This window comes from Podarcis vaucheri (assembly GCF_965113315.1).
Source record: "Podarcis vaucheri genome assembly, chromosome: 7".
NCBI classification, from domain to species: Eukaryota; Metazoa; Chordata; class Lepidosauria; order Squamata; family Lacertidae; genus Podarcis; species Podarcis vaucheri.
In genome coordinates this window covers 69,313,726-69,435,621 of record NC_138765.1, presented here as the reverse complement: position 1 = coordinate 69,435,621, position 121,896 = coordinate 69,313,726, and the positions used below count along the sequence as shown (strand labels likewise).

The following is a 121,896-nucleotide window of genomic DNA, read 5'->3' as shown; positions in this document are numbered from 1 at the left end:
GTCATTACCTTATTTCATCGGCCTCCTCGCACCTCCCTTTTTTGTATTCTAGTTATTGATTGTCACAGCAAATCCTTTCCATTTTTCATAATATTCTGTCATTAAATTACCTTAATCTATTTTAACCTTATCTTACCATATAAAACCCTAAAACTTAAAACTTAAATCTTATTTATACCAATTTCTCATAACCATAGCATATTCTTACATAATTCTTTTTAACATTTCTGCTAAAGCCAAATAATTTCGTTCCAACATTTTTCTAATACTCATTAATTTTAGAAAACATTCCTAAATAGAATTTTTTAAAACTTTCTTCCAATCTTCATCCAATGTCTCTTCCTCCTGGTCTCGGGTTTTGTCAGTCCTTTCTATCCCATCCATCTAGTTCATTAACCTGGTAACCTTATGTCCGAGGCCCTTAAGTCTCTTCCATGTCCCTTCCGCAGATCTTCTTCATATTTATACCTGTACTTTACTTTGTCTTCTACTCCTTTCACTCGTGGACACTCCAGCTTGACAATATTTATGTCCCTTCTCGACAGATCAGCCCCTTTTCCATAGTCCACACTGAACTCCATGTGGTATTTAAAAGCATGTTTCAAGGTCCCTCCAAAGTTGAGGACCCCCACAACTCCAAACTCCTCCCGGCCCAACGCCAGACTTGAAAAGTCAAAACATTCCTGCATAGCCCCCCATCTCCAAGCCAAACAAGACTCTATCTCTCCAAATCTGGCTTTTTCCAGGTTCATTCATCAGATCCAACAACTCATGTTCCTGCTGGGCCACAGTTCCCTCCATCTCTGCTTCCCGGGGTCCAGCCACAGCCTCCTCCCTCATCTGATCTGTCAGAGCACACTCCTGAATTGATTCCTGAGTGGGTTCTATATAGATACCCACTACCTGTCCAAAATTTCTGATCGCAACAGTCATTAAATCCGTCTTCTCATGTAACTGTTCCAATAAAGCACTTGTCTTGCAGAAAGCACGCACCAGAGCCTCCGAGTACATTGTTGTGCAAGGTCAAAGTCTGATCCCACTATCTTAATCTATTTGCAGCTGCAAAGCTCCCCAGTTCAGATTTAATAACAGTTCCACAAGCTCCCTCTAGGGGAAGAACTTCTATTTGTATCCATCTCTCTTTGTTTTTTTTAAATCAGATCTAACAACAAAGTTTCCTTTTTCAGATATTTTGTCAATATTTTATTCCTTTTAACTGCGAAGGAGAACAATGGAATCACTATGTTTCTCTTCTTTTAACTGTCTATCAAAAACGTTTATCTATAGTCAATGAACTCCGAAAACGTCTGTCCTGACACCCCGCTCCCAGGTTCAAGACGGTGGAAAATTGCTTTTCTTTACACACACTTCTGCAGGTTTAAACAGTCCAGGGGAAAAAAAACCCTCTTCTCCTGCTTCCAAAGGGGGTTCAGTAATTTTAGATGATGAAAGTTGATCCTTTACAAACAATTTACTAAACTCTAGCTTGCCATGTCTTTGCTTTAATATTCTACAAAAAGCGGAAGGCTGACTTCCTGTTTAGACCTTCCCGCTTCAGTGCCAAATTAAAGAAATTTCTTAGTCCAATTTTCCGTTCTACTCACGGGTCGTTGTTTAGAGTCCAATTGTCCAAATTTAACCTACTCACGGGTAGTTGTTTTTGTAGCCAGATTGTCACAGAAAAAAGGTAGTGCTGTCCGGTAACGGCTGTGCAGCTTCGCTCCACGGAAGAAGGAGTTGACTCTCAGCACCACGACACTTGCCCCGCTTCCTGTCCAACGTCCTGTGCCCATTTAATCATAACAGATTTAACCGTCTCGTCCTGAGTGTTCCATTTTAACAGCAAGTTATACATTCTTGAAAGTATCTTTGTTTTAGGATCTAGAAGTTCTGATTCCAACTTTGATTTTTCCACCTGGAAGCCAATTTTTTTGTCTAAATTATAGGCCTCTCTTATTTGGTAATAATGAAGCCAGTCTCACACTTTATCTTTTAGTTTCTCAAAACTCTGCAATTTCAATTTGTCTCCTTCCTGCTCCAAAATTTCCCAATATTTCGGCCACTTGGCCTCCATATTGAGCTTTTTCTGAGCCTTTGCCTCCATCGGTGACAACCACCTTGGGGTTTTATTTTCAAGTAAGTCTTTATATCTTGTCCAGACATTAAACAATGCTTTCCTGACAATATGGTTTTTAAATGCTTTTTGTGCTTTAACCTTTTACCACAAGTATGCATGCCACCCAAAAATATTGTTAAAACCTTCTAAATCCAAAATGTCTGTGTTCTCAAGAAGCAGCCAATCTTTCAGCCAGCAGAAAGCTGCTGATTCATAATAGAGTTTAAAGTCTGGCAGGGCAAATCCCCCTCTTTCTTTTGCATCAGTTAATATTTTAAATTTTATCCTGGGCTTCTTGCTTTGCCAGACAAATCTGGAAATGTCTCTCTGCCACTTCTTGAAACAGTCCATTTTGTCTAAGATTTGTAGTGATTGAAACAAAAACAGCATTCTTGGCAATACATTCATCTTTATAGCAGCAATACGACCCAACAAGGAAAGCTTCAGATTTGACCATATTTCTAAATCCTTTTTAACATCCGACCAGCATTTTTCGTAATTGTCTTTAAATAAGTTCCCATTTTTGGCTGTCATCTCTCAGTATCCTTCAATACCATGGACCATGGTATCCAGTTGTAGGTGAGTGGCACTGCTTTGCAGTGGTTCCAATCCTACTTGGATGGTCACTTCCAGAGATGCTTGAGAGGAGGGTGTTCTTTGGCCTCATGGAGCCTTCAATGCGGGGTTCCTCGGTGTTCAATTTCATCCCCTTTGCTGTTTAACATATGGGTTGGCAAACTAAGCCCTGTGGATGGTCTGGGAATCAGCGTGTTTTTACATGAGTAGAATGTGTCCTTTTATTTAAAATGCATCTCTGGGTTATTTGTGGGGCATAGGAATTCGTTCATATCCCCCCCCCCCAGAATATAGTCTGGCCCCCCACAAGGTCTGAGGGACAGTGGACCAGCCCCCTGCTGAAAAAGTTTGCTAATCCCTGGTTTAACACCTACACAAAACTGCTGAGTGGGGTTATCTAGCGTTTTAGATTACATTGTCAGCAATTCACTGATAACTCTCAGTTCTGCTTTACATCTGCAGGTGGACCATTGTCTTGCCTCAATAATGGACTGGATGAGAGCTTATAAACAAGCACAACTGAGGCACTGTTAGTGGGCAGTTCCCTAGACCAGATGGCTGGTAGGTTGCCTCCTCTTGACAGAGTTATGCTGCCTCACAGTGGTGTGGAGTGCCTTCCATTCCATCACCTTTGGCTGGTGGCCCAGCTTTGGCTCTATCTGGACAGGTATAGCCTAATCTAGGTTACATTAATGCAATGTGTTTTAGTGCATGTGCAAGTATACTGAAGCACATGAATCTGACCTTTGGAAAGTTTGTAAGTAAACCATTTTTAACTTGCCAAATGTGGTCTTTTCTTATGCTATGGGAAGAGGGGAACTTTGGAAAGGAACTTTTAAAGGGGACATTTTGGAACTCACTTAGAAGGGCATATCTTAAAGCTTTTACTGTACAGCCTACATTTCTTCACTGATTACTTTGTGACTTTATATCTCTGCTGGGGTTCTCACACCAAAGAGTACTTGCCCCAAACTTGGATCTTGGCATTCAAGAATTCTGGATATACATTTTTTGCACCAACAAATCAAACCAATACCTTTAGAATTTTGTTCCCATATTCAGCAGTTCTGGGTCTTAGTCTATAATGATCTTTCTAAAATAGCAATGGAGCTAATTGCTTATGTGCCTGTCCTGTTTTTATTATCCTTGTTTAATGGACCAAATAAGGAGATTCAGTCTGAACTATGGCTGTTTTTTATCAAATGCAGCTCATCAGACTGTATTACAATGATGGAAAACCTTAGATAATGTGATGTTATGACTAAACAACATTTGATCCATCACTACTTTTGAAAAAAACCCCATCCATAATGTATTGTTATGAGTTTGTGGTTGCTTATACACCCTAAATTCCTGGGTTTAGTAGGTGTTGGAATTTATTTAAGGCTTGGGGTATTAAAATCAGGAAATAGCCAGACCTGGGTGGACACCTCCAATCCTTTAATTAAGCCAAGTGTTAAAGGCTAATTAAGCTAGGCTAACTTCCTCAGGGAAGACAGGAGTGCCTGGCGTGCTCTGGTCCATGGGGTCACGAAGAGTCGGACACGACTAAATGACTAAACAACAACAACTTCCTCATGAGGCAATCCTACCAGGTGATGAGCCATTAAGAAGAATAAAAGATCAAGGGACTCTGTCCGAGGTAGCAAATGGGTGAGGCCGCTGCCTCCTTCTACTGATAAAGCTAGAGCTTAGAGAGATAAATAAATAGAGTTGCTGTGATGTAAACTAGAGAGAAAGAGGGAGAGCTTGATGTAGGATCTCTGCTTGAATCCTATGCTGTGCCTATAGAGGAAGCAAGACCCTCTTAGAGTGTTAATGCTGTGAACCCCTCCATCGTAGGTTCAGGTTGTATACAGTGGTACCTTGGGTTCTGGAGGTCCGTTCTTAACCTGAAACTGTTCTTAACCTGAGGTACCACTTTAGCTAATGGGGCCTCTCGCTGCCGCTGCGCCGCTGCTGTATGATTTCTGTTCTCACCCTGAAGCAAAGTTCTTAACCCGAGGTACTATTTCTGGGTTAGCAGAGTCTGTAACCTGAAGCATCTGTAACCTGAGGTACCACTGTATATTTATAAATAAACAATGTATCATAACAATACCACACCCTGATGTGACTCAGTTCCAAGAGGAAACATGGACTCTGGGTAAACTGCCCAGAGCCCCTGGAATCTTGCGCCGCTCAGAGATTGGGGCGGCGTGCGACAGGAGAAACAAGAGGAAGAATGCCTTCACACAGCAGAGTCATTATGGAATTCGGTAGCACTGGGTATAGCGATAGCCACCAACTTGGATATTTTTAAACAGTATCTTTATTGCAAGGGCAAAGAGAAGCCACAATTGTTCAGCATGGTATGGTGGAACTTGGTTGTCTATACCTCCAACTCAGATGCTCGGCCTTATATACCAGCAACAGCCAGTGAAATTTGGACGTTATGATGTTTTTTCGTTACCGTAGACAATCTTCTGGAATTCTTCACCTGCTTATTAGATCTTTTAATAATATGTGAAAGACTTCAAACCCATCCTTTGTTGGGAATGTTTTTTGTGTTTAACATAAAAAAGAGGCGGGGGGGGGGGAGCCTCTTAAAATTTCTGCCTGATGTGATGATGTGAAAGCCCAGACCTCTTAGGGTTAAAGGGAGACCTCAGAAACCCCATTCTCTCCCTATAGCCTTGTCACTTGCTCTGGGTTTTGTTTCGGTCGTGTGTTTTTGTTTTTGTTTTTGCCTGTCTGGAAAGATGCTTGTTTTTGGCTCCATCACTGCCAGAATATTTGCTGCATGGTACGAACAGCATATGAGGGATTGCTTTGCATTTTTGCCCGCCTTGCTTCTCTTCCCCACTCCCCTGCCAGCGTGCATGGCCTAATTAACTTTTGCTTCTTCAACGCTGCTCACTTTGTGCTGAAATGAACTTAGGGGTCTCGCTGCCTTGTTTTTTTTCCAAGGTGACATTGCAGCCTTCGCCATGGCAACCGTGTCGCCGGGCCCGAGAGGGTGCTGAGAGGCGCAAAAGCCACAAGGAGACTGTCAATGGGAAATGGCAGCATTGGAAAGACTTAATTGAAGAGCCGCACACAAGAGACTGAGCAAGGAGAGACTGGAGACATGCCTCCCCAGCTCCCCAAAAGTGAAGCAAATTCAATCTTTTGAAACATTAGCTAAACCTAGGCCTGTAACGTTGACAGAGAAGAGAGGAGGGAGATGGTGCAATTTGAGTATTAACTTCACATACACATGCAGAGCCAGTAAGCTGACCTCATCGTTTGCTGTACGCATGCCAATGAATCCAGTAAATAAATAAATAAATAAAGTGTTGTATTTTTATTTTATTTAAAAGTATTTGTTGTTGTTTAGTCGTTTAGTCGTGTCCAACTCTTCGTGACCCCATGGACCAGAGCACGCCAGGCACTCCTGTCTTCCACTGCCTCCCGCAGTTTGGTCAGACTCATGCTGGTAGCTTCGAGAACACTGTCCAACCATCTCATCCTCTGTCGTCCCCTTCTCCTTGTGCCCTCCATCTTTTCCAACATCAGGGTCTTTTCCAGGGAGTCTTCTCTTCTCATGAGGTGGCCAAAGTATTGGAGCCTCAGCTTCAGGATCTGTCCTTCCTGTGAGCACTCAGGGCTGATTTCCTTCAGAATGGATAGGTTTGATCTTCTTCCAGTCCATGGGACTCTCAAGAGTCTCATCCAGCACCATAATTCAAAAGCATCAATTCTTTGGCGATCAGCCTTCTTTATGGTCCAGCTCTCACTTCCTAAAAGCATTTATAAGTGCTTAATAGATATTTTTTTTAAAAAAAATCTTTATGTAGCACATGAAACTAGCAGTAAATGACAAAACAGCATTACGAAATAAAATGGCGCATCCACTCCCTACATGGGGGTGGCGTCCCCCAAAGAATTCCGGGGACTATAGTTTACCTCTCACAGAACTACAATTCTCAGCACCCTTTAAAAAAGTTAGGGAAAAGTTTGAAACAGGCATGTATTAACTATTGCAGAAAGATATATTCTTAACTGCTGCGTTGTTGTCATCAAGCACTCAAAAATTAAAACAGGAGGCTCCTGCTAAATCTCTACTGGCAGAGTATTCCACAGGAATCGGCTGACAACACTAGGCACTCTGATTTCTTGTTATCAAGTGAGCCTCGCCAACTCACGGGATGACCAACAATGCTCCTGCCAATGATCTCAGTGTTTGAGGTGGGATATATGGGTTCAGGCAGTCCTCGTAGTACCCTGGACCTAAGTTGTTCAGGGCCTTCTAAATTAGCAGAAGGACCTTGAACCTGGCTCTGTAGTAGATGGCTGGCAGGGCTGATGCTTTAACTAAGGTGTTGCATGTTCTCAGCCAGATGCCCCCATCAACAATCTGGCCACTGCATTCTGCACCATCTGGAGCAAGGAGCAAGGACCAGGGTCAAGGGCAGCCCTGTGGAGAATGCATTGCAGTAATCCAGCTTCAAGGTTTAAATGTATGGCATGGGTGTGCTCTTTAGGTCATACTCAGTTGAGACAGAGGAGTATGACAATTCAGTCCCTTTGCTACACCAGCTGGCTCAACGCTATCGCTGGTAGCTGGGCTGGCTTAGGATCTCTCCTTGACCTCTCTCTGCCCCCAAAACATCTCATATCGGAGGTATAAGCCAGCTACTCCCTGTAGGTGAGACCTCTGTGATAGCAGAGGCCACCCCTCTGAACAAGGCAGGCCACCTTGATGCCACTCATAGCATCCTACCTCACTGTGTCTAAAGGTAGCCCTTGTGTGTGTCTGTTGATCCACACTGTTAAAATAACCCAGTCTCCACCTTCCAGGACTGCAAAAAGATATTAAACAAACCCACCCTTTATTTTGATGCAGTCCCTTTCCCTATGCCTTCTGCTCCTTGGGAATCCGCAAGAACTGGGGAAATGTATCATATCTGACAAGTTTAATGTAGACGCATGATCTAATTGACTGAGTGAACGCTGGGCTGAGCGCCAGGGATGTCTCCGTCCTGCTTATTATGATGTCTCTGTTTTCCTCTCTGCGTCCTTCAGCTGGTGGTGGGAATGACCCTTCTGCAACTCAGCCTTTCCCAACCCTTTGTTGGGAAAAAGCAGTGGCTGGGAGCCAAAGATGACACGACAGCTTTCTGTGTCTCAGTAGTGCCAGCCTATATTTGTTTACTCAGGAGTAAGTCCCACTGCTCCCATGTGAAGTGACTTTTTTATTTATTTCAGGGGGCCTTTTAAGCAATTCTTGCTACCCCTGTTTATTGATCTGATGCTTTTCCCTGTTGCTTCCATTTGTTTCAAGCACTGTGAGATTTTGATCGATGGATTGTGTAAGCTGCTTTGCAACCATCTGCGGTGAAAAGTGGCCTGTAAATATTGAAAGTAAACAAACAGACTGAATAGAATATTCCAGCTTAAATCATTAGATGACAGGCAGTGCAGCAGAGGCACTGAATTGCCACGCTCCTCTGTCACAACTAAGTATGACCAAAAGAGCACACCCATGCCATACATTTAAACCTTGAAGCTGGTTTACTGCAATGCGTTCTCCACGGGGCTGCCCTTGACCCTGGTCCTTGCTTCTTGCTCCAGCTGGTGCAGAATGCAGTGGCCAGATTGTTGATGGGGGCATCTGGCTGAGAACATGCAACACCTTAGTTAAAGCATCAGCCCTGCCGGCCCATCTACTACAGAGCCAGGTTCAAGGTCCTTGTGCTAATTAACAAAGCCCTGAACAACTTAGGTCCAGGGTACCACAAGGACTGCCTGACCCCATCCTCCCTATGTCAATCCCCCTTAAAATCTCACCCTCCCACCCTCTGCTTTGTACACAATTGGGCAGAAACAGCTGGTTACTTATTTTTATTTATATAGAGAGTGGCGCGCGGGGGGGGGGGGACATAGGGAGTTTTTCTGCACTACAATATATCCTAGGGCCACTGTTGGTTCCTGGGCAAGTTAATACACCTGCAAGCCCTTCTGACTGCAGGAAAATGCTTCCCTTGAAATCAAACTTAAGTAGCCTAAGGAAGCAGGCTGTGCAGTCATCAGTGCTGGTTAGCTGACAGGAGGCAGCTGCAAGACCTTTGCCCAGCATGCTTTAAAATCAAACCACATGGGCAAAGGAACATTTCCCCTTTGCAGAACAGACCAGCTTGAATAGAGTAGGCGGGAACATAGGATGATTGACAAGCAGGTGTCCCCATGCAGTTGTCTTTGGTAGCTGAAGAGGCAAACTTTGGAAGGAATTCACAAGGGCGTATTTTAAAGGTCTAACAGCCTATATTCTCATGCTCTATTTTGCTGCGTATTTTGTGATTTTAAATTTTTGATGGCGTTCTCTTGAGAACTTCTCTCACTAAAGAGTACTTGCCCTGGATCTTGGTATCCAGGGAATTCTCCTTTGATATTTATTTATTTTCCCTTGCCACCAACAGGCTCTGTCCAGGTAAAGCCAACAGGATGCCCTCCATATGTTATTGAACTGTCAATCAGACCCAGCTCACATGACCAAATGTCAGGGATGGTGAGAACTGAGATTTAAAATGTTCACAATGTTGTTGGGAGGATCTACATCATGCATCAAAAGTACATCCAGTATTCGTTTAAAGCACATCATTTCCCCCAAAGAATCCTGGGAACTATAGTTTGTTACAGGTGCAGGGAGTTGTAGCTGTTTGAACCACATATGTCCTTCAGATTTCAGCCTTCGCACTGTTAATAACTGTAAAGTCTGTTCAACCAAACAACTATTATTATCATCACCATTATTTTACAACCAAAAGTGGACACTGATGTACCATACGCAATATCAAAATAATCAACAAAGGAGCAACACGCAGCTTAACAATATATTTTGCTTTGTTACAGGATGGCATAAGATAGGTACCAGAATTGGCCAAATTGGGAATCATTCTGACAAGTAACACTGAAGAGGGAACCTTATCTAAGGAAAAACCAAGAACAAAGAGATTGCCAAATCCCCCCCCCCCCCCGTATGAACTCATACTACTTGGAGACATGGGTTTCTATCTAACTGCTAAACATCGGTACATCGGGTTAAGAACTTAATTCGTTCTGGAGGTCTGTTCTTAACCTGAAACTGTTCTTAACCTGAGGTACCACTTTAGCTAATAGGGCCTCCCACTGCCGCCGCGCCGCCACTGCAGGATTTCTGTTCTCATCCTGAAGCAAAGTTCTTAACCCGAGGTACTATTTCTGGGTTACGGAGTCTGTAATCTGAAGCGTCTGTAACCTGAAGTGACTGTAACCTGAGGTACCACTGTACTTAGAGTAGACCTGTTAAATTTATGGAACTGAGTTAGTCATGTCCATTAACTTCAGAGGTCTACCCTGAGTAGAACTAGCATTGCCAGCAACCCATGGCGTTCTGAAGGACCCCTTTGTATGAATAATGAAACCTCACCAAGTTCCCATTCTGCCCTGCCCCTTTGTACCTCTGTGTGATGAATTAATTTTTCTGAGATGGCTATTAATAAAAACCTTTTTGATACCAGGTGTCTGTGAAAAGTTTACTTGCAGCCTTCTAGTCCTATGCGATTACCAGCCTGAGGGCCACCAGCAAAATAATTACTACTTGGGGTAGATGTTTCAGTCTTTTTTTAAAAAGACTACGTGAAATGCCAGCAAGGCTAAACTTTTCATCTGCAGCAACACTTACATACCAGGCCCGTTCCAGAGAGAAGGGCTGTGTATGCAATATACCTTGAAAGCACATTTGAAGCACACAGCCTCCCCAAGAATTCTGGGCACTGTTGTTTGTTAAAGGTTTCTGGGAATTGTAACTCTGTGAGGGGTAAACTACAGTGCCCAGAATTCTTTGAGGCAAAGAATGTGCTCTGAATGTGCTTTGAAGGTACAGGCTGTACCGAGCCTGCAAAGCTTGTGCATACGTTGTGACATAATAATAATAATAATAATAATAATAATAATAATAATAATAATAATTTATACCCCACCCTCCCCAGCCAGAGCCGGGCTCAGGGTAGCTAACAACAGTAAAATTACAGTAAAAACATAATGGGGGGGGGGACCCAATTTAAAATACAGGTTAAAATGCAGCTTCATCAAAACCATAAGGGGAGGGAAACATAAGGGTCAGACTGAGTCCAAACCAAAGGCCAGGCAGAGCAGCTCTGTCTTGCAGGCCCTGTGGAAAGATGTCAAGTCCCTTAGGACCCTAGTCTCTTGTGACAGAGCATTCCACCAAGTCGGGGCCAGTACTGAAAAGCCCTGACCCCAGTTGTGACCAATCTAACGACCTTGCGACCTGGGACCTCCAAAATGTTGTCATTTGTGGACCTTAAGGTGCTCCGTGGGGCCTACCAGGAGAGGCAGTCCCATAGGTATGTGGGTCCTAGGCCCAAAAGAAATCCCATTCTCAGGCTGCGTGCTTTGAATCTCAACCAGATGAAGAAAACCTCTGAAAGTGCCTTCCCCAGATCTTCCCACCCCACCCTGACACAAAATCCCTGGATCTGGTGCTGCTCATTGACCTGTTTGTCCTCTTCTCTATGTGAGCTAAGCACTCCCATCCGTAGCACTCTAGAACATTTTACACTTGAGTCCTTTTTAAAAGTGGATCACACAAGCAAGTGCTGCTGTCTGGATATGTCTTGGGGGGGGGGGAGCAGTCCATTACCACCCCCTACCCCCACTGCAATGCAACAGGGCTAGCTTTTCACATTTTGAAGCAAGGCTGAAATCCTGCACACATTTAAATAGGGGCCAAGTCCCCTTTTACTCAGCAGAACTTACTTCTATGTAGATGTGCCAAAGATCATTCCCATCTAACAGTGCAAGCCTAGCCACATCTACTCAGAGGTCAGTCCTATTGAATTCAATGGGGCTTTTACCAACGATTGAAGAATGGAGGATGAAGTTAATGGACTATGCAGAATTAGATAAACTAACAGGAAGGATTCAAAACCGGCGAGACCAGAAATTCACGGAAGACTGGAGTAAATTTACGGACTATTTGAAAAGTACTTGTGAAGAACAGACGAAGTTTGTAGGGTTGCAAGAAGTTTTGTGAGGAGTATTATTAGAAGTATTGTAAAAATGGGCAAGGGGGAGGATTTGTTAAGAGATGTAAAGGCAATATAAAGTTAAGAAATGCATAAGAAGTGGTTAAAACGGTGGATCATCAGAGGTGCTGATAGAAGTCTAAAAAGATTGTATAAGTGATAAGTTTTGTGGTACATTTTATAATTTATATGTTAAAATTAATAATAAATATTATATAAAAAAGGATTCAAAGGGGCTTGCTCTCAAGTAGGATTGCGGCCAAAGTGAGATGTAGAGCATTGGACTGGGATGTGAGACCCACGTTCAAATCTGCACACAGCCTCAAAAGTGTCTGGCGACCCCTGTTTCTCACCCTGACCCACTTCACAGGGTTGTTGTGAGAATAAAATGGGGAGGGGGAGAACCATGTATGCCACACCATATGAAGGACCTCATAAATCCAGAATCCAGCTGCACCACTCAGAGACCTTTCTAGCTCAGCATCCTGTTCTTGCAGTGACCTGATAAATAGGAAACTCACAAACAGGATGTGAGTGCAACACCAACTTAACCCACCTGTGACTTCCAGCAACCAATACTCAGAGGCATATTGCCTCCAACAGTAGCAGGGGTGACAACTTGAATAAAATATGGAGGTGGGGGCAGGTAAGCCCTGCCCCACTTAATTAATGGCATGACACAGTGCACACACTCCATTTGAATGGCAATGTTCATCAACTTTGGGGCCCCCGGACCCCTCAAATATTTTATTGGGGTGGGGGGCTGAAGGGACATTGGTCCCTAGGAGTTGGCTCCTATGAACAGTGGAAGGGGAATTTAGGGTCTGTGGCTATTCCCTGTAAAGTTACCTAACCCCCTTTTAAATCCACCCAAGCTGTTGATTATCACTGCAGTTTGTAGCAAATTGCACAGCTTAACTCTGTGAGATCCTGAATTTTCTAGTGTTCAGCTCCATTGGTTCTCTCCCCCCCCCCAAGTTCTCGTAATAGGAGATGTGGAGAAGTAACCCCCCCCCCAACGCACACACAATTCTCTGGAAAGTCTACTGGAATCACTTCCACTTGTTCCTTGCAACTGCTGAGTAACGCAGACGATCCTAGAGCAAACTGGGGGGAAATGATCCCAATAATACCAAATAATAACGAATCGCTAATAATCAGAGTGCAAGTGTTATTGTCGTAGGATAGATGGCCACCGCTCTGGAAACCCTGTTCAGGCGTGCAATCCTGGTCCAGGGTGCTCTCCTGCGTGCTGACACCCCGAAAATACCCCCTGCCAGATGGCAAACTGCTCCAGCCCAGCCGGACCGGCAGGGCAGCTGCAGTTCTCGCGTTTGAGGCAGGTCTGCCTTGCCTCCACCCAGCTGGGATGGAGAGAGAGACCGGTCCAAGGCTTGGGCTGCCGCGGAGCTGGTGCTCCTTATGCCCTTTCCAGGATGCTGAGCGCCTATTGAATCCCACAGGTTGCTGAGCATCCCTCCTTCCCCTCCCTCCCTGATTCCTTATCTCATGTCTCCTCTCTCTCTGTGGCTTTCTCTCACACACTGTCTCTCACACACAGAGCACAGAAGCGGGAAAAGGTTTCCTGCCGGCTTGCCATCGCCTAGACCGGTCCAGCCCGTTCTGGACCACTGAGCCCAGCAAGCGGAGCGAGCGAGCGCTCAGGAACCTGCAAAGTTGATCCGGCATCTCTCCCCGCGACACCTCCCCGTTTCCCGGCTCATTTCTCCTTCCAGACAAGGTAGGGAAGACGGGGAAGCAAAGCAGCGACTTTCTCTTCTTGATCTCTCCTTTTTTCTTTTTCTTTTTGGAGGGGGGGGGCCGAGGGGTGATACAGATTGGCCTCTGCTGCGGTGCCAGGGTCTGCGTTCCTTCTGCGTGCCTGTCTGTTGACTGCACTTTTCTTCCCATAGCGCCGTATTCCATGTCTAGTTAGTTGTGTATGTGTAGCTGGGCACTTCACCTTCCCTGTCTGAACATTTCTACAGGCTCTAGTAGCTCCTACTTAGAGGGAGGGGGAGAGAGAGACAGAGAGAGATATTCTGCTTTCCAAAGCATCATTTCCCACCAGTCTCTTAAGGGATGTTGTTGGCAAAGGGGAGGCAGAGTTGGGTGGAATTGGGTGGCAAAAGGCTGGGGCAACACAGAACCCCCTTTGCTGGCTGAAAAGGGTGTGTGTGTGAGAGAGAGAGAGAGACAGCACCAGAGCCCCAGTTTCAAAAAAACAACAACAACCCTTCCAAGGTGCCATTGAAGGTGCTGGATCCATTCAACCTCTACATTCAGACTTGTTTTGATGGTCGGTGTCTCTCTGGAGGCTATAGGAATAAAGAGTTGCATGAGAAAATCACAGGCTCCCTCAAGCTGCCTGAATATCACCTCTAGATCAGACCTCTTCAACATGATCCATATAGCCTGCAGAGGCTTTCATCTCTTTCATTAATTACCCTCTCTATGGCTGCTAAGCTGCTAGATCATATGAAACATCATGAACTGTAATCCTCCCCTCTCTCCTCCCTCCCCTCTTTTCTTCTTCCCCACCATTGCTTCTGCCCTCTGTTCCCCTCTTGTTACATGCAGATTGTAAGCTGTGCAGGGCAGGGACCTGCTCTTATGTAGCTCTGGAAAGTTCCATGCACTTTGACTGCACTGTATCAGCACATTGTTATTTGTTAAAATAATCTTAAACCATGGGTGAGCAATGATTTTTGCAGTGCTTTCAAAATGGTTTCATCTATCGCAGTGGAGGGCTAGGGCTGAGAGTCAAGTGCTTTGCCCACCCCCAAAGTCTTCCCCCCACAAGCGCATGATGTTTTGGACCAGTTAGTAGTGAGAGAAGAGCGTTTTGGGCACATGTTTTGAAGCATAGCTTTAGTCTGTCGAATCACCTTTGCATTTCACCCAGGGGGCCTCAGGCACTGCATGATAAATACCGGTAGGTTCTGGAGCTAATTGCCACTTGATTCAGATTAAGTCTCACACTCAAACAGGATTGGCTTCATTTCCCCCCCATTTTTTCCCCTTCATTTTTTGAAATCGCAAGGTTACTATTAGACGCCGTTGGAGCTACTGCATCTACCCACCCATACCATTGTTGTGGAGAAATCAACACCATGACAGCTTAAATACATGATCACAACTCTAGTGTGTGATACTCAGACTTGGTACAGTCCCTCCTGGGCTAGCAGAGGGTGTGAAATCTCAAGATTTGAATGTGCCATTGCTAAACCTTGGAGCTCTGTTTCACTCCCTGCACTTTTGAGAATTCCCCAGGGGTATTCAGTAGAAATCTTATGTCCTCACATCTTCCAAAGGACCTTGGAATTTACTATTTCACCACTTCCAAAAACTTGAGGAAATTAACTGGAAATATATTCTTGCAACAAGTAAACTTAACATTCTTCTGGTGTGATTGACTAATCACTCTAACAGCCTTGTGTAATTTGAGGTAGGTCAGTATAGTTATCCCCGTACTGCAGATGGGAAGGCTGAGGCCAAGCCTCAGGCAGTTACCTAAGGGTACTTCTTGAGTTTGTGGCAGAGGGAAGATCTGAACTGAGGACATCCTGGTTCACAGCTGAGTTTTGTACAGAGAGATCCTGTAGTCTTCATACTGGCCAGCTGCATATTCCTGCATTGCACAGTGCTATACGATCCTCAGGGTCCCTTCCAACTCAACAATTCTATGATTCTTGACATGCTGGAGGGCCACTTATACTCATACTGGTGAAAGAGCACAGGAGATGGGGACACAGAGGCCTTCTGCTCTGTTTAGACTCGAGTCTCCCATGGTGATGATTTGATGGTTGCAGTGGAGAGTATTGGGTCTTCTCTTCCCTGCCTAATTAGGTTTCCTCTCTTCCCCCTACCCCGTAAGTGCGCCATTGTAGACATTGGGAGATGGAAGGTACAAAGACCACATTCACACCACAAATTTAAAGCATTCTACCACATTAAGCAGTCATGGCTTCCCCTCAAAAAGCTGGGAAGTGCAGTTTGCTGAGGGAGCTGAGAGTTGTTTGGAGACCCCTATCCCCCCCCCAGTGCTACAATTCCCCGAGTTCTCTGTGAAGAGGGATTGATTGTTAAACTGCTCTGAAAACTGTAGCTGTATGAGGAGAATAGGGGTCTCTGTGCACCCATAACAAACCAGAGCTCCCAGAATTCCTTGGGGGAAGAAGCCATGACTGTCAAAAGTGGTATTATAGTGCTTTAAATATATGGCGTGAATATGGCCAAAGTCCAGAAGAAACCAACGTTAGTTGCAGTCCGTGATTCTGAAGCAAAGTCCCTTCTAACAGCATTAAATCCACTGGACAAAAGTAAAAGTGATGCCACCAGCTATGAGCAGCTATGACAGCCACACCCCCAACATGAAAAGAAACACCAATGATTCCCACCAATCACAGGCTGATGAGGCAGCCACATCTGTATGCCAGCCCGTCCACTCACTAAAGTAGGGAGGCACTAGGGGTGGACAAATATATCAGTTTTGGCTTTCGCTTTGTCAGTTTCGGTTTTCCAATCTCAGAATAACTTAATGTTTCTGCAGCAATTTGCGATCTTTAAAAACACACAAAATCATGAAAATTTACCACAATTTCCGTGCAAATTTGCTTGTTTTTGCAAGCTATTTGCCTAATGAAATGCTTCTTTGTGTGATGAACATTTCCCATGGGGTGTGCATATTTGTACACACTGGTTGGTTGGGAAACTGCACCCCCAAAACCAGAGGCATGCAAATTTTGAAGGATCATTTTATGTTGGTTTTGATATTGCAGGTAAGAGGAGGACTGGATTTGGTCAGTGGGCAAGATTCTTATTTCAGCGCGCGCGCGCGCGCGCACACACACACACACACACACACACACACGTCACAGAGTGAGTCAGCAGTAATTCACACTGTGCATAGCTGGAGTTAACCCTTTACAGTATTAGCGAAAACATAATCTTCACAGATTTGGCTGAGTGTCAGGCCTAATGAGCACAGCAGCTCATCCCGGGTAGGTCCTTCCCCATGAATCAGTTGCCAAGATTGAAAATCCCCACCTGCTCACAGCCATCTAAGTCCCATCCTCTACAGGGCTTTTTCCAAGCAATCGTAGACTGCACTGTGTGCAGCTTTCTGCTGCTCCACCCGTTTCAGTCCTCTTCTGTTTCTGGGAAAAAGTGGGAGGGGGAGCTTGTCGCAGCAGAAGGGGAAAACTCCCATGACTCTTCACCAGCCTGATTCCTCTCTGCCTCTGGTCCTCCCTCCTCTGTTGTTTCAGCCTCAGCTTCTGATTCTAGACTTCTCTCTGTCACAGACTCTCCCAGCTCACTAAGCCCTGTTACCTCGTCAGCTTCCAACACCTCCTCTTCCTAGTTTTCTCCCTCTGACTACTCATCGTTGTCCCACCACCATTCCTTGGGCTCTAAGCTTTCTTCCCTTGGTGGTTCCTCAGCTGGTTCCTCCCACTATTCCTCTGCATCCAACCAATCTAGGACATCCAGCTTGAGCCGAGGCCACCCACTTGTCACAATGTCACATTCACCCAATGCTATACCAGCGGCACTGGCACCTGGTGGAGTACAGGCTCAGGTTCAAGGTGCTGGTCTTAACCTTTAAAGCCCTATACGGCCTAGGATCCTCATACCTACAGGACCGCCTCTCCTGGTATGTCCCACGGAGGACCTTACGGTCTTCAAACAAAAACATCTTGGAGATCCTGGGTCACAAGGAGGTTAGGCTGGCCTCAACCATAGCCAGGACTTTTTCAGCCGTGGCCCCGATCTGGTGGAATGCTCTGTCACAAGAGACTAGGGCCCTGCGGGACTTGACATCTTTCTGCAGGGCCTGCAAGACAGAGCTGTTCCACCAGGCCTTTGGCCAAGGCACAGTCTGACCCGCTCCTTCGGTAATCCTCACAGAACTCTAGCCCAATGGTTGCCATTAATTTGATTTTGAATTGATTTCAGAATGCATTTCAATTAATTGATTTTATGTAGACTGTGTTACTTTTATTGTTGTTAGCCACTCTGAGTCCGGCTTCGGCTAGGGACGGTGGGATATAAATAAAATGTTATCATCATCATCATCATCATCATCATCAGGTGGTCCATTTGGGTGACAAATAAAAGAAAAAAAGTTGTTCCCAAGCTGCCTTTATTGAACAGCTTCTGGGATGAAGTGGGCTTCAGAATGAAAAACTCAGCCAGTCATCTAGGCAGGGCTCCTCCGCACTTAACAGTTGCACAATGAGCAACAATGAGCAGGGAAGGAGGTGCCATGTGCAGCATGGGCCCATCTCTATGCCAGGAATGGCTTCACCTGTTGTATAGCTGTCCGTCATGGGGCTAACTGGAGCTTGGCTGGAACCAGTAGGTTTGGAACTCCATGAAGGGTTAGCTGCTGATCTCATGGTGGGGCTGCACAAAAGTGGACACCTGAAGCATCCTGTGAACTGTACCTGTTGGAGAGCTGTCTGGAGTTGATGATGGCCTTTGCCTAGCAGTCCATCACTAAATATTCCACAAATGAAACAATATTAAAAATACAATCTATAATAATCTTAGAACTAAACATCCATTCTTACAACAGAACAGTTTACAGCATGGATTTAAAACACAGTTTTGAAGTGTGGGTGAATAAAAAAGTTTTTCACCTGACACAGAGGAGAGCCTCTCTGGGAATGCTCTTAAGAGCCACGGTGCCACTGCCAAATAGGGGTGGGAATCTGGAAGTGCAGGAGCTCATCATGAAATGCCCCCTGCCCAGAGCCACACAACCAAGGAGCAGTCAAAAAGAAGTTTAAAACTAACTTCTCTCATGCAACGTCTCACTTGCTTTTTCTGTAAACGTCCCAAATGCAGCAACCTTTTCTCACATTTTGGTTGCCCTTTTCTGAACCTTTTCCAGCTCTGCAATATCCTTTTTGTGGTGAGTCAGTCACAACAACAGTGGTACCTCGGGTTAAGTACTTAATTTATTCCGGAGGTCCGTTCTTAACCTGAAACTGTTCTTAACCTGAAGCACCACTTTAGCTAATGGGGCCTCCCGCTGCTGCTGCACTACCAGAGCACAATTTCTGTTCTCATCCTTAAGCAAAGTTCTTAACCCGAGGTACTATTTCTGGGTTAGTGGAGTCTGTAACCTGAAGCGTATGTAACCTGAAGCGTATGTAACCCGAGGTACCACTGTACACATAATATTCCAAATGTGGTTGCACCATAGATTTGTATAATAACCGTTCTGATATCTGTAGCTTTGTTTTCAATTTATTTCCCATTGATCCCTAGCATGGAAGTTGTCTTTTTCACAGCTGCTGCACACTGCGTTGACACCTTCATCGAGCTATCTAATATGACCCCAAGGTCTACTAGGACCCTTGGTCCGTTACTGCCAATTCAGACCTCTTAGGCATATGTGTGAAATGAAGATTATTTTGCCTTAACATGCAGTGGCGGAACAAGCTGATCAGGCACCTGGGGTGGCAAGCGTGCCCTGTGCCCAGGGGCGGGGCCAGCTGACCGTGGGGCCAGGCCACCCGGGACCTGCCTCCTTCCACTCAGCCGCCCTACAGCTGAGGGGGAGGCGGTGGGTGGACCGTTTGGGGCAGCGCGGAGCTGCCAGGAGAGACGAGTGACCCGGGTGCGCTACAGGCCCCGTGGTGAGTGCCGCCCGGCATTTTGTCACCTCCATCAGTGGTGGCACCCAAGGCAGGCCGTTCCTACCACATCCCCCTTCCTCCGCCACTGTTAACATGCGTCCCTTTACACTTCTTCACGTCGAATTCCACTTGCCATTTTACTGCCCCTTCACTCAATTTGGAGAGGTCCTTTTTGGATCTCTTCATGATCTCTTTTTTTTGCTTTGACGACCCTGTACAATTTAGTGCCATCGGCAAACTCAGCCAGCTCACTGCTCACTCCTAACTTTAGATTGTCCATGAACAAGTTAGAAAGTACAGGTCTATTCTCTGAGCAGACCCCAAGGCAGTCAAATCTCCTTGGCCTATGGCAGCCCCAGTCTGAGGAGGCCTCTCCCTGCTCCCTTGAGATTCTAGGTTCTGTCACACCTACGCTCCACTGAATCAATTTCCATTAAGACTCTGTTCTTCACATGCAATTATTAGCTGTCACATCAAGACTCCATTGTGTGTGAAACTATATTTAAATGGTGCCTTCACTCCTGGAAAATTGCAGCCCCCTCTTTTTTTTATTCACGAAACAGGTTGAGTGTTTTCCTGCTCAACTCACCCCGTGAAATGGATCCTCGGGATCCTGATCCCCAAGAATCTTTCCTTCATTTTGTGCTCTGACACAGGGCGCATGGACACACGGTTAACCTATGGAACTCATTCTCACAGGAGGCAGGGATGGCCACCAACTTAGATGGCTTTAAAAGAGGATCAGACACATTCATGGAACAGAAGGCTATTGAGGCTTCTAGCCACGATAGCTATTCTCTGCCTCCATGGTTTGAGGCAGCGATGCTTTTGAATCCCAGTTGCCAGAAACCACAGGAGGGGAGAGTGTTCGTGTGATCAGGTCCTGTCTGTGGACTTCCTATGAGGAATCTGTTTGGCTACTGTGAGAAAAGCAAGCTGGATGAGATGGGCCACTGGCCTGATCCAGCAGGCTCAGTTTATGTTCTTATGAGGCTGGCAAGGAAACTAGAGGCGACACGTTGCTTAGACTGTTAACCCAGCTCTGAAGGAGGGATTTGATCAGGTCTGCTGCCTCTCTATCAGGTTGCAAGCTCAGCTGACCTCCTCAGGACTCCGACACCATTAATTGTTGGGGAGAAGAGAAAGCTTTTTCACATGTGGTGGACATGTGAAAAAATGAGAAAATTTTGGAATATGATTTACAACAAATTGAAAAAACTGTTCAACTATACCTCCCCCCCCAAAAAAAAAACCCCCGGAAGCCTTTTTGCTGGGGTTGATAGGAGATGAAATAAGAAAAGCAGATCAGAGACTATTTATGTATGCTATGACTGCTGCCAGAATCTTAGTAGCCCAAAAATGGAAGACTCAGGAAATACCAACACTAGTGGAGTGGCAGACAAAAATGGTTGAATATGTAGAATTAGCAAAACTGACCCACCGGATCCGTAACCAAGAGGAAACAAAGTTCAAAAATGAATGGAGTAAATTTATTGAGTATATAGGTAATAACTGTAGAAGTTTAAAGACTGTAGTAGGATTAAAATAAATTTTGTGATGTGTATAGGATGCTATTAAGAATCTGCGAAAAAAGAGAAAATTCAATATGAAAGCCTGTTGAAGGGAGGGAGGGAAGTCCGTGCGCGATTGAGTGTTTAGAAAATAAGTAGACATATGACTGTTGAATTTTAGAGTATTTATTTTGTTTGTTTATGTTAAAGAAAACTCAATAAAGAGCATTGGGGGGGAAAATGTTGGGTAGAAGAGGAGATTTCAGCAGGTGCAGTGTGCCACACACTTATTGAAGGTGCACAAACCCTCTCCTCTTTAGCATGTAGCTACAACCTTCAGGATTAGCTGAGAGCACACAGGCTGATACTGCAGCCTATGAGACCATCTTACCTTATGGCCTGGCTGGTTGATTGTGCAAGAAGTAAGGAGCTGAAGGCTGCTGGTCACTGCAGGTCCCAGTTCAAGACACACAAAGACGCACACACCCTTCAGCAGCTGACATGACGTGTGGAATACTAATGCTGCTAAGCCTTTCATGGATTGGAGGCGTAGATGAACACAAAAACACGACTCCAGTTTGCTGCCTTCTCCACTCCCCACTCCCTACATATGATTTTGCTTTGACTTGCATTTAGCAAAAATGACTGGGAGCCAGCTGAAGAAATTGCTGGCAAACAGCTCGCCTGTCGGTTCAGGGATCTGCATTGTCCAATAATCTGGCAGCCCTCAAAGATTTGCTCGGGCCACGCTCACACGCAACTCAAAAAGCAATTAATGGCCTGTCCCTTTACAATTATTCAGTTCTTTATTGAGTGCATCAGATTCTAGTAGTAAGACTTCCAATTTTGATATGTTGCATCAATATACATGTGATATTACTGCATCTGGGAATGAGTCCTGTTTCCTTGTCCTGTTCCTGTACGATCCCTCTGATTTACTCTGCCTGGGGTGCCTCACACACATACACACTATCTCACCCATGAATTCTGGTTTAATTTGAAGAACTTTGAACAGATGCCCATTTCTCCAACAGCTGATCCATGGTTCTGTGACCCGCTTGCTCTTCTGCGCAGAGCAATGCAAATCCATCACTTTTCATGTCTGAATGGCAAGAATGGAGCCCCTTTCCAGCCCGAGGGCTGCACTGCCCCATGGGAAAGCTTCTGGGAACTGCATGACAGGCATTGATGGATCCAGAGGCAAAAGTGTGTGGGGCCATGGATTCAGTAAGCAATTGTTCAGCCACACGTCTCAGAGGTTCATATACACACCCTAATCCACATACATCTCTCCACTCCCTATCCAGGCAAGATAGAGGCATCCCAAGGACCCATTCCAATAGGCCAATGCCCTTGAGAAAGGGGTGGAGCTGGGCAAGTGGGAGGCTTGCCCTAGGAAGGGGTGTGGCCTGAGGAGGAGTCTTTTTTGAGGGCCAGACTTGTAGGGCTGTATTTGGCTCCTGGGCCAGAGGCTCCTCCCTCCCCATAGCATATTTCCCACTGGTCACGTCAGTGTAACAGAATGCTGAAATACAGGAGTCCCCATCTGCATTGGCATCCCGCCGGCTTTGGAAGACACAACTGTTTACACAGGCTTTCCCTTGATCTCTCCACCTGCCTTAAACATTGTGCTGTTTGACTGGGATTGCTTTGCTGTGTACCGTAACAATGGATGTTTATCTTTTAATGTTTAAATAACCAGATTTTATATGCAGTCAGATGGGTGGCATACAAATAATAAAATTATTACGATTATTATGCTGTAATTTGCTACAAAGGCATGCAAGTGGATTAACATTCCCCAAGCATCACCTCTTTCCTCCCATCATATCAACACAACACCAGTGCGCCACCATAAACGCACTTGGAGAGGAACACTAAATCCCTGGTTTACGTTCCTGCAAGAAAAGGACAGTCCTGACATAAATCACCCCTCCTTCATCTTCCTCATCTTCCTTCCAAAGAGGAGGTCGTCAGATTGTTAAAAGCAGATAGAGGGCCCCTTAGCGCATCAGTCAAGAGAAGCAACCTGCAGCTTTCTTCTGTTACAGCCTTACAGTCTCCACACATTTTCTCTTTCATTTATCTGTTTGGATTCTAAAGCCAACCTGCCCCCAAGAGTTCAAGGCAGATAACATGAACACAGAAAGCTGCCTCATACCAGATCAGATTATTTGCTCACCTAGTCCGGAGGATAGTCTGACTGGCACTTTGGTCTCAGGCATAAAGATACGTTCCCCATTATCTGTAGTTATTTACTTACTTACTTAACCTTCCAATGGTTTGACTTCACCCCCAGAGAGGCACACCTCCATCGTCTCCCGATGCAGAAGGATGCCAGCCAACCAACTTATTTAACTACGTACCGTTTTTTTAAAAAAAAATCTGAGCAGTTTACATAAAATGGCATAATATGTTCATAAAAACAGCAGTAGAAAACAGACGCTAAACATAATAAAATGATCAAAACACACAAAAAAATCAACAAGTTTTAAGAGAACAAATGATCATCCTGAAATTATGTGTCAGGCATAGGTGCTGTCACACTGAAAGAATGATTTCACACATAAGAAAAATCAGAACATAAGATGAACCTGCTGGATCAGGCCAATGGCCCGTCTAGTCTAGCATCCTGTTCTCACAGTGTAGGCTTGCCATAGTCCGAAGAGCAAAAAAAGAGGACACTCGCTTGCCTGCTCACCTCCTCCATCCCTCCCCTCTATTACCATTGCTGTCTTTGGCCTCCTGCTCATGAGACGCTACGTCTCCAGATGATGGGAAGCTGAGCAGCTCCCAGGCCAGGCCTGGTGGCCGCAGGAAACAACACAGCACCTGATGTGTCCCCCAGAAGGCTGAGCAGCGCCTGGTGGCTGCCGGAGACATCAAGAAACCTAGAGCAGGCCGTGACAGGCTGCACACTTCTCCGGAGATGGCTGAAGCAGAGGTGGCACCAGCACGGGCTGCAGACCTCACTCCAGATCCCGCTGTGGTGCTTCCACTTCCAGGGCACAGTGCCCTCCCGAGCATGCATGTGCCCCATCGGAAATGAATGAATGAATCAAAACAAACCCCGAAAACCTGAACATTTCATTTAAAATCCAGCCGGATGGGCACGCTGGCCCCTCAAAAGAAGACATGTCCAGGAAAACCATATGGCAACCCTATCACAGTGGCCAGCTATAGGAAACCCAACTGTGGAGGAAGAGCATAGCCGCCATGGTTAGTAGCTCTTGTGTGCTGGTCCCAAGGGTTAACCGTGCAGCGAGGTCTGAGTCCAGTCCGAGGTCAAGGGTGCGGTTTGGAGGCAGTCCGTCAAAGCTGTAACTGGGTCCAAGGCAGGGATTCGGGTGAGGTCAGGAACTCTGGCAGAAGAGCAGGACAGGGTCCAGGCAGGAACAGGCTACCAACAATGTTGCTCCCGCAACCCGGGACTGGGGCTGGCTGGCTTTTATCTGCCCCAAGGCATAGGGCGGCCCCGGTCCACAGCTGACTCGCTTCTCCTGGCCTGGAGGTGAGCACTCCTCCTGCGGGAACTTAGTTCCCTCCGCCTCTCTGCCCTGAGCCTTTGCAGCTCAGGAGAGGCTGGAGGGTTACCGGGCCCAGAGGCAACCTCAGCTTCTCCTGACATGGCTGAGAGTGGAGCACCTGCAGGCAATGGGTCCTCCATCACCTCAGGAGCCAGAGCAGACTCAGCTGGTGCCTGCACCTGAGGATCCAGCACAGGTGAGGACCCTTCAGGCTCAAGCCCGAGCCCCGGCTCAGTTGGTTCTGGAGGCGGGGACTCCTGTGAAGGCTGGGATTCCTCAGGTTCAGCCTCTGAGTCCAAATCCCAGGCCATCACATCTCGATACCCTTCACCATCATTCCCAGGTATTGGGAGTGGGGGGTGATGCCCTGGTGGCTATCGCCTATTGATATCTTAACTATTAAAAAAACAAACATGGAAGGTGAGAGACTGACTTATGAAGATCTCGGAAAGAGGATGGAAAATTAGACCATACGAAGAGTTAAAAAGCAAATTAACAGGCTGGTTGCAGTATCATCAAATTAACACCTTATGGAAGGAAGATACCGTAAAAAGATTGGAATGAATGAGAAAAAATCTAAGTTCCAGGTAAAGATAATAGAAAGCAAAACAAAACTGCTATCTAAAACCTATAATCAGCTATTAGATTGGGACACCAAGGACGAAGAGGTCAAGGAGGTTATGGTAAAACGGGCAATAGACATTGGATATAATTTGGATTTTGACAAATGGACGAGGTTGTGGACTAAAGGAATGAAATTTACAGCCTGCACTACCCTTAGAGAAAATATGGAAAAGATGATGTACCGTTGGTACATCACCCCTGTGAAATTGCAAAAAATGTATAAGACTGGTGATAAAAGGTGTTGGAAGTGTAAATCCAAAGAAGGTAGTTTCTACTACATGTGGTGGAAATGTGAAGTTAAAAATTTTTGGAAATCCATATACAACGAACTGAAAAAAATACTTAAATACACTTTCGTTAAAAAGCCCGAAGCCTTCCTTCTGGGAATAATCGGAGATGAGATTAAGAAAGAAGATCATATAATGTTTCTTTCTTTCTTTTTTAAATGATATTTATTAAGAATTTTAAAGTTACAGAAAAACCAAAAAAGAAAAAGAAAAACTAGAAAAAAGGAAAAAAAGAACAAACCACAATCAAACAATACAACAACACAATCAAAAGACAAAAATAAGCCATAAACATTTAAAAACAAATCCAATATTCTCCAATCCTTAACTGTCATTACCTTCTTTCCTTGACCTCCTCAGTCCTCCCTTTTTTTGTATCCTAGTTATTAATTGTCACAGCAAATCCTTTCCATTTTTCATAATATTCTGTCATTACATTACCTTAATCTATTTTAACCTTATCTTACTATAGAAGACCCTAAAACTTAAAACTTATTTCATAACCCTAACATATTCTTACATAATTCTTTTAACATTTTTGCTAAAGCCAAATAGTTTCATTCCAGCATTTTTCTAACATTCATCAATTTTATAAAGCAGTCCTAATAAAAAAAATATTTTTTTTTCTTCCAATCTTCATCCAGCGTCTCTTCCTCCTGGTCCCGGGTTTTGTCAGTCCTTTCTATCCCATCAATCAAGCGCATTAACCTGGTAATCTTATGTCCGAGGCCCTTAAGTCTCTTCCATGTCCCTTCCGCAGCTCTTATTCATATTTATACCTGTACTTTACTTTGTCTCCTGCTCCTTTCACTCGTAGGAACTCCAACTTAACAGTGTTTTTGACCCTTCTCGACAAATCAGTCCCTTTTCCATATTCCACACAAAATCCCATATGGTATTTAAGAACATGTTTCAAAGTCCCTCCAGAATTAAGAGCCCCCACAACCCCAAACATCTCACGGCCCATTGCCAGACTTGAAAAGTCCAAACATCCCTGCATGGGGGGGGGGGGGTCTATACAACCCCCCATTTCCAAACCAAACCAAACTTTATCCTTCCAAATCTGGCTTTTTCCAAGTTCATTTGTCAAATCCAAAAACTCATGTTCCTGCTGGGCCACAACTCCCTCCATCTCTAGCGCCCAAGGTTCAGCAACATCCTCTTCCCTCATCCGGTCTGTCAGAGCACACTCCTGATTTGATTCCTGGGTGGGCTCTATATAATTTCCCACTACCTGTCCAAAGTTTCTGATCGCAGCAGTCATCAAGTCCGTCTTCTCATGTATCTGTTCCAATAGGGCACTTGTTTTGCAAAGAGCACACACCAGAGCCTCCGAATACATTGTTCTACAAGGTCAGAAGCCTATTCCCACGATCGTAATCTTGTTGCAGCTGCAGAGCTCCCCAATTCAAATTTAATAACAGTTTCACAGGCTCCCTCTAGGGGAAGAACTTCTATTTGTTCTTTCTTTTAAAGGCGGATCTAGCAACAAAGTTTCCTTTTTCAGATATTTTGTCAATATTTGTTCCTTTAGAATGCAAAAGTGAACAATGGAATCACTATGTTTCTCTTCTTTTAACTATCTGTCAAAGACGTTTGTCTCTGGTCAATGAGCTTCCAATGAACGTCAGTCCTGACACCCGGCTCCCAGGATCAAGACGGTGGAAAATTACTTTACTTTACACTCTCTTCTGCAGGTTTAAACAGTCTGAAACCCCCCCCTCTTCTCCTGCTTCCAAAGGGGGTTCAACAATGTTAAATGATGAAAATTAATCCTCCACAAGCGATTTTCTGAACTCTAGTTTGCCATGTCTTTGCTTTAATCTATCTACAAGAAACAGAAGGCTGACTTCCTGTTTAGACCTTCCCGTTTCAGTGCCAAATTAATATAAATTTCTTAGTCCAATTTTCCTTCTAATCACCGGTCATTATTTGAAGTCCAATTGTCCAAAATTAAAGTACTCACGGGTGATTGTTTTAAAAGCCAAATTGTCCCAGGAAAAAGGCAGCGCTCTCCGGCAACGGCTGTGCGGCTTCGCTCCACAGAAGAAGCAGTTGACTCTCAGCACCGCGCCACTTCCCCCTCTTCGCTCCGAAGCCCAGAAGTGGGTTCCTTTATGGGTTGGGGGGCGCTAAAGGTGCCCGCCGAGTCCCATGGTCACAGGCTTCATCTGCCTGTGATTTTTGAAAGGGTCCCCGCTTCGCCGTAGCGGGAAAGACCCGTTTTCCGCGGAGCTCGTCACTCCGGATCAGAGGGAGTCCGCCATTACCGATGGCGCCACCCCGGAAGTCGAAGATCATATAATGTTTCAATACGCAACTGTAGCTGCCAGGATTCTGTTAGCACAAAACTGGAAAACCCCAAATATCCCGACCGTTAAAGATTGGCAAATTAAATTATTTGAATATATGGATTTGGCAAAAATGACGCAGAATATTAGACAGCAAAAAGGTACAAAGTTTATTGACAATTGGACCAAATTCATAACATACATGGAAACAAACTTTAAAGACATAAAAATCACAGTAGGTTTAATATAATCCTTGCGATGTGTAGACGATGTAAAATGAAAAACTGCAGAATGGATTTAATAGTTACATAACCTAAATCCGAGATGGAGGGAAGTCAACCGTTATTTGTTGTTAATTAATGTTTGTCTTCTGGCTTGTTTATGTTTTTTGTGTTGGTTGATGTTTTCTTTTTTCTTTGGTGTGTGTTGTTTATTTGTCTTTTTCTTTTTTGGTTGTTTGGTTATAGAAAATGAATAAAAAGAAAAATGAGGGAGTGGGGGGTGATGGTTGCCATTAAAAAATGGTGATGATATTCAGAGCACATTCTGCAATGTGGGCTTGCTAGGGGAACTTGGCAATGTGGGTTTAGCTAGGGGAACTTGGGGACAATGAAAATCTTAGGCCTTCCCTCCAAAGAATGCTCAGAGGAAATTTCAGTTCATCTCAAGGAGAGAACTAGAACGTTGGCGGCCAATGATGGGACAGTGGAAGTTGATCCATCGGAGTGAACATGGCACTGCCCCACCAACTTCAGCCAGTTTCCACTTGCTTTCTTTTTCTTTTACTCACAACCAGCCCAAGGCATGGCCCTGGCTGTCTCCTTCCTCCTCCTTAGTCTGAACTTAGTGCCCCTGTACAACTCAGCAAGGAGGAGGAGAATCGGCCCAAAGTAGGCTTTGCTAGCTCTTCCTGTCATTGACTCTGGCGCCATCTAGTGTTGGCCTCCTTGCCTTCCACCCTTCTGGCCCCAGTGCCCACCAACCACCACTAGACTAGTGTTTGTGGATGGCTGACGAACGCCAGCACACTTTGAGCCTTACTACACTTCAGAGCTGTGCAACTTGAACCACGGAATTCCAGGGTGCCTCAACCAATCCACAAGCCAGTAGCTGCGGCTGAAGTCTGTTCTCATTCTACTCTGGCCTCCTGCAGATTTGCAAAGACCCACAGAGGCATTTCCTCAGCTTGCAATGCCTGGTACCGTGCCTATGTGATTGGCTGAGCTCTGGCTGTCGTTTCCCTTAGCAACCTTCTTCCCCAGCTGTGCTTCCGTCCACACCATTCCAGCTGTTTTGGCTCGCCAGCATCTACAGAAGCCCCCTCCCCTGCTTAGTTTGCAACAGTGCATGATTTTTACACGGATCTTTGCTGACGCACAATAGATTCTTGGATAGTCTCTTGGCAAGCTGCAAGTTGGGAGAGAAGGTCTAGCCACCTTCTGGGAAGACCTCAGGAGAAGCCAGTTCAACCATGACTATGGGGACTGAGCTCTGTCTCTTCCCTTCCCTTCCCTTCCTTGCCCAGCCTAATAATAATAGTCATTAAGCAGGAATCTGTTTGCACAAAGCACTGTCCCTCGGGTGAATTTTTGGATTATTTATTTAGTTGCTTCCATTTATGAATCTCTTCCCATAAAATATCTTGAGGCGATTTCACAGTGAAAGCACCTTTGTCAACAACAAGAACTAGTCCATATGTGACATATGTGAAAACCATGGGATATATTCAAGCATTAGCTCAAAGTGAAGCTGAAATTTTGAAATCAACCAGCACATTGTAGATTTAAGCATTTCTTTGAGAACCCTCTATACCAGCCTTTCTCAACCTGTGGGCCCCCAGATGTTGTTGAACTACAACTCCCATCACCCCTAGCTAGCAAGGCCAGAGCTCAGGGATGATGGGAGTTGTAGTCCAACAACATCTGGGGACCCACAGGTTGAGAACTGCTGCTCTATACTTTTCAAGCATAGGGATGCATTGCAATGATCAACACAGATCTCCATGTGTTGCCCTTTCAGCTCAATCTACTGCTTTCTGTGCACATACACGGGGAAATGAATTTGGGTGCTCCAATATCTCCTTCTGAAGTGACTTAAGTCATGTTTTCCCTTGAAGTACCATTGTGTGCAACAGAACTTGCACATCATCCTCTGGTTAGCAGTTTCCATTTCAGCAACGTAATGTAGGCTGACTTAAGCTGCTACTCATGTAATTAAGGCCTTGATTCGCAGCAAACCTGCTTTGTGCAAACTCTCTTGAAATGAATAGGAAGCTATCGAAGGAAGCTGTTAGTCCTGCTAACCAGGGTTTGTACCACTCAAGAATGCAGGATGGGTACATTCTCTTTTGTGCCCTGAGTTTACTTTTCGTGAAAAGTTTGCATGTCAGAGATAAAAGTTTAGAATTCTAAATGAAGCTAAATTTCCAGGGCTGGGGAGTTTTGATCAAGGGAACCATGCAAAGTTGATTACGCCTCTGCCAAATCCCGAAGTAGCTCAATCCCAGAATGAGTGTATTATATGAATTTTCTTACCAGTAATTATTTTTTTAAACCAGCAACAGGCATAGTTAATGGTAGCGCTTAATTAAAACTACCATCTTTTCCTCTCTAGTACACTTCTGTGCCTCTGGGGCATAATTCTTTCACAATCAGCAGGAAACAAAATTAAAACCATGGGCTCAATGTAGAACTTTATATAGCGCTTTATTCCCCATAGCCTAGCCCCATGGGCAAAGATCCTAAACATGTTTGCTCAAAAGTAATTAAGTCTCATTCGGCTCAGTGTGGCTTACTGCTCCCTGGAAAGCGCATTTAGGACTGAAACTGTCAATCAGGAAAGGTATTTCTATTTGATGTGTGTTAACGTAGTCTTGCCTCTCTGGGCTACTGGCCCTTTACTTAGTTGTTTCCTAATTTCAGACATTACTTGGCAAAGTTCACACCATTTGATGTGTTTAATGAGTGGTTTTCTGATCTAAATCAAGAAAGGCTGAATGTCTGTGTGACTGAGCTGCTCAGTTAATCTTTTTATCAAATCTGTGGCATTTTATGGATTGTATTTTTTTTTGCTGATACCATCCTGGTGGATCATATTTTAATGAATTATGGAATTGACTGGGGTGATATCTTTTTATTGTCATTTGCTTAAAGGTGTCAATGGAAGCAACCTGCAATTTGAAATGCCAAGCAGGCTGATCCTACATCCTCCAAGTGCCCCTATTTTCCAGGAACAGCCCCAGATTTACAGAAGTCATTGCAGTTTCTGATTTGATCCTGGAATGTCTCATTTTTTCTTAGGAGTCGCTCCTATTTTCACTGAAGAAATGTTGGAGGGTATGGAGTTAGGTGACCTTTGAGACAAGGCAATAAGTAACTAGACAACCTTTAGAAGACATCTGAAGGCAGCCCCGTATAGTTTTATTATGTTTTTAGAAATGTTGGAAGCTGCCTAGAGTGACTGGGGCAACCCAGTCAAATGGACGGGGTAAAAAATTATTATTATTATTAATTACTACTACTACTACTACTACTACTACTACTATTTTAGGGTGTCCTTATTTTCTTTCTTTTACTTTTTTATTTTTTTATTTTCAATGCAAAATTACAACAAAATTACAAACATTGAATCCAAAATGAAACAGTACAAACAAGAAAAAAGCCCAAGAGAAAAAAGAACACAAAAACAAAACAAAAACACACATCTACAAACAAAACCACATCATCATTCTAATCTAATCATTACATACATATACACATATTGACTTCCTTCCTTTGTTCTAAGACCTTGAAATTTTTACTCTAAGTTGTTCTGACTAATGTAGAATACCTCTATCTTTATACTTTTTACACCATTTTTCTCTTTCTTTAACCCTGCAAAGCTTCATTCATTACATACAAATATGCTTACTCCAGAACAATGTTCTTTCATATACTCTTTAGCACATCCCCATTCTTTTAATAATTTTTGGTCCAATTGTCCCCTTATTAATGCTGTGAGTCTTGCCAGATTTATATATTCACAAAATTTAATTTGCCATTCTTTCATTGACGGAATTTTTCTCCCTTTCCAATTTTTTGCTATGAGCATCCTGGCAGCTGTTGTCGCATAGAGGCATACTTTCCTTTGATTGTCAGGAATATCATTTGTGATTATACCTAAAAGGAATGCCTCTGGTTTTTTTTACTAAAAGATAGTAAATAGGTGTCCCTATTTTCATTGGAGGGTCTGAAACCACCAATCAGGAAACACATCCAAAATGAAGGTTTCAAGATGCTGGACTAGATCGGCCATTGGCCTGGCCTAACACCTGTCACAAAGGAGCGATTCTGTAAGCAAGTATCTCTGGGTGGCGTCCCTCAGGCAGGTGTTAACAATTAGTCCCCCAAGCGGGAGCAGGTGATGGGGCTGCCAGCATTCCTCAGCCCCTATAAATCTTCGAGTTAAGTTGCCAAGAAAAAAAGAGCTAACAATCTGACTGTTACTGTGGTTTCCCACCCTGCTCCAGTCTGGAGAGACGATTAACACCATGCCAGGGCTCATCAACCGGATGACCAACTCTGCTCTCCCTCTCGCGGCCTCTGAGGTGACCACTTGTGTCAGCGGCTATGCTTTTGGGATGACGGCCTCTCTCACCTACAGCAACTCGGAGACCCACCCCTTTGAAGGTAAGAGACAGAGGGAATGTGCAACTATGTCTGTACTCGAGACTTATTCATCTGTCTCAGGTGATATGTGTCCACATGGGAGAGGCTTCCTAGAGGGTCTAATGGGGCAAGCCTCTCTGAGGAGACCCACAGCAAGGCCTCCTGCAGTTTGCCACCTGCCCCATCCCTGTTAGCATACCCGGTGTTAGTGGTGACGTCAGGAACCCAGCTGATCCAGACCCTGGAATCTCACGTGGCTAAATCAGCTAAGATGCTGACCCAGCATGCAACATGCCCCCTTGGCCCCTGTACCTAGGACTGGGGTTGACGCAACTTCAGTGCAGCAAGCAGAATGTTTCTTTGCGCTGGGCAACCAAACAGGAACTCCTTCGGCTGGGCTGGGTATGATCTGTCTGTCCGTGCTGGTACTGGCGCCTCCACGACCTAAGTGACAGAGGGGGTGACAGCAACAGCCGTGGGCCAGGTTAGGTGTCGGGTGCTTCCTGGGATACTGAACCAGGGGTGGGTTCTAGTTATGCAGGTGGCAGATCCAGCGCTGAAGGTGAGACTGGTGCGGGAGCTGGTGGGAAAGGGACCGCAGAGTTTCCCTAGGGTCATCTTCCAACTCCTTCCATCTCTCATCCTGGCTTGACCAGCCCCTCCAAGACATCTCCTTGGGACTCATAACATTGGCCTGGGATGTTGCCGGAGGAGAAAGTCCCTAGGGTCAGATTTGTTTCCCAGGTGTGAGGTTCCTTGCCTTAACCACCCCCAGCCCCAATGACCTTTGACCCCAGGCATAAGCATTATGTCTCCTGAAAGGATGCTTCCCATTGGCAGGGCTCTTTGTCTACCCATTGGATGAATACACAACTGTGGTTGGCTTTGAGGCGATGGTTTCTGAACGGGTTGTGACCGTGCAAATCAAAGACAAGGCCAGAATTGACGACTGCTACGTTGACTGCTGCAGCCTCCCCAATGGCAGGGCCCTGGACGAAGGTGGTGAGAGAATGATTTGCGAGGAAAATACAATCACATCTAAGATGGTAGCAACTCTTGGTGAGGGTGTAGACCCTCCAGGCCACTAGGTGGCAGAGTGGCAGCCGAGTGCCACCCTTATCTGGGAAGTGGCAAAAACAACCTTTCTAAGGGAAAAAAAGTTTTAAAAGCAAAGGAGGGGAAACAGAATACTTTTGGCCACCTTGAAAGGTCAAGTAAAGTAAACAGCAAACCCCTCCTGAAAACTGAAGAGAAATTTCTTTTTCCCTTGCCACTCCCCAATCTGACAGTGCCCCAGTCCTTGTCAGGGTAGAATTCCTTTACACACAGAGTTAATTATTTGTATCATTTATGAATCACTTCCCATAAGGCATCCCAAAGCAATTTAACAATGAAAATATTGGCAAGCAGTACATACATTCAAAGCAAACAAATACCGTATTTTTCGCTCTATAACATGCACCCGACCATAACACGCATGTAGTTTTTAGAGGAGGAAAATCCGTAGGCATGCCATCTGTAGGCATTTCCTCCATAACACGCACAGACATTTCCCCTTACTTTCTAGGAGGAAAAAAGTGAGTGTTATGGTGCAAAAAATACGGTAATCAAGTCCAATACACATACAGACTAGGATCAAAACGGGTGTACTGAAATTGTGTTACTGAAATATATTGCTTTGGTTTTGCATTATTCTTAATATTGTCTTTTCATAAGCTGCTCAGACACTTTTTCATAGTGAATGATGATGTGGCGTACCAAAATGCATACAGTAAGATAAAGTGTGCACATTAAAAGGAGGATATTAATGAAAACAGCATACAAAAATGTTGTATATTAGGCTGAAATTGCTTGACAAAAATGTTTACACTAGGCAAGAACTATGTCTATTTGGAGGCATTTTTTATTTTATTAAAAAAAGCAACCTGATTTGGAAATGAGAAGAACTGAATTTAAGATTGAAAACATGAGAAAATGAGAGGAACCAAAATGGAGAGATTCACCCATCGCTAGTGGTAGTTAGGACTTCTGAAAACTAGGCCATGGCAACCCTTATATAGAGAGGTGGGTGGGGTTGCTGGGGATATGAATGTTTTGACATTTTGTCATTTATTTCCTTTTACACAGGACGTATTGTGCTAGATGAGGATTTGGAGAGGATCATCTTTGTGGCCAATTTGGGCATCGTTCCTCCTCAGGAAAATGTCTCCATCTGCATCAGTACCTCCTCAGAGCTACAGACCCTTCCCAGCGGTGCTGTGAGGGTCCTCCTGCCAGCTGTGTGTGTCCCTAAGGTCCCCCAGAATAGCACAGATGCCACCGCCGCCATCTCTGGATACCACCTTCGATTGTAAGGGACCGACATGAAATATTTCTCTTGATGGGTTTAGCTAGCGCTACAAGAGGGAGGGAGGGACAACATTGCCACATCCTAGGGCAAAGCTGCCAAGGCTTTATAGCACGGCCTGAAGGGACACTATGGCAGAATCACCTGGGACCCTCATGTGTGCCTCTTAAGCTACATGCACAGCCTACACTAAAAGCCCTATGATACCCCTCTCCACAGTCATGGCTTCCCCAAGGAATTCTGGGAGCTCTGGTTTGTTAAAGGTGCAGAGAGCTGTTCAGAGACCCCTATTCCCCTCACAAAGCTATAGTGGTTTGACAATCCATCCTTCTTCACAGGGAACTCTGGGAATTATAGCTCTGTGAGGGGAATAGATAGCTCTCCATACTATCTAAAGTTTAGAGGTGTAACAAGGAACAGGACTTTTGCTTCTGCTTTTAAGGACAGCCCAGATTGTTCAAGACTCAAAAATACAGGGAGGATTTTGAAGTCCTTTTGATGGTTTAGATGGGTCTGTGCACAATCTGAAAGTTGCGTTTTAGCATTCCCTTTACAAATCGCCTCCTTCTTAGCAGAGACAGACACTACTGTGGTGTTGCTACTCCGGATCAGCCCGGAAAATTCTGTCTGGCTCGGCTTTTGGAAACGGAGGCAACGAATCCTACTGAGTATGAGTTCAGCTTCTACCTGGAGATCAGAGGACCGTGCTTACTTGCAGGTAAGTCTATATAAAAGCGGGCAGGGATGGGAACATTTTTTAACATCCACCTGGTATGGGACTATAACCCCTATCAGCCCCCAGACAACATGGACAATAGTCAGAGATGATGGGAGTTGTAGTCTGCAGCTTCTGGAGGACATTGGGTTCACCACCTCTGCTCTGTGGGACAATCGAGAGTTCTGATTCTCAGTGCTACTACTCCATGGCCGACTCCTCCAATCTAAGCAATTGGAAGCTGTCAGATCATTGGCCCACCTTCCTCAGTAATGTTTACACTGACTGGCAGAGTTCTCAGAGTTTCAGAGAGGATTCTTTCCCAGCTGATCTCACAAGGTTGTCATATGTCCTCTTTGACCAGGACATGTTCTCTTTTTCATGGGTGGAATCATCATAGTTAAAAGTAGAAGTCGGCAAAGGTGTCGTCCTTGTTTTTTTTGCTCTTCAAAATATGGCAACCTTACCAGAGAGTGAACCTGTGGTCTTCTGAGTACAAAACAGGTTCTCTGCTGCTGAGCTATGGCCCTTTCCCTCACTCACAGTCAAACTAGACTATGGTTTCGTGTGTGGTGTTGGTGCAAGGGATAAAAATTAAGGCTGCTACACTTCACACCAACTTTTTCTGCTGCCCGGCTGGAAGCTAAGCCATTGTCTGGCTTAGCACTATGTCCAGACCCAGGCTTATGGTTTGTTTTCCCTTGAACAAACCATGAGTGCTAAGCAAAGAATAAACCTTGGTTCACAGCTCATGGTTTTGTTTGGAAATAAACCAACGGGACATAATGCTAAGCCTATTGAGGCTCCCATTGAGCTCCTATTGAGGCAAAAGTCGGGGAGGAGTGAAGCAGGCATGACTTCTGTAACATGCACCGGCACATAGTTCAGTTTGAGTTTAGTATAGTTTACACTTCAGTAGGGCTTGCACTGCAAGCAAGGCGAAAACGTTTTGTTGAAAAGTAGCGGTATTAAAATCAATTACCATCCTGCTTTTTATATCGTAGCAGTGCAGGAGTTTGCTGTCACTTACGATTGCATTTATATGCCGACCTTTTCTCCAAACTCATGTTTTCTGGGTTCCAAATTCATCTTCGCACAACAACCTTGTGAGGTGGGTTAGACTGAGAAACAGTGACTGGCCCAAGATTGCCCAACGAGATTCATAGCTGAGTGGGGATTTGAACACTAGTTTCCCACTACTCCACAATGGCTCCTACACTCACGCGCGCGCGCGCACACACACACACACACACACACACACTTCTTCTCAAGTTCTTTGGGGTTCTTCATCATATTTTCCACACTGGCTTCCCCAACTAGGAGTTGAAAGCCCGACGCACGAGATCCGCGCAGATGCCGCTCCTTCAGCCAGATCTGCCAAGAGCATTGTGATCACACTGGCCAATAAACATACTTTTGACCGACCCGTGGAGATCCTGATCCATCCAAGCGGTAGGTGGGCCATGCTTGCTATCTCTTGACTTCTGGGGCCTCCCCATCCCAGAGATCCCTCCTTCTCTGTTTAGACAGTGCAAGAAACATTGCATCTTGAATATGCTCCACCTAACCAGGGACAGTCCATAGTTTCCGGTCCCTGGTAAATTGCCGATCCAATCTTACCTCTGCATTTGTCATTTTGGGGGTGGCTTGTTAAAAATGTACCTTGCGCGTAGTCCCTCCCAAGGAGAGCTGAGCCTGGCAGGACAGCTTACTCTATGGTCTTAACCCCTTCATGCATTAATTAGACTTAAGCATGTTGGTTATAGGAGGTTGGTTATCCCACACTTTGTACAGTAGACTAGTTTATACAGACATTCTACCCATCTTCCTCTATCCTCTGGCTGAAAAAGCATCCCCCCCCCATTCTCGGTGCCCCCAGCTCCTGTTAATGGTGGATCTCAAAGTTCTAGAAAAATCACAAAGTAGATCCCGCAAACCTGACCTCTTCTTTTTCTCTCCCAATCTCCCTGCCATTCCAGAGCCTCACATGCCCCATGTTTTAATGGAAGAGGGTGACATGTCCCCTGCGGAATATGAGCAGCACCTGAAGGGGCGGAATGACTTCATTAAAGGGACCAAGAAAGATGCAAGTGCAGAGAGAAAGGTGAGGGGCAGAAGAGCGAGTCAGTCTTCTCTCCATTTTCTACGCCAGCCTCACATAGCTACAGAGTTCCCTGGGAGGAGAGAGATTGACTCTTAAACCATTCTGAGAAGCAGCCAGCGATAAGCAAGGTTTGCACCCATAATGGTGTGTGGTTTGGCCCAAATTCATTGAGGAAATGAGGTCTGGGTGGGTATTGATAGCTTTCATTACAATTTGGGGAGCTTATCTGCAGCCCTCAATATGTTGATAGGCTCTAACTCCCATCAACTTTGAACACTGGTCACGCTAGCTTGGCTGGTTGTACAACCTGGAGGGCCCACAGGCTCACCACATCTGCTGATAGCCCCGTTGGTTAGAGTGCAATGCTGAGAACGCCAAGGTTGCAGGTTCGAACCCCGTATGGGATGGCTTCATATTCTCACATTGCAGGGGGTTGGACCAGATGATCCTCAGGGTCCATTCCAACTACAATTCTATGACCCAGGTACATCATGTTCTGGGGTGGCATGCCTCTGAATTCCCAGTGGGGAAATAACAGGGGAGGGGTGTTTCCCCCAGGTGTTGCCTGTGACTTCCTTGAAACTTCTGGTCGGCCACTATAGAAAGCAGGATGCTGCACTAGTAGCCAAAATTGTGGCACCTTTTATAAAAAGTGTATTTCCAAGGTTTGATGGCTCATAACACCTAATTGGCTCTCTTTACACAGTCATGCTCATTGGCTACATTCAAATGAAGGAAAACTACTGCATATCAACCCAAGCAAGTTGTGCTTCCCTTTTCTGGTTATTTGGCTATAACTTTTGATAGAATACAGATAACTGAACAAACTTTGTTGCACTACATTCTTCATTAAATTATTTTTCCATTGATACATAATACAGTGGTACCTTGGGTTAAGAACTTAATTTGTTCTGGCGGTCCTTCTTAACCTGAAACTGTTCTTAACCTGAGGTACCACTTTAGCTAATGGGGCCTCCCACTGCCACCACGCCGCCACTGTTCTCATCCTAAAGCAAAGTTCTTAACCCGAGGTACTATTTCTGGGTTAGTGGAGTCTGTAACCTGAAGCGTCTATAACCTGAGGTACTACTGTATTATGGTATTACTCAAAAAAAGTGGTGTTATGAGCCACCAAACCTCGGAAATACACTTTCCCCAAAAGGTTTCCACAATTTTGGCCACTAGTGTAGGTCTTTGCACTTCTGTGGCTGCAAAGAAAGGGAATAGAGAAGAGATTTTCTCCCTCTCTCCATAGTATTAGAACTCAAGAGACCTCCAAGAAAGAGGCAGAATGTTGGGAGGTTCAGGATAGACAAAAGAAATGACCTCTTCATACAGTCAGCCTGTGGAACCTGCCCTCACTGGAGGCAGTGACAGCCAGCAGCTTGGATATTTATAAAAGATAATGCTATGAATAGCTACTAGCTTCAGTGGCTATGTAGCTGCAGGATGCCTTTGAATGCCAGTGGCTGGGAATCACAGGTGGGGAGAGTTTTTGTTGTTGTGCAGGGTTCCCATTGGGGCACCTGATTGGTAGTGTGAGAACAGGATCCTGAACGGGATGGGCCTTTGGCCTGATCCAACAGGTGAGGTCCCTGCAGACTGGAGGTGCACAAATGGTGCCGGAGATGACCCAGGAAACTATCAACCTATCAGTTTGACATCAGTACAGTGGTACCTCAGGTTAAGTACTTAATTCGTTCCGAAGGTCCGTTCTTAACCTGAAACTGTTCTTAACCTGAAGCACCACTTTAGCTAATGGGGCCTCCTGCTGCTGCCGTGCCGCCGGAGCACGATTTCTGTTCTCATCCTGAAGCAAAGTTCTTAACCTGAAGCACTATTTCTGGGTTAGCGGAGTTTGTAACCTGATGCGTATGTAACCTGAGGTACCACTGTATCAAGAAAGGTCCTAGAACAGATAATTGAACAGTCTGTGAGCACTTAGAAAAGGATGCTATGATTACTAAGACCTAGCATGGGTTTCTCAAAAACAAGTCATGTCAGATGAATCTTTTCTTCTTTTCTTTTTTGATCATTTCTAACTTGGTGGATCATGGGAATTGTTATGTACTGAGTTGAATAGGATCCAAAAGGCAGCAGTCTGATTGGTCCTAGAACAATAGGATTCAGAATGCAGCAGTCTGACTGGTCCTAGAACAATGAAGCAGTATGATTGGTCAGCAGGAGCCACCTAATCCAGCTCCAGGTGGAAGTGAATCTGCAACCTGATTGGCCTACAAGAGAATCCCAGAATTAGCCAATCATGTGCGGCCCATTGTGTAAATAATGTATATAAAGCAGATATTTGGGGGGGAACTTTCATTCCTCACTACTATGAGCTGAATAAAGAGCATGAAATCCACACTCGACTCCGAGTATATTTCAGGAATACTGTGGATGTAGCATATCTTGATTTTAGTAAGGCTTTCAACAAAGTCCACCATTATATTATGGTGGAATAGCTAGTGAAATCAATGTGCATTGAATAGGAAAAGTGATCCTATTACATTCAGCAGCTTGTGAGGTGCCCAGTTGACGATATTCAAGAAAGCAGCAAATGGAGCGATTTCTGGTGGCAAACAGCCTCCACAAGACTCTGCTGGAGTTCCTTCCTTTCTTTAAAATATTAAGTTTCAGAATGTCGGTTGGAAATTGTAATTAAGCTCCTGTCTTTGGCGTGTTATGCAAATACTCGTTAGCTAGTGGGATTACGTGGGACAAACATCCTGGGGAAACAGTGGGCAACTAATGAGCTTTTGTTAGTTTATACCATAATTGGATAATGGGTTGAGGGTGTTAATAAGAACCCATGCAAATGTCTTTCCCAATTCAAGGCACAGGGGGACTCAGATGATTAAGCAGAAATGCATTTTATTCTTGCCAGAGCAGCTGCACTATTGAGTTCCAATACTTCCAAGGCTAGCAGTGCGGGAAATGTTTGCCTACACTCTTCAGCCAAAAAAAGACTCTGAGACCAACTCACTAAAAAGGCAGGAGAGGCCCTGCCTTTAGACATGGCACAAGAGGAAAAGTAGGATTGCAATACATCCGGAATTTCCCGTACATAGCTGGGATTTGGCCCTCATCCGGGCGGAAATCGCTGAAATGTCTGGGAAAATCCAGACATATGGCAACTCATGTTGGAAGTGTAGATTTCAGCGAATTCCCTTAAAAAAAGCTCACAACTTCTTTTTTCACATTGTGCAAAACAAACTCAACAATGTTGACCAAAAAGGGGTTGGGGGTGGGGTGGGAAGGCTCAACAACTTTGCCAAAGAAAGAGAGCTCAACTTTTGTGTCTGGATTCTCATTTTTTGAAATATGGCAACCCTAGAAGGGATTGAGGAGGAAAAGTGAATTCTGGCACTAGATCTTAGTTACAAAGCTCTTGTAATGACCATTAAATTATAGACAGTTTAAGGAAGAGGAGAGGAGCCCCATATAACTGGCTTCTCAACTGGGCTGATGAAATGTTCTGCTTCTCTTCTCTCTCTGTCTCTTCCAGCCTGATGGAATAGTTGCTACCAAGTGGCTGCTGAGAGAGGAAGTAGTCTGATGGGTACATGCATATCGGTCATGACACAAGACATCATATTAAACGAATCCCACCTTTATTTCCTTTTAAAAGCTCAGATAAATGTTTTTGTATCATCATGCAGTTCTGATATCTTCATAACGTCTCATCATTGCTTTTTGGTGGGGGGAGCGGGTATTTATATAATGAAAAGTTGAAGACAAATGGAGAGAAGGAATGACACATTTCATTGGATGTGATTACATAGATAATTACTCAATCCATTAGGAATCATGTTAATATAAAGAAATACAAAAGACACCCACCCACCCCACATACACACATAACGAGAGAATGAGGAGTTAATGGAAAAGAAGTGTGTAGAAATAAAACTAATAACAGTAATAGCATGGAAATAGAGTTGGACACGACTAAATGACTAAACAACAACAGGGTATATAAGATAAAGAACAGCATAGAAAAAAGAAAAAGAGAGAGAAAGGAAAGGGAGAATATGTGTGTACACCCACCCACCCACGGAGAGGAAAGGTATAAAGGCCACTGAGAATAAGGGCTCATCCCCACATTTCCTTGACCCCTGTTTTGATCATTTTGTATACCAATTAATTTCCCCAGCTTTTCTCATTGTTCCACAGCTGTGCCTTGCCAAAATCTCATCTTACCCACTGAATGGAAGCTTAGTTAAGCAAAAGCTCTCTTCAGATCTCCCACGCATCTGGTAAGATCCAGTTCAGTAAGATCAGATCTTTGCAAGGCACAGCCACAGAACAAGAAAAGTTCTCAGGCTGGGGGGAATTGGCCAGTTCAAGTAAAATCAAAATGCAGGCCAAGCGAAAGTGTGGATGAACCCTAGGTTATAAGGGGAAGTGCTATCTTCAGCTCCATGATTCTAATTTATGAAAAGGACTCGCCGTTCTAAGGAATAAAACTGGCTTGCTTGTTTTTAAATGAAAGACATCAACAGCCTGTACTGATTTTCTTGTTGGTTGTTGCAGACAGAAATCATCAGGAAGCGGCTCCACAAGGACATCCCTCACCACCCAGTGATCATGTTGAACTTCTGTCCTGATCTGAGGACGGTCCAACCCAACCTCAGGAAGAGCCACGGAGAATTCATCTTTCTCGTGGACCGCAGTGGGAGTATGAGTGGTGTGAACATCAACCGTGTCAAGGTGTGCATGCCTACCTGATTCTTGCATGCAGGGTGGGAAGGGCATTCGTTTGTGAATGCCTTCTAGTTTCACTGGGCAATTGGGTAGAAAATTGAGTTGCCACACGATGCAGTGCTTAGCAGGGGCCTTCTGGTGACAGTTTTCCATGCTGGAAGTTAATGCAGAGTGTGTGGAAAGGAGCATGGGGCAGTTAATGGCCAGGAGCAGGCAACCTTCTGACAACCATATCCCTTAAAAGCAAACTAGAGATATGATGGCCCCACCCAGGTAAGTAAGCAAGCAAGCATTATCGAAGTTCAAAATGCTTTCCTGACTGGTGTAAATACTTAGAGGGTACAAAACAGGGGTGATGAAGGGGGGGTGGCCTGGGGAGAAGAGGGGTGGCACAGGAGGGTGTGTATGACCTGGAGGGCTGGATGGAGCCAATTGGAGAACCACATTGCCCCCTGGGCCTGGGGCTCCCTAGCTGTACCTTAGACAATTGTACTTGAGTCTTTTTTAAAAGACTCAGCAGCGCAAAGTCTTTTCCTTTTATCGAAATCCAATTCAGTTTCAAACAAACCCCAGTTACCATTTTATTACTTTCTGCCGAACCCCCAGTTTCTTTTATCTCCCCCCCCCCCAGCACATACCATCCTCCAGATCAATCCATCCAGAGACTGCAGCAGCATCGACACGTAAAGGCTAATCAAACTTTCTGCGTTTTTCTTTCCCTGAGAGCCACCAGATTAATTCAGAGATAAGAGAGGAAGGGAAGCTGAAAACATGAACAAACACTCAGGGAGATCTTGGTGGTCCTGATTGCACGTCACTGTGTTCCCGGCCCTGTTCTCATGGCGACGGCTGATAGCTGCAGCCTCAAGCGATTGCTTTTATTAAAATGTGTTTGTGTTTAGTTTTGTTACTTTATTATATCGTTATCACGCTTTTCAGACAGTTTCAGGTGGAATTTCCTGAAAATGTAGAATTTATCCACACAGATTCCACACACACACATTCCATTCTCCCTCCTTGATTTTGGAGAGAAGCCAAGCTACGTATTTTTTTTTTTTACCAGTTCTGCAAAACTGGTAAAAAAAAAATTCATGCTTTCTAAGCATGGGACAAGTGCATACCCTCCAACATGTTGCAGCAGAAAACCGGGATTCCTGTCAACTGGGGCTATGCACAAGACCCCCAAAATGGGAGGTCCCAATTTAATCAGGACAGTTGAGGGATATGCAAATGCAAATCCGGATTAGCCCTGTAATTAAGCTAGGCCTGTGCCATTGGGCTGGGAATGGTGTACAGTTAAGCAAAATCTGTGCTGACGAATGGATGCACATTTAAATCAAGGCATGTGCTGTTGAATGGGAGGCGATGCACAGTTAAGCCGAGCCTGTACTGTTAAATAGGCTCTGTGCTGCTGTTGTAAGGGGGAGTAAAATGCAATTAAACCAGGTCTGCATTGCTGAATGGGAGGTGATGGACAGTTAAACTGGCTGTGTGCTGTTGAATTGGGAACAATGCACAGTTAAGCCAGGTCTGTGTTGGGGAATAAAATTAAACCAGGTCTGCATTGCTGGATGGGAAGTGATACACAACTAAGCCAGGACTGTACGTTGAATGAGAAACAAGACTGAAGTTCAGGTGTTGCACAGGCATTGAACCAGCGATGCAGCCATTACAAAACTTTCAGATATTTAGAAGTTGCGTATTCTTTTCACTTTTGGAAAGCATAAGCACCCTGCACATATGATTGCTTGCCTTTTCAGAAAGCAGAAATATAAAGGGGGGGGGATCAAAATGGTTTGTTTTACCTCCTGTTATCAACACATTCCTGTCATCCCCTTCCCCACCTCACCCACCCAGCTAGGAAAATGGAGGGTGAAGTTCTGCAGCTATTTACTCTCCTTCAAAGTGGTGACTCATCGTCAGTGCATCAATCCCTCATTCAAGACACAGGGAGGTCTCCTTTTCCTTGTCCTTCATTCAGTTAAGTGACTTCTTAATTATTCTTCAGGGATTCTGCTCTGTCATCCTGACAATGGCATATAATGTTGTTTAATGTGCTCCTTCAGCCACAGCTGAGCACTCTTGATAGCTCTTCCATGCTGAACAAAGTCAAAGCGGGTGGAATAGTTCAGGTTTGGGGCTTTGGCACTCGCTCACTCCTCTTGTCAAGTGGTGCACGGGAAGCAGCATTTATGTGACTGAACAAATGACGCAGGGGAGGTTTCCTGATTGGGAAACACCTACCGTATTGAGAACAGGGTTCTCTGTGTGTTGTGAATACGTGTGTGCTTAGGGTGTGGGTCTGTGTTGTGGTGTTTCTCTCGCTTTCTCTCTGAATGTGGTGTATACTAACCATAGCTCCCTCAGCCATTTTCTGCTGCACTTGGAGCACCCAGGAAGCTTGGCCAACTAGCTGTACCCATGAAGAACAAGAACTTTGGGGCACCTGTAGCTCGTTTCCAGGAAGGAAACCTATTTATATGGAGGTTGCAGATGTTGGTGGGTTGCCAGCCAGCCCTGCATACCCTCCAACATTGATGAAAATAGGGGTGTCCTAAATATTATTATTATTATTATTATTATTATTATTATTATTATTATTATTAATACTCTGCCCATCTGACTGGATTGTCCCAGCTACTCTGAGTGGCTTCCAACATGTATGGCCAACATATATGGGCAATCAGTGGCAGAGGAGGTGCTCTATAGGCAGAAGATCCCTCATTCAATCCTTGGTTTTTCTAGCTAATATTACCAGCTAATATTACTCCAACATTTCTCTGATGAATATAGGGATGTCCTATTCAACAACAACAATAACAACTTTATTATTTATACCCTGCCCATCTGACTGGGTTGCCCTGGCCACTCTGAGCAGCTTCCAACATATATGAAAACATAATAAAACTATACAGAGCTGCCTTCAGATGTCTTCTAAAGGTTATTGGCTGGCTTAGGGGTCGCATAACTTCAACGTTTCTCCAGTGAAAATAGGGACGTCCTAAGGAAGAGTGGGACATTATGGCAATGCGCCCACCTGAGAGGTGCCGGAACTGAGTTCTGGTGAGTTCCAGCTGAAAAAAGCCCCGGGACTTCCTGTACAGAAAGCAGGTGCTTTCTCACAGAGCTTTTCAACTCAGCCCTGCTGTTTTGCTTAAAATGAGCTAAGGTTTTGTTGTGTTGTGCATTCAGAAGCAGCGGAGGAGGGAGGGAGAAGGCAACCTTGCCTAGTCTGAGGAAAGTGTAATTTCTGTTTATGAACAGCAAGATTGGAAATGGGTCGCCTGAAGGGAATATTATCTTCATATAAACAAGATTATGCCTGGGTGGGTGGAATAATGGTTTTGGGTGCAGCGGAAACCCATTGTCTCTTTGTATTGCTAATGGCAGCTCCCTGAATGGAAATCAGAAATCTAGATTTGTTTCTTAAACTCCCAAAGGGGGTGGGGGTGGAAACATGTTCTGGTGCTAGGGAGAAAAATACCTTTGAAGGTGAGTAAATAGCTGACAATGATTCACCTTGTATGTATTTAATTTTTAATCTTCCTTGTTAGCCTGTCTATTTATCTACCGGTACATCTCCTGGAAGAGCTCAGGAGGGGACCCTGTTGAATAGTGTGTGTGCTTGATGTTGAGCATCTGCTGTTGAATGACGGTGAATGTGTCTGTCACTTTGGGTTCTCCCGGAGTCATAGAATCATAGAATTGTAGAGTTGGAAGGGACCCCAAGGGTCATCTAGTCCAACCCCCTGCAATGCAGGAATGTGTTCTTGAGTATAGTCTGGAATATTGAGAGCCAGCGTGGTGTAGTGGTTAAGAGTAAAGGTAAAGGTAAAGGTACCCCTGCCCGTACGGGCCAGTCTTGACAGACTCTGGGGTTGTGCGCCCATCTCACTCAAGAGGCCGGGGGCCAGCGCTGTCTGGAGACACTTCCGGGTCACGTGGCCAGCGTGACATCGCTGCTCTGGCGAGCCTGCACCAGCGCAGCACACGGAAACGCCGTTTACCTTCCCGCTATAAAGCGGTACCTATTTATCTACTTGCACCCGGGGGTGCTTTCGAACTGCTAGGTTGGCAGGCGCTGGGACCAAACAACGGGAGCGCACCCCGCCGCGGGGATTCGAACCGCCGACCTTTCGATCGGCAAGTCCTAGGCGCTGAGGCTTTTACCCACAGCGCCACCCGCGTCCCTAGTTAAGAGTAGTAGTCTCGTAATCTGGGGAACCGGGTTCGTGTCTCCGCTCCTCCACATGCAGCTGCTGGGTGACCTTGGGCCAGTCACACTTCTCTGAAGTCTCTTAGCCTCACTCACCTCACAGAGTGTTTGCTGTGGGGGAGGAAGGGAAAGGAGAATGTTAGCCGCTTTGAGACTCCTGAAGGGGAGTGATAAAGTGGGATATCAAATCCAAACTCTTCTTCTCTTCTTCTTCATTTTAAGCAAATCACCCCGGCCCTGGGTGGTTCCTGGGTGGGGTAGTAATTTGCCTGCAGGGGGTGCTGCTTGGGAGGCCATGGCCCCTCCAGGGCAGAAATCCAGCATCTCACTTGAATTAAGTGGAAATAAAACACTTTACCAGCTACAGTGGTACCTCAGGTTAAGAACTTAATTTGTTCTGGAGGTCCATTCTTAACCTGAAACTGTTCTTAACCTGAGGTACCACATTAGCTAATGGGGCCTTCCGCTGCCACTGCGCAATTTCAGTTCTCATCCTGAAGCAAAGTTCTTAACCTGAGGTGCTATTCCTGGGTTAGCGGAGTCTGTAACCTGAAGTGTCTATAACCCGAGGTACCACTGTAAAGAGAAGGGGCACTTCTAAGACTGCAAAACTCAGGATCACCTAACTTTAGACCTTAGGGCCAAATCCCATGATTCTGTCATTGCAGGACCCCCTAAATGACCCCCCAGAAAGTGACAGGCAATGCCAAAAAGCACAACTTGATGTAGAAAAGTGGAAAACTGGACTTCAGATTGGGAAAATAAGAAACTGAGAGCAACTGAAACTGGCAGATTCAGCAGTCCCTAGCCCAGGGTCTAAAACATGGGTAGGCAAACTAAAGCCCAGAGGCCGGATCCGGCCCAATCACCTTCTAAATCCGACCTGTGGGTGGTCTGGGAATCAGCATGTTTTTACATGAGAATGTGACCTTTTATTTAAAATGCATATCTGGGTTATTTGTGGGGCATAGGAATTCGTTCTATATTTTTCTTCAAATTATAGTCTGGCCCCCCACAAGGTCTGAGGGACAGTGGACTGGCCCCCTGCTGAAAAAGTTTGCTGACTTTTTCAGCAAACTACTAGTGGAATCTTGCAGAACTTTAGTGCTAATTTCTGTCCGGGAGGGGGAGAGGAGGGGGAGAGGAATCTATCTATTTGCAACACAGAAAATCCTGGGAGTTTTGCATCATAATTTCATGTGATGGAATTCATGGTTGTCTTCCGGCCTACTTTTTTATGCCATTTAAATTTCTGGTGTGACATGGCATTATGTTGATCAAAAGGTCACAGTTACATAATGCAATGGGCAATGCAGTGTAAAAGGAACATAGGAGTCCAGGAAAACAGCAGCACTGCAAGTTGGCTGAAAGGAGAGGACTTGCAAATAAAACAAATATCGCAAGGATGCCATCAATCTCCACTGCTCTTTGATCCGAAGGAAACAAAGGCTTAGCTCCCTTAGTTGTGCTGGTCCCCAGAATTTCTCACTGCTCAGGGAAGTGGGCAGCCTGCTGCCATGCTGGTTGTGTGTGTGTGTGTGTGTGTGTATGTGTGTGACTGTGAGAGCCTACTGCTTCTTGAAGGAGCCCATTTCCCTGCTGGAACTGTTATGTACTGAAGTTCTCACCCTGGGCCAGCAGGGGGATACTGTAAATAGTTTCACTCAGGTCTGCATATGCAAATAAGGAATTGAAAGTGACGTTCAGTGATTGGATAGTTACAGGAAGTTGTTACTGTTGCTTTGTAGTTGAGCTCTATATAAGCAGGTTGGCTGAACCCTTCAGTTCAGTTCAGTTCTGGACTGTGAATAAACAAGAGCTGTCTGAAGAATCGCTGTGTCGTCTGATATGTTCACCCACAACTTAACAGGAACAGTCCTCAACATTAAGAGCCCTCTACTAATGTTCTGCTGAAACGCAGTTTCCACTCTGGAGCAAGACAGCCATTCAGGTAGCTGAAAAGCATGATCTTCTTAATCTTCATCTCTCCAGACTAAACATTCCCAGCTCTTTCAACTCTCCCTCAAAGGACTTGGTTTGCAGACCCCTCAGCCGCTATTTGTCTTGTTAAGTTTCCACTCCTTATTTTCTTTTCTTCGCCAAAGGAAACTAAAGCTGTCTCTGGACTTTACTTCTGGGAAAAATAGGACCACATATATGCTGCTGCCAAGCAGAAGTCCTGACTTTCTGTTCCTTTCTTCCGTTCGCCAGGATGCCCTCCTGGTCATTCTGAAGAGTCTGATGCCAACGTGTTTATTCAATATCATTGGATTTGGATCGACCTTCAAGGCCTTGTTTCCTTCCAGCCAGACCTACTGCGAGGTGAGGGAACGCTTTCTGTCTCTTCTATTTTAAATCTCCTTTTCCTCAGAGATCTTAACCCATCATGAGCAGACTTTGTGGTGACTCCGTAATTCCCTTCAGAGTTTCACATGGTAAGGGAGTGATAGGGATTTGCTAGCTGGATCTTCCTCCTTCATCACACCCCCCCCCAACTAGGTCTGTCACCCTCCACTCACTGAAAAATGAACAGGATTTTTTGGAACCAGTTCACTGTATATTAAGCCCGTGTGTGTAAATTTCTTATAATCTTAATGTTGAACTTATCCACATGATTCTATCTCCCCTAGCTAATTCTCATCTTGATGTGAAATGAGTTATCCACCCCTCCCCCAGTTCTCTCTTCTTATATGAACGTAAGAAGTTCCCTGCAGGATCAGGCCACTGGCCCATTTAGTCCAGCTACCTTTTCTCACTGGCCAGCCAGATGCCTCTTTGAAGCCCATAAGGCAGCCTTTTTCAACCTGTGGGTCCCCAGATGTTGTTGAACTACAACTCCCATCACCCCTAGCTAGCAAGGCCAGAGCTCAGGGATGATGGGAGTTGTAGTCCAACAACATCTGGCCACCCACAGGTTGAGAACCACTGCCAAAAGGAATACCTAAGTGCTCTCTCCCCACTTGCAATTCCCAGAAGCTGGCGTTCAGTGTCTCCATCACAGTGTCTCCAAGTGTCTCCAAGATGGAACATAGTCAGTTTGTGCCTAGTAGCCATTGATAGCCTTATGCACCATGACTTTTTTCTAATCAGCTTTTAAATCCATCCAAGTTAGTGGTCACATATGCTGTCATTATACTTTGGTTTAGAGAAAAGGCAAGAGGTGCCATGATAGAAATTTATAAAGTTGTGCATGACATTGAGGAAGCTAATAGAGAAAAGTTTTTCTCCCTCTCTTATAAGACCAGAACTTGGGGACATCAAAGCCCCGGCTCTGAACCTTGTCCCCTTGGACATTTCCCAGCTGGTGCCTCCCTCCACCTTTCTGCATCCATGACAATTGTGTTGCAGCTGATGGAATCGATGGCATTGTGTGTTTGGTTGCAGCACCATGCTTGCAATAGTTTCCCCATTTTGCAGGTGTGCTCTCAAGGCCCCAAAAGGTTGGTTGCTCCTCACCTAGCATAACCCTTACATAACCCTGCCCCATATCCTTCCTCCTGTTCATGTGAACCCCTCCACAAATGCCAGTTTGCCTTTTGTCCATGTGTGAGCCCCCTGGGTGCTTCTTGTGCTCCTCTGCAGGAGAACTTGGCTGTTGCATGTGAAAGCATAAAGAAGATCCGTGCTGACATGGGTGGCACCAACGTCTTGTCGCCCTTGAGGTGGGTCATCCGGCAGCCGATCCACCAAGGCCACCCACGGCTGCTCTTCCTGCTGACCGATGGCGCCGTCAGCAACACGGGAAAGGTCATCGAGCTTGTCCGGAACCACTCGTTCTCCACTAGGTAGAAGCCCCTTCTGGCATTTCCTCTCCCCCTTGCTTTTGCAACAGCCTCTCCCATCCTCCACTGTATTGACAAATCTATTTATTGACTTGTGACCTTTATTCCAGGCTCAATGCAAAGGCAAATCTCCCCAGGACCAAGTGCCTTTCTGGGCTGTCAGTTTGGGGCTTTGTGGAGGCTGAAAGCTCTTTCTGTGAGCTTCCAAGCTCTCTGTCTGACTGTACTATCATGTCTCCTTCATGTTTAAGACTGTAAGAAAGCTAAAGGAGTGGTGGACAGAACTTGTGGTGGGGAGGGAGGAGAAATGGCACTGTAGGCTAATAAACTGTTATAGATTTGATAGGTGTCAGTCTGGATGATGATACGAGTGGGTCTCTTTCAAACCTACAATTCTGTATCTGTGAGGGCAGGATCTATAAGAGGGAACCTGGTCAGACCATTCCCTTTGTTAAGGTAATGGCTCTAGCTGGCCAGCTTAAGTACCCATCCTTTGCATCTTAAAGATCGACCTCTGTTGCCATAGAGACGAATGAGTGAGCCTTTTCACACTTCACCTGGCTGGATGCTGCTTCATCCTAGAAAGGCGCACAAATAAAAAGTAGTAAAATAGAATAAAAAGTCATAGAAACTAGTTAAAAAGATTAATTAAGATGCACCAGAACAGATTTTGAGGCAGCAATTAGAGTACAGCTTGCCCTAACAGCATAAGAGTAAGCTCCTAGCGGCCGAAGTCCCTTCACCCTCCACACCCCCAATAAATGACAGTGGCCAGCATCTTCTGTGCCTTAGTTTCCAAAGGCCTGTCTGAATAGGAAGAAAGGAACAGGAAGGAAGAATAACAAGGAGAAATCCTGTCTAATCCTGCTAAGGAGGGAATTTCATGATGCAGGAGCAGTCACAGAAAAGTCTATCTCTCATGCCACCGCCACCACCAGCTGTGCTTCTGCTGTTGATGGGAGCAAAATTCATTTGGAATTCTAGCCTTGCAGAACTTTCCACTGCCAGAGTCTCGGCATTTCCCTTCACCACCACTGAGGGTGCACCCAATCCCTCTGTCTTTTCCTCTTGCAGGTGCTATACTTTTGGCATTGGGCAGAATGCCTGTCGGAGGCTGGTGAATGGCCTGGCTGCCGTGTCCAAAGGAAGTGCGGAATTCCTGGTTGAGGGAGAGAGGTTGCAGCCAAAGGTACTGCTGTGGTTTTCCATCTCCTTTGCAAGAAAGGGTTGCAATGTGGGCTGCTCCTCTTCACTCTTCCAGCCAGCCAGGCAGCTGAGTTACAGGATTATGAGAGGGGAAGAAAAGTTCTCTACCTCTCTCTCCCCCCAACCCCACATACTTTCCATATGAAATGCATTGTTCTATAAACTTTCTCTATCACATAACCCCCAAAATGTAACCCCTGGGGAAGATACTGATGGGGAAGATGCTGCAGCTCCTCCCACCTTTATCAGGCTCGAGAACAAGCTCCCAAGCATACCTAACTCACTGAGCTTGTAAAAGCCATGTTTGCACAACCTGGTAAGAGCCCTTTAAGATAGCATAGCTAGTTTCTCCAAGGAGGAGAAGTCAAGTACAGTACAGGCTTTGCCAAGCTACCTAAGGCTTCAGATCAGGGGTCCCCAAACTAAGGCCCGTGGGCTGGATAAGGCCTGAGGGACTCGTTTATCTGGCCCGTGGCGATCCCCGCTGCCGCCGCCCATTCTGAGCTGCACGGCTGCCCACTTCCGGGTCGGAGGAGCACTGGAAATAGCCTGTGCGCATGTGCAAGCATCATTTCTGGTGCACATCCAGGTCGGAGGAGGCCCGTGCACATGTGCACAAGCTATTTCCGGTGCTTCTCCGACCTGGAAGTACGCCAGAAATAGCATGTGCGCACACATATGGGCATGCGCTCCTTTGCTGACCCCTGCTTCAGATGGTCTCAGCAATCTGCTGAGATGTTTATCCAACAGGGGCCGCTGAGAGCTGTCCAGGGTCCTGATGTCTGTTGAAGCTGCTTCTGCCTGACTTAGCCTGCCTGCCTGGGAAAACTATCTGATGGCTTCCAGTTCCCTGGCCCCAAGCTCTGACAGGCTATTGGGCTCCCCTTGAACCCAAGGAGGACTGTTGGGGAATGATGGGAAGTGTGCTGTGGCAATAGGTACCTCCTATTGTTCTGGTGATATTGTCCCTGCCCGCTCAATACACTTGCTGCCTCCACTCCGTCCTCTGCACGACTGTACAAGAATCACATGCAGAAGTAAAAGAAGACAGATCTAATTTAGAACACTCCAAAAAAAGTTATATATATATATATATATATATATATATATATATATATATATATATGCAGGTTTTGGTGTCTTCGGGTGTCTTCCCGTGTAAGAGTCGGGGTGTCTGGGCGACGTTTCGACGAGGTCTCACTCGTCATCTTCAGGCTGGTGCTTTCGGCCTCTTGTTACTGGAACAAGAGTTCCAGTACAGAGTGAGACCTCGTCGAAACGTCGCCCAGACACCCCGACTCTTACACGGGAAGACACCCGAAGACACCAAAACCTGCATTCCTGTACCCGTGAAAATCTACGAAAGCATATATATATATATATATATATATATATATATATATATATATATATGGGCCTACAGATGGCAATTTGTGAACCATGATTCAGAAAGTGGTGGTTGGAAGTGGGTTCTCAGACATGTTTCAAAGTGTCTAAGCAACTTTAAATCCACTCCAAAGCAAATCAATTGCAAGAGCTTTTCCACTGTGGAAATGTGCATAGATCTGCTCCCCCCCCCATAAGTCTGGGGAAGGGGCAAAGTGTGCCCTGAAGACCAACCACTACTTCCAAGTCCATCTTCCCAAGTTAGGGACTAGAATCATCAGAATGTTGGCCCCAGTGCACCCATTTTTGTGTGCCTGAGAGTTTTCACCTGGCTTTAGGAAGGCAGTGCAAACTTTGAAGTGCTTTGGAATCAGTTGTTTTCTATCATTAAAATTTTTTGATTGGAGTCAGCCAGCACAGGGAAGATGGTCGATGAGCTCAGTTTAAGTTTGGTCACCCTACTGCAGAGGAGCATGAGCCAAAGACAAAACTAGCAATTAAGATCAGCACACTTTTTAATAACATTTTTTAATTAGTTTTTTCCAATATACCCCCCAAAATAACCAAATTATAGCAATAACAAACTATACAATTATCAAAGTGCCAATCAACTCCCAATTATTACATTCTAGTGAAAGTGGCTCCCCTCATGATGGTTTGGGTGCATTTCCAATCTTATATCAGTGTGTTCCATAATCCTAATTAATGTCAGTTACATTTCAGTAATAATAATAATCCCTTCGTTAACAGCTACATAATTATTTTCATTCGTGATGTTACAGTATATGAATTTATAAAGCTTTAAGTGAGGAACTCAAACTATTACCTTTATTGTGCCCTGGGTGTGAAAACTCTTATATCCATGGAGAATCCTTCTGTCCATACAGTATATGGTGTTGTCTCTTTCACTTCCCAGCTGTTGTTTTCTCCCATTGTGGCTTGGGGCGGAACTGAATCTCAAAGTTTCTCAGAGGTCTTATTTTTCCGTCCCTTGCTTCAGTGTCTCAGAACAGATGACAGTCTGCTAGAAACCATTTCGTCTCACTAATAAAACATGTTGCAGATCTTTGCCATTTTCCTCTCAGCCTAGGAAAAGGTGTGCAGTTTTTGAATGCACTGCAGATTTAATACTCCTTTCCAACTCCCAGAATCTCTGCAACGTTCTTATCACAGCCCCCAAATTCTTTTCCTTCCAGCAAGAGATTTATGGCCCAATTAAACTTTATCTTAAGATTACATTCTGTCAGTAGCACACAAAAATCTCAGTCTTTTTCCTTGTCTGTTGTTTTTAAACTGAAGTGAGGGGAATTATTCTGTCTTTCCAACAGACCTGCTTCATCTTCCCCTCCCCCTCCTTTCTTCATTTCAGATCACACGCAGTTTCCATTTTTGTTTGTTGTTATCAATATTACTCCAGTGTCCTAAGGTCAGCACACTTGGGAACAGCAGACAACTGCATGCAGCTGAGCCAGGCTTTCTCAAGAATTGTTTCATTTGCTGGCTCATACTTGGGATCATTGATCAAAGGTACCTTCAGGGTGCACCAGAGCAGCCTTTGCCAACCTGGTGCCTCCAGATGTTTAGAACTACGGCTCCCATCAGCTCCAGGCAACAGTGCCCCCATGTAGAAGGTTCCAATTTTCACTTTGGGCATCTCCAGGTACCACTTGAAACCCTGGCAGGTAGACAGCACTGAGCTACGTGAAGCATAGGTCATAGTGCTTAAGGAAGCTTCCTGTATTTATTATGAGCATCGTAGCCTATTGGTAGACATCATCCTTTGCCTTCAGAAGGTCCCAGGTCCTTGGCATCTACAGGCAGAGGCTGGGGAAAGCCTGAAATCTCAGAGAGCCTCTGCTTGTCTGTGTAAACAATCCTGAGTTAGAGGAATCAATGGTCTGATTCAGTATAAGGCAGCTTTTCTAAGCTCCTGTACAGTTTGTTTCATCTTTCAGATCCTTTGTGTATTTTCCCCGACACACACACACACACACACACACACACACACACACCCTGATGTGCTTGTATCATGTATCAGGCAGCTTCTGATATTCCTAGCCTGGCCAAAGGTTTGTGTGCTTGGATTTGCATATGTGTTTGATAGAGAGGCATCCACCCTCCACTCAGTGATGTAGCCCCTTGAGATGCTAGGGGGAATAAAATCCCTAGAACAAAATAAAGGATATTGTGCGTGGAACAAACAAATTTCTAGCAAGAGGTGAAAATCCATAAGGCAGGGATTTGTCAGAGGCAGGGTCCAGAAAACAGAAACGATGCCTGAAAAATAGAAACAGGCAGAGCACATCTGAGGCCAGCCCCGTCCTTTGTCATTCTGTTTTCTGGGGGAAGGGCCATAACTCAGTGAGAAGAGCCCCTGCTTTGCTTGTTGAACATCCCAGGTTCACTCTCCATCATCTCCAGGTGACAGACCCTTGCCTGAAACCTTGGGAGCCACTGCCAGTCAGTGGTAGGCAGTACTGAGCTAGGTGGACAATAGCCACCAAATGTAGCATCCACACAGCCTCTGCAGTGTCTCCTTTCACCCCATCATCCCACCAGAAAAAGCATTCCCACCCCCCGGATTTCATTACGATTCAAAATCCCTCCAAGATGCTCTGGTCTTTTAATGTGACAACAAAGCGTTAGTCTTGCAGTTGATCTTCTTCTGATCATATAATGATCCCCCCATCTCAGAAGGACTGCGGAGGCAGGTGGTTTGGCAGCTGGTGCTCTTTTTCCACTCCCTGACGCCCACACATTGAGTGGGCCCAGTTATGTCGGATGAAAAGCGCCCCCGCGGACCAGTCACCGGAGAGATGCAATTTACCCTTTTGTGTGTAAGAGCAGGGAGATTGGCGGGGGAGTGCGTGTGTCTATGTGCAGGAAGAAAGAACCGTCTTGGTTGGAGAAAGGGGTTTGCTTTCACCGCATCGGAGACAATAGAAGCAGAGGAGACGTAACTTGCTCAAGAAGTGGAACCAGCCCTTCTGTTTTCTAGCCAGGGCCTGAAACTGGGTGTTCAGTAGCCGGAAATTGGGGGGTGGGGAGAGCAATAAAACAGGGCTGCCTTTTTTTGCCTCAGTGTGATGTCAAATCAACTTGGTGTGTCAGACTCCTCACACCGACAACTCTTTAAGGCTTTTTCAGACCACCGGCGTCAAAAGCCATTGTTTTCCTCATGCCATGCCCTGGAATGACGCTCAGTCTGGGCCTTGTGGAGGATGGTTGTCAGACTTGGAAGAAAAGGATAAAAGCTCTGCTTCTGTCAGATGCCCCTGAAGAGTTTCTCCTCCCGCTGGAGAACTTAGGTGAACTGGTTCCCCTGTCTCCCAATTTCTGTGCCCACAAATAGGGATGGACAAATCTGCTCTTCCGGGGCTTTTCAGTTTCTCATTTCCCCCACCCTGAAATACTGTCCTCCACCTTTCTTGAAGTACTTTGTGCTTGATTGGCTTTTTTTTTTATTACACACCCTCATGAAAATTGGTCAGCCATTTTGGTGCAAATGTCTCCTAATAAACACTTTTTTCTTTGTACACAGTTTTGATATATACGCACCTTCCCTCCTCAAAGCAGTCCCTTAACATCATGCACATTGTTTGCATGTTGTTTTCAGGGATATTTGGATTTTTAGGCACTCTTGCCCTTAATAGGTGCACTTTTGCACACGTTATTGGGCAGGAAAACTGCTAAATTTGGAGAAGGGTGAATTTCAAAGGATAGGTGTGTTTCAGTTTGCCTGTTCGGTTTTGCCTGAGAAGTGCAGATTAGACTGCTTCTCGTTAAAATTCAAGTAACATAAAAGTTCTCCTCCATCCCACCTCACAGAGTGAAGATGTTTGAGAGGCTAGTTTGCATATAATTTTAAGAGTGGCTGTCACCAATATTTGAAAAAATCTCTCCTTGTTGTTGTTTTTTCCTGGCTTGGCAAGCATTTGAGCACTCTGACTGCTACAACGTCCTCTCACACACACAATTTTCCATATTATCCAAGCATCCCTCTTTACCAGGAATGCCCACTCCTTCCTGATCCCTGTCCAATGGCCATCACAGTATCATCATCAGGGCATTATCAAGACCAGGCATAGGCGAACTCAGCCCTCCAGATGTTTTGGGACTACAATTCCCATCATCCCTGACCACTGGTCCTGTTAGCTAGGGATGATGGGAGTTGTAGTCCCAAAACAGCTGGAGGGCCAAGTTCGCCTATGCCTGATCAAGACACTCGAACTCAGGATGCAAGGGAGAAACGTGCTAAGAGGAAGGCACGCTTGGCAAATCCACACCGTGATCAACTCCCGCCCAGAAACCAATGTCCCCACTGTGGAAGTTCACGTGGATCCAGAATTGGCCTCCACAGTCACTTATGGACTCACTGTTAAAATCATGTTTATGGAAGACAATCTTACTTGGCTACAAGTGATCACCAAAGAAGAGAAGAAGATTATTAGAGCAAAAGGAGGGAAAGTATATCGCTCCTTGGAGACATTGGATGGATGTTGAGGTGCAACCCTGCTTGCTTAGAAGGCTCTGCGTGGTATTAAGACAGATATAGTGGAAGAGTCCAGATTCCTAAATTGCCTCTGTCCCTTTGATCTCTGTGCTGACCTGTCCTTTGAAGTTAAAGTGTCATTTAAGTTTCATCTTCTTTCCCCTTCCACCTCCTCTCACACTTTTTCTGGACTTGCAAGCACCAAGGCCACGTTGCTTGTATCTTCCAAGAAAGAAGGGGCAATAGGAGCTTCTTTGTTTCTCCAACTTGTTAGTTAGCTAGGGCTATAAAACTCTTTCCAAACAAGAATGCCCTTCCCTTAATAAACATAAGCTTCCTTATCTTCAAGTCTAGGACAAATAGACTGAAAAACAGTTTCTATCCAAGAGCTGTGGCCTTTTTGAATGCTGTAACTCGATAGTGAGACCTGGGAGTTTGATGGGTGTGGGTGTGGGTGTGGTTGGAAGGTGGTTTGTTTGGTTGTTGCTGTTGTTTTGCTTTTGTTGTTTTTAAGGGTTGGCATCCAATTTCGTTGCACTTGTGCAATGTTGCACTAGTGTAATGACAATAAAGAATCTATCTATCTATCTATCTATCTATCTATCTATCTATCTATCTATCTTACACGAAGTCTGAGTGCCTTCCAATTAAAGGTGTGCTCCAAGCAAGGATTCATTTTGCTAAAGGTAACCTCCTGCTGTTGCATACAAACACCAAAGGCTGACAGGAGGAAAGGTCAGATAAAAATGCCACGAATATATAAATGTTCACAAAACGTTTGGACCTCCCAACTCACAGTCCAGCAGTGACACTTTTAATCAGGGTTGGTCCAGCTGGAAAAGAAGGTTTCAAGAGTCTGTGGCCCACCGGCTCATCTCCTTCTAGTCTGGAGTGTATCAAATCTTGCCGGCTCACAAGTTTTGCACAACCTTTAATTTTTTTTTTTTTTTGCAGATCAGCCAAGGGGGGGGGGGAGGAGAGAAAGAGACGGAGCAAATGAGGGGATGGAATTTATGCGTCTTCAAAAGCTTGAGGTTCTCCGCTCTGTATCCCTGAGATGAAAGCAAGCATTTATAGGGCCATTAATTTGGCCATTGGACTTCTTTGAAAAAAGCAGAGTCAAGTGCTCCCGGGGGATACATGGAGCAGCCTCATCTAAAACAACACTTCCCTCTTTTGCCGTGTGATTTATAGCAGAAGGGTTCACTCTCTTTTGCCTCTGAAAGCAGCTCCTGAACCATGGGCTGGTATGGAGAGGCAGAGGATTCTGAGGACTGCAGCATTGCAGACAACATTTTTTTTTTTTAAAGTAAGTGTACTGTTTAGTGCACCCTGTTCCTGGAGCCCTAACACAAAGGAAGGAAGCAGCATAGGAATGAATCAAAATCAACAAAGCAGCTGTGGCACTTTCAATACATTTTAAAATACATTTTTTGCATTGTAAGCTTTCGGAAGGTTGGAGTTAGGAGTGAGCAGATTCACCACCCCAACACACACACACACACACACACACACACACACACACACACACACACAGTTCATAGGTTTGCTCTGTCTTGTGTTTCACTCCTCCTGAACTCTGTTTAATTGGAGCCATACTCGGCGGTTTCACTCATACATAAGGATGGAAGAATCTGTCTGTTTCAGCTTCTCTCGGTTTCTCATTATTAAATTCAGTTTTCCACATTTCCACAGCAACATTTGCAATTCTTTGAAAATGAAAAAGTCATCAGCATTTTTGTGCAGATTTCTCCTGATAATTGCATTTGTATGTATTTTCTCCTCAAAATAACGTTCCCCCCCCAAGCAATTTCCCATATATAATGCATTTTCTATGTTATGTTCACCAACGTTATTGGACTTTGGTATGCAGTGTATGGACTGTGAATTCGGCTTAGAGAGTGGACTTTACCTGTTGCAATCACACATAGGGATATGAACCTTTGCTTAAGGATCACTTTGAGCCTTCGCTTAAAAATAAAACAAGATTCTAGTCCTCATATTTTAAGGGCTGATTTAAACAGGAAATTGTATTATATTGAGTCAGACCATTGGTCCATCTAATTCAGTAACTGTATCGCTGACTGGCAGTGGCTCTCCAAAGTTTCAGACAGGTGTCTCTGCCCTACCTGGAAATGTTGGGAATTGAACCTGGAAAATTTTGCATGCAAAGCATAAATTCTGCCAATGAGGTGTATTGTTTCCCACATTCTCCCATCTTTTATGCAGGGGAGCAGGCAGTGATTTGGGTTTTTAGGGCTTTCTAGTTCAATGCCAGTACATCGATTATTCCTAGAAACATGCTAAGCACCCATGAAGCTCTTTATTCTGCCGACTTTCCATAGCAGTGAGCAGCCTTGTGCCAATATTCTGCTCTAACCGAAATTTCCAAATGGCCTTCAAAGGCAGGTCCAGGTACAACTCATGGCAGTAGCCCGGCCTGAATATGTGGATAACTATGACCAGATCTCAGCACAAAGGTTTACCAGTACGTGTGATTGAAATCTGATTTGACAGACTTGTTCTTGCTCTGGGTTCCCAGATGATCAAATCTCTGAAGAAGGCGATGGCTCCTGTCATTAGCGACGTCTCCGTGGACTGGGTCTTCCCTGAAACAGCCGAAGTCTTAATCTCACCTGTCAGTGCAAGCTGCCTTTTCCCAGGGGACCGGTTGGTGGGTTACAGCATTGTCTGTGATACATCCCTGTATGTTTCGAACCCCAGGCTGGTGAGTAACCCCCACAGTAAACCTTCTGCTTAATATAATGCCATTAATGATGATCTGGCTCCATCCTGTACTTCCCCCATTATAGAAAAAAATGGGGTTCACTTTTATAGCTCAACACTCCGTCAAAGGACTCAGTGTCTCCTAAGTCCATTATCAGTCAGAGATGAATGGATGGAGACAAGATCCAGTGAAAGCAAGGTAGATCTTATTTTTCTGTTGCAGCAGAGTTCCCCTCCCCACCTTGCAAGGAGGTGAGGACCCAGAATGAAGGTGTGTGAGAACTTTTAAAGACTTTAGAAATTGCCCAGCTCCTTAACCAAAGACCACCCAAAAGCATCATAGACACATCACAGAAAGAGGCGGTCTACAACAGAAATTTGAGTGTGGCTTTTCTCCTGTCTGTCAAGATAATGGTCACTGATTGCATTAACTGGCCAGTCTGGGCCATTCTTTTGAGATAGTGAATACCTTTGTTTTGTTTTTTAAAAAATGTTTATCTATTTATACTTTTCAAGTTTATACCTTTCACTAATTTTATACATTTCACTTATTTTACAGTCATTTTGACATTTCAAAACTTGACTTCCTTCCCCCACTTTCTGCGGTTTTAATATCTTCTGCATATCCAAATTTACTTAATCTGCACATTTACTCATCTTCTTTAAATATATACTCTTATAAAACTGCAAGTTGTTACAATAATCCTGCCAATGATTTCATCTCTTTATAATTCATCTGTAAATATTCAACAAACCATTTCCATTTTTTTTATTTCAAAAATTGTTATCTTGATTTCTTATTCTTCCAGTAAATTTTGCCATTTCTCCATAAGTTTTTATATGAGTTCTTCCTTTGCTGGGACTTCTGTTCTTTCCATTTTGGGGCAGTAAATACCTTAGTTCTTGAATCCAGGTCACAGCCCTATCCTGTTCAGCTGAGATTCCTGCATTGCAGGGGGTTGGACTAGATGACCCTTAGGATCCCTTCCAACTCTACAATTCTATGATTCCATGTAGAAGGCATTATATAAACTCAATGCCGTGAGAATCGGGAGATCCACTCCCAGTTACAGCAGGCAAGGTCGAACTCAATGAGGCAATTTTTCAGCCATATAAGTAGGCATCTTTTATTGATGGTCACCCTCGCCTGAGAAATCAGACCCGGGAGAAAAAAAGACAGTTTGCCGAGATGGCAAAAATGACTGCATCAATCAGGGGCTGCTCCAGTCAAAAATTCTACACAGAATGGGAATGCATAGGGGAATGCAGGAAGAAATCTGGTGTTAAAGCAGAACTCTTAATAGGCAATTGTTAAGCACGTAAGGACAAAAGAAGTAATTATAATTTAACAGTTTCCATGTTATTCTATTTTGTTAAAGCAACTAGAAAAAAATATTATGATGGGAAGATCTCACACAGGTGAAGGGAAGCAGTGGCGAGGAGGGGAGGGTTAGGTTGAATTTGGGAAATAAAACAATATATGGGACAGCAAAGGGTATAATAGATTCTAATAGAATAGTAATATATTGTAACCAGAATAGAAGTTCAAAAGGGGAAGCAAATGCATTTTTAGTATTTTCATTATTGTAATAGTTATTATTTCTTATCAGTAGAAGGCAATGTTAATTTAGGCTTCTTCGTTTTGCTGTCTGTATAACTTTCTTAAGTCAATAAGAAGAAGAAGAAGAAAAGGGGGGGAAAGACAGCAAGTGGAGAAGGGCTGTAGCTTATCATTACAGCACCTGTTTTGCATGCAGAAGGTCCCACGTTTAATTCCAGGTAGGACTGGGAGAGAAGCCTGTCTGAAACCCTGGACGGCTGCTGCCAGTCAGTGTAGACAGCAACGAGACAGATGGACCAAATGGTGTGGGGCAGCTTTGCAGCGGGAGCTGAACCATCCTTTTGAACCAGCTTCCTTCCTCACTTTCCTCTCTCCCCTAGGATCTGGGATCCCACAGCTAGTTCTCCCCTGGTCTCCTCGCTGGCCCAAATAGGACTAATTTAACCAGCTAGCCCTGGTGATCATCTAATGGTTTTTGGGTGGATTCCCCCCCCCCAAATTGATTTTTGAATTCTGAATTTATTGTTATTCACGTTTTATACTGTGTGTGTGTGTGTGTGTGTATATATATATAAAATTTTTATTAGTTTTTTTAACATATCATTTTCAACAGTAATTAAACATACTTTTACATCTTATTCAAATTTTGGACTTCCATCAATCCTGTCTGAAAATTTGCCAATCTAATCTCTCAGTATGCATTTCTTATCTTCCCTGTTACATTTCAAACTCATAACCAATATCTCTATCTTTTTCTACTTTGTAACATTTCTTTGTAACATTTCTATCTTTTTCTACTTTGTATATTTCTCCTTACAAAACTTACTGTAGTCCTACTAGCGTAATTTGTTGATTACAGTTGCTCTTCAAATAATTCATTTACTTCTTCCAATCTTGTGTAAATCTCTGGTGCCGCAGGTTTCGAATCCTTCCTGTCATTTTGTCCAATTCTGTATCTTATGCTGTTTTTTGTTACATCAAATGTTTTAAATTTGTTGTTAGTCACCCTGAGCCTGGTTTTCTGAACCGGGAAGGGCGGGGTATAAATCAAAATTTATTATTTATTATTATTATTAGGACAAGAGGCGACGCTATAGCATGCTGCATTCCCAAGAGTCTGGCAGCTCTGTTTTCTTCCACTCACAAGAAGAAGGAGGTGGCTCGGATGTCTGGGGCTGCCTCAAGGATTCAGAAACCGGGTTGCCTTCAGAGAGGACCCCTGAACTCCTGGGGGTTGGCGGAGACCTGGGAAGTGAATCTGAAGTGGACTCTGGTCAGTTTCCTCTCCTTCAGCTCTTTGGATGTCGTTCATACATGTAAAAGGGGAAAATAAGATTTTCTCCTTTACTGTTCCTAAACGTTCCTCCTTTCCCAGATGTTTTGCTCCGTTTTCCACGTTTCCAGATCAAGTTTGGTGGTGGTGTGGCGACCTCATGAAAATTCATTAGCGTTCTTGTGCAAGTTTATTTTCATATTCGCATGCTTTTATGCAATTTTGCCTAATTCACACATCTTTTGCAAAGCAACTTTCCCTAATACGTGCATTACATTCACGAACGTGTGCATTTCCCCCATACATATTCATTTTTAAAAATTATTATTTTCATATGCAATGTTTGGTTGGAGATCTCCATTGCAGAATTCAGAGAAGGGCTCGTTTTGAAGGATAGCCGTGTTTCACTCTGTGTATTGGTTCAGAAAGTGTGAATTAGGTAGGTTCACCTTTAAATGAAAATGGAATTGTCTTTCTGCCAAGTCCTTGGGAAAGAAGCCATCTTATTTTGGTTCTTTTTGCATGTCGCTTTAACAGCTCACAATGGTGCAAAGTGCAGGGGCTCATTCTGGAAAGGCATTTTTACCTGGTGCAGTGAAGCACCACACTTTAGATGAGAGCCAGTGTGGCAAAGTGGTTAGAGTGCTGGGCTAGGACCTGGGAGAGACCCGGGTTCAAATCCCCACTCATCCCTGAAGCTCGCTGGGTGACCTTGGACCAGTAACCATCTCTAGGGCTAACCTACTTCACAGGATTGTGAGAGTCAAATGGAGAGGGGAGAGAACCACAGATGCTACCTTAGGCTCCTTGAAGGGTCATTCCACGCCAAATCACCTGGTGCCATGTGCTCTCATGACTCAGATTTTTTTAAAACGTGTAGATACCTAAGAGAACCTCAAATTAATTTTTAAAGATATTTTGGTCCAAAATTGGGCGCAGGAGAATTTTTTTAAAATTTTGATTTTTGAGCAATTTAGGCTAATGCAATTTCTGCGCCAGTTTAGAAAAAACCTCCCGTTTCGCTTAGTTTTCAACCAATTGGGCTTATTTGGGTATCAAAATAAAACTAATTTTTTAAAACCTCTTGAAGGAAATCTGAGTCGTGAGAGCACGGTCGAGTATTAAAATCAGGTGTTTTGATGTGGAATGACCCTGCCAACCTAGCAGTTCGAAAGCACGGCAGTGCAAGTAGATAAATAAGTACTGCTGCGGCGGGAAGGTAAACGGTGTTTCTGTGCGCTGCTCTGGTTTTTGTATTGGTGTTCTGTTGCGCCAGAAGTGTTTCAATCATGTTGACCACATGACCCAGAAAGCTGTCTGTGGACAAACACTGGCTCCCTTGGCCTGAAAAGCGGAATAAGCGCCGCCACACCATAGTCGCCTTTGACTGAACTTAACCGTCCAGGGGTCATTTACCTTTACCTCTTTTATGGTCCACAGTCTGTGGCTGCTCATGTATCCATCCCTGTCACAAGAGGCCCAGGTGACCTCAGTGGCCAGGTGTACCTTTTACCAGCCTTTTTATTAGTTGACTGATTTTATTTCTCAAAGGAGCTACAGCTTTGAGGAGAGCTTTGCCTATTAAACTTCCCTCTGCCCCCCCCCCCCGTCTATATATATTCGTCTCTCGTGGGCATTTCTTCCTGTTTCCATTTCTGCGCCAACAAAATTCTAGCTGCTGTCACTGCATACAAAACTAATTTCACATCTTTTTTACTAATTTCATTACCTAATATTCCCAGTAGAAAAGTTTCTGGTTTTTTAACAAAAGTATATTTCAACATTTTCTTTAACTCCTTATAAATCATCTCCCAGAAACTTTTCACCTTCTTGCATTCCCACCACATATGGTAGAATGTTCCTTCTGTCTCCTGACACTTCCAACATTTATTACATACTTTATACATTTTATCCAATTTTACAGGTGTTATATACCATCTATATAACATCTTCATTACATTTTCCTTGATCGTAGTACATGCAGTGAATTTTAAACCATCTTTCCATAATTTAATCCAATCATCAAATTCAATATTATATCCAAAGTCTTTAGCCCACGTAATCATTACTGATTTAACCTCTTCATCAATCGTATTCCATTCCAACAGTAATTTATACATTTTAGATAAAATTTGCACTTCGTTATTCAAAATTTCCTGTTGGAATCTAGATTCTTTTTCAGAATATCCTCTTTCTAATAGCTCCTTTTTGAACATTTCATTCAACTGAAAGTAATGCAGCCAATCATTCACCAATAATAATAATAATAATAATAATAATAATAATAATAATAATAATAATTTATTATTTATACCCCGCCCATCTGGCTGGGTTTCCCCAGCCACTCTGGGCGGCTTCCAAAAGAATATTAAAATACTGTGATACATCAAACATTAAAAGCTTCCCTAAACAGGGCTGCCTTCAGATGTCTTCTAAAAGTCTGGTAGTTGTTGTTCTCTTTGACATCTGGTGGGAGGGCGTTCCACAGGGAGGGCACCACTACCGAGAAGGCCCTCTGCCTGGTTCCCTGTAACTTGGCTTCTCGCAGTGAGGGAACCACCAGAAAGCCCTCGGTGCTGGACCTCAGTGTCCGGGTAGAACGATGGAGGTGGAGACGCTCCTTCAGGTATTCTGGACTGAGGCCGTTTAGGGCTTTAAAGGTCAGCACCAACACTTTGAATTGTGCTCAGAAACGTACTGGGAGCCAATGTAGGTCTTTCAAGACCGGTGTTATATGGTCTCGGTGGCTGCTCCCAGTCACCAGTCTGGCTGCTGCATTCTGGATTAGTTGTAGTTTCCGGGTCACCTTCAAAGGTAGCCCCACGTAGAGTGCATTGCAGTAGTCCAAGCGGGAGATAACCAGAGCATGCACCACTCTGGCGAGGCAGTCCGCAGGCAGATAGGGTCTCAGCCTACGTACCAGATGGAGCTGGTACACAGCTGCCCTGGACACGGATTTAACCTGTGCCTCCATGGACAGCTGTGAGTCCAAAATGACTCTCAGGCTGCGCACCTGGTCCTTCAGGGGCACAGTTACCCCATTCAGGACCAGGGAATCCTCCACACCTACCCGCCTCCTGTCCCCCAGAAACAGTACTTCTGTCTTGTCAGGATTCAGGCTCAATCTGTTTGCCGCCATCCATCCTCCAACCGCCTCCAGACACTCACACAGGACCTTCACCGCCTTCACTGGTTCTGATTTGAAAGAGAGGTAGAGCTGGGTATCATCCGCATACTGATGAACACCCAGCCCAAACCCCCTGATGATCTCTCCCAGCGGCTGCATGTAGATGTTGAAAAGCATGGGGGAGAGGACAGAACCCTGAGGCACCCCACAAGTGAGAGCCCAGGGGTCTGAACACTCATCCCCCACCACCACTTTCTGAACACGGCCCAGGAGGAAGGAGCGGAACCACTGTATGACAGTACCCCCAGCTCCCAGCCCCTCAAGACTGTCCAGAAGGATGTTATGGTCGATGGTATCAAACGCCGCTGAGAGATCCAGCAGAACTAGGAAACAGCTCTCACCTTTGTCCCTAGCCCACCGGAGATCATCAACCAGTGCGACCAAGGCAGTTTCAGTCCCATGATGAGGTCTGAATCCCGACTGGAAGGGATCCAAATGGTCTCCGCTTCTTCCAGGCGTGCCTGGAGTTGTTCAGCAACCACTCGCTCAATCACCTTGCCCAAGAATGGAAGATTTGAGACTGGGCGATAGTTGGCCATCGTGGCCGCATCTAAAGATGGTTTTTTAAGAAGCGGTTTAATAACCGCCTCTTTCAGCGGGTCTGGGAAGGCTCCCTCACGGAGGGAAGCATTCACCACCCCACGAAGCCCATCACCCAGCCCTTCCCGGCTAGCTTTTATAAGCCAGGATGGGCAAGGATCAAGGAGACAGGTGGTTGGTTTCACTCGTCCAATCAGCCTGTCCACATCCTCGGAGGTAACAGATTGGAATTGATCCCACGCAATTTGACTAGACAGGACTCTAGCACTCTCCCGCCCCGGCCCTGCTCCCACGGTGGCGTCTACTTCTTCCCGAATCTGAGCGACTTTATCAGCAAAAAACTTTGCAAAATCATTGCAGGAGATCATGTGGCCCGTACTGGGCCCCGATGTAGCAGGTGGTTCCGCTAAATTGCGGACCACCTGAAAAAGTCTCCTGCTGCTGTTTTCTGCAGATGCAATAGAGGCGGTGAAGAAAGCCTTCTTTGCCGTCGCTACCGCCACTTGGTAGGCTCGACATTGAGCTCTAACCTGTGTCCGGTCAGCTTCTTTTACTTCCTCATATGGTTTCAATTTCCATTTGTTTCCTTCTTTATTTATTAATTTCTCATATGTTACCCATCTCCCTGTCATATTGATCTTTTTAACACTCATAACCTCTAATGGTGATAACCAGTGTGGAGTCTTTGGCTCTAGTAGATTTTTATACCTACTCCAAATTCCAATCAAAGATCCTCTGAATATGTGGTTTTCAAAACCTTTATGTACTCGCTTTTTATCATACCACAAATATGCGTGCCAACTGAATCTATTGTCATACCCTTCCAAATCCAACAATTCATTATTTTCTAGCTTCATCCATTCTTTCATCCAGCAAAGACATGACGCTTCATAATATAATCTCAGATCTGGCAGGGCGAAACCTCCTCTTTCTCTTACATCAGTTAATATCTTAAATTTAATTCTCGGCTTCTTGCCCTGCCAGATATATCTTGATATTGTTCTTTGCCATTCTTTAAATATTGCCACTCCTTTAATTATTGGGATTGATTGAAATAAGAACAACATTTTCGGTAGCACATTCATTTTTATCGTTGCAATCCTCCCCCAAAATGATAATTTCATTCTTCCCCACAATGGGCATGACTAATTTAGGTTCATTAATTTCACTGGGCCTAGTCTAAGTCAGATTTAGTTGCATACAACCTACTAATGCTTTGTCTTCCCAGGAGTGGACGCGACAACAGCTCCGTCACGGCGTAGGGCGTACAGCACCAATCAAATTGCTGACCACGAACCATTCCGGAAGGTTCCCACGGCCAGCGACCCCAGCTCTGTGCTCATTAAGAATCCGCTTCGGAAGGCCCAGCTGCAGGATCTCACCCAACTCAGCCCAGAACCGCCATTGTGGCAGGTGGAGTTTCAGGTAAGCTTCCTTGCACTTTGAGTAAAATATACATTGGAAGGGTGTCCCTGGAGCTGCTTATCCGTGTGCCTTTTTGTTGTTTTCTAATGGGTGTGTTGAAAGCTTATTTGCCGCATCTCCGAAAGTTCAGCATACCAGGGCAAGTGGCTCAAGCTATCTCCCACTACGGTAGACTCTTTCCCCAGAGAAAGTTGAGAACAGATCTTTAATGGGGAAATATGTCTGTAGATGGGAATGTGAGGGGTGTTCTTAAGGAAATCTGACGATACCGTATTTTTTGCTCTATAGGACGCACCGGACCATAGGACGCACCGGACCATAGGAGGAGGGAAATCTCCCCCTCTCTGCACAGCGCCCCTTCAGCGAAGCGGTAGGAGAAACGGAGACCCTTCCATTTCTCCTCCCGCTTCGCTGAAGGGGCGCTGCGCAGAGAGGGAAAACTGTGCAGCGCCTCTCCAGCGAAGTGAAGCCTGGAGAGCAAGAGGGATCGGTGTGCACCGACCCCTCTCGCTCTCCAGGCTTCAGGAGGCTTTCTGCAAGCCTTCGGAGTGCAGCGGGAACTCCTGCTGTGCTCCAAAGGCTTGCGGATAGCTGCCTGAAGCCCCCGGAGCGCAGCGGGAGTTCCTGCTGCACTCCGGGGGCTTCAGGCGGCTTCAGCAAAAGCAACGCGAAGCCTCCAGAGTGTGGGGGGAGCTCTCCCTCTGCTCTTCGGAGGCTTCGCAATGCTATCACTGAAGCCAAGGAGCCTGCATTCGCTCCATAAGACGCACACACATTTCCCCTTAATTTTTGAAGGGGAAAAAGTGTGTCTTATAGAGCGAAAAGCATGGCACCTTTCTCCTGAATGCAGAACAGGAGCAATCAGAAGATAGATCACATTCTCCTTGAAAATCTCTGAATGTAAGAAGAGTCTGCTAGATCAGGCCAATGGGCCAGGATCCTGTTCTCACAGTAGCCAAGCAGATTCTCCCAATGGGAAGCACCACAAGCAGGAGGAGAGGGCAACACAACACTCTCCCCAACTGCGATTCCCAGCAACTGAAATCCACTTGTCAAACTCACACATTCCTAAACAATATGCAAACCAAAACACAGCTATCCTTAAAAAAAAAGAATTAAAAAAGTGAACCTAGGAATGGAGTGTGACCCTCTCAGTACTACATATATTAATCCCCAATCCCTACCCCCTTCTAAGAAAGGGCCTTGTTTAAAACACACAGAACGCCACAGAGGTTCCAGCTGTGGTTACCAAGCAACTGAGCCCTGGTATCATACACCTAATCTTCCTCTCTGTAATTAAAGCAGCTGGCTGGCTGAAGCTCGTATATTTTGCTTTGTCTACCTTGCAAGAGGTCAGCGAAACCTTTCCAATAAGTGGAGCAGCATAGATCACTCGAGACATGACGTTAAGAGGAGTCAGGGTGCCGGTCTGTTGGCTCCATAAACCATCAAGAGTCCTTGTAGCACCTCGAAGATTAACTGCAGTTGGAATCATTGTGGAGAGCCACTAGCTTCACTGGGTACTTAACCGAAGCGCATCCGATGAAGTGTGCATGAAAGCTTATGCTGTAAGGAGTAAGTCTTTGGGGCAGTGTGTGACAGTGTGTTTGGGTGGGAGTATGCACGGGATCCTACCTCTCCTCTCCTGACCTTTCAGTCTTCTCAGGCTTTTGCTGCCAGCCCTCAAATATCTACCCCAAGAATACGGGGGGTTGGAGCAAGGCGGCCCTCCCTGCTGCAGCAGAGTCGTCTCTCCTTCTGCCACAACCCAGAATCACCACAGCAGCACATCAGCCTTGCACAGACTGGGAAGAACTTTGGGCCACTTGAGACCGACTCCCTCCCAGGGTCCATTTTTTCAGAGAGCCGGAGCCCGGGGGATCTGGGTAAGCCATCCAAATCACCAGGCCCTAGGAAGCTTAGTTTGGTCAGAATTGAGTATACACTTCCATAGTTAACACTACGTACATTACTTCTGGCAAATGAGCCACCGTGGCTGCTAGAGGGCCATGGAAATTTGTGTCGGTTGCCAGATGTGAAATATATCAGCATTATTTACTGCTCTCCTTGCCCCATTGCTAGTTGAAAATATTGAGCTAGACAGACTAATGATCTGGCTTTTCAAGTAGCTTCATATATCACTCCCTCTAATAGCAAACTCAGCTGGTGAGTGCTAACAGGATTGTAGCCGAAACAGCACCACTGAGGAGCAAGAGGGAAGCATTGGAAATAGTGTGGGGGAATCCAGAAGATTGCAGAAGTACAAAAAGATTTAGGGGGAGAATCATAGAATCGGAAGGGACCCTGAAAATCATCTAGCCCAACCCCTGCACTGCAGGGATATGCAGCTGTCCCATACAGGGATCGAACCTGCAACCTTGGAGTTATCAGCACCACAAAGAGGGCACCAACCCCTCTCCAGCCCAGTGGGGACTGAGCATTCTTAATAGACATGGAATAAAGGTAAAGGGACCCCTGACCATTAATTCCAGTCACGGACAACTCTGGGGTTGCAGCACTCATCTCACTTTACTTGCCAAGGGAGCCGGCGTACAGCTTCCGGGTCATGTGGCCAGCATGACTAAGCCGCTTCTGGTGAACTAGAGCAGCGCACAGAAACGCAGTTTACCTCCCCTGCTGGAGCGGTACCTATTTATCTACTTGCACTTTGACGTGCTTTCGAACTGCTAGGTTGGTAGGAGCAGGGACTGAGCAATGGGAGCTCACCCCATGGCGGGGATTTGAACCTTCGACCTGATCGGCAAGCTCTAGGCTCTGTGGTTTAGACCACAGCGCCAACCAAAGGGGAGGGGGGAAGGAATGGAGCAGCTTGGAAGAAGGGCATGGCTGGCTGAGTAGAAACCTGAACAAGACATTTTGTTGCAAGTCCCGCAGGTATCACATAATTGCTTGCATGCCTCTCCCGGCAGATGTTGCCCAGCACCCATCCTTCCTCTTTGAAACGGAGACTTCGTCGGATTGGGAATCCCACGACCCAGAGATTGGCTCAGCCGGCGGCAGCTGGCGGCACTCTCCAAGATCCACCTGCAAGGCGGTGGTGAAAGGGCTGCAGAACAACGAAGTGGTCCAGTGGGAGGTGCTGTTTGACATCGCCCCGCTTTTCCGAGGTCGGGAGGGCAAGAGGAACGACGAAGATGATCTCTGGAGCGAGACCTTCCATCACCTGGCTGCCAAGTCCATCGTCCGGGACTTTGAGCAGCTCGCAGAGAGGGAATGTGAAATTGAGCACGGTAACTTGCACTGATAGCTGCAATGAAAGTGCTACTCTTTGCTGGCGGGTGGAAGATGGAGTTACCCCAATAAGCCAAACCATGTTTTGACATGCTGTAAATATAATTTGGGGCCCTGTCCAGACATCATCATCATTATTAAAATTTATATACTGCCCTTCATCTGCAGATCTCAGGGTGGCTCACAACATAAAATACAATATAGTAAAGGTAAAGGGACCTCTGACCATTAGGTCCAGTCGCGGACGACTCTGGGGTTGCGGCACTCATCTCGCCTTATTGGCTGAGGGAGCCGGCGTACAGCTTCCGGGTCATGTGGCCAGCATGACTAAGCCACTTCTGGCGAACCAGAGCAGTGCACGGAAACATCATTTACCTTCCCGCCGGAGTGGTACCTATTTATCTACTTGCACTTTTGTGCTTTCGAACTGCTAAGTTAGTAGGAGCTGGAACTGAGCAACGGGAGCTCACCCCATCGCGGGGATTCGAACCGCCGACTATCTGATCGGCAAGCCCTAGGCTCTGTGGTTTAACCCACAGCGCCACCTGCATCCCAAAATACAATATAAAAGCACAAAATACATGCTTAAAAAACCCCACAAATCAGTAACCCCCTCTCCCCACCTGCTCCCACAAACACATGTAAAAGGAGTATAGGATGTTAATTAGCCCAAGGCCTGGTTGAAGAGGAATGTTTTTGCCTGGCGCCTAAAGGTGTACAGTGGTACCCCACAAGACGAATGCCTCGCAAGACGGAAAACCCGCTAGACGAAAGGGTTTTCCGTTTTGGAGGCGCTATGCAAAACGAAAGCCCATAGGGAAATCTCCGGGGACCTCTTTTAAATGCTAGCGGTGGGGAGCAAAGCCTTCCCCCCCCCCGCCTTCAGAAGAGGTCCAGGAAGGCTGGCGGGGCCGAAAGGCTTTGCTCCCCAGTGCCAGCATTTTAAAAGCAGTCCGGGATAGCAGGGAAGCGCTTCCCGCTATCCCGGACGGCTTTTGAAGGCAGGAGAGGCATGCCGGCAAGTCTCCGCCAGCAGCGGCAGCGCTGCCGCTGCTGGCGGAGCGCTCCGCGAAGCCTGGGCGCGCTAATGTCAGCGCGGGCAGGCTTCGGCATGCGGGCAAGTCTCCGCCAGCAGCGGCAGCGCTGACGCTGCTGGCGGAGCGCTCCATGAAGCCTGGGCGCGCTAATGTCAGCGCGCGCAGGCTTCGGCATGCCGGCAGAGGTCCGCGAAGCCTTGGCCAGGACCTTTTCTGAAGGCTGGCGGGGGGCAAAAGTCTTTGTCCCCCCTGCCTGCCTTCCCAGGGGCTTTTAAATCGCTCCGGACAGCGGAGAAGTCCTCCGCTGTCCCGGGGCGATTTTAAAATGCCGCCCGCCAGCATTTTAAGATCGCTCCGGACAGCGGAGAAGCCCTCCGCTGTCCCAGGGTTTTTTAAAATGCTGGGGGTGGGAAGAAAAGCCCTTGTCCCCCCCCCCAGCCTTCAGAAGAGGTCCGGGGACAGACTGTCCCCGGACCTGGTCTGAAGTCGGTTTCCCTAGGAACGCATTAATTGATTTTCAATGCATTCCTATGGGAAACCGTGCATCGCAAGACGAAAAACTCGCAAGAAGAAGAAACTTGCGGAACGAATTAATTTCGTCTTGCGAGGCACCACTGTATAATGAAGGCGCCAGGTGAGCCTCCCTAGGGAGAGCATTCCACAAATGGGGAGCCACTGCAGAAAAGGCCCTTTCTCATGTTGCCACCCTCCGGACCTCTCATGGAGGAGGCACATGAAGGAGGACCTCAGATGATAATCTCAAGGTCCAGGTAGGTTTGTATGGACGTCTTTCTTACTGTGCAGTCAGATTGGATCTGTAGGAAGCAAACTTCTCTATCTCGGAGGGGGGGGGAAGGATTGACTAGCTCTACCCGGCACTTTTTGTCCAACAGGGTCCGGCCGGCGGTACCAGGTGAATGCCGTGCACACCAGCAAAGCCTGCAATGTGATCAGCAAATACACAGCCTTTCTGCCCGCAGACCTGAGCAACAATAGCTACTTGCCGATCGTTGTGGAATATCCCAATGCAGGTAGAGGAGCCTAGCCAGAGCACAAGGATTGTGGGCAACAGCGCCTGGTGTCACCTGGAAGACTGACCAGTACAAGGGTTATGTCATATGCTCCCATGGACCAGAAATGTAGGAGGCTGTCTTGTTCAGAATCAGGCCTTGGAGCCATCTCATGCTGCCTGCCATGGGTGTAGCCAGGAATTACTTGGGGGGGGGGCAAGTCTTTCGTTGGGAGGGCAGGTCTTTTGTTGGGGGTGACCTCAGTTAGCTATGTATTTTTATTGATTTGGGGGGGGGAGCTACCACTCCCTGCCTACCCACCCACCCAGCTACACCCATGCTACTTATCTTTTAAAAGACATCTGAAGGCAGCCCTGTTTAGGGAAGTTTTTAAAGTTTAATGCTGTACCCTGTTTTTAACATTCGGTTGGGAGCTGCCCAGAGTGGCTGGGGAAACCCAGCCAGATGGGCGGGGTATAAATACATTATTATTATTATTATTATTATTATTATTATTATTATTATTAATTATTATATCTGCATTCCCTTCTGAGAAGCTTTCCAGGGTCCCCATGCCAACAGTAGGCAAACGTGGGTGGATAAATTGTTGAAAATAGCTCCATTTTGCGTGGGGCGGGGGGCATGTTTCATTTTCATTGGGTTAGAAGACATGTCCACCCCCCTCCCAAACCCTCAAAATTGCCAGTTCTCACTCTATAATAATTCCATCTGATTTGTTCCAAGGTCCAGCCCTGAAACCAGGCAGCCAACGGAATTCTGGTTCTGAGAACAGGCGGCACAGAACGCTCTCCTCTGGGCTGGGACGCATCCAGTCAACCTGTGGTCAAGATTCAGCAGGTGACCAATTGCATGCATGGCATGAGTAAGATAACAGCATTCCCGTGGGTCATATTTTCTCCCCCCCCTAAAATAAATTTGATTTTTCAGTTTTCACAATATGACCAAGACACAGAAATTTGCAGACACAAATTATGAATACAATTCCATAGTTGACCCCGCCCTTTTTGTGGTTCCTTTTCTACTTTAGATTTTTAACACTGCATATTCCACTTTACTCCATTTTTAAGCTATTCTTCCTTTTACCTTCGTAATATTTTTAACTGCTTGATTTAAGTTAATGCTACTAATGAACTTATTTGCATGCAAGAACATTTCAGATATTCTACAAATTTCCCCCATTTTTTAATAAAACATCCCTCTTGGTTTCTTATTACATCCATCAGTTTTGCCATTTTGGCATAATCCATCAGTTTAATCAGCCACTCTTCCTTAGTTTTTACACTTCTGGGCAAACACCATTCTGGCTATGGTTGTGGCATATACGAACAAAATTTAAAGGTCCTTTGGAATCTCTTTATTTGCAATAGTTAAAAGATAAATTTCTGGGTTGTTGTTTTTTTTAACTAAAGTAGGTTTCTTTTTTAAAAGGCATAGATTTATTTATTTATTTATTTTTTAAAAAAACATCTGAATTCTCCCCAGGATTTAAAGGGTCTGTTTTTATTCTGACAGCTGGCGAAATTAGAACCGTACCCCAGTTTCTTGAGGGTTCCCTTCCAGGATCAGTTCCAGGGACTGGATGTTGCCCTCCCCCTCTTAGGGTTATGGGCCATGCAATGCCTATGCCTGCCGCCAGCCCTGCTGACCCCCCTTATCAGCATGCAATGAGCAGATGGTTCGCCTAAAATTGTAATTGCACTGAGGAGCGGTGGACTTGGGTACCATTGCACCCTCCCTGTGCAAGCCCAAACTTTGGTGCACAACCCCCCCCCCCCGAGTCCTCACACTACCTTCCCAAAGGCAGGTAAGGAAGCACCTGGCTTTGCGAAGTAGGTGTGAGGATCTGGCAGGGTGCTGGAGCCCTCCCATCTTTTCCCGAAAGCTGGGAAGGCACCAGCTAGGGTTTGGGAAGGAGAAAGGAGGACTCTGGGGCCCTGGCAGAGCCTCACAGATGCCCCTGCACTGAGCAACCCAATCCCTGCTGTCAGGTTTGCAGGTGGTTGCTTGCGAGTAAACAGCCAGGACTCCAACCTGTCTTTTACAGGTTTTATTTTAGTGCAAACTATGTACAGTGCAAAGGACGCAGGTGGCGCTGTGGGTTAAACCACAGAGCCTAGGACTTGCCAATCAGAAGGTCGGCGGTTCGAATCCCCGTGACGGGGTGAGCTCCCGTTGCTCGGTCCCTGCTCCTGCCAACCTAGCAGTTCAAAATCACGTCAAAGTGCAAGTAGATAAATAGGTACCGCTCTAGCAGGAAGATAAACAGCGTTTCTGTGCACTGCTCTGGTTCTCCAGAAGTGGCTTAGTCATGCTGGCCACATGATCTGGAAGCTGTCTGCAGACAAACGCCAGCTCCCTTGGCCAATAAAGCGAAATGAGTGCCGCAACCCCAGAGTCGGCCACGACTGGACCTAATGGTCAGGGGTCCCTTTACCTTTATCTTTTATGTACAGTGCGCAAATCCAAAGTTCATGTCTGCCTCAGTCACTTGCAGATTCCGGGAGTGGCCTCTTCCGGTTCTCCCCCCCCCCCGCCAGCATAAGAACTTAGACACCCCAAATCTCCACTTCCCCTCCTTACATTTCATCCCACTTTGAAAACTGGGCTATGGAAGTGGCATCTCTGTTTTCTGACCAGCCTGGCTGAGCGGAGCTCTTGGGCTCTCAGTAGCTTCCCTCCTTCCCCCCTCTGCTTCACTTGAGGCGGGGCTCTTTCCACTGCCTGACCAAGAGCTGCTTCTGATGTTGGAGGCTCCCTGTATTCTTGTGCCCCCTCCATGCTGCAAAAGAGGCTAACCCAGGTGGTCACTGGTTCTTGTCTCTCTTTCCCCCCCACAAGCAGATGCAGAAGAGAACAGCCTGTCTCCGTGCAGTACACCGTCCTCCTCGGGATGGGATCGCATCACTTTCCCAGATGGTAAGGAACGTCTTAGAGAACCTTGCACCAAGTCAGACCATGGGATCTTCTCACTCAGTGTTGTCTACACTGACTGGCAGCAGCTCTCCAGGGTTTCAGGCCGGGGACGGTCTCAGCCGCAGCTCGCGATGCTGGAGGTCGAACCTGGCACCTTGTGCATGTAAAACAGATGCTCCACAAATTAACTGTGGTTCTTCTCCTCAGGAGAAAGAAAGATTCCAGTCCTAAGAATCATTGAATTGTAAAATGGAAAGGAACCATAAGGGGCACCTAGTCCAATCCCCTGCAATGCAAGAATCTTCTGCCCAGTGTGAGATTCGAACCCATGACCTTGAGATTAAGAGTCTCAAGCTCTACCAACTGAGCTATAAAGCACTGATTTAAGTAGGAACATGGAAAGCTGCCTTAGGACTCATCCAGCCTTCCACTCGTCCAGTTCCTAGAAAGCACAGGTCAAAGAGTTTTGCCACTTGCCCTGTGCTTTCCAGGCAGCAGTTTTGCATTTGCCTGCTGCTTTCTCCCAGGGAAAGCACACTCTTTACTGCTGAATCGGAACAAACAGCAATTTGCGGGGGAAATCCAATTGACCTTTGCTCCGCTTTAGCCATAAAGAGTGGGTTTTCTCGGGGGGAAGTAGCAGGGCAAGCGGAAGTGTGGACAAGTCCTTAGACTGGGTCATATCATTCATCCATCTACCTTAGGGCACAGTGTGCATTTGTGCAATCCAGTGCGATCCCCGACCTCATTCCCCAGAGAAGGGGCATGAGAAGGCCCAGGGTCATGGCAACCTCAGGGTTAGGAAACCTTTTCCAGACCGAGGGCCACGTTGCCTTCTGGGCAACCTTCTGAGGGCCACATGCCAGTGAGGCAGAAGTGGGTGGAGCAATGAATGCAAATTCCACTTCATGTGTTTACAGTGGGTTGGGTTGTACACAAATTTACCTCTCTCTTTCTGTCCTCTGCCCAGACAAGCCAGAGGCATTATTAGAGTTCAGGAACACATTCTGCCATTGTACCAACCCTCAAGAAAGGTGAAAAGCAGGACTAGAGAGGGGTGCAGCTTGGGGAGAGTTCTGAGGGCCAGATAGAGAGACCTGCTTTGACCACTACACTAAACTGTCATCCTTCCGGCTCTGGCGCCATCTTCCATTTTCTCTCTCTCTTTCTCCTCAGTTCCACTACGAAGTCCATCTGTCTCCTCTCAGAAATCCATTGAGAGCTTTTTTGCAGCCAGGTAAGGGCTGATGTTTCCATGGACTGTTTCTCCTCCTGAGAAGGTGGTGACCATCTCTGAGGTGACCATCTCAGGTGGCAAATGCCGAGAGGGGGAGGGGTGGCGAGCAGGATTTGCACCTTGCACCTCCTAGGAGAGCCTGCTATACTTGGGGACAGTGGAAATGTTGTTCTGTCAACCAGTGTTGAAGGAACACTCACCCAGGCCAGGCAGCTTTTGTATATCGATAAGAGGGCTACACTGTCCCACCTCCCAATTTTTATGTGGACAAAGAAGATGGCGGAATTAGAGAGGTTGTTTGTACAGAGCTCTAGTGGCAAACCTTCCCCTGTGCTCAGCTGTGAAATGTTGGGCGATCTTTATTTTGTTTAAAATGTTGCCCAAGAAAAATCTGCAAAAACCGGTGGGTCAAGATGTCAGTAGGGTGAATGTGCTCCTCACACAGTCAAATCTTTTCCTTGAAACTGACTTGAATTCTGTGGGGTGGGGTGGGGGAACAGAGAAACTACTTTTCCTCAGCCAAAGAGAATGTGCTTGACTGGGAGAGGGCAGCCATCATGCTGAAGGCTGAACAGCGCATCTGCTTTCTTTGCACAACCCTGTCTTGGTGGTCCAGGCTCACCTTTAACAAAACAAGACTGTTGACGCGAGCAGCCCGAGGCTTTATGGGAAAAACACCCACCAGGACCAGCGAGACGAGTTTGGAAAGTGACAATGAAAACATTGACTACCTGCCCCTTGTAAGTATCGGGTCCCACCAGGTTCAGACACTGCTCTCCAAGCATTCACATTGGGATGCTTCCAAAAAAAAAAAAAAAAAAACCAAAAAACAAAAACCACCATCAAAATTTATTCTCTTATTTTGGAGTTCTGCATTTCCTTGTGACTTTTTGCTGAAGTGGAACCCAGGTATTAGGAATGTTTTGTTGCACAGCTCCTGTTTCCGACGTTTGCACAAGAGTTGTGCATAGAAATTCAATAACTAAATAAATAACTGACTGCCGCTTTCGCACAGTCTGCAGTTCCTATGTGCCTCCATCCCTCCATCCCTTCCACATGGTGCAGGTGCATTGATGAAGACACTTCCAGAAATAATAGTAATCCCCATATGCAACCTTGTTCTTGTTATTTATTTCTTAGATGCATTTTTTTACTTTTTTTACCCAGGGGTAATTCAGGGTGACCTACAATATATAAACAAAGATATATCAAAACGGGTGTAAACAAAAACAAAGGAAATCTAGAGGACAATCCAATTTCAAAAGGCATGATTAAAATATCCCACCCACTGTGGGAGGCCTCAGATAATTAAAAAACCAAAGCCTGGCAAGGGGTGTGTGTGTTTGCCTGGTACCTAAAGATGTGTAATGATGGACCCAGGTGAGCCTCCCAAGGGAGTGCAATCCATAAACTGGGAGCCACAACTGAAAAGGCCTGTTCCCATATTCCCACCCTCAGGACCTCTTGAGGAGGAGGCACATAGACACAGTCTTCATGTGATGGGAGAGGAGACCCTGGAGGCAGTGGGGTCCTGAGCCACAGAAAGCTTTATAGGCCAAAACCAGCACTTTGAATCAGTCCTAGAAACTAACTGGTAGCCAGTGCAGTGGGGCCAAAATTGGTGTTATGTGCTCAGGCCAGCTTGCCTACCTTGTTATGATCTGAGTATAACTTATTTGGCTACAATTCTGCTGGTCTAGGGTTTCTTAGGCAGGGCCGGCCCACCCATGAGGCAGGCTGAGTCAGCCGCCTAATGTGGCAGAAGGGCGCCCCACCACTGGCAGAGAAGTTGCACCAGCTTATCCACTGAAATCTTGTGTGCTCTGTGAGATCTCGCTGAAACCTGCTGCCACTTTGCAGGCACAGCCACACAGCCCAGCTAAGGGAAGTTTCAGTGGCGCCATGGCGGCAAAATGGGATGTGGCGGCCCTGTTTGTAGGAGACTGAACACACCTGTCAACTGCTTATCTCAGTATTCTAGAGAGTTCCAGCATTCTCCTTTGCGACCACCTGCGTTTCTTGCCTGTTTGGGAACCCAAAAGGACTACTGTTTCCCCCCTTCCCCTCAGGTGTCTCTCCAGCTTGCCTGCGGCTCCTTCCTCTTGAACAAGGCCTTCTGTGAGGCCATCAACATCCCCCTGGAGAAGCTGAAGTGGACGTCTCCTTTTGCCTGCCACCGCATGGCTGCCAGCCCCTCAGCCGGCTCCTGCGCCTCCAGGAGATCAGCCACGTCAGAGGAAACCAAGAGCTCTGAGGGAACTCAACCACTGGACAATGTCAATCTCTCGACAAACAAAGAGAGTGAGTCTGTCGAAAGTCACTCTGGGGCCCTGAAGGCTGAGAACAAGCTTTCTCCTCCGGCCATCACCATCCAGCGCTTCTCCTTTCCAGAAAGCATTCCATCGCCTCAGGAGTCGCAGGCTGACAGCGGGAGAGGTTCTGAGACGGACAGCTCCGAGCTGCAGGCCTGGTTGGTGGACATTGAGCTCCAGCAGAAGAATGCACCAGAGGGAATGCTGTGGGCCACAGCCGTGGCCCTAGCCTGGCTGGAGCACAGCTCTGCCTCGTACTTCATTGAGTGGGAGCTGGCGGCAGCCAAGGCCAGCCTGTGGCTAAGCGAGCAAGATTTTCCCGAAGGCTGCAGCCTGCCGGCAGTGAAGGCAGCGGCTCAGCAGCTCTTTGTGTTGCTCAGGCACTGGGATGAAAACCTGGAGTTCAATTTGCTCTGCTACAACCCGAATAATGTATAGAGAGGAGGAGAGGGTGGGCTCTCAGGAGGGAAGGTGGGCACACGGTGGCTCATTCAGGAACCAGGTTACAACCTACCAATTACTGCCAGAAACACCCCTGTATGTTGGGTTGAGGGCTGGGCTGGGAATCTCAGGCCCAGAGGTCATATGCAGCCCTTCAAAGATCTCTATCCGACCCCTTGGGGCTCCTCACAGGTCACACCCCTCACTGACCCTCATCCTGAGCTTCCTTGAGCTCTTTCACCTGGTTGAGACGTGTTCTTGAACTGTGATAACGCTTCTTGCTTTCCTGGATGCAGAGTTGTCTATGTAGAACCTCTCTGACTGCTCTGTGTTTGGACTGTAGCCTGCTACAGAAAGAGGAGGAGTCCTATCCGTAAGCCTAACCCCATCTACCACTGCCAGGTAGCCCCCAGAAGGTTGCCTGCTAGAGAATGTGGCCTTTGGGCTGAAAAGCAATTCCCTGCCCCCTGGGTAAAGTTTTCCCAGACAATGATCAATGCTGCATTCAGAGGCTACTCCCTACCCCTGCATCCTTGTATCCTCTGCCCGCAACACACATTTTCTATGGGGCTAGAATTATTTAAACAGTAGTAATATTATGCATCCTTTTCTATCAAGTCCCAAGCTTGCAGTGTGCATTGCCATCTCCTGCCTAAGTCCTGTGATGGTGGCTAATATTATTCCTGCCTGTAGATACAAACCGTGGAAGCTCCCTTAGCCCATGGGGTCCATCCAGCCCATTCTTGTAGACACCAGGGATGAGCGGCAAACTTCAGGCTCATGGGTCCCACTCCTGCTCTTGGTTTATTAGGATGGTGGTGAATGTCAAAGTCCAGCAATCAGAGTGTGAAAGAGTGTCAGAGGAAGGGCAACATGTGCCTAGAATTAAGGAACAAGGTGCTTCTTAACATTTGCTCAGCCCAAGGGTGTGTTTTTATCATCAGATCTAAACTTACAGTCCAGTCCCAGACAAAACTCCACTCCTGGTTTTCCCAATAAACTTTCTTCATCTCAGCAGCTTAATTTTTAGAAGAGTCAGATGTGGAGAAAGCCTTATGTTGTTATTGCCCTGTTGTTAAACAAACCCTCACAGATCTACTGAAAATCACCTTGAGACCTAACAGTAGATCTACTTTCTCCCCACCCTGGTCTGTGTTGGCAGGGCAGCAGATCACCACGTTTTCGAAGAGGAATCTCTTCCTGGAAGTGCTGGGGGTTGCACCTGGGATCTTTTCCAGAAAGGGACCTGCTACAGCCTTTCTCCTATATAAGCATAGGAAGCTGCCTTCAACCAAGTTAGACCATTGATCTGCCTAGCTCAGTATTGTCTTCTGCAAAATGTGGGAATGATGTAAAAATCTTACGCTGGTACTGTAGTGACAAATTCGGAAGTGCAGGGTTCCCTTCATGTTAGTCACAGACACACCCACTTCTAAAGTTATACGACCTAAGATTATACAATAATCTTACAAATATAAAACAATAATAATTAGGGATGCATTGAAACGATAAATACAAATCTCCATTTGTTGCTTTTCAGCTGGATCTACTATTTTCTATGCCTGGTACGTTGGGAACTGATTCAGAGTGCTCCAATATGTTCTTTCAGAGTGGCTTAAGCTGTGTTTACCTTGACGTTCCGCTGGAACAGCTTGTGTTGTCTGTGTTCCTAAACGCTTAGCTTCGGAGCATACATAACAGCTTCTCCTCAGTCTTCTTCCCACACACCTTCTCCAGAGTGACCCTAGGAGCCAATCCTCACTGGCTGGCTCAGCCCCTTTCACACTTATTTGTTCCAATCAGCACAAAGGGTGAGAAGGCTTCTTAGTGGCTAAAAAGTTCCCCTTTCATGTTGATTGGGTTGACCCTGCTGCAGAAATAGTAACTTTGCCCGCAGATCACAACACCACTGTAATCTGCTTTGTGGGAAAGAATCCCATGGAGGCTTATAAGCAGTCAATGAAAACAGAACATTCCTTGACCACAGGCTTGCAATCAGAAGACATGGCACACAACAGAAAAAGGAACAATCAGGCACCCGTTCTTAAAGTTCAATAGCCCTTTTTATAATAACCACTTGGGAACAGTTTAGGGGTTGGAGGTGCCTGATGGAGCTGGCCTTTCAGTAGAGGTGATGGGGTGAGTCCTGCTTCTCATCTCTCCCACTGAGGCAGCCGCTGGAATGGTGAGGAGGAGGACAGATGCAGATGCACAATCCCATCAAGGTTGGTTTTGAGCAGTGTCTTTTTTTATCAGCACGTTCCTGCACACTGGTAATGCAGAGGAGGTGAAAAGACTAATGTTGCAGCACAAAAACTTCCCCCCACTTTTCTTTTGGAGGGACCGTTCTTTGTCAACTAATGAGAAAAGGAATTGCATCCAAAGGGAAGATAAAATGTTGGTCGTAATGGGTGGGCCAGTGGCTTTTTGTTGTGTTTAGTTTCAAGGTGGCTGAGGGCACCAGGGAAGGCTGCAAGTGATTTGGAGAAAGAAAGACAAGACATTCACAGCCCTTTATTTCACTCTGCAAATCATCGCCCCTTGTGGCTGGCACTCTGCAGCCCTCCCAGGTGCCCATGCTTTAATTAAAGCCCAGGGAAAGACGTCATGAAGTAACTCCACATATGAGGCTAGGAAGGACAGGCACCTGGGGAGGCTACAGAGCATGGAGGAAAATGTTTGATGTAAAGAAAAGCATACATATCATGCTTACATCGATAAGCTAAGCTCAAAGCCCTACCCTGAGAACCATGCAGACAAATGGGGAGAAAACCTTTGAGAAACTGAAGGGCAGGTCTTGGCACAACACAAGAAAGAACATAGAAAGCTGTCATATATTGAGTCAGACCATTGAGTCTTCTAGCTCAGTATTGTCTACACTGGCTGGCAGTGGCTTCCCAGGGTTTTAGCCTGGGCACATTCCCAGCCATACCTGGAGCTGCTAGAGATTGAACATGGGACCTTCTGCATGAAAATCAGATGCTCCATCCTGAGCTATAGACTTTCCCCTAAATGTAAAATAAGATCCCAGTCCTCATGGAACGCAAAGCTATGGCCAATTGCACATATGTAAGATGAGGTAGTTTAAAACAACAGTGGAAGACTCCTAAAGCATCAGCTCTATTTTGAAAACAAGACTAGGTGATTTAGAGTTCCCAGTTATTCCAGGGTTCAGACTGGGAGAATTTCAGGAGCCCCCCTACCTGCCACTCATCTTCCAGCCCTCCGGCTCTGCCACCAGGGATGTGTGGAGTGGGGTTTTCTACTGAGCTGTGTTCATACTGCCGGCAAAGTGTTAGCAGCTTCATTTAGTTGTGTCAGTCCACCAGGTGGCCTCTTTCAATGATTGTTCCTGCTACTCAATGTGATGATATAATTATCTAACGTCCGAAGTGCCTTCCGGATGTGATCACGCCTGCTGTATCGCTGACGCTTTCGACTGTGGTGTCTGGGCTTTGCATTTGCCATCCCATGAGCCCAAAACCTTGAAAGTGGGGGAAAAATATTGAAACCTTTTCTTGCCTCCCTTTTGTTTTCATGTAGCAGAGTATTCCTGTGAGCTAAAATATATTTATTGCAGCTTGCACAGTGTTGCGTGAAGTCGGGATCAGGCACTCCTCTCCTCAATTTAAACTAGAGCCATTTTGGTAATTAAGCAACAACAACCCACAAATTCAAACTTTGGTCCGCCCCCCCCCCCCCCAAAAAAAATTTGTTTTGGTTTTCTGACTTTCTGCTCAGATTTTACTTTTGGAATCCAGCTGGAAATTAATAGAAGAACAACAGCTTGATTTCTTGCCCACCCTTCACCCATGAGGTCCCGAGGAAGCTTACAACAATATAAAAAAGGAAGATTAAAATTTGTTAAATGAGTATTTCAATCTCCAATGAAATACAGCCAAGAGTACACGAAACCTTACTCTTGTTGATGGATATGAAGCATCAGCTTGCCAGATTCAATGGTTCCTATGCTTTTTTCAAAATAAGATAAGTAGAATTTCCACTGGTTCCATTTTCTTTTTTTACTTAAAACAAAAAAATAACCTTGTCATCAGATCCAGAGCTGGTACAGATTGTTGCCCTTTTCCTATGGGTCCAAGACCTTCCCTAATTCACCTCCAACATGCCCCCTTTTACTCCCTACCACTGTGGAAACCCTGCTGTTGGTACTTCTGCATCAGCAGATCTTTTCCCCAACATCGAGGGGCTGATGCAGTCCTGTATCCTGTGTTCACAATGCCCAAACAATTGGGAAGCCTGCATTTAGGCTATGAGGGCAAGAACCAGAAGTCTCCCCCTTGGTGGTCTCCACAAACTGGTATTCAGACACAGACCGGATTACTGCAGTGCATTCTACCTTTAAAGTTGAGCTGAAAGTTGCAGGTAGGGCAAAATGCAGCAGCTAGGTCTAAGGCTGCAATCCTAACTTCATTCACCTGGTAGTAAACTGAATTCAACAAGACTTACTTATGAGGAGACATGGTTAAGAGTGCACTGTTCTAAAGCCTTAACAACTCAGGACTGGAATAGCTGAGAAACTACTTTTCTCTGTATCCATGCCCGTAATGGATGGGACCCTGTCCTCTTTGCTGTTTCAACAATTGCCTACTACTCTGTGCTGCAAAAATGGTTTTTCTCAGGCCTTTCCCAAACTGAATTGCTGTTTTTAGCTGGCAGCTGATCTATGATCTATGAGGATTTTCATTACGCTCTCTATTTCTGCTGTATGACTAGTTTTATTGAATGTCTTTTTTATGTACCCTTGCTCCCTGAATAGATAGTATATACTGAGTGATTTTTTTTATGCTGTCTCTTATGCTGCAGATAGTCCACATAGTAGCTATTATGTGTGCTACTTAAGTAGTAGCATGTGGGAGCATCATAAATGTTGCCCCACCACCAGGCATTGCTCTCTGCCAGCCAAGTGGCATTTTCACTGGCTCCAATCACTTTCAGCCAGCCCAAGCTGATTTCAGGATTGCCCCCTTAATCAGAAGCATTTATAAATCTCATTTGGAATAGCGCTGTGATCAGTTTCCCTACTTTCAGTTTACTTGCATCACTTCTTTCTGTTTTGCTATCTAGGTTACATTCAAAGATATACATTGATAAAACACAACCCCCAAAAAGAGAGGCAATATTGATGCCATTGTACATCTGCTCCCCAAGATTCTTTTTTGTGTAGTGTTTTCACCAATGCACAACATATCGGTAAAACACCACATAAAAAGAATCTTGACACAATCACATGCGCAGTCGTATTAAGGGTTGCTTTTGTGCAGTGTTTTAGCAATGTGTATGGCCCAGTGTCGAGGAGGGAGAAAGACACAAATGGCTCGAAGAAATGGAAAGCTGTGTCAGAGCCTGCACACACGGAAATTTAAGTGGAAACTTAAAGACAGAACAAGAAATGATTCCTAATGCACTGGATCCGTTATGGAAACCAGATCAAGTAATTCAGAACTTCAAAATTTGGGGAGAAATTTACATGAGAATAATATCAGAAACAACCTAATTCTCTATCTCTATCTCTATCTCTATCTATCTCTCCAGTAACAGTCATTAGGAATATCAGGGAACAAATTATGAATGGGGGTTTATTATGAATGGGGGTTTGGTGAGTGTTTTTGGATACACAAAGAAAAATGCCTCTCCGAATTGTGTTTTGAACTCTAGTTGGTGTGCTTGCTTGCTGGAGGAGCAGTTTAGTGAGGGAAGGGCATTGTGCAATATCAGCAAAATGGTGACTGCATGGATTATTATTTTTCCTTTGGCTGGTTTCTTGTGTTGGTTTTCTCTTGTGGAAGCTTCGGTGTCGCAATAAAACCACAACACGCTGCAAGCAAACCTTTTCTGTGTTAGTTTGTAAGCATGGCGAGGCTGCACTGACGGAATCAATGCACTGCTCCCTCATCACCAGATTTTGGCACCTCTCTGAGAGGGAAAGGACTTTGTGGTAAATGGCCAGGGCCCCACTCAGCAATTTTCACAGAAACACCTTGAAGCGACTTATAAAAGCATATATTAAAACAATCAATGAATCATCTATTATACCGTCAGGGACCCTTTGAAACAGGACAAACGGAGTAAGAACATAATCATTAAAACATAAACATATTTAAAATAACATATAATACAAGAGGGTAAAATGAGCTACCAACTGCAATTAAAATGAGAGCGTCACCTTATGAGACCTTTGAGGAGAGAACAGGAACTTGGCCACTGACTCTATTAGCTTGTTTGTATCAGCCAAGAAATGTTTCATAGAATTGTAGCGTTGGAAGGGACCCTAAAGTTCATCTAGTCCAGCCCCCTGTAATGCAGGAATATGCAGCTGTTCAATATGGGTATCGAACCTGCAACCTTGGTGCTATCAGCACCATGCTCTAACCAACTGAGCTATCTAGATTTCAGGTACCATTCTGGACTGCTGTCCTTACAGGATGTTTCCTCAGAAAGGGGCAAAGTAGTCTGTTATGTTGCTCTCCGTGAAGATTACAGGGTTTATTTTTATTTATTTATTTTAAAAGTGACCTAAAGTTTTGACTACTTCATCTCTACAGGGACACAAAGAATCCTCCTATGGGACACCTTCATTGTGCCTTCCCAATATTGCAGAAAGGAGACAGCCAAATCTGGAGAAAGCATGGAAATACTTGGGGAAAGGCAAATTATCCAGTTAAAACTGGGGTGGGGTGGGGCTCAAATCTAATAATAAACATCTCAGGAAAAAGACTGTACAGCAGGGATAAGAACATAAGAAAAGCCTGCTCTGCCTCTCTTTTAAATCAGAACCAGTGAAGGTGGTGAAGGTCCTGTGTGAGTGTCTGGAGGCAGTTGGAGGATGGATGGCACATAACGGGTTGAGGTTGAATCTTGACAAGACAGAAGTACTGTTCTTGGGGGATGGGGTGGGCTGGTGTGGAGGACTCCCTGATCCTGAATGGGGTAACTGTGCCCCTCTGGGAGTCATTTTGGACTCACAGCTGTCCATGGAGGCGCAAGTTAATTCTGTGTCTAGGGCAGCTGTTTACCAGCTCCATTTGGTACGCAGGCTGAGACCCTACCTGCCCGCAGACTGTCTTGCCAGAGTGGTGCATGCTCTAGTTATCTCCCACTTGGACTACTGCATGGGGCTACCTTTGAAGGTGACTCGGAAACTGCAATTAATCCAGAATGCGGCAACTAGGCTGGTGACTGGGAGTGGCCGCCGAAACCATATAACACCGGTCCTGAAAGATCTTCATTGACCCCCAGTACGTTTCCGAGCACAATTCAAAGTGTTGGTGCTGACCTTTAAAGCCCTAAATGGCCTCGGTCCAGTATACCTGAAGGAGCGTCTCCACCCCATTGTTCTACCCGGACACTGAGGTCCAGCGCCGAGGGCCTTCTGGCAGTTCCCTTGCTGCGAGAAGTGAGGTTACAGGGAACCACGCAGAGGGCCTTCTCGGTAGTGGTGCCCGCGCTGTGGAACACCCTCCCAGCAGATGTCAAGGCAATAAACAACTATTTTACTTTAAAAAGACAACTGAAGGCGGCCCTGTTTAGGGAAGTTTTCAATGTCTGATGCTGTATTGTTTTTAATATTCGGTTGGAAGCTGCCCAGAGCGGCTGGGGAAACCCAGCCAGATGGGCGGGGTATAAATAATAAATTATTATTATTATTACTGCTGGATCAGGCCAATGGCCTGACGAACTGTTTCAAATTTATACTTTATATGAAAGAAAACTGTAAACATTTAAAAACGTTTGTAGGCTTGTAATGTAAATATAAGGAAGTGATTTACAGATAACAAGGTGAAATATGTGTGGAAGTCAGAAAGAGGGAGGGAAGGAGGTTGATGCTCTTATAGAGTACAGTGGTACCTCGGGTTACAGACGCTTCAGGTTACATACGCTTCAGGTTACAGACTCCACTAACCCAGAAATAGTACCTCGGGTTAAGAATGTCCTGCTTTTCCTTAGGACCAGGGCCGTAGCTAGAGGGTGGCAAGGTGGGCCCCTGCCAGGGGCGCAGGTGAAAAACCGGCTTAAAAATATGTCCATAAATATGTCTAGAAATAAAAATATTGATGTTTAACCTCATAAGAAAAGGTTTTAAATAGAGGGTGAATTGAATGGATGGAGGGGGCAGGGTTGGAAGAGAGGCGGAAAGAAGAGCTAATTTGTCTGTGGCTAGGGGGCGCAATCTGGACGGTTCTGCCAGGGGCGCAAGATCACCTAGCTACGGCTCTGCTTAGGTCACCCCTTTTTTCATGAGAGAAATGTTGGAGGATATGGAGTTATGTGACACCCCCAATCCAAGGAGATATTTTGTACATTACAGTGGAACCTCGGGTTAGAAAACGCTTCAGGTAACAAATGCTTCAGGTTACAGACTCCGCTATCCCAGAAATAGTACCTCAGGTTAAGAACTTTGCTTCAGGATGAGAACAGAAATCGTGCAGCGGCGGCGCAGTGGCAGTGGGAGGCCCCATTAGCTAAAGTGGTGCTTCAGGTTAAGAACAGTTTCAGGTTAAGAACAGGCCTCCAGAACGAATTAAGTTCTTAACCCGAGGTACCACTGTAATGTATTAAGTTATAGAATTATGTAACAAAATGTGATTATGATAAAAGTGGAAAATTTAATAAAAAATATTTTTTTAAAAAGGAAAGTGGCCCCCAGAAAATAACCGAGAAGGAAAGGTAGCCCCAGTTCTAGAATGTAGGACTAACGCAGCAGCCCCCGCCCGACTTTGCTCTTTCCTCTGTAGGAAGCTAATCCAGCCCAAGCCCCAGGCTTTTCTCTTTTTAAAAAGCAAATACCCAACCCCAATCCCCGGGGTGAAGGGTGGGGAACCCCTTTTAGAGACTTACTGAAGCCTCCGCTTGAGTTTTGACAGCTGATGATGCTCTGTGCCGAAAGAGGAGGCAGAGGCTGCAGCTGATCTAGGCAGCACGTGGACTGGAGGGTGGGGGTGGGAAACGTATTGGAGGCGTCGCGGGGTCTCCCCCCCCCCAGCCGCCGCCAGCAGTGCTTGTGAAGCTTCACAGGAAAGCTAAATTGACAGATAAGTGCTTTGGTTCTGATCTTCCTGCCCACACTTTGGCTCGTTTTCGGGTGATTGTTCGGAGGATGATTAGCACAGGTGTATTTATAAAGTACTCATCTCCATGGATGGTGTTCGTTAATGCACATGCAGTTGCTTTTCGGATGCCAGGCACCTGCCTGACTTGATCTGCACTCATCCCAAGAGACACTGATGCAGGCAAAAGAAAACCAGTCCTGCACAGCCCTGGGTTTGAGGCTATCAGGAGAGGCCCCAAACATTTTGTTGTGTGCAGGTAAGACAGTTCTGACCATTCTCTGTTTCTCCTTTGTCTGATCTTCAGTGCTCCGCATTTCTACATCACACACACACACACATACAAACAACTGGGGAGGGGGAATCAACAGCATTTTGTTTTGTTCTTTAATCAATTTTATTAAAGGTTTTCAACCTAATGTAGCATAAAATTTCAAATAAATTAAAGGGAATAATAAAAAGCAATATATCAAACAGAAAAAAGAAAATTGAAAAAGAAACCATAAGACACAAGATTATAAATCTATATGTAGCCCTCAGTCACCCTCTTATCTTGATCTTTGCACATACAGAGAGTTGAATCTTCCCACCTCCCACCCTAAGAAAAAGCCCCTTCCTTTTCTCATTAGCATTCCAGATGCAAATTTCTCTCAATAGGCATGTTTGTTTGCCTTCTCTACACTTTTTTTGGTGCAAAGCAAGTTCCCCTAAAATAATGCATTTTTTAAATGTTACTTTCACTATTGCATATATATACAGAATGTATGTACACACACACACACACACACACACACAAACAAACACACACACACACACACACACACACACATGTATCTGCACACTTTACCACCAGTATATTCATTTTGCTACATGTTCTTGGTGGAGAACTCCATTATGAGACTTGAGAAAGCACAAACTTAGAAGGACGTCTGCATCTCAGCTTGCTTACTGTTCCAGAAAGTGTGAATTAGCTAGGTTCACCTTTCAATGCAAACTGAATAATAATAATTTTTTTAAAAAATTCCCACCCTTTCTATGCAAGAGGCTCTAAGGCTTAGACTCCAAGGCGATCTTCTGTGTTTCTTGGAGAACCTGTGGAGGCTATTCACAGTCCAGGCAAACAGGGACGATTGGAGCAGCCGTATTGATAACCCCCTCCTTCTAATAGTGAACTCAGGTGCTGAGCACCAACAATACTGTAGCCAAAACAGGGCTGCTGAGAAGCAGGAGGCATCAGCATGCCCCAAGGTTTACAGAAGTCCTCCTCCCTGCAAACTCACGCAAACAGGGCAAAAACACAACAACCCAAAGCAGCTTACTGGGAGCTGAGCATAGTAAGTGTTCAGGGGCAGAGTGGGGAAGAATGCAAAACCTGAAGAAGGGGAATATAATGCAGTGTCCTAGAAAAGGGCATGGCTGGCTGGGACCCCAAAGAGGATCACAGTATCCTGCAACTTTTTGTCACAAGTGCCGCTTTAAAAAATTACAAGAATGGCTAAGAAAAATCTGATAATGCTAGAGCTCGTGAACATCCATTGGCGCTGAATGCCTGACGATTCAGGGGAGATGAAAGAAAATGCACTTTTTCATGACGTGCATAATTAGAACGGTGGGACTGGCTCCCTCGAGGGGGCAGTGAGGGCTTTAAAAGAGGGTTAGGTAAACTCATGGAGAATAAAGCGATCAATGGCTTGTAGACAGAATGGCTATACTCTGCCTCCATGGCTGAAGGCAACGCTTCTGAATCGCAGCTGCTGGAAACCGCGGGAATGCTCTTGTGCTTGGAATCTGGTTTCCCAGAAGAGGAGGCAAGATGCTGGACTAAAATGGGCTGTTGGCCTGATCCAGCACGGATCTCCTGACATTCTTATGCTCTTAGGAGGACCCAGCAGGGAACTTACCCCCCTCCCCAACCGCTCACATCTGAGCCCACGTCAACAAACCCATCTCAGCTCTCTCCTTCTAACTCCTCTCCTCACACAGGTCTCTGAGCTCCAGATCCTTTTCATCCCGCAAAACAAGAGGGCCCTTTTGCTCAGAAAGAACATCCCAGGAGGACAAGCCCATCCATCTGTTGCAGGCCTAAGGGGCAAGGCAGGCGACCGCTTACCGCCGCTCTCTTGCATCCCTGGCAAAGTCGCTAGGGGGAGCTGTGCAGCCAGGCTCCATCCTTAATGAGCTTGGATGCCTTTCTCGTTGCCCAGGCAACCGCTAGGACCAAAACAAGAATTACATGTTGAAATAGGGATTCCATGTGTTCCTGCTGTCCCTATTGACCTGGGACAGTCCTGCTTTCCTGGTCTCTGGTAAATCGCCATCCTGGTTTTGCCCCTATGTGGCGGTGGGAAGGGGGGCTTGTTAAAAAACACGTTGCCTTGCTATTCACCTCCTTTGTCCTGGAAGTTAAAACTCTGAGTGGAGAGTGGATGCCTCTAGCCAGGGCCTCTAGCCAAGACCTTTAGGCGCCTGAGACAAGATGCAGACCCTCCAAGGGCCCCTATTTTCCAGGGACAGCCCCAGATTTACAGAAGCTGTCCCGGTTTCTGTTTTGGTCCTGGAATGTCCTGCTTTTCCTTAGGACCAAGGCCGTAGCTAGAGGGTGGCAAGGTGGGCCCCTGCTAGGGGCGCAGGCGAAAAATCAGCTTTAAAATATGTCCATAAAATATGTCTAGAAATAAAAATAGTGATGTTTAACCTCATAAGAAAAGGTTTTTAATAGAGGGTGAATTGAATGGGTGGAGGGGGCAGGGTTGGAAGAGAGGCGGAAAGAAGAGCTAATTTGTCCGTGGCTAGGGGGTGCAATCTGGATGGTTCTGCCAGGGGCGCAAGATCACCTAGCTATGGCTCTGCTTAGGACACCCCTTCTTTCATCAGAGAAATGTTGGAGGATATGGAGTTATGTGACACCCCCAAGCCAAATAGTTATTTTGTACATTACAGTGGTACCTCGGGTTACAGACGCTTCAGGTTACAAACTCCGCTAACCCGGAAGTAGTACCTCAGGTTAAGAACTTTACCTCAGGATGAGAACAGAAATCGCATGGCGGTGGCACGGCAGTAGCGGGAGACCCCATTAGCTAAAGTGGTACCTCAGGTTAAGAACAGTTTCAGATTAAGAATGGACCTCCGGAATGAATTAAGTTCTTAACCAGAGGTACCACTGTACAACCTTTAGAAGACATCTGAAGGCAGCCCTGCATAGGGAAGTTTTATTTTAATGTTTAATGCTGTGTGTGTGTGTGTGTGTGTGTGTGTGTGTGTGTGTGTGTGTGTGTTGGAAGCTGCCTAGAGTGGCTGGGGCAACCCAGTCCGATGGGCGGGGTATAAATAAGAAAATGCTGCTGCTGTTGTTAAATAGGACATCCCTATTTTCATCAGTTGGAGGGTGTGAAGATGTACCACTGACACTGGATATTTGCCAGGGTGGAGGGAGGCTTGCGGCAATGCAGCTGGTCTGAAGGAGACCCCTTTCTGGCTAGGGGGAAAAGGGAGCTTTCAGTGAGGTGCTCCTGCTGCTGCTCTTTCCATCCTTGGCTGCGTCTTCGACTTACCCAAATCTGAGTCCAGATCTAACCCCACCCACCCATGGAACTAGCCACCCAAGGTAGGTCACCTCACGTCACCTCGCGCCACCATGCTAACTATGGGCTTTGGAGGCAGTCCACTGGATGCACCTTGCTATCCTCTGCTCGAAACTCACTGTCTGAGGTAGCCACCTCGCTTTGCCTCATGGTAGGCAGTGGCGTAGCGTGGGGGGTGCAGGGGGGGCGGCCGCACCGGGCGCAACATCTGGGGGTTAGGGTTAGGGGGCGCAAATCCACGGGTTAGGGGGCGCAAATCCACGGGTTAGGGGGCACAAATTACTTGCCTTGCCCCGGGTGCTGACAACCCACGCTACGCCACTGATGGTAGGGCCTGTCTCTGGTGCTCATCCACATTGGGCACTGATTGTAAGGCAGTCCATGGTCTGGTGTTTCCCCCACTGCAGCGTCAACCAGTTCATAGAGCTAACAAAGGCTACTGGATCTATGGCCATGTTCCAACATAGTGCCCTGCTGATGCTGTGGGACTCTAACTTTAACCAGGCCAGCACAGCCGATGCTCAGGAATTTTGGGAGCTGTAGTTCCCAGCAGCTGGAGGGCCGCAGGTTGCCCATCCTGGATCTACTGGAAGTTTGGTCCTTGAGGGAGCTGGTCAAGGATTTTGCATTGCGTTCTGATAAGTCCTTCTGTCTACCAGTGTGCCGATGGTCTAGCTGGGCAAGCAGACTTTCTTGCCATATCCGTTTGGTTTATACACATACAGAAACATTGGCATTTTAATGCACACTTTTCCCCAATAGATGCATTTTTGCAAAATTCGGAGAAGAGGAGATTTGAAAAGATAGCAGTCTGAGTCGTTGTTTCAAGTAGCACAATATGGTAGGATTCTTGTTAAAATACCAAGAAAATCAACTCTATCCCTGTATCCCTAGCTGGGAGTAAATGATTCCAAAGCCAGCGTCCACAAGATCTTGAGAGAATGTTTTACGGATCACAAGCTTAAAAAATAAGCCTGTCACCTGCAACTGCAGCTATAAGGTGTCAGGAGGGCCTCTGGGCATGTGTGGCTGTTTATGCATAGGATCCATTATCCCATTATTTGCAGAGGTGGAGACTGGAGACCCAGCAGGAGTGATCACACACCCTTCCTTTCTATATTTCTATATTTCATGAGCATATGGAGGGACAGCTGAAGAAGGCTAATATGCCTTCTTTAGTCACTACCACATGAGATGTTTAACTGTCAGTGGGCTGAACTCTGCAGAATAACTTTTTAAAAAGAAAAAATAACCCCCAGAAGGCAAAAATTAGGACAGTGATTAGAAAACAAGGAGCCCCACCCTCCCCACCAGTAAATGGGGATGGTTGGGAGGTATATGTGACATAACAATCTTCTCTTATTTTCGGAACATTGCTCACCTCTTCTTGGAGGAAAGGTTGCAGCGACTGAGACTTTTCAGTTTACAGAAAAGGCAAGTAGGAGGTGACAGGATAGTAGCTTATAAAAATCACGCATTTCGTGCAGAAAGTGGATCGAGAAAAGTTTTTCTCTCCCTCTCTCCTAACACTAGAACTTGGTCTCGGGATATTGTGGTCCCCCCTATACTATGCTCCCCCCACTGCCCTCTAACCATTTCTCTGATTTCCCAACCCACTGCCTCTACCCCCATCTTTGCTCTGAGCTCTGCCCACTAGGCCCTGCCTCAGTCCCAGAAGTAGAAAACTCAGCATTGTGCTAAGATTTGGCACAAACAAATCAGAAAGCCAGACAGGGCACTGCAGAGGGAAAGGATGCATTTCATGACCCCCGCAGCTCATCTAATTGTCAAGTTGGAAGGTGCCAGGAGGGGTCATTTAGTCCAACCCCTGCAATGCAGGAATGTTCTGCCCAATTTGGGGCTCGCACCTACAACCCTGAGATTAAGAATCTCTTGCTGTCCAACTGAGCTATCCGGCTGTTTGATAACCATTGCGCCCATCTCCTTTTCACGAGCCGTTAGCACCCACCCCACTTTTCCTCTGCTATCTGCAATTCTCATTATTTCCAGTGGAGTGTTTAATGCTCGCCATTTCCTACAAAGGCTTTCTCCCATGGGTTTTGGCGAGCTGTGCCTGCAATTGCAATTATCACACTGCAGGCTTCTCCTTTCTCTCCCTCCTGCCTTGGGAAAAAAACACATTGCCATGCTGTAAAGATGAAGAGAATTGGGATAATCAAAGCTGTGTTGTCCATCCCTAAATCAAAGGGACTCAGCTTCCTGGAGGGGGGGCCCTGAACTCTGAAGAAGTGGGGAGGCCGGAAAGCAGCCACTATGTGTGGGGCTTGGCAGGGGAGCTCAGCAAACACACAAACCCCAAGGCATTCCACGCTGGGATGCTGGGATGTTGTGCTGAGTCATACATTGGTATCTGAGCAGGGACTTCTGAAATCCCCTGCATCTGAATTTCTCTGCTTCATTCTGGAGTTGCAAATTAAGTGCCCCCTCTTTCTCTGCAGGGCACTAAGAATTAACCATGCCTCTATTTTGCATCTGAAGTTAGTCATGCTCAGAGTGGATCCGCCAAAATGTTATCGTGACTAACTTAGGCTCATTAATTTCAATGGATCTTCTCGGAGTAGAACTTAAATCAGATACAGCCCTATTGTTATTAATAGTAGTATTAGTATTATTTATTCAGTTCAACACCCCTCCCTTCTTCCAGAAGGAGGCCAGGGTGGTAGAAACTGCAATGATCAAACGTTCTAAAGACAATATTTTAAAAACAGTTTAATAACTATGATCTCCTGAAAAGGCAGAGGTGTTATGTGTTCCAAGTTTTTGAGTCCAGTGGAAAGACAGCCTGTTCTGGATGTGGTCACACTCCTCTGGAAGGAGCAGATTTGTAGCTTGGGGTTTCTCATGGATTCAATATTGTCTCTTGAGACTCAGGTCATCTCGCTGGTTAGGAATGCCTACTTCCTGATGTGGCTGGTTTGCTAGCTACAGTCCCATGGGAGCAGAGATGACTTGGCCACAGTATTCCATGCTGTGGTAGCTTTCAGACTAGATTGTTGCAATCAGCTGTCCACAGGGCTGCCCTTGAAGATGCCTCAGAAACTTCCACTGGTCCAAGTACAACAGCCCTTATAGCTAGCTAGCTGGGGTTCAGTTTCAAGCAGTGGCGTAGCGTGGGGGTGCAGGGGGGCCGGCCGCAACGGGCACAACATCTGGGGGGGCACGCTCGCACTCGCAGCTCTCTGCCCCTACCTGGCTCACTCACTCTGCGAATCCGATCTGAGCCGCCGGGTCGCTGCCCACTGTGGAGGGGGTGGGGTGCCAGGCGTGCAGTGCGGTGCAGAGAGCAGGGGCACAAATTACTTGCCTTGCCCCGGGTGCTGACAACCCATGCCACGCCACTGGTTTCAAGCAGACACCACTCAGCAGCCATTTTGTATGAAATGGGTCTACAGAAACACACTGTGCCTCTTTGGGAAGGTGCTCTGGCCTATGCCCTGAGGGAACAGTGAGGAGATCGGAAAACACTTTCCCACAGGGACCAATTAAACAACAAAACACCTCGCTTCAAACACCTTGGCGTCTGTTTTCCTCTTGTTCCCTTTCTCCGCGTGACACACCTTTTGTTTGAAGCAAAATCCGAGGATTGGGGGAGGGGGTTAGATTTCTTTTGTCAATACAGTTCTTTGGAAACTAGGGTTCAAATGGTTTCAGAACCTTGAAGGGAAGCCTAGGCAGGTCCCTCAAGTCTCAAATTGCAGTTTTGTAAGAGTTCGGGCATATGAGGGAAAACATCAGAAAAATCCTTGTAGATCCAGACAGCATCCTAACATCACAATGGCCAACGAGGTGCCTCAATGGGAAGCTCACAACTGGAGCCTGAGCTGAGCCGCACAGCCCCGACTTATAATTCCCAGTTCAGCTTAATATTGCCTACACTGACTGTCAGCGGCTCTCTAGCGGTTCAGGCAGGGAATGTGGAGATGCCAGGCATTGAACCTGGGCCCCTTCGGCATTCAACAGCCATGGCCTGCCACAAAGCTACAGTTCTTCAGTGAGGCTCTGTGGAATAAGGGTGAGGAAACGTTTTCATCGCCACATTCCCTCATGGAGAACCTTCCGGGGGCCACGCGTCAGCAGTGGGTGAGGCCAGAGGCAGAGCCATGAATGTGACTCTTACCTTTGTAAGGTTTCAAGGGGGCACAGAGCAGGGGCAGTAAGGGACGGGGCCTAAGGACATTCCAAAGGGCCAAGTAGATAGACCTGGAGGGCCACATTTGGCCCTCGAGCCCTTTCATATAAGCTGTGTGAGGTAAATTAGGGATGAACCAAGCAGAGCCCTGATTCCATCCCACTTCAGTTTCTCTGTCAGAGAATCATAGCTTCTGTTCCATCCCATTCTGTGTGCAGATTTTTGTTTTGAAGGAATGCGCAAACAAACCCCCCAAAAACCCTGCATTTAAAGTGTACACGTTATGTACGAACATAGAAGCCGACTTCTAGAGGTCAAGATCTCTTTGGCCCCTTGTAAAATATTTGAGGGAGTTGCCCACACCAAAAATTTTGTGGACATTGCCATCCAAACGGTGCGTGTGTGTCACATCCTGTGATCAATTATGTAAGGTGGGGTTTACCTGCTGCCCCCAAACATTTTATTCGAGCTGGCACCCCGTGTACAAACTTTTTAAGCAAAATACACACTTTTATGTAAAATTCACATTTCTCAGTGCTTTTCAATACTTTCCCCCGTATAATAAGGCTTTCATATAAATAGGTGTATAAGGGCGCTTTTTTGGGGCACATTTTTCATGCACTGAAACAGCATTGTGTAACCCAGGCGAGTGTGTGATCTGATCAGGAGTTAGTTAGTCAGCAAATGGGTTCAGGAGCATCAGGCCAGACCTCTGTGAAAAGCCAACATAAGAAGAAGAAGAAGAGTTTGGATTTGATATCCCGCCTTTCACTCCCTTTAAGGAGTCTCAAAGCGGCTAACATTCTCCTTTCCCTTCCTCCCCCACAACAAACAATCTGTGAGGTGAGTGGGGCTGAGAGACTTCAGAGAAGTGTGACTGGCCCAAGGTCACCCAGCAGCTGCATGTGGAGGAGACGCAAACCCCGTTCACCAGATTATGAGGCTACCACATTTAACCACTACACCACATTGGAAGAGCCCTGCAGCTGGATCAAGCCAATGGCCCATGTAGTCCAGCATCCTGTTCTAACAGTGGCCAAACAGATGCCCATAGGAAACCCTCAAGGAGGACCAGAGCACAAGGGAAACTCTCCCCTCCTGTGGCTTCCACCAACTGGTATTCAAAAGCATTGCTGCCTCCAGACAAATTCTTTCTCCAGCCCAAGGGAGGATGCATCTTGTGTCACTTCATGTGCATGAACACGAAGGCATCATGCACAGCCTGCCTTGCCACACCCTACAGCTGCCAAGGTATATTTTGAACCACCAATAACAGATGGTAGGACTAGTGGAACCCAAGAACAAACACCTTCTTGGCTTTCATCTCAGTGGAGGATAGGTTTTGGCAAAGAAGATTAGTCTAGCCGGTGGTGTAGAGCCATCAGTGATGTAGGAATGGGCAAGGGGCTCAGGCAGTGATTGTATGAGTGAGAATTCGCGCCTTGACAAGAGCATCCCTACTGAATGTCTGAACCCAAAGACTGAACTTGGGGACCAAAGCAGGTGCACCACCACTGAGCTGTAACAGAGAGGACAACACTGCATCTCCTTCATTATTATTAGTAGTAGTAATTTATAGTGAATCATTTAGTTGGAGAAAATAGTGGCTCAGTTCTGCTGGCACACTCTAACCTAAGGATGTATGAGGAGCCTGGTTGCTACATCTAGTCCATCATCCTGTTCTCACAGTGGACAACCAGATGCCCCAATGGGAAGACCACAAGCAGGACCCAAGTGCAACAGCAACTCTCGCAATACTTACAATCTGTCATGAGTCCTGTGGAGATGGCATAGAGGGGATGGTTGGGTCTTGAGGAGGACTGGGAAGAGCTCAGAGATTTGGAGCTAGGTGACCCTGCAGAAGGTACTAGTGGGAGGTAGGAGGTGGAATCAGGACCCTAAGAAGTATCTGACCCAGAGGAGCAGGCCCGTGGTCTAAGGAATGCATAGCTGGATGCAGGTGATAAACTAACAGGGATGGCGGATGAGTGACATTGGACAACCCCACCACCTCTTCCTGCCAATGAGGCACCACCATCTGTTAGTGAGAAGCCTCCTCCTCCAGGGGAGGTGACTGAGAGTAAATTGGATGGTGAGCTGGTTCTGACACTGCCATGAACAAACGTCATAGACTCAGCCCACTGGAAGGAGTGCTTGCTCACTTGCCCCATCCTGTGAGTCTGGACACTGACCGCAGTAAGAGCTGTGCCCATGCCACTCTCCAAAAGGGAGGTGGGGAGAGTCGCTTGTTGGATCATCCTTTTAGCTTCTTCTTAGCATCTTATGCATCTTTTGAATCTGCTACAACTCAACACCTGAGCCTTGCCTGTGTACCCCTCTAATTCATGCATCGAAACCTCTGGCGGAAACAAAGCTTGGAGTTCAATTTCTTTGTCCAGCAGCAAGGGCCAGGATATAACCCACCACAAACCAACTCCAGGAGTTCAACATCCAAGCAACCCAGGGTGTCCCATTCCACAGGGATAGAGCTATATGAAAGAGAGCTCAAAAGAGAGGGAGAGAGACAAAAGCTCAAATTTTCAAATCTGCGTTAGAGCCCATTGGGAGATTATGAGCCTCAGTGCCACCCCCAGCCCTTCTCCTCCTGCTGCTTCTAGGCATGAGAAGATGAAACAGCAGTGATCTATATCAGCTCATTAGTGTTGTTGTTTAGATGCTCAGATGCTTTGTCAACTGAAGATTGGCAGAGGTGGGGCTTGTCAGCACCTAGGAGAGGCTGTAGCAAAAAGCAGGGGGCGGGAGAGTGAGAAATTGCCTGTGCGTTAGGAAAGCTGCAGATGGTGAGTGGGTCGGACAGTGGATTGTAGTGGGATGTATGTGTGCACATGACCGTGTGTGTGTTTGTGTGTGTGTATGGATGCAAAAAACAAAACAAAAACTACTGGAGAACAAAACCATAAACAGCAAACAAACATTAGGAAACGACTCTCAGATCAAAATACATCTATTGCTCTCAGTGCGGCCAATTTCTGTGCTGCAGCAAGCAAAACCCGCTGGGAGCTAACCCCAAATATTTTGTAATTTTCCTCTTTGGAGTTCCTGGCATAATTATAACTTTTAAATTGTTGGTGCCCATTTTATTTTACTTTACGCTACTTTTATTTTCATATAAACCTCACTGCACACATTTGGATGTTGTTATTCAATATGCTTCTTATTTTGCTTCTTTAGTGCTGGTCATCGGCCGTAATGATCGAGATTTGATTAGGAGAAATTGCTTTGCAAAAAAACTGGTAGATTAGGAGACATTTGCAACAAAATGACAACATGAAAACTTTTTTAAAAAAAAAAACCCCACACACAAACTTATGTGGAAATGTGGAAAACGGAACTTAAACCTGGAAAAAGGAGAAACTTGAAGTATTTTTATTATTTATTTACAGTATACTGCTTTTCAAGGGGGCCTCACAAAGCTGTTTACATACGATTACAGTGGTACCTCGGGTTAAGAACTTAATTCATTCTGGAGGTCTGTTCTTAACCTGAAACTGTTCTTAACCTGAAGCACCACTTTAGCTAATGGGGGCCTCCTGCTGCCCCCGCGCCACCGGAGCATGATTTCTGTTCTTATCCTGAAGCAAAGTTCTTAACCCGAGGCAATATTTCTGGGTTAGCGGAGTCTGTAACCTGAAGCGTATGTAACCTGACGTGTATGTAACCTGAGGTACTACTGTATTGCAACAATAAGCATCCCTTTGGGGGGGGGAGTTGGAATAAAATGCAGAAGACAACTGGTTTGTTTAGAAAAGGTTGTTAATGCATCTTCTTCACGCATCTCAGGGCAAGATGGGCCTTCAGATGCCCCTGCAGTGACAATTGTAGGGGGGCCAAGTAGGGGATGTTGATGGTGAGATATCAACACACCCTCCAGATGTTATGGGGCTCCCAATTCCCACCAGTCCCAGACAGCCCTGCTAATGGTCAGGGAAGATGGAAGTGCAGATCAGCAATATCTGGAAGTTCACAGGTTCCCCAACCCCCTTGCATTGCAGAATCTTTATTATTTTGATAACAGTGAATCTAGCAGATGGTAGAAAACTCCTTGCAGGGATCAGCTCAGCATTTAAAGCACACATCTTATATGGATCTTTTCTGATTTACGTGCACTGCATTTGGGACCAAAACCGATTTGCGGAATCTGGAGAAGTGTGCAATCCAGCAGGTGGTTTGCATGCCGATCCACAGGCAAATCTGGGAATGTCAAATTGGGTTAGTCTGCTGCTGAAAGTGGACCAAACAAATTCTTCCTCCGTTCCTTTCGTTGAACCAGAATTAAGGAGCTGGAGAGCAAAGTTCTGCATCGCTAAACAAAGACAATGTGGAGAATCCGCTCATCCCTGTCTAGAACTGCTATCTGAAAAGCAGTGGATTACTCCATTAGTTGGTTGAAAGGTAGCTGGTTAATCAATAAAGGTTTGTTTCATCGGTTGGTATATGCCTCATAATAATCCCCATTTAAACAAGTGATTTCTTAGTCCTATTGATTCTGACAGGTCTACATTGTGCCTCGCTCGCTTTGGATCAATTGTTTCTGCTTTACGGGTCTTAGCTCATTTACAAACATGCTCCGGGGAATGAACACGAAGGAAGCTCTGACATAACAATTTGCTGTTTGGAATTAGCACAGGCCAGCCCTGCTGAATTCTGCAGGTGGTGAGGGTGGAGAAGGATGAACTTGCCACTGCTGGAAATGTGGGTCAATGAAATGCAGGAGGTGAACGTGAACGTGGGTGCTTAGATCTATGGTGAGAGCATATTCTGTGCTGGTTCCCATAGAGACGGGGGCAGCACCAAGCTGGCTGCAGGCCACCCATGGTGGTGGGGTGAGGAGCAGAGGAATGGGAGCAAAATGGAGAAGGCACAGCACAGCAACACAAAGTGGACAGAGCAATTCCTGAAGGGGGAAAAGGAGGTTAAAAGAGATTAATATAAATGCTTGCATTCTTGGGTGCATGAAATAGCTCACTGGCCTGAGAGAATCTTAGTCTCAGTGACAGAGTAATAATAATAATAATAATAATAATAATAATAATAATAATAATAATATCTATACCCCGCACATCCCCAACAGCTCCCAACAGAATACAGTGGTACCTCAGGTTACATACGCTTCAGGTTACATATGCTTCAGGTTACAGACTCCGCTAACCCAGAAATAGTGCTTCAGGTTAAGAACTTTGCTTCAGGATGAGAACAGAAATCGTGCTCCTGCGGTGCCACTGCGGTAAAAATATCCATACCCTCCAACATTTCTCCGATGAAAATGGAGACATTCTACCATACCCTCCAGCATTTCTCTGATGAAAATAGGACATCCTAAGGGAAAGTGGGACATTATTGGATCACATCAGAAACTGGGACAGCTTCTGTAAATCCAGGACTGTCCCTGGAAAATAGGGACACTTGGAGGGTCTGTAATAATAATCCTTTTATTATTTATACCCCACTCATCTGACTGGGTTTCCCCAGCCACTCTGGGTGGCTTCCAACCAAATATTAAAAACACAATGCAGCATCAAACATTAAAAACTTCCCTAAACAGGGCTGCCTTCAGATGTCTTCTAAAAGTCAGATAGTTGTTTATTTCCTTGACATCTGGTGGGAGGGTGTTCCACAGGGCGGGCCCTCTGCCTGGTTCCCTGTAACCTTACTTCTTGCAGTGAGGAAACCACCAGAAGGCCCTTGGCACCGGACCTCTGTGTCCAGGCAGAAAGATGGAGGTGGAGACGCTCCTTTAGGTAAAAGCAGCCACCTAAGCATTGACAGATAAGAAGAAACCCATCACTAAAAGAGGAGGTGGGCTTGCACAAAATGTGCAGAGGTTAAGTGATAAAGGTTCAAATTTAGAATGACTGATTTATATAGCAAGGAACAGCTCAGTAAAGCAAGGAAGATGGTGAACAGGTGAGTCCTAAAAGCTGTCTTGATGTGAATGCAGGTAGGACCATGGGTGGAGCTTTACCGATGTGCAGCTGGCCTTGTAGAGACACCACACTAAACAGGGGCATTGATGTAACTGCCCACAGAATCGCATCAAGATTGCTTTCTTGCAGTGTTTTATTCCTGGGCAGGGGTATATCAGTAGCATGGGATGCAGGATGCAAATGAACACAAAGATTTGAAAGCACACTCTGGGACATGGAAGAATGTAGATGTCCTAATATATTAGGTCTGCAATGGAAACAAGCCCAGGTTATCCAAACCTCCAAATAGAATTGCAGAAGTGTGAATTAACCAAATTCAAATTAACATGCAAACTAAATCAAAATTCTACCCCCATCCTAAGGGAAGGAATGAACCTAAGATTAGAATAGATGAGGAACTGAATTCACTCTAAACCTCCCACATCCCCTACCTGCCTTGGATTTTAAAATCTATCTGTGCTCACCTGGTGCAGCCACAGCTTTTTCCTAGGTTGTCTTTATTTTTGCCTTTATTTTCTCAGCAGCGTGGGAGGCAGAGTCAACCCCCCCTCCCATCCACCCCCATTACATAACCAGTATCCGTGGGTGACCTGCAAAATGCTTGGATTCCGGGCTTCAGCAAGAGCATGGTGAGAATCATCCTCTAATTGGGGCAGGTTGGGGGAAAGATAAAAAAGCTAAACCGTTGCCACTCTGTAAAACAGTCGGGCTTTCAGAAGCCTAACTGCTTCTCAGGCTAATGATCATCCTAGTCCGGTTCGGTTTCGGTTATTTATCAAAAGCATTTTTACCCCACTTTTTCAGCCGAAAAAAGGTTATTTTTCATTCATAGCCCAACCCACATATCACTAAAATGTGTCCCAGGTTTTCAGTTCCCCATAACTTCTCCATCATACTAGATGTGAAGAAGAAGAGGAGGAGGAGGAGGAGGAGGAGGAGGAGGAGGAGGGGTTTGGATTTGATATCCTGCTTTATCACTCCCCAAAGGAGTCTCAAAGCAGCTAACATTCTCCTTTCCCTTCGTCCCCCACAACAAACACCCTGTGAGGTGAGTGGGGCCGAGAGACTTCAGAGAAGTGTGTCTAGCCCAAGGTCACCCAGCAGCTGCATGTGGAGGAGCGGAGACCCGAACCTGGTTCACCAGATTACGAGTCTATTGCTCTTAACCACTACACCACACTGTCCTCTCTGCTTGGTCCTCAGGATGCTTCCCAGGCCAATCACATGCTCTTCCAAAAGCCACACACCCCCCAGAGTGCTTTTGGATGGCTGGAATGTGTCATTGACTTGTGAGGACGCATTTTGTTTGCATAGGTGGAGGGGATCATGTGTATGTCATAACCTCTGACATTTGGCTTGTTGTTGGCAGTGGTAGGTGATGGAGGGGGTGGTGGTTGGTGAGCCAGAGGGCAGCTGGAAGAAGTTTGGGATCTTGAGCTGACAACAATCAGGAAGACCAATGGTACAGTGTGTGGGTGGACTGCCAGAAGACCTCCAAGTGCATTAACTCAAACACCCACTTTAGATCTCTGTGCTGTGTGTAGGAAGGCCTGCAGTGGAGCTGTGATAAATGTGGGATAACGTATAACCAACATGCTTAAGTCTAATTAATGCATAAAGAAGGTAATGCCATAGAGGGTGGATCTACACAGGGGGGAAATGCAATAAATAAGTAATAAGTTAAATTGTTATAACAAAAGAAAAAAATGCTATGTAAAATCGCATAGAAAAGTTTTGTGCTCTACAGCACCAACTGGTGTTGCATGTTTATAATGCATTCAAAACGCTGTTTTTTGACTAATGTAGCTAAGTCCAGAGTAAGCTGCCCTGCCAGCTTTAATTAGGTCACTCCTCCTCACCTTGGAGGAAGGGTTGTCAAAGCCTTTGTTCACCCTTTGTTGACCTTTGTCTACCTGAGAACCTCAGCATGCGTAGAGGTCTGACCTGGTTGCTCCAAGCTGGTTGCTCCAGGCTCAGACCGCATGGCTCTAACAAGCCTCTCTTTTGTTCCTATACTAATAATTTAGGAACTTTCACCACAGTAACTAGGCAAAGTTTCACTGCCTGTGGTTTGTTTTTTTTACTGCTGTATTGAGAAGCACATGAATCTGACTTTGGGAGAGTTTGTAAGTAAATGGTTTTTAATTTTGTAAGTAAACCATTTTTAACTTGTCAAACATGTGAACTTTTCCTACACTGGGAGAAGAGGAGACTATTTTGGAACTAACAAGGGCATATTTTAAAGGACTAAAAACCTACATTCCCATTTTTTATTTTGCTGCATATTTTGTGATTTTGAGTCTCTGCAGAGGTTCTCTCACCAAAGAGTACTTGCCCCAAACCTGGATCTTAGCATATATATATATACAGTGGTGCCCCGCAAGACGAACGCCTCGCAAGATGAAAAACTCGCAAGACGAAAGAGTTTTTTGTTTTCGAGTTGCTTCGCAAGACGAATTTCCCTATGGGCTTGCTTCGCAAGATGAAAACGTCTTGCAAGTTTGTTTCCTTTTTTGTAAAACCGTTAATACCCAGGGTGCATTGCTTGAAGAGGTGCAGTTGCGACTTGACTTCGAGGAGCAACACATTGCACATGGTGTGGTGGCCTTTTTGAGCCTTTTTAAGAGTTTGCTGAATTTTTGAAGCTTTTCCAAAACTTCTTTTGCAGCTGTTTGGTAAGTTAAACTTTTAAAACTTTTTTGGGGGTTTTTGGATTTTGGGTTGGAGTGTTTAAAATTCAAGGACTTGGTGTTGGGGAGAGGTTTGCAAGAATCTGGGAGCTTGTGTGGTTTTTTCCTGCATTTTTATGATTTTCTGTGACCATTGGGCCATGTTGGGTTTTTTTGAAAAAAATTATGGGTTTTGAATTTCTGTGTGCTGGGTGGCTGGGGGAACAGCTGAGGAGGGGTTTGCAAGAATCTGGGAGCTTGTGTGGTTTTTCCCTGCATTTTTATGGTTTTCTGTGACCATTGGGCCATGTTGTTTTTTGAAAAAAAATTCTGGGTTTGAATTTCTTTTTTTTTTTTTTATAATAATTTTTATTACATTTTTCCAAATTACAAATAAGAAAAGACAGAATAAAAGAAAAGATAAGAAAAAAGAACAGAAAATAACATCCATTTCAATAACTTATTTCAAATTTCCATCGGACTTCCCCACGTCTCCCGCATAGTGCATTCTTGATAATAAAGTCATCAGCAAATTATACCCTTATTTCGTGTTTTTCTTTATATTTTCAATTGCAATTTAAGTTTAAATCTCTTGTTCTCCGTTTACTCTAAAAATATAACCTGATATCATTTAACCCATTTAAACTTTGGTTCTTTCCCAAATGTTAACAATTTCTTAAATAATTAAACTTCATTGCTGGGGCTAACGTTCTAAATCATACGACATCTTATGTTTCATACAACTTATAATACTTTTGCAAATAGTCTTTGAATTTTTTCCAATCCTCCTCCATTGCCTCTTCTCCCAGGTCCCGGATTCTTGCAGTCATCTCAGCCAGTTCCATGTAGTTCATCAGTTGCGTCTGCCACTCCTCCAGTGTGGGCAAATCTTGGGTCTTCCAATACTTGGCGATAAGAATTCTTGCTGCAGTTGTAGCATACATAAAAAAAGTTCTATCCTTTTTTAACACCTTCTGGCCGACAATGCCCAGAAGGAAGGCCTCTGGTTTCTTGGGAAAGGTGTACTTAAACACCTTCTTTAACTCATTATAGATCATTTCCCAAAAGGCCTTCAATCTTGGGCACGTCCACCAGAGGTGAAAGAATGTCCCTTCAGCCTCCTTACATTTCCAACATTTATTATCAGACAAATGGTATATCTTAGCGAGTTTGACTGGGGTCATGTACCACCTGTATACCATTTTCATAATGTTTTCTTTCAAGGCATTACATGCCGTAAACTTCATACCGGTGGTCCATAACTTTTCCCAGTCTTCTGACATGATATTGTAACCAATGTCTTGAGCCCATTTTATCATGGCTGTTTTAACTATTTCATCCTGAGTGTTCCATTTAAGCAGCAAGTTGTACATTCTCGAAATTACCTTGGTCTTTGGTTCTAACAACTCTGTCTCAAGTTTCGATTTTTCCACCTGGAATCCTATTTTTTTGTCTTGCTTAAAAACCTCATTAATTTGGGCATAATGTAACCAGTTTTGCACCTTATCCTTTAATTTTTCAAAGCTCTGCAACCTCCAATTACCTCCAATGTTTTCTATTATTTCCCAATATTTCGGCCAGTATGCCTCCATATTGGATGTTTTCCGAGCTTTGGCCTCTATTGGTGAAATCCACCTCGGAGTTTTACTTTCCAATAAGTCTTTGTATTTTTTCCAGACCATAAATATTGCTTTTCTGACAATATGGTTTTTAAACATTCCATGTGTTTTCCCCTTGTCATACCACAAATACGCATGCCAACCTGACGAATTGTTAAAGCCTTCCAGATCTAGGACATCAGTATTTTCCAATGAAATCCAATCTTTCATCCAGCAGAAGGCCGCAGCTTCATAATATAACCTTAAGTCCGGCAGGGCAAACCCCCCTCTCTCCTTTGCATCAGTTAATATTTTAAACTTTATTCGGGGCTTTTTGCCCTGCCAGACAAATTTAGAAATATCCTTCTGCCACTTTCCAAAACAGTCCACTCTGTCCACGATCTGCAAAGCCTGAAACAAAAACAACATTTTTGGCAAAACGTTCATTTTTATAGCTGCAATTCGGCCTAACAAGGATAGTTTCAATCTTGACCAAATTTCTAAATCTTTTTTGACTTCTGACCAACATTTTTCATAATTGTCTTTAAATAAGTTCAAGTTCTTGGAGGACAGATTGACCCCCAGGTATTTCACTTTTTTAACAATGTTTAGTTCTGTTTCCCTCTGAAACCCCTCTGTTTCAGTAACCGTCAAGTTTTTCCCTAACACCTTAGTCTTTTGTTTATTCAACTTAAAACCCGCCACCCGACCAAATTTCTGAATCAATTCCAAAACTCTTTTTGTGCTAGATTCTGGCTCCTGTAATGTTAAAACTAAGTCATCTGCAAATGCTTTCAGTTTATATTGTTTCGCTCCGACCCGTATTCCTTGTACCTGCCGATCCTCCCTTATCATTTTCAGCAAAACCTCCAGGACTGAAATAAACAACAGAGGGGATAGGGGGCACCCCTGGCGTGTTCCTTTTTCAATATGAAGTTCTTCTGTCACCACATTGTTCACTATCAACTTAGCTTTTTGTTCAGAATAGATTGCCTCTATTCCATTCTCAAACCCCCTTCCCACTCCCATCCCTTCCAAGTTTTTCTTCATAAATTTCCAAGAAATGTTGTCAAAGGCCTTCTCCGCGTCAATAAAAATTAACACCGCTTTGGTGTTAATATTTGTTTGTAAGAGTTCCAAAATATCGATAATGTTCCTGGTATTATCATACAAATGTCTACCTGGGAGAAAGCCTGCTTGGTCCTTATGGATTACTGCATTTAATACCTTTTTGAATCTGTTAGCCAAGACATCCGCAAATATTTTGTAATCCACATTTAGGAGTGAGATGGGGCGATAGTTCTTAAGTTGAGTCTTTTCAGTTTCCACTTTAGGTATCAATGTGATGAATGCTTCTTTCCACGTATCTGGTGCCCTCCCTCCCCCCATAATCTGGTTGCAAACCTCCATTAATGGTTGCTGGATGGGTTTGAATTTCTGTGTGCTGGGTGGCTGGGGGAACAGCTGAGGAGGGGTTTGCAAGAATCTGGGAGCTTGTGTGGTTTTTTCCTGCATTTTTATGGTTTTCTGTGACCATTGTACCATGTTGTTGTTTTTTTGAAAAAAAAATGCTGGGTTTTGAATTTCTGTGTGCTGGGTGGCTGGGGGAACAGCTGAGGAGGGGTTTGCAAGAATCTGGGAGCTTGTGTGGTTTTTTTCTGCATTTTTATAGTTTTCTGTGACCATTGGGCCATGTTGGGGGTTTTTTGAAAAAAAATCTGGGTTTGAATTTCTGTGTGCTGGGTGGCTGGGGGAACAGCTGAGGAGGGGTTTGCAAGAATCTGGGAGCTTGTGTGGTTTTTTCTGCATTTTTATGGTTTTCTGTGACCATTGGGCCATGTTGGGTTTTTTTGAAAAAAAAATTCTGGGTTTGAATTTCTGTGTGCTGGGTGGCTGGGGGAACAGTTGGGGAGGGGTTTGCAACAGTTGGGGAGGGGTTTGCAACAGTTGGGGAGGGGCTGGGGGAACAGTTGGGGAGGGATTTGCAATTTCTGTGTGCTGGGTGGGTGGCTGGGGGAACAGTTGAGGTTTTTGAAGACTTTGGTGATTTTTAAAGCTTTTCCAAAACTTCTTTTGCAGCCATTTGAGGATTTTGAAGATTTTGGTGATTTGCAGCCATTTCGTAAGGTAAACTTTTAAAACTTTTTTGGGGGTTTTGGATTTTGGGTTGGGTGTTTGGAATTCAAGGACTTGGTTCTGGGTTTGAATTGCTGATTTTTTTTTCTTTTTCTGAGTTTACGAAGGTAAGAGCTGTGCTGCCATGGCACCCAAGAATACTGCTGCTGCTGTGGAGGCTGGCGAGAGGAAGAAGGAGAAGGTGACGCTGGAAATGAAGAAGGAGATCATCTGGAAGCACGATGGTAGAATGCGTGTGACGGACCTCGCCAGGGAGTACGGCAGGAACCCATCGACCATCGGGACCATCCTGAAGATGAGGGAGAAGATCCTTGCGACTGATGCAGCCAAGGGAGTCACCAGGATCGTGAAGAACCGCCCAGCTGTCCTGGAGGAGGTCGAGAAGTTGCTCCTCATCTGGATAGAAGAGAAGCAGCATGCAGGGGACACAGTGACTGAGGCCGTCATTTGTGAGAAGGCCAGGCCTTGCACGCAGACCTCATCCGGGAACAGCCAGGAACCTCAGGCGAGCCAGAAGTCTTCAAGGCAAGCAGAGGCTGGTTTAACCGGTTCAAGGCAAGATCTGGAATCCACAGTGTGGTCAGGCATGGAGATGTTGAATGGTTTTTCTTTAAATGTAAAGGTTCATCATTGTTCCACTCCATGTGTATGTCTTTAAGGGGCCAGAGCAAGGGCCAGAGCAAGATAACGAGACCCAGCTTTACAGCTGTGAAACATAGCAGGTGCTGCTGAGTTGTATTTGATTAAGGCATGTCAGCATTTGGGTAGAGTATATAAGGAGCAGCACCTAGCTCTCCCATTACCCTGGGGGATGGGTTGGTGGTTGGGTCTGGTTTGGTTTGTTAATGTATTTAGTGTAAATGGAGTTTTTGTTCTTCTTATTAAAACCTTCTTTAAGTTATTTTTGAGTCCCTTTTTAATGCAAGGTCTCCCCAGCAAGCTCTCTGCAGCGCTACCATACTGCAAAAAGCCAACATCTTTGGTTATGGGCCCAGCTGCTGAGTGGATGACTGCATATTTTTGGACTCTGAGAAAGGTTTGAAAACTCCTTCTCCTGTTAGCGTAGTTTTTGTGGGTCTGGAAGACATCCAGAATGGTTGACCAGGTTCCTGAAGCTGAGAAGGCTCTGGTCTTCCCACAGCTAACAGATGAGAACTATAGTTTATGGTCTTTTCGGGTGGAGGCGCTTTTGACCTCTAGAGAAGTATGGACCTATGTAACTGATGACCCTCCTGACCCTGTAACTAATGCTTGGTCGAAAGGAGATGCAAAAGCCAGGGCAATAATTAATTTGGCAGTCAGCGACCAGCAAGTAGTCTATATAAGAAATAAGAAAACTGCCAAAGAAATGTGGGACAGTCTTGCAGCAGTGCATGTTAGAAAAGAGTCAGCGTCTGCATTGACGTTTTTCAAGCAGTTGTACCAGACGAAGTTGCAGCCTGGTGGTGATTTGGCAGCACACTTGAGACGTCTGGAGGCAATACGCTGCGAATTAATTCGAAGGGACATGGAGATACCTGATATTCAGTATGTTTTTATCATCCTTTGTTCCCTTAATGAGGACTTTGATGGTATAGCTAGCCAGATATCTGCCGTTCCACCAGCACAATTAACTGTGGAAGGGGTAACGGCAAGATTAATGGGCGAGTTGGATAGAAGGGAGGTTTGTGCTATAAGCACTCCTGTTTCCAGAAAGAATGAGGAACGCCATATGCAAACCTGTGGTGATACAACTGCATTTAAAGCTGCAAAGCATTGTTGGTTCTGCAATAAGCAAGGACATTTTGCAAGGGACTGCAGATCCAAAAGAAAGCAAAGTACTTCCAAGCCTGTTTCTGTTCGTCAAACACGGTCGTCAGCCCAGCAGCCGGCATCGTATAGTAGAGACAGAAACGAGCCGCGAGCTTTTCACGGACTACAGATCGTAAAAGAATTAAAGATGCCAAGTGGAAGTCTTTTGTTATCGACTCAGGTGCATCCCAGCACGTCTGCAATGATCGAAGCTTGTTTATTTCTTTCGAAGAAGAAATTGGTAATGTACATTTAGCCAGTTCACAAGTCCTGCAGTCACTTGGCAGGGGTACTGTTAAACTTGACTCTTTAAACATTACAATAGCGAACTGCATTTACTGCCCGTCAGTGGACAATTTATTGTCAGTAAGGTGTTTTGCCCGTCAAGGCATAACTGTGCGTTTCATAAAGTCAGTGTGTGAGTTTTTCGAGGGAAACAAACGTCTATTGTATGCCCGGGAATCTGATGGTTTATATAGACTGTATTTTCGCACCTACTCACAATCGTCTATAAATTGCAGAGCAGCACAGTCAAGCCAGGGGTTGAGGAATGTAAGGCCACATTCCGGGTGTGTCCACGAGGCGCACAGAATTCTGGGACACCTAAATTTTGCTGATGTAATTAAGACACAGAATATTGTCAATGGCCTCAACTTAAAACCATGTAAATTCTTTATGCAGTGTCTATCCTGTTGCAAGAATAAGATTAAGGTTGCACGCAAGGGTAGGTGCTCAGATAGGAAAGTAACTCAGCGTGTACATTGTGATTTGGTTGGGCCACTCCCACAGTCATTAGGAGGTTCTAAGTACTGGCTAACTCTGATAGACCAGTATAGTAGATATTGTTGGACTTATGCAATAGCTGAGAAGTCCCAAGCATTTGAGAAGTACAAAGTTTTTTGCAACTGGGTAAAAACACACTTTAACAAACCTATTAAGAACCTGTTTTCTGACCAGGGCGGGGAATTTGTCTCTGAGGATTTTGAGAAATTCCTGGAAGCGCAGGGGACTACTCATGAGTTATCTTGCCCCCGAAGTCCCTGGCAAAATGGGCTTGTTGAAGTTGTGCAGCGTGACTTGCAGGCAGGGGTTAAAACTTATCTGCATGATGCTAATCTGCCCAAAGACTTTTGGGCTGAAGCGCTCCATGCTTTTTGTTAAGTTAGAAATCGCAGTTATCATTCTGGTTTAGATGTCACCCCCTATGAGAAATTGTTTAAAAAACGCCCTAATCTGAAATACCTACGCATTTGGGGTTCAGATGTAATACTGCATTATCCCGCTAAGCAGAAATTGGGTGAACGTAGTGTTCAGGGGGCGTACAGAATTTACATACCAGCAACTGGCAAATTTCATATTACCAGAAGCATGATACAAACTGTAAATTGGAATGGAGTTGCTGTTTTCCAAGATACTGATGGTATAAATGATACTGAGGAAGAAGAGGAAGCAGCAGCAGCAGCAGGAAATGGTGCTTCTGAATTAATCGGAAAAGATGAAAAGCCTGTTGAATCTGCTAACTTGTTTGAGGATTTGAAGTCACAGGCACCCAAGGGGAGGTTAGATTCTCTTGAGTTTTCTGACCGTGAGCTTAGCCTACAGGCACCTCTTCAGTCTGACAATGATGATTTACAACCTGAAACTAGTAGTTCACTGAGTCCCATTAAGTCTGAGGAGTTTGACTCTCCTTCCGGACTGAGACGTTCAGATAGAAAGAGGCAGAAGCCACAACGTTTTGCAGATGAACATTTTAATACTGTGTATGCCAATAAGGCGGTTTTTGAGCCAAAAAGCTACAACGATGTTCAGAATTTACCTAAGCACCAAGCTGCAAATTGGTATAAAGCTATGAACTCTGAGATAGCTTCTTTAAAAGAGCATAACACTTGGTCTCTTGTACCACAAACCCCAGATATGAGACTTATTGATTCAAAATGGGTTTATAGAGTTAAAATGAAAGACATGTACAAAGTATGCTTTATGTTTTTGTTCCACAATGATGAACCGCAGGGGAAATGTTGAATGGTTTTTCTTTAAATGTAAAGGTTCATCATTGTTCCACTCCATGTGTATGTCTTTAAGGGGCCAGAGCAAGATAACGAGACCCAGCTTTACAGCTGTGAAACATAGCAGGTGCTGCTGAGTTGTATTTGATTAAGGCGTGTCAGCATTTGGGTAGAGTATATAAGGAGCAGCACCTAGCTCTCCCATTACCCTGGGGGATGGGTTGGTGGTTGGGTCTGGTTTGGTTTGTTAATGTATTTAGTGTAAATGGAGTTCTTGTTCTTCTTATTAAAACCTTCTTTAAGTTATTTTTGAGTCCCTTTTTAATGCAAGGTCTCCCCAGCAAGCTCTCTGCAGCAAGCTCTCTGCAGCGCTACCATACTGCAAAAAGCCAACAGGAGAGGCTGCCAGTTCTGATGTTCCTGTGGCTGAAGACTTTGCAGCGGAGTTCCTGGAGGTTGTGAAGACGGAGGGCTATGTTCCACAGCAGGTCTTCAACTGCGACGAGACTGGGCTGTTTTGGAAGAGGATGCCCAAAAGGACTTTCATCACACAGGAGGAGGCCAAGTTGCCTGGCCACAAGCCCATGAAGGACCGTCTGACCCTGCTCTTCTGTGCCAACGCAAGCGGTGACCTGAAGATCAAGCCCCTGCTGGTGTACCACTCGGAGAACCCACGGGCCTTCAAGAAACACAAGGTCAACAAGGAGCGGCTGAGAGTAATGTGGTGATCCAACAGCAAGGCTTGGGTCACACGTGTGCTGTTTGTGGACTGGGTCAATCTTGCTTTTGGCCCTGCTGTCAAACAGTACCTGCTGGACCTGCCGCTGAAGGCTTTGCTTCTGATGGACAATGCTCCTGCTCATCCTAAAGGCCTTGAGGTGGACTTGTTGGAGGAGTTCAGCTTCATCAACATCATGTTCCTGCTGCCTAACACCATGCCACTGCTCCAGCAGATGGATCAGCAGGTCATCGCCAATTTCAAAAAACTCTACACCAAGAAGCTTTTCAGGCGATGCTTCGAGGTGACTGATTGCACCACCATCACCCTGCGGGAATTCTGGAAAGATCACTTCAACATCGTCACCTGCTTGAAGATGATCACCACGGCCTGGAACGGGATCAGCCAGATAAATTTGAATTGCACTTGGCGCAGCCTGTGGCCGGACTGTGTGGCACCAAGTGACTCTGATGCACCAGAGTCAACAGTGGTGCAGGACATTGTTGCCTTGGGGAGGACCATGGGCCTGGGGGTCACAGAGGAGGACGTCAGCGAGCTGGTGGAGGAGCACGACCACGAGCTGACCACACAGGAGCTGGTCGAACTGCAGGCAGAGGCTGCGCAGGAGCAGGCCTGGCTGGAAGAGGAGGAAGCAACTGAGGAACGGCTGTACTCCAAAGAACTGAGGGACATTTGTCAGAAGTGGAAGGAGGTGCAGGCTTTTGCAGAGTGGCACCACCCAAACAAGCACGTGGCACATGACCAAGCGAACACTTTTGATACGACGGTCATGTTGCCTCTCAGGGAGCTGCTGAAAAGGCGGTTGAAGCAGCAGACCATGGACAGGTTCCTCAGCAAGAAGCAGAGTGGAAGAGGAACCTTCTTCAAGTGGTCCCCCAGAGTCTTAGAAAATGTATGTACAGTACACTTCGTTGATTTTTAAATGTTTTTCTGTCATGTTTAGAAACTTAATTTATTCCTTCAATTTTTGAAATGCTCTTTAAAGTATGTGTGACTTTAAAGAGCAGTTAATAAACTCTTGTTGTACCAAATTTGGCTTTGTTTGGACTTTTTTTGACCATAGGAACGCATTAATTGAATTTCAATGCATTCCTATGGGAAACCGTGCTTCGCAAGACGAAAAATTCGCTAGACGAAAAAACTCGCGGAACGAATTAATTTCGTCTTGCGAGGCACCACTGTGTGTGTGTGTGTGTGTGTGTGTGTGTGTATATATATATAATAGATAGATGATAGAGAGCATAGATAGATAGATCGATAGATAGCATATATATATTTTCCTCACCACCAACATGAAAACACTAAGAAACCACAAAGCAATTTGATGCAATTGTTCATTTCACTGTACGTTTCTTCTGTGTGGTGTCTGCTGCACACATTTATTAGTAAAGCATTGTACAAATGGAATGCACTCAACATTCTGGCCATTCCAGTCAGCTTGATCATCATCATCAGTAACATTCAGGGCCGGATTTAGGTCTGATGAGGCCCTAAGCTACTGAAGGTAATGGGGCCCTTTATATGTCCAGCTGTCCTTTGTCAACAACAAATTGTCGCTGTTTTTTTGTGTTGAATATATGCTATATGGTAATTTATGGAACTCACCAGAGCCTACACAAAACTGTTGCTGTATGTAGGTTTTTTGTTTTTTTATCTTATATTTTGGGAATGTACATCCAGTTTTTTTCCTTTAATTTTTTTGGGGGGGCCCAAGAGAGGGGGCCCCTAAGCTATAGCTTGTTTAGCTTGTACATAAATCCGGCACTGGTAACATTCCTGACTTATTATCCTGTGACACCTCCAAACATATTCACCAGATCTACATTTAGCAACATGGCAAACTTTCACACACAGACATGCACACTGCCGCTCTCTGATCAGGAGCCTAACTTTCACAGTTGTCATGACAACAGGGCAAGTTATTATTGCTTGAGTTAAATCCACCCTGTTGGAAAGCCAAATGCTGCAGAGCACGTAATGGTAGTGATGGAGGAATACTATTAAAAAAAACAAGCAAAACCCAAACCAAACATCTCGGTTTATTATTGCGCATGGATTGTTGGTCACCTGTCATTTGCATGCATACCCCCTTTCCTACAACACCCTTACCAGGGCAGCTTTTAATAAAATGTTAAAAGCACATGCAGCACCCTAAAATAAGCTTCAACAACAACCTCACAACTAAAACAGATCACTAGAAGTTAAAAAGCTGATAACTTGGGCAGTGGGTTAAAAGAATATGCCACAGGAAAGAAAATACAGTGGTACCTCGGGTTACATACACTTCAGGTTACAGACTCCGCTAACCCAGAAATATTACCTCGGGTTAAGAACTTTGCTTCAGGATGAGAACAGAAATCGTGTGGCGGCAGCGCAGCGCAGCGGCAGCAGGAGGCCCCATTAGCTAAAGTGGTGCTTCAGGTTATGAACAGTTTCAGGTTAAGAACACACCTCCAGAATGAATTAAGTTCTTAACCCGAGGTACCACTGTACCAGCTGATGACATGGCTCCCCAAATCAACACAGACTGTGGAAACGTCACATTGGACTTCAAGCATCTGGCATTGTGTGCCTCCCCATTCTTCCTCCAGACTCTGGGTCCTTCATTTCCAAGTGAGATGCAAAAGCTGCTCTCATCAGAAAAGAGATTTGGGGAGCCATGTCATCAGCTGGTGTTGGTCCACTGTGCTTCATTAAGTCCAGGGTCAACGCAGGCATCTACCGGGAGATTTTGGAGCACTTTATGCTTCCTTTCGCAGACAAGCTTTATGGGGATGCTGATTTCATTTTCCAGCAGGACTTTGTCACCTGCCTACACTGCCAAAAGTATCAAAACCTGGTTCAATGCCCATGGGATTACTGTGCTTGATTGGCCAACAAACCCACCTGACCTGAACCCCATAGAGAATCTATGGGGCATTGCCAAGAGAAAGATGAGAGACATGAGACCGAGCAATGTAGAAGAGCTGAAGGCTGCTATTGAAGCTTCCTGGTCTTCCATAACACCTCAGCAGTGCCACAAGCTGATAGCATCCATGCCACGCCGCATTGAGGCAGTAATTGATGCAAAAGGGGCCCAACCCAAGTACTGAGTACATGTGCATGCTTCTACTTCTCAGAGGTCCAATATTGCTCTATTTGCAGTCCTTGTTTTGCTGATTTTATTTAATAATCTAATTTTCTGAGATTGTTAATTTAGGGTTTTCACCATAAACATCACAATTGTAACAAATAAAGGCTTGACATATCTCGCTTTGCATGTCATGAGTCTATATCTCATATATTAGTTTCACCTTTTAAGTTGAATTACTGGAATAAATGAACTTTTCCACAATATTCTATTTTTTTTGCGTTTCACCTGTAATTTGTCTTCAGATATTGGTTGCCCTTGGGTCTTGACTCTCTCCAAGTCATTGCCCAGCCCTGAGCACCAGAAAAGCTTCTGTCTTCTGCTCTTTGTGAAGAAACTCACTATGAGCTCAGATAATGGTAGAACGAACTTTATTTTTTTATGAGCTCTGGGAGCCTGCACAGAATACCAGTTCCCGAGTCAGGCCGCCTTCCTGAGTCAGCTCTCAAGGAGCTAGTTTCCTGGACCATTGTTGTTTCTGTTAGAAAGGCTGGATATTGATAATGCATCCATTGCAAGAAGAGCATTCAGTGACGGGGCCATCACCGAAAAGGTCTTCTCCTTGGTAGTCACCCACAGCAACTCCAATGGTAGGGGAGACTCGGGGATGGCTCTCTCCAGTTCAAAAAGAGTGGGCAAGTGGAAATTATGACAGGCAAGCCTTCAGGTATCTCAGGCTCAAGATGTGTGGTGGGGAGATAAGCCTTCTTCAGGCCTTAGGAATGTGAGAAGAGTGTGGGCTGCTGGATCAGGCAAAGAGCCCATCTAGTCCAGCACCACTGTCCTCACAGTGGCCAAACTGATGCCTATGGGAAGCAGGACCTGTTTCGGAAAGCTTTTAATGTTTGATGTATTATAGTATTTTCATATTCTTTTGGAAGCCGCCCAGAGTGGCTGGGGAAGCCCAGCCAGATGGGCGGGGTATAAATAATAAATTATTATTATTATTATTATTATTATTATTATTATTATTATTATTTATTTTTATTATTATTATTATATGTAACAGCATTCTCTCCACTTTTGATTTCCAGCAACTGGTGTTCAGAATCTTGTTGCCTCTAATGGTGGAGGTAGAACATAGCTTTATCCTCCCTGAATTTGTCTAATCCTTCTGATAAGGATACTTTCATCCCTATGCAACTTGTTGGGAAATGGTTTGGGCATGGAGAGTGTTATGTATTCAGTGGTCTGTGTTTGCATGAGCTTGAGTCTGGACTAAGGATTCTAAGCTCCTATGTTCTGATTCGATACATGATATCCAGTCACAGAACATTTCAGGATTTGGGCCTCAGCCATTGGCCCTTGAACTCTAAGTCATGATTCACAACTTGGAAGTTTAGACAGCCAATCACGTTGGGAGTGGGAGTGGCCCAGGCCTTCAGAAATGTTTATAAGCAGTTGCTTTGCCCCTGTTATCCAGTTCTGTTAGTTCAATAAAGGTTCTTGCTGTTATCACTGTGTCTTGCGTCGTGGGAACCCACCTACATTTCAGAGAGAAAGTGGGAATAGCCTTCACTGATGATAGCAGGAAATGTTGGGCATTCAGGTGTTCAGGTCCCATTTGTAGTGGTGGCTACGAGCTCCTTTGGGACTGGTAAGATGGGAGAGTGGCCCATTTGCCCTAATAGATCAGCCCCCATGGCTCTCCCCAACCCCACTCCCAACCCATCAAACACTGAGCCGCAAGTCATTCGTATGAACTTTCAGCTCAGCTGTAATATTAAATTGTTTGGAAAGGAAATGGAGAAAAGAAAGTAAAGGTGACATTCTCCTCCCAGGGCACGAACGCATGCATCCAATTTGTCTTTACACTTTCAGCATAAAATGCAAAACTTATTAATGCCTGTGTGCCCAACTTGAAAAGGAAACCTGATGAGAAGGTCTGGGAGATTTCCTGAAATGACCTGGATTTTCAACACAAGGGAAACCCCACAGCCGCTTGACATCAACTACAAACAATTTCCTACAGAGCCACTTGAGGGAAAGAAAATGAATTGGTGTCATTATGGAGAGAGTCATTCAGCCGACATTTGAAACAAAGTGGAAATTAATGCCGCCCAGCTGCACACAGAGCGAGATTTGAGGAAAATGGATACTGAGGGAACGTGTGTGACCACAGGAGTGTAAATAAGGCTGATTCCTTTGGAGAACTCCCAAGTTATTAGGAGGAATGTTTCACACTCTTCATAAATGTGCTCACTGAATGCAGGGACCAGAAGGGGAAATGTCCAAGCCAGCAGGATTTGCCACTTCTGTCAAGCCTCCTGGAGTACCTAAGAACAAAAAGAGAGCCCTGCTGGATCAGGACAATGGCTCATCTTTTCCAGCATCCTCTTCTCACAGTGGCCAACCAAACGCCTGTGGGAAACCCTCAAGCAGGTCTCAAGCACAAGGGCACTCGCCCCTCCTTCAATTCCCAGCAGCTGGCATTCAGAGGTATTACTGTCTCTGAAAGGAACCATTGGAAGCTGCCGTACATTGAGTCAGACCAATGATCCTTTTAGTGTGGTCTGCACTGACTGGCAGCCGTTCTCAGTCCATCTTGGAGATGCCAGGGGTTGAGCAGGAGACCTTCGGCATGCAAAACAGGTGCTTCCCTACTAAGTTATGACCCTTTCTTTTCTGTGTATAACCAGTGGCGTACTGTTGGTTGCCAACACCCGGGGCCGCACGGAGGAGGTGGGTGGGAGCTAGGGCAACGGATGGGGTATGCACGCGCATTCAGCTGCCTAATGGTGTCTGCATCACCCAGGAGATTGCAGCCGCAGAGACAAGAAAAGAAGAGTTGTTCCATTGTCTGGAGAGGCCGCTTCCTGGTTTGCATGGAGAAGCCGTTTTCAACAAAGTCCAGCAAAAGAAGTGTGTGGCTGTATTCTGGCAGCACCGGGTGTTGACATTTTGCACCCATTAACAATTTTGCACCCGGGGCAACTACCCCCAAGTCTCTCCACACAATGCCATTGTGTATAGCACCCTTTGAGAAATTTTCAGTTCATTTCTATGATCCCTGCCAGTTTTCTCTGCCTGTCTCCAGGAAGACAGCCTTCATAACAAGGAGAACCCTGCCTGCTCTAACTATCCCTGTTCTTCTCCCCAATTTTCAATGCCTTCTGGAGGTCTTTCCTTCTCCACAGGGTCTTTTTCTGCCCAGGGATAGCCACTTTGTTGGTGCAATGTGGCGTGTTCCAGAATGTTTTTCCCCCAAATCCTCTTAACAGTCACATATTTCTGCTGTTGCTCTCATCGTTGATCAAGATATTTATGCATAAATAGAAGCTGTTTCTTCCTCTTTTTGACAACTGCCTTATCTTCTTTGGAGGACTGCATTGGTGAAGGGCCCAGAACTAATCACTATCAGACCAATCATTTGGAATTTGGGGTGGGGGGGTGGGGGGAACCTGGTTGTGAAAGGATAGACATGGAAAGATGAAGGCCAGTCATAGCCTCCAAACCCCCTGATTATGAGCTTCTTTTTTAAAAAGGGGGGCATTGGTAACTTCAAGGCTGGATTACTGCAAGTCACTCTACGTGGGGCTTTCCTTGCAGTTGATTCAGAAACTGCAGCGAGTGCAGCATGCCCAGTGATAGACTTCCACTGGTGCAACAGGACTTCCCTTCCTCCTGTATGCCCCTAAGTTCATTCTGGGCTTTTCTGCCAGCCCTCCAGAGCAGATCTGTGGGGGGGGGGGCACAAACAGGGAGAGGAGAGGGAGAGGAAATCCCATAGCACAAACAGAACTCTGTGCACAAATGGGGCAACTTTACTGCATGCAGCCTGTATTATTTATGTGCAGCACAGCCTTTTCGCAAGTCTTTGAGGAAAGAGTGACTAATCTGTAACCCTCCATATGCTTCTGGACTTTTGGCCATGTTATTTGGGCTGGCGTGAGCTACAGTCCAACAACATCTGAAAGGTCACCGCTTCACCACCCCTAATTCCTCCATATGTCTTTGATGGTCCTTTTAACGCGCAATCGTTCTGCGGTATGCCATTCCCCTATTGCAATGCTTCTAGAATTTATGGAAGGTCTTCCACACTGCAATTATTGTCATCATTATTAGAATTCATCTGTTATCTTTTTTTAACTTTCCATAGACATCCGCCCAGGCTTTTCAATCACTTTAATGACTGTTTACAAGGCACCATCAAACCTTGCGTAACATTCCCATGACTTACATCTAATGCTTCTGGAACTGGAAAGTTTTTCACTGTTCTATTCTGGGAGTTAAGGATGCTAAAGAATAATGGAGGAAATGCAGACAGGGCCAGGTCAAGCCATTTTACTGGCCGGGGCAAAAATAATAATTTCCCTTTCCTGTCCTATGTGCAAACAGGGAGGAGGAGCTTGCTTATGTCCCAACTTCTACCTAATTTCTTAAATGTGGGGTATGAAGGGCCATAGCTCAGTGTTAGAGTAGGCTCTTTGCAGTCAGAGTGTCCTAGGTTCTATATTCCTAGCATCTTCTGGTGAGGTTGGGAAAGATACCTGTCTTAGATTCTGTCAGTGTAGAGCAGCCTTCTCCAACCTGGTGCTGGAGGGCAATAGAGATTTTTGGGATGATGGGGCTGCATAAGACCTGGGAGACCAGGGTTCAAATCCCCACTCAGCCACTGAAGCTCACTGGGTGAGCTTAGGGATAAACAGCAAGAAGGGCTTTCAGAAAGTGTCCAGTTTTTAGGGCTTTAGGAAGCTGAATCGTGGACTAGAGGAGTCTTGCGATGATGGGGAAGCCATCACTGATCTGATCCATCAGATCATCTTACATTCTCACCCTCTGCTTTCTCTTTCCAACACAGGCATAAAACAACACTAATCGACCTTACAAGGTTGTTGTGAAGTGTGAGAATGCACATGAAGCAAGCCTGGAACTGTATTTGTTGATCTGGTAAAGCTGATCGTCTTTACTTAGATGCTATTAT

At 45.5% G+C, this 121,896-nt stretch overlaps 1 protein-coding gene across 6 annotated transcripts; it reads left to right on the top strand.

Moving 5' to 3' along the window:
- The first annotated feature begins 12,823 nt into the window (after window positions 1-12,823).
- On the top strand, window positions 12,824-83,858 carry VWA5B1 (von Willebrand factor A domain containing 5B1). Of its 6 annotated transcripts, XM_082229818.1 has the most exons (23): window positions 12,824-13,205; window positions 13,304-13,483; window positions 32,139-32,298; window positions 33,118-33,279; window positions 34,405-34,627; window positions 35,197-35,342; window positions 36,660-36,791; window positions 37,319-37,443; window positions 41,974-42,150; window positions 48,572-48,682; window positions 49,943-50,145; window positions 51,217-51,331; window positions 59,769-59,954; window positions 62,592-62,787; window positions 67,743-67,939; window positions 69,597-69,825; window positions 70,870-71,190; window positions 73,122-73,259; window positions 73,983-74,096; window positions 76,098-76,175; window positions 77,349-77,409; window positions 78,026-78,149; window positions 79,479-83,858. In XM_082229818.1, the coding sequence occupies exons 3-23, from the start codon at window positions 32,160-32,162 to the stop codon at window positions 80,157-80,159; spliced, it is 3,858 nt and encodes a 1,285-aa protein (XP_082085944.1). In that variant the 5' UTR covers window positions 12,824-13,205; window positions 13,304-13,483; window positions 32,139-32,159; the 3' UTR covers window positions 80,160-83,858. The 6 variants fall into 6 exon arrangements, with proteins under 6 accessions (XP_082085944.1, XP_082085949.1, XP_082085947.1 ...); XM_082229823.1 differs by lacking the exon at window positions 12,824-13,205 and having other exon boundaries at window positions 13,256-13,483; window positions 33,118-33,276; window positions 69,606-69,825; window positions 76,101-76,175; XM_082229821.1 differs by lacking the exon at window positions 12,824-13,205 and having other exon boundaries at window positions 13,256-13,483; window positions 33,118-33,276.
- The last annotated feature ends 38,038 nt before the right edge of the window (window positions 83,859-121,896 follow it).

Excerpts from the sequence above, each read along its gene's own strand:
- VWA5B1 (XM_082229818.1), top strand. The coding sequence starts at position 32,160 with ATGCCAGGGCTCATCAACCGGATGACCAACTCTGCTCTCCCTCTCGCG. Across the intron at positions 37,444-41,973 it reads ATGCAAGTGCAGAGAGAAAG|ACAGAAATCATCAGGAAGCG; the intron begins GTGAGGGGCAGA and ends TGGTTGTTGCAG. Across the intron at positions 71,191-73,121 it reads GGAATGTGAAATTGAGCACG|GGTCCGGCCGGCGGTACCAG; the intron begins GTAACTTGCACT and ends TTTGTCCAACAG.